This window comes from Lactuca saligna, chromosome 2 (genome assembly GCF_052625555.1).
Source record: "Lactuca saligna cultivar CGN05327 chromosome 2, ASM5262555v1, whole genome shotgun sequence".
Taxonomy (NCBI): domain Eukaryota; kingdom Viridiplantae; phylum Streptophyta; class Magnoliopsida; order Asterales; family Asteraceae; genus Lactuca; species Lactuca saligna.
This window is the reverse complement of record NC_136418.1, coordinates 169,350,029-169,494,207: the sequence shown is the minus strand read 5'-3', so window position 1 is coordinate 169,494,207 and position 144,179 is coordinate 169,350,029. Positions and strand designations below refer to the sequence as shown.

Sequence of the window (144,179 nt, the reverse complement as noted above, 5' to 3'; positions counted from 1 at the left end):
GAGTTGGGGTTAGCAGAACCAACTTTGGTTCCACTAGAAGAGGTACCATCTTGGGGATTTCCCTTGTGGTGGCTCTTTGAAAGAGCCTTCCTATTCTTGCTCTTCCCTTGCCTAATGGCCAAAACAGGAGCAGCGGGTGGAGTGGAAGTTGATGCAACAAACTTGTCCTTGAGGTTGCTCTCGGTAGTCCTTAGGGTCCCTTGGAGTTTGATTAAGGTGACCTCATCTTTTTTCATATGGTAGGTCATCCTAAATTGGTTGTAGCACGAGGGCAAGGAGTGGAGAATGATGTCGATAGCCAAATCTTCCCCAAAGTTAACATTTAACTTGCGAAGACGATCAACATACCCCTGCATCTTTTGCAAATGCGAGGTTAGGGACTCTCCACTCCCTATCTTAGTGGTGATCATGTTGGTGATGATCTCATAACGCTCTTGCCTTGCGCTTTGGTGGTACCTATCCAGAAAATCTTGGTGCATTTCATAAGGATACATGTCCTCATAGGACTTTTAGAGTTCAAGATTTATAGTGGCCAGCATAATGCAATGAACTTTCATTGCATCACGCTCATGGGCCTCAAAGACAGCCATTTCTTCGGGAGTAGCGATTTCCAGATTGATCCTTTCAAGCTTCTCGTCGAGGATATATTCTTTGTCCTAGTAACGAGCAATCATGCGAATGTATCTTATCCATTCGTTGAATTCCGATCCATCAAATGTCACTTTTTGACATAGGCTCATTAGCGAGAATGAACCAGGAGCAGCGTTGTTGGCATTTTGCGTTAGACATCTGCAAATAGAAAGGAACAAAGTTTGATTAGAATTGAATCCCTAATTAAATACCCAAAATGAGAAATTAGGGATAGGATCCAACAACATTATTTACACATTAGAAAAGGGATGTCGTAATCCAACATGCAATTAATTTGGAGGTAAGTGAATGACGATTAACTAATTCTTCACCATGAAAAACATAAAAGGCTTATGTTTTAAATGTATTGAGAATTCCTAGATTCTTTTGAGATTCATTGAACTTTTCAATGGCATGTTTAAATCTTGATATGCCCCTCTCGTTTGTGACTGGGATGACGAGGATCGCAAAGCGGATGTGAATAACCATGCAAATCTACATGGTGCCCTCATTGTTACAGTCACCTATTCGATGTGCCGATTAACCACACACGCTCCATCGAACTATGACAAACAATGATTCACCCTTTGCCACCTTTTCCTAGAACCAATTAGTATGTTGGTTAACCACACACGCTCCACTAACTTCTTAGCAAGGGTGCAAAGTGTAATTTCATGGGATTACATCAATTTAGTTTTGCATAAAGTAACTAAGATTGGGAGTTTTGTAAAAACGTTTAGGTACTTTATATAGATTCATTATACTTATTAATGAGGAGAGGATTGCCCTATCCTACCCGTTCGGCTAACGACCCTTCACCAAACAAGGAAGCAGTGAGTAAAAGTGGATACCTATTAAACATCCATTTTATAGGCCATAATCTTATTCCTACCTTATAGATAGGCTTCGTGAATGAGGCCTACTAACGGTAAGACTAATTTCGAAATCTTGGGCACAAAGGAAAGGGTTTGAAAAACCCTTATCAAATTTTCAAAAAACAGGGTTCAAGAACCCTAATTTCGAAATCCTTGCCTCCTAGGGTTTATTGGCCATAAAACCTAAAGTGTCAAATTCATACAATTCTATAATTCTAATTGAAAACAAATAACCATACGCTCTGATCCCACTGATGGGTTTTATACAAACAATCCTATGTGTGCATACAACCCTAGATTTGGATCTATGTTTTTACTATTAGATACACAACTTTATGAACACAAGAAGAACCCTAGCATGCACCTAGGTATTTCAAAATCTTGATAGTAGAAGGGATTACATACCTCTTGTTGTTATATTGTAATAACAACACAAGTCTTCAATTTCCTTGTCTTGGATAGCAAGTACCACAAGTGTAGTACCTCTAATGGCTCACAAACACCAAAAGCAAATGGAGAAGCAAGAGAGAGAGAGAGAGAGAGAGAGAGAGAGGGAGAGGGGGAAGAGGAAAAAATTTGCTCTAGGTCTTCTATGGATCAAGTGGCCGATTTTCCTAGGCCTAAGGGGTCTTTATGTAGGGTAGAGATTAGGGTTTCATCCCTTATCCTTATCTGGTTACTTTCCCACCAAGCATCCCATAAGATAAGCCTAGAATCCTTATCTTGGACGAATTCCAAGGCCTTATCACCTTGAATTCTTCCACCCTATCCATGGGGCATCCATTTCCATAATTTGCAACTATCATATAATTACAATTTAGCCCCTCTAGTTTAATTAATTACATTTGATCACATAATTAATTCTTAATTAATTATTGACCAATATTAATTAAACAAATATGATTTCTCCATTAGTATATTATTATTATAATATATTAATAAATCATAATAACCTCTTTCTCTATTATTTCTCTAGTCAAGTTGTTTTGGTGAAGGTAACCCAAAAGGACCATGCACAAACCAGGTCAAGAACTTACCAAATATGGTTACGGGCTTAGACACTAATCCAACAATCCCATCATATGCTATTTCCATCACCAATCTATTTGAAGTGGAATTGATGATTGAAGATACGCAATGAAGAAGTCCTAGTAGAGTCCAGGAAATTTTTATGATTATTTGGACACATTCGTATGTGTTAAAGTGTTTTGTGATTTTAGGACTTGGGGACTGCGAGAAAATACTTGGGACGAGTATGAGTAGGTGTGAAAGGTAGTAGATGCATATACTACCGGAAGCACATGACCCGTACTTTGATCAGGGAAAGGCGTAAGGTTAGCAAGAAACTACTAATTGATTCCAATTTGTTCAAGTATGTCATTACCATTGTTTCAGTAATGACCGGTAATATGGTTGTTATTCCGACCCTAGTGGTCATATCAAATTGAGTCCGAATACGGTGAGTATGTTACATGGTCCAGAGGACCAAGTTCGATGTAACATCTGACGTAAGTCAGAAGATTGAAATCAAGCGATCAATCATATCGCGCTCGTTATTAAAGAAGTTTGTAGGTAGAATTGCTACAAGCTGAAATGTGATTATATCACATCAGAATATGAAGGAAGGTATATTCCATTTTGGAATTTAACTCTGAAAGACCTGAGTTTAAGCGTTGCATCATTCGATGAGAGGTCATTAGAGCATGACCTATCGATCTACTACAATAGATAAAGGAAAGTATTTATCCTGAGAAGAATATGGAGTCCACAATAAGGACTTATTTGGTAACTCGATGTAACATCCCGGATTCCCTGGTATTAATTATTCTTATATTTTTGGTATTTTGTGAGGAGACTCGGCGAGTTGGAGCTCAAACTCGCCGAGTAGGATCGCGATTTGGACAAGGATTTGCGTCTGGACTCGGCGAGTCCATGGAGTGGACTCAGCGAGTCCACTCTGTTTAATGAAACCCTAATTCTCCGGGTTTGGAGCCTATTTAAGGGCACTTATAGCCTCTTAGTGCGGCTACCAGTCCCTTGAGAGAACCCTAAGAGAGCTAATTCGTTTTGGGAGAGAGGAAGTCACTTTTGGGCCTTTGTATTCTTTGTTTAGCAAGAGGAAGGTGGCAAGAGCAAGGAGGAGGTGAGATTACATCAGATCCAGAGTCCAGAGGCTTCATTTTGAGGTAAGGGTTCGAATCTCCTTCAGTTATAGGGTTGATCTTTAGAGTTAGGGTTTTATCCCCCTTTGGAGAGTGATTATGTGAAGCAAATGGTCCCTCTTCGAGTTTGTGCCTTGGATTTGGACTCAAAGAGGTCCAGAGACCTTAACCATTGGAGATTTTTGGGTTATTATGGAGTCATTGGACCTAGGTGGTTATTTTTGGGACAAAATATCCTTTTTATGCCTTGTGGGGGTTAAACAAGCATCAAGCTTCGAACTTTACATGACATTCATGCTTGTGAAGGCCAGATCTAGGGTTTGGGAAAGCAGATCTGACCTCAGAAGGTAAATAAAAGTGTGTGCATGGCATGAACTCGCCGAGTTGTTCTTGGGACTCGGCGAGTAGGGTTGGGGTTTCACGTAATATGTTCAGTGAGTGGACTCGTCGGGTTGGGGGATAACCCAGTGAGTCAGGAAGAGTCAATATGGGGTTGAGTCAAGCCGGAACTCGCCGAGGTGTTCTTGAGACTCAGCGAGTTGAGTCGTGGTTGCCCTACAATTCAAGCCAGGTGGAAACTCTTCGAGTTAGGGGAGTGTTTGACGTGCCAAGAAAGATCCGAGGGAATCAGTGAACGCGTTAGACTCGCCGAGTTGCTTTGGTGCACTCGCCGAGTCCGGTCAAAGTTGAGTGTTGACCAAAGTTGACCAATGTTGACTTGATAGGGTTAGTCAACCTTAGTCGTAAAAGTGTTAATTAGAGATATATTGTATTATAGGAAGATTATAGTGCGGGGGATCGAGCACGAGTGATTCCAGGGATTTGCGAGTTATCGAGATACACGAGGTGAGTCTTCTCACTATACTTTACCTTGAGTAGGTAACTAGAGTTATGTGGTACAATGCTTGTATGCTATATATATGTTATGTGTTGCGTTGCATTATTCTTTGTGATTTATGTTGTGCATGTTTACAAATTTAGAACCTCAGGGTTCACAGAGTTTGGTTGCACAGACCCACAGAGTTATAGCCTCGAGTGGCTAATATGTGTTATATGTGGTATTTTGGGGAACTCACTAAACTTTGTGCTTACAGTGTTTGGTGTTATTTGTTTCAGGTACTAGTGATGACCGTGGGAAGGCGCCGGCTTGATCAGTACACACACACGGGATTTTATGTTATGAGATCTTGGGATTTTTGTATGACATCAATTGTATTTCAAACATGGGTGTTTTTACGAATATTAAATGAATTATGTTTTTTATTAAATGCGAAAAATTGTTTTGAAATTTTACAGTCTTACAAGTTGGTATCAGAGCCTTGGTTTGAAGGATTCGGGTACACCTTTGGGAGTATTTGAACTCAAACTAACGATTTGGAAAATATTTTCAAAAGAGAACCAAATTTTCTAAAAGAAGTAAAAGATTTTTAGAGAAACTCAGAGAAGAAACGTGTGTACGATCAGTCAGCACCCGAACGGTGATTTCCCAAAATACCCTTATATTATATGTTTATGAGATTGATATGATGTATTCTCTTGCTAGAGTAGGCTAGGTATTCCTATTAGGACTAGAGTGCCCTGATTTGTGATGCCTTAGCCTAGGGAGAGGTGAGCTGCTATGAGATGCTTGAGAGTGAATAGTTAGCAGCGAGGAGCTTATGAGAGATCTGTTAGAGAGTGATAGAGTACTTAGAATTTGGGATCCGAAGAGGAGGATTTGGGGTGTATACAAAAACGGTGTGGATAGTAGTATTGGGCCCGTACTACTGAAAGCACTGGGGCGGTGTACAGTTCAAGTAAGAACCTTCGGTATGCCAAGGATCAAGGAGGGAAGAGTTGTCGAGTGTGAGTATGCTCGAATGGATTCTAATTTATCGTATGTTGTATTTCAGAGGTAGATCATGGTGAGGACACGACTTATGCCAGAGAGCAGTGGGACTAATGATGAGGAGATCCGCCGGATCATCCACGAGGAGGTGGTTGCGGCCATCAGGGCAGAGATACCAGAGATGTTCGGGTCTATTAAGACCATGCTGATTGAGACTTTCGACGAGCGTTATGCTGCTCTTTCTGAGGCTGTTGTTGCGGCGGCCACTGAAGTTGTTGCTGCTGCGAGACCGTAGGGTGGTGATGCGTTGCTGTTCCAAGAGTTCAGCAATACGAAACTGCCAGATTTTGATGGGACCCAGGACCCGGTGGCGGCTATGAGATGGATTTTAGACATAGAGGGGTGCTTCTTCACTTGCTCATATCCTGAGCATTTGAGAGTCCGGTTCACGCTGAACCAGCTTCGCTTGGGAGCAAAGGACTGGTGGAAGTTTGTGACAACGCACTTTTCGCCTGCTGAGCTTGCGGCAGTGACCTGGGAGAGGTTCACTGCCATGTTCCGAGATGAGTACGTTCCCCAGGTGGAAAGGGAGCGTTTGGCCCAGGAGTTCCTGACCCTCAAGCAGGGTACTGAGTCTGTTACGGTGATTACTAGGATGTTCCACGAGAGGGCGATGTTCTGCCCTGAGCATGTGTCCACTGAGCAGACACGCATGAGCCGATATTTGAGTATCTTGAGGCGAGACATTCGGGAGTTCGTGGCGAACTCCTCGTACCGGACATTTTCCGAGCTTTAGGAAAATGCCCGGAAGAGGGAGATTGAGCTAGAGACTCAGGCCAGGGAGGAGGCGGAGTCTCAAGGGAGGGATCGGCGACCTGCACAGTCCCAGCCGGCACCCAAGCGGGCTAAGCCCGCTGATCCCAAATCTGGGAACCAGAAGGGCCGCACTTTTGGAAAGTACGGCAAGGGTCATGATGGAGTATGTAGAGCTGGATCTTGCTACAAATGTGGCAAGGAGGGGCATATGGCCAAGGACTGCCCCAAGGGGTTTGCAGTATGTTTTCACTGCAACCTGACCGGGCACCGGAAGGCGGAGTGTCCGCAGTTGCGGGGATCAGCTCAGGGAGCACCTTAGGGGTCTGCCCCTGCCGCCATCAGAGCTACCGAGAGTCGGCCAGTGAAGGCCAAGGCGCTGAGGGCACGAGGGAGAGCCTTTCAGTTGACCGCGGAGGAGGTCTGCGCAGCGCCCGATGTCGTGGCTGGTATGTATTCTTTCGTGTATTTATTTTGATGATTGAGATATTATGCTTATATTATGTTATGCGTAGGTACTTTTCTTGTGAATTCTGTACCTACCTTCGTGTTATTTGACTCGAGTGCGAGTCGGTCTTTTGTATCTTTGGCTTTTAGTTAGCATATTAGTGTTAGTCGTGAGGCGCTGAGTCAGCCTATGAGAGTTTCCATAGCTGATGAGAGGGTGATATATGCCACAGATGTGATCCGCGGGTGCGTATTCGAGATTTTCGGTGTTGAGTTCCCGATTGACTTGGTTCCTATTGTGATGGGGGATGTCTGTGTCATTGTGGGCATGGGCTGGTTGAGCAGATTCGATGCGGTTATCGACTGCGAGCGACAGCTGGTGACCTTACGAGACCCTAGTGGGGGAGTTCTTACGGTGTACGGCGAGGGTACCCGTTCTGGATCAGCGTTTTGTTCGGCCACTAGGGTGAGGCAGTGTCTACAGCAGGGATGTAAGGGTTTTGTGGCGTACGTGATGGATATGCGGGTTGACTCCGTGAGGCCGAGGTCAGTGGAGGAGGTTCCGATAGTGCGTGAGTTCCCAGATGTCTCTCCAGAGGAGTTGTCGGGTGTGCCTCCCGTGAGGCAAGTGGAGTTCAGTATCGATTTGGTTACGAGAGCCGCACCTATTGCCAAGGTGCCTTATCGCCTTGCACCTTCAGAGATGCAGGAGTTGTCCTCACAGCTTCAGGAGCTGTTGGGAAAGGGGTTTATTCGGCCGAGCTGCTCGCCGTAGGGAGCGCCTATCCTTTTTTTTAAGAAGAAGGATGGTTCACACCGGATGTGCATTGATTACCGGGAGTTGAACAAGCTAACGGTCAAGAACCGTTACCCTTTGCCGAGGATCGACGATTTGTTCGATTAGTTAAAGGGAGCATCTTGGTTCTTCAAGATCGATTTGAGGTCTGGATACCATCAGGTGAGGGTGCGAGATGAGGACATCCAGAAGACAACATTCAGGACGTGTTATGGACGTGTTATCGCAGTATACCACAAAGTCCTCCATGCCCTCTGGCAGGGATAAGATTGGCGCCTCGCACAATCTCTGTCTCAACGACTCAAATGCGGCCTGCTGCTCAGGCCCCCAGCGAAAGACCACGGATTTCCTTGTCAACCGGGTCAGGGGAACGACTATCTTAGAGAAGTCCTTAATGAACCTCCGATAGTAGCCTTCTAGTCCCAGGAAGCTCAGAATCTCAGATGGAGACCTCAGAACCTCCCACCCCATCACGGCCTCCACCTTGGCCAGATCAACCGAAATCCTGTCCTGGTTGACAAGGTGCCCAAGAAACTGCACCTCATGCAACCAGAACTCACACTTGGAGAACTTAGCATACAAGCTCTCTCTCCTCAAAGTATCCAAAACCTCTCGCAAGTGCTCCTCATGCTGCTCTCGCATCTTGAAATAAACCAAGATGTCATCGATGAAAACTATCACGCACCAATCCAACATCGTTCTGCACATGTGGTTTATGAGATCCATGAACGCGACAGGAGCATTGGTGAGCCCGAAAGGCATCACCACGAACTCATAGTGGCCATGACGCGTCTGAAAGGCAATCTTCTGCACATCCTCCTCTCTGACCCTCATCTGATGATACCTTGAACGCAAATTGATCTTGGAGAACCAAGATGCTCCCTGTAGCTGGTAAAAGAGGTCATCGATTCTCAGAAGTGGGTAACGAATTTTCACCGTTACCTTATTCGGCTCCCGATAGTCTGTACACATCCGATGCGACCCGTCCTTCTTCTTCAAAAACAAAATCAAGGATCCCCAGGGAAAACTGCTCGGTCTAATGAATCCTTTGTCTAATAGCTCCTGTAGCTGTGTAGACAACTCCTGCATCTCAGGAGGAGCCAACCGATACGGTGTTTTGGCTATCAGAGTCGCACCAGGGAATAGGTCGATCTTGAACTCTACCTGCCTCTCCGGAGGTATCCCATGAAACTCCTCGGGGATACATCCGCAAACTCTCGTACCACGGGCACATCACCCACCGCCGCCTTACCTGCCTCCCGTCGGCTTATTTTGACTTTATTTTTTGTCCACATTTTTATAAAATTAAGTGATTTTACTAAAATCATAACTCTATCATATGGACTCCATTTTTGGCATTTTTTTCTCAAAATTCATATTTTAAGGAGTACTACGATTTTTGTTTTGGTGATATTAGCTAAAAGTCAACCGTTCTCTTCGTAGCTTTTTACGTCACACATTCTTTGTGCGCAGCTGACTTTTATATCTTATAAAAATCATATCTAATTCATACAGATTCGGATTTCGAAGAAATTTATATTTTCAAGATCGGGGCGATGAGTACTTTCTAAATATTTAATAATATATACACCCTTCGTCCCAAATTAATTGTTCACTTTTGATTTTGAAGTCATTTTTCTTCAACTTTGACCTTAAATATTTTTATTTGTGTTATATACTACTTAATGAAACTTATAACAATTAAAAGACACTTAAAATACAATCCATTCTTATATTTTACATCAAGTATTATCTATCAAAAGGAAAAATATTTAAGGTAAAAGTTGAAGACTAAATACTTCAAAAGTCAAATGTGGACAATTAATTTGGGACGGAGGTAGTATATGTTTTGGCGCACTTATTTTTACCATTTACAGACCATTCAGATGATTTTTACTATTTTATTATATTATAATAATCATGAAACACATAATATTCGCATAATTCTTCTTTATTACATCAAATAGGTTACAATTGTTGATCTTAACTATTACATCATCATAATAATGCTTAGCCAGAAATGCGGGCGTTACACAAAGCACATCGCTCATCAGTTGACCGACCAAGGCATCCACTTTGGAACCATGGTTCAAAAAGATAACCCTCCCAAAGGGAGAGAAATCAAGAGGAAATTCTAGGATAAAAAGAAGGGAAGACCCCAACATGCTCACCAGAAGAAACAAGGGATATCGACAGTGGTCGCCGCTATCACACCTACATCCACCAACCAAATGAAGCAATACTCTGGGAACCTCCCAAAATGTAACAAGTGTCCCTATCACCATATCGGCACATGTATTGCTCCAATTGCAAACAAAAGTGTTACACTACGAATTTCTGTAGGGCCCCAACCCAAGTGGCCAACCAAACATCCAACTCAGGAGAAACCTGCTCTTCCTATGGATGTGGAGATACAACTCACTTCAAAAAGGAATGCACAAAAATGAAGAATCAAGTTGGAGGAGGACAAGGCAGGGCATTGACCATGGGAACAAGCAAAGCAATGCAGGAGCCCACCGTTGTAACTGGTACGGGGGCATATCAAGGATATAGAGCCCAATACGTAATCACAGCAGCTCAAATGAATCCCAATAGCCCACAAATTTACAACACGTTTACAGTTCCCTATATTCAATCTATAAATTCAAATGTATAGTAAAATAGATCCTATTATATCTCCTATATGTACTCCCGTAGATTCGTTCATTAGAAGCTTGTAATCTGCCTATATAAGGCATGTAAATCTTGGAATATAATTAAGTTCTTTAAGGAATTGAACAAAAAATCACACCTCCTCCATGAAGTGAGAATGAGGCAGATAGAAGGAATCACATTCCATCAGGGAATGCTCCATTCCATTCCCTTGTGGCAAACAAACATCAGTTTTTCTTTTCGATGTAGTGCTCCATTTGATCTTTAATTACTACATATCAAACGCTACCCAATTTTTTTACTTCTTTTTTAGTGGGCCATAAAGATTAGTAGTAGTATATAACAACTCTTTAGTGCACTTTGAGAAATGATATAATTGCATATTTGAGTTGATAAACTATAAAAAAATAAATTACATTAGTTATCGAATCACTTATAAAAGACATTTTGTAGTAGAGTTGGGACAAATGGAAAAGTGTAACACCCATTTCCAGGTAAATTCCATTTTTAACCTTTAAAAATCAAGTTTTTCATAATAAGACCTTACGTTGGGCGTACACGTGAATATGTCAGGCGTAAGGCAATAAGCGGATCACGGAGGTGATTGAGTACGATGGTCGTACATGTGAGTACATCAGGTGTACCCATGCTGCCTTTTAATCCTAATTATTTAGGGTTGTGTCCCTTATTTAAACACCTTATTCCCCTTCGGACATTCTTATGATCAGCCACCTTTCCTCTAAACCCTAAAATTAAAACCCTATCCCTTGTTAGTGAGATTTGAAGGTTCTGGGTGATTTTTTTTATTTTTCTTCGTAGTAAAGGAAGATCATTCAAGAAGTGGTGATGCATTCAAGCTTTTGGATCCATAATCTACATCTCATTATTCATCTAATGAAGGCATAAAGTTCATACCTTGGAGCTTGCTTTTCTAGATCTTATTTAAGCTTAGATTTATGTTCATTTTGTCCTAAAACCTTGATCTTAGTGAGTATGGAATACTCCAGAGCATTTGAGCTATCCATTCAGACGTTTTAAGATGCATAGAGTCATAAAAATGCTAGCTTAGTTTTTTTCCTTAAGCTATGCATGAGTTATGAAGTTTTTGGTGAAGTGAAAAGTTAGGGTTTATGAATTAGGATATCTTTTAGGTTCAGATATGAGTTTGGGGTAAAGTGTCTTAATGATTAAGACCTTAAAAGTTAAGTTTTGAGTTAGGACGGAATACATCGAGTGTAATCCTGGCTACACCCAACGTAGGAAGTTGCGAACCCGTTTCCCTTCCAGTTGTGTGCTTTATGCCCAACGTAGAGTTGTTTACACCGCACATAATGTTGACCTTTGACTTTCTTTAACTTTTGTCCAATTGTATCTTTAGGTGAATTTGTGAGGGTTTTGGTCTTGGAAGGGAGAAAATGGTCTTTTGCCCTAAATATGGATTAGACTTAGCTTGAGACAAGTTTAGCATGGAAAAAAGTACCTTAATTATTAATTAAGGATATTTTGTGTAATTAATAGGCGAAGTTTAGTTTCAACAGTTCGGATGTGAGTTCTATCAATCATCTGTGGAGGTGAGTCTCCTTAATATTCTTACTTGTGGTAGAATATTTATGTTGACCGACTGGGTCTATGTGTTATTACTGTGATATGTGGTGTGTGTGATGAGACTTCAGGTAGCCTCCAGGGTTGCTAATAATCTATTTTCTTTTTGATACAAAATAAAATATAAAAAATAAAAAATGCTACAAATTTCAAAGCGTTTTCATGCCTTCTTATCAATATTTTTTTTATTCAATTTATCATTTCTCACCTCTTCACTATTCACTATAATTTCTTCCAAATCTAAAAGAAAATTTGGAAAAAATGATTGATGCAAACACACTCACAAAAATACATATGTGATTTTCATGTGATTAATATATGAATCACATGCGATTCACTTATGAATCACATACGATTCATATATGAATCACATTTACATATGACATCATATGTAAAGCACATGTGATTCACATATAAATCTCATATGATTCATATGTGATTGACATGTGAATCGCATGTGATTTACATGTGAATCATATGTGATTTACGTGTGAATCACATGTGATTCATATGTGAATTACATGTGATTTCAATGTGAATCACGTGTAAATGTGATTTACATGTGAATCATATGTGACCAACTTGTGATTTACATGTGAATTACAGGTTATTCATATGTGAATTATATGTGAATCACGTGTATATGTGATTTAAATGTGAATCACATGTGATTTACATGTGAATCACGTGTAATTGTGATTTAAGTGTGAATCACATGTGATTCATATGCGAATTACATGTGATTTACATGTAAATCATATGTAATTCATATGTGACCAACTTGTGATTTACATCTTAATTACATCTTATTCATATGTGAATTACATGTGATTTTCATGTGAATCACATGTGATTCTATCAAAAAAATTCAAATGAGTCTCTTACCAACAAGTTGCATTTTACATGCAGGACCCAAGTAGAATAATCAAAGGGATGCAGCAAAGGAGATCTATTGTCCCAAATTTTCGAAATAATGTAAGTCTGTAAAATGCATCCTTCATTGCACATTCATCCTGTAAAATCTAAGTCTGTAACATGTCTCCATCATCAGTGAATACAATCACATAATGATTATCAAATAAAGTTAAGGGATATCAACTGGATTGTAATAACAATTACACATACATTAATCTGTTAAACTATTTTTCCACATACATTGTATTTTTAAATTCTTGTGGAATAATATACGTGTAATATGAAGATAGTATCTCAAATAACGAAGGAAACAAGTTTGAAAAAAAAAACATCGAATAGCTTTTACTGGTATCTAAGGTATGTATTGAGCTTGAATCTAACTTATGGTTTAAGGATAAAGTTTTGGCAGAATTTTTTACTGAGTAGGCAGGAAGTGCGATACGGTGGACGAATTTGATGGTAAATTGAAGGAAAACAAGGTTGAGATGCTTGATTACTTTATTCAAAATTTGTTGAAGATAATCCATGAGATTTTGGCTCTGAAAATGAAGTGTAAATCTGATAAGGAGGCTAGTAAATAGGATGATAATGGACCAAAGTCGATTGTGTGAACTAACCTAAAGTGAATATAGATCTAAGTGCAGATCTAGATCTGGTGAAACAAGTAGGCCGGTGAAAACGAGATCGGAGAATAGACAATAAGGAGGTGGTTTCCATCAAGGAAGTTTCATGCAAGATGCTTTTATGACTGATTCAAGTTGGCGATTCAGAGGTCGCGGTTCTGGAAGAGGAGAGGCGTAGGTGGTTTCCGAATAGCAAACCAGTAGAGATGAAGCAAGGAAGTGATGAGAAGATCTGGATTCGATGGCGTTCCGGTGGTGTTTAGTAGTTTACTAGAGAGAGTGAAGAATCAGCTCGATGATTCCGATGAAATTAAGGTGATTTCGGTGACGTTAGGGTGGTTCCGGTGGAGGTCCGTTGATGGTGATGGTGGTTCAAATTCAGGGCCGGTTCAAACAGTAGGCAACTCGGGCGACCAGCCAGGGCCCACATCTCCAGGGGGCCCAAAATGTATGGGATATGTAGTTTATATATATAAAAAAAATTATTATCTAAATAATTTTTAGGGCTTAAAGTTTGTTCAAACTCAAACTAGTTCAAAAGATAAACAATTTGACTTGTTTGTTATTGTTAATTGAACGCGTTTATAGTGAAAAATAAATAACATTTTTTAATCTTTATTACATTTGTCTTTAAGGGGCCCTTTTTTTTCTTTTCCCCCCAGGCCCCTTATATATTTGGATCGGCCCTGTTCAAATTATCTTGAGAGATATGTGGAGAGAGAAAGATGTGAGAGATATGTAGAGAGAGAAAGAGGAGAGAGACATGTAGAGAGATAAAGAGGAGAGAGGTATGTTGAAAGAGTAATAACAATTGTTCTCAATATAAGAAATGTTCTCATTTGAACATACTTCTCTCTCTCTCTCTCTATATATATATATATATATATATATATATATATATATATATATATATATATATATATATATATATATCCTATTCATTTGTTAATATTCATTTAATAATGTCAATCCATGAAGTAACATATTGAGGTGGGTAAATTTAATATTCATCAACAACGAATACATGTGAATTTAGCTCTCAACAAGACTCGTATGTATACTAACCAACCATTATAATAGTCTTCAATCATAATTATGGATTTTTAAATATCCATCTTAGTATGGATTTAAACATGCTAATATAGAATATAATCGCATTGATGAACAAAATCATACTAGCGACATTAATTCATCTTATTAACAAAATTGTTTAATAATACTAAAATGATTACAAAAAGAATACTACTAGCAAGGAAAAGTTCAATGCATGCAACATCATATGCTTGGTGAATGGATCTGCTACATTATGATTTATATGATTTTCAAAATTATAACATATGTGGACTTCATGACACCACAAATGTAATGATACTACCACTCGATGTATTGGATTCTCTTGTTCACTTTTGACTCCTTTGGAATCGTTATAGCATTGGTGTTGTCATAATATATCTTCATGGGGCTTTCCATGCACGGAACAAATCCTAGGTCAGCAATGACCTTCCACATCCAGATTGCGTTTTGAGTTGTCTTTGATGTGACGGTATACTTCGACTCTATTGAAGACTATGCAATTGTGCTCTGCTTAGAGATACGCCAATCCACCGCTCATATATTCATGATGGAGACGTAACATGATTGGGAACGAAAATCATCTTGATTTGTTTAGAAAATTACATGTGTGTAACATTTTGCACTAAGCTTGCCTTTCAACCCTTAATAAACCAAGAACCTATCTTTAGCCTTTTGTAATTACATTAGAATGTTCTTTACATCAATCTAATTTTTCTAATTAGGATTATGTTGATATTTGTTTTTCATGATCAAATATACAAAAATTTAGGTCTGGTTTATAACATGGCATACATGAGGATGTTGGGAATTGATGATTATTAAAGAGAGAGAGAGAGAGAGAGAGAGAGAGAGAGAGAGAGAGAGAGAGAGAGAGAGAGAGAGAGAGAGAGAGAGAGAGAGAGTAAAAGAAAAGAAGTTGTATTTAATTTATAAAAATAAAACTTATATAAATAATCTTTTATATAAGAATGGTGGGTTTTATTTCAATTCTCCTTAATTTAAAAGCTCGAAATTAATTTTGAATTAATTAAATGAACTTATATAAATAATTTTTTATTTAATTTACAAAAATAAAGAATTTATTTATTTATTTTGTACTTGACAAATAAATAATGCAGCTATTATTCCATAATTACCAAAATAATACATTTATACATTATATATAATTATTTTTCTCTTTTTCATGGCTTTTATTGTATGAACATATAGTTCACGTACGAACATCAAGACAGTTAACTCTTTGTTTTTTGTACATTATTCAAAAAGACTCGCATGACGCATGTATAAGGACAATAGATTAATTGTATAGATGGTGTTAAGCATCCGGAAACATGGCACTACCCCTAAATGTATGTGTATGTTTGTCCTCACAAAGCATCTCTTAATTTCTTAATGGTAAATGATTTTCCATCTTATATTACTTCATTCTAAGATCATGAAGTATGAGTTATGAATCGAAGTGGATGATCATCATTTTAATTCATCCTAAAATCATCACCAATACTAAAACCATCTAACAAACAACATAAATTTCTCATGTAACAAGGCCTAATGCCATGCTATATGAGAGGCATAGTCTCAGTTGACTAGTGATTTCATTTGAGTAAACTTTTTACCACGAACTTCATGTGTTCAATCAAGAATAAGTGAAAAACATTTGGCTTGAAAAAGACGTTATTTTTTTACAATTATTCAAAAATACAAGCATTCTCTAGGTTTTAAACAAGATGTACCTGTTTTATATAGCTTCTAAAGTTGACTATGAGCGTTGTGTTACTTACATTCAGGCTGCTTCTTCTATCAGACCAACCATAATGCTTTGTTAAGAGCAGCTTTAGATAGCTTTGGTTTTCATAGATTTCATAAACCCATTATACTATTATGTTACATAGATTTCAAATTTGAAGCAAAGCAAAACGAATAAAGTTTACATGACACTGATATGGAAAGTTTATGACACATTTGTAGGCTCTTGTGTTTGAACATGATATTTCCCTCAAGTCACATCTGCAAACAAGGAAAAATTAGGTTTTTCTTCTTAATCTAATAGATACTAATGGCTAAATATTGTTATTATCAAGAATGAGAAGAAAAAAAATGTACCTTGAATAATTCTCCAAACATCCCTTGTAAGGGATTTTTTCGGCGTACACCATAGAATTTTTCCCCAATGTCTTCTAGCAACTGTGCACCAAAAAGTACTTTTGAGAATATTATGGGGATAAATTAGCTAATAATTTTTTTTAAAAAAAAAAGAGATTACCAACCTCGATAAACATAGGATCTCTTTCTATACTGGAGCTGAATTTTTGTCTCAACATATTGAATAGTGGCAATGCATCTCTCATCAACCTGCAATCACCAGTTGAAATATATTAAATTTCTCTGAAACATGTGGAAAAGAATCAATATAAATAAATAAAGAAGAAAAACTAACGTCTGTAAGAGATAGTCGATAAAGCGCATTAATTCAGACTCTGGAAACTCAAGCTCTTTGGCCCAAGCAAGTTTCTTTATCTCATCCATAATATCATTAGCATCTCTCAGGTTACCAACAGATAGATACCTACACACACACACACACACCAAAAAGAAAAAATCAAAAAACTCTTCAATTTTTGTATTAATTATTATACTTGAAGATTACTTACATCAAAACTGCTCTTGCAATTGCCAAATCATCTTCCCCTGGATAACACTGAATAACCATAAAACAACATTAGCTGCTACTGAACTAAGATATTGTTTATTTATAATAACATTTCTTAAAAAAAGGCTTCACCTTGCCCATAAAATTCACAAGGGTTGAAGCAAACTTTTTTGGATTTCTGCCTCTTGCAAAATGCAACGACACTCTAGTCATGTCCTGTAAATAAAATGTAATAGTATATAAAAAGGTGTGTAATGTTGTAATGTTTATGATGACTAAAGTTTTAGAAAAAAAAGAAAAACATACAGCTTCTGGTGATTCAGAGTATATGTATTCAGCCAACATATCATGTAACTCTGCAGATCCAAGTTTACGAGGTCCAGTGTCTGAAGACCACCTACAAACACAAGAAAAAGAATCAGAGGTTCAATTTCAACTTCCTTTAAAGAAATAAAAACAACACCCAAAGCATGTAGTAGAATCCAGAAGGTAGGAATCAGTATGCTAATATTACAGTCAACAACTGAAAGAAGCAAATAAGAAGAAAGCAGAAGCACTCACTTAATAGCAGCTTTCAGAAACGATGTGCAGCTTTCAACCCGTGTTTTTGCAGCTCCAAGGGTTTCAGATAATCGATGGATCTCATCATCATCTTCCAACCCCAGGTTTTGAGGCAAAGGAATTCGCGGGAACTTCTTGTAGATTTTTCTGATACGATCTAAGATTCATGAAAAACAGAGCATGAAATATGTAAACAATCAGTAACCACAAAAAAGGTAAGTGAAGTCTTCTGTAGAATCTCATAAACTATAGAGCATCTGGGACAAGAGGAAGTAACTAACCAAGGTAGTCATCATCAAAGTCAACTTTAGCTTTGACTAGCATCTCCACAAACAACACAGCAAGCTCACCCCCACACGTTACCTACAGGTTTCATGTATCCAATTCTATATAAGTGAGCTACTTTGATCTGAATTTATTTCTAAGCTTTTTTTCATGGACAGATTTTCTGATAAATGGATAAAATGAGTTGGAGAAAGTTACCTGTTCGTGTTCTAATTGGAGACATGCACCTGACTGAAGAAGGTCTAAGGCTTCAGAAAATCTTCCGACTGTAGCATATCTAAAACGAGCGAAAGGTCATGTATAAGGAGCCAATACACAAGTAGGTTAACAAGATTTGTAACACATTCTAGATCTGAGAAGTGTATATATATGTTCTTTCACAGACACGAGTGTCGATTGAAGCCACACGTACCTTGCACTAATAGTTTTGTACATCTGTTGAGCCCCATAGTAATTACCTTCTTTTACAAGGTTCTTTAACTTCTCGATATTCTGCAATTAACCAGTCAAGCAACAACCTCAAGTTCAATTTACGTTTCATAAGATCAAACCATCACCCGATGCTATGTGAAGTTTGAGTATCGATCAGATATATAGAACTAAAAGAAAATGTTTATCTGGAATCTACATTCAAATAACACAATCATATAGACGAATAAACCCAATTGACAAAAAGAAACAAATGAATTTGGTTAAGCTAGCGATGTTAGGTTAGGTTGTTACCTCAGCTCCAGGAGGCAATAGAGCTTTCCTAAATCTTTCTCGCGACATGGCTGTGATTTTGCGTCAATCCGTCGTCGATGTGGCGGTAAGTTTTGCCTCAATAGGTCGTCGATCGCCGTGGAGACCAATGTGATTTGGGCATGTAAAAGGGATTGCGATGGCTATACCATCGGCAGTTCTACGTTTGTGCTATGATTTGTGATACCTTGTGCATCATCTGTTGTACGTCTTTGTCTTGGGTTTTTTTTCGCAATTTTCTTGTGGGTATTATGCAGATCTTGCGGTGACAATGACCATCATATTATATTCTCCGTTCAAAAATAATGGATTATTTGTATCATTATCTTCAATTTTTATGTAGCGATGTTGTTCATATTCAGGAAAATGGCCTGATAAAAGGATGCGGGTTATTCGTTTTGGATTCATATCGGATCCGAAATGGTTATTTGTCAAAATCGGACCTTATCCATACAATTATGCGAACGTCTGTTGCGCAGAAGCATCTGTATCGCTGAAATCTTTACAAATATATGGGTTTTTTTTAATATAACAATAATGTTGTTGTTAAATTTGATATAATAATTTGTATACTAAGTTGGTATAATATATTGATTATTTTAAATTATATATATATATATATATATATATATATATATATATATATATATATATATATGTTAAAACTATATAATCTCAATATTTCGAATGACATCTACTCACGGTTACTCATGAATAAAATTAAATATAATATATGATTTAATGTTATTTATAGTTATTGTTATTGTTAATTAATTTTTTTAATTAATTTAGTTAACTTTTTAATTTCTATCATTGTAACCTATTAAAACATCAAAACATTTTTTTTATTTTAAAGGTAACAATATAATCATTTATATGGAGTTATTTTTTAACTATTGTTATTATAAGATATTTAAGCTACTTATTTGACAACTTTTAATGATTATAAAAATAGTTTTAGGAAATATTTTAATTAAATTGATATTACAATTTAGTTTTTGCATTTAGTACTATAATTTATCACGTTTAACTATTCATATAATATTCTTTGAGTTTTTTAAGTGGAACTAAAATTTATATTGAAGTTGACCCTATAATGTTATATTTAAATTAACAATTTAAATATTTTATCCAAACTGTTCAAAACTTGTAGCTTTAAACTGATAAATGTTTACATACAACAACATATTAAATCTAATAAATTTAGTATAATATGTTAAAAGTTAAAGACATAACTTTATAAGAAGAAGTAACAATATTAATTTAATATAGAAATTTAGTTTATTTAATATTACACTTTAGATTTGATACATGTTTAACCTTATTAACCAACTTATAATTATTATTATAAAGACATTACAATTTATCACTTCTAACTATTTACAAAATATTCTTTAGGTTGTTTAAGTTGAACAAAGTTTATGTTTAAGTTGATTCTGTAAGGTTATATTTAAATTAACAATTTAAGTATTTTATACAAATTATTCAAAAGTTGTAGCTTTAAAATGATAATGGTTTACATACACTAAAATATTAGACCTAATAAATTAAGTATAATATGTTAAAAGTTACAAACATAACTTTATAAGTAGAAAAAGATATATTATTTTAATATTGGAATTTAGTTTATATATGATTACATTTTAGGTTTTATATTTATATAACCTTATTAACCAACTTATAATCATTATTAGAAAGAGATTGAAAAGTTATGGGAGTTTCAAATGAATGTGATGAAAGGAAAAATGTTTCATTTATAAGTATATATAATGATAATGATGTGGAATCGGATTGCACCGAATTTTAAAATTGTTTCTGAATCAGGAGTTAAAATGTGACCATAGTAACCGAAAAACCGAACTATTACTGATATGACCATTCTTACTGAACCATTAATGAAAATGATTATGATTCTCATTAAGTAAATGCTAATTGATAGACTTTAGTTTTTCTGTGAAACGGAACCGATTAACATATAGAAATTTGAAAAATATTTTGTATATTATATAATTTGTAATTATATGATTACATAAAAGAAATAAAGGGTAGCATTGATTCTTGAATCCTATACGCAACATTGCGGAGCTTGAACAACTAATTGCGGAGCTTGAAAACTAATTTGGTGGGGCCAAAAGTTAAAAGTAACGTTTTTTATAGATGAAAGAAACAAAAGAGAAATCAGCAATTAAACACCAAAAATACCTAAAATGACTCACCAAAAATACCTTAAATTATTGTTCTTACACATAAAAGAAACCAATTTTTTTCAACAATTAAACACCAAAAATACCTAGAAGAAGAATAACAACTCAGTCCAACGGTCTTTAAGGTCTTTAAAGTCATCAATTACTGACTTCGTGTCAGTGTTCTCAACAATTTATCTTTCTATGTAAACCACCAAGTTGTTTGCGAGATATTCATTTGACATCTTATTGCGAATGCGGTTCTTGAATATTCTCATTGCTGAAAATCCATTCTCTGTTGTTGCGGTAGAAACTAGAAGTGTTAAGATTTACCGAACCACTCTATCAAGCAAATAAAACGTCTCGAATTTCTAAATTTCCACAAGACCATTGCATATGTCAGCAATAGTTGATACACGACTTAGCCTTGGATTCTTTGTTATATCGATATTAAAAATATCAAACTGATATCGTAATTAATTTCTTTCGTGCTCCGTAAAATCTTCAGGATAATACTTCTCAACAAGAATCCAAATCTGATCAGCGTTAATCACTTTAGGGTGTTCTTTTGAAACTAAAGTAGAACTAAGACTTAACAACTCTATCGACTGATCACCGAATCTACTATTCAACTCGTGTAATTGTTTGTCCAATGTGCATATAAACAAATCTACTCGATAAAAATGATCAAAAGTAAACTGATTATCGTTTTTTCGAGGCCGGTATCGAGTAGAAGTATATGGAGCTTTCATATCTGGCATATCTACTTGATGTTTCTCACAAAAAATATTTACGTATTCAAGTAAAGAATCTCATTCGTTGTTCCTGAAATCATTTAGGCTCTCCTTTGTTGTTGAAAATAACTCCATGAAATTAAGAATATCTTGGGATTTCTTTTGTAGAGCTTGAGAAAGTATATCAGTTTTTCCCATTACTTCTTTCATCAAGTGAAGAATAAACACAAACTCAAATGATTTCAGGTAACAGTAAGTTGCATCAGCATCAGTTTTTCCACTTCATTAGGATTTGATTGTGTAGCTTCAGCAATGTCATTCTCTTGTTGATTCTCATGTTGTTACGGTTGTTGCTCACTTGTTGAAGCTTTGTGGCGTTTACTCTGTAAATTTAATTTTCATTATGAGTTTCTTCATCATCATTCTTTCTTTTGAAAAAATAATCAATGGTTTTCATCTTTCCGATGAAATTGTAAGATTTGTATGCTTGTATTTGTAAAAATAAAAATTGAAATCATAAGCTCATAAACCAACAACCCAAATTCTGCAAAAAGTCTTCTCTCTACAAATCTTATTTCTGCAAAATTTTGCAAAATTCTGAAATCAGTTAATTAATAATGCTCTAAATTCTAAAAATCTTATTTCTAAGAAATCATTCAACTAACATTCTAACAATACTTCTAACTACAAATCTTATTTCATGAGGTATTTCACCCCCAGACGCACCCTATCCAGCAATATAACACCAGACATACCTAACATTGGTCTATTACCGACACACTTTAATAGGCAGTCTACGAAGTTCCCTTAATTACTTCGTGAAAGAAAACGCTGACATATGAAGCTCGGTCGATCACTTCATAAAAGAAACGCTGACTCCAAAGCTCTCTCAAAATAAAAGTATGGGGAAATACTACTAGAGTACTCTCGTACGCTCCTGTAACCAACACACAAAATTGTCAAAAAGACTTTGTACATGATAGTACTTCTAGCACATTATACTACTCTGGTATGCGAAAGACTCGTACCCGAGAACATAATAGTACTTTGGCACAAGCAACACCCAAGACATAGAGCTTTAAAAAGGACTTCGTACATAAAGTGTACTTCTGTACGTAGGACGTACTCCACCGATCATCAATCTCACACCACACGTACTCTTAATAAGAGGCTACCCAATGTCCAAACTTAATTGAACTAAACATCTCTTTTTAAGTCTTAACCCATCACTAGGCAAACCTACAATGCTTATAATCAATTTTCGATACTAACTCCGTTTAGGAAATGCTAACTAGTATATACTTAACACAGAGTTTTAAGGAATAATATCATATATTCACATCTTAACACATATTGAACCATAACTTATTCTCACATTGCATATCATCAAATATATCTAACATGTATTTCGGGCAATAACAAATACTTCATATATATATATATATATATATATATATATATATATATATAATACTTTGACCAATACTTGTATTAACATCATGTTCATGAAAGGGACTATGCACATGATACCTTATCGGATGAACACATAGTTCAAAACTACATAATCCGTACTCCTGGATCTAAAACTAACCTCCTGATATGATCTATACTCCCGGATCTAAAACTACCTCCTGATATGATCCATATTCCCAGATCTAAAACTAACCTCCTGATCTGATCTATACTCTCGGATCTAAAACTAACCTCCCTGATCTGATCCATACTCCCGGGTCTAAAACTCACCTCCTCACCCTTTTATCTCATTATCCAACTCATCTTTTATCACCTACCAACAACCTCATCTACCCATGTTCTACCCAACATATTCGTAGATACAAAATACATACTCAATTTAACTCATTAAAACTTATATAATTCATCCATTCCACAACCATCTCAAAAAAGCAACAATATATTATACACATAGCACGTATTTCATAGCAAATACTTAATATTTATGTGTTAGAACAAAGTGAATGTACACTCACCTGATCAGAAGATGATCAGGCAGCACTACGGCTTGTATAAGTAGTATTCTTCGGTGAAACTGTGATCTCTTCACACACCGGGCTTCTCGCGGGCAGAGTTTCGGCTCGGAAACTCTTTTCTTCTCGGGATCTTCGGGTTTCAGGACTCGCTTCGGGTATCAAGATGATACCGGGGCTTCGGGGGGTTAAAATAGGGCTTAGAGAGAGTATCGGGAGTGGGAGAGAAGAGATTGAGCAACCAAACTTGGCTGCCCCTGGAATTCTATTTATAGGGCTGATTTTATGGATTCACGTCGTGAATCTCAAATATTCACGTCGTGAGTTCAGTCGTCACTGCATGCGTCATCGCAAGTTGTGACTGTCAGGCTCCAAAAGTCATAAATATTGAGTTCACGTCGTGAACGCAGTATTCACGTCGTGAACTCTGCCAGTTTTGGGGTTTCGCACCCCGAACTTCAGAAATTCATAACTTTTGCATACGAACTCCGTTCTTGATGTTCTTTATATCCATGCGTAGGTAAAAAAAGATCTACAACTTTCATTTAGACTTTTTCGGATAATTTTGAGTTTATTTTTAATATATTAATAATGGGTCTCTCAGTCGTTCCGAAATGGATAAAGGGGACTTTGGATCGGGGATCCGGTGATTCATGGTTTCCTAACCCTTATGGGTCGAGTGATCGTTGAGATTGGAGCAGAGTTGCATCTTGGGTAATTCTCGGTTACAGGGAGTGGTGGGCAGTACAGAGATCGTGCTTTAGTCGACAGAGCAGATTCAGCAGGTTAAACAGAGGTTATTGATCGCCTAGAGTTGACAGGAAAGTTATGCAGACAGACGCCATTACGAGCATGAGTTTCAGGACCCAAGAGCAACACAAGGAGAACCTCAGGGAGTTGTTGGGGAGTTCTGATACGAGAACGGATGTATGCTGTAACAACCCGAAATCTCAAGTATTGTTAAAATTACTAGCACTGATCTACGAACGTTACATATTCCAAGACCCGAGAGCAACACGAGGAGAACCTCAGGGAGTTGTTGGGAGTTCTGATACGAGAACGGATGTATGCTGTAACAGCCCGAAATCTCAAGTATTGTTAAAATTACATTTTGGGGTGTTTTAAAGGGGGGACTCGGCGAGTTGGAGCCAGACTCGCCGAGTAGGATCGCAGACCTGGTCGCGGGTTCGCGACTGGACTCGACGAGTCCAGATAGGGACTCGGCAAGTCTGCGTTGTTTAGCAAAAACCCTAGCCGTTCAGGTTTGGGACGTATAAATGGGGATCATTGGCCGTCATTGTTCCCTTTTAGCCTTCTGAGAGGAGCCCTAACCGATTGTGTGCATCTGGAGCAAGGTTAGAGGCCATGGGTGATTGTGAAGGAGTTGTTGTGCAAGGAAGAGAAGGTCTTGGCTAAAGGAACAGCAAGGGAGTCACATACTGGAGATTGGGGACACAGAGAATACATTATCCAGGTATGAATTCGGGTATACTCTGCTATGGTGGTATATTTAGAGGATTAGGGTTTATGGAACCCTTTTGTGGATAGATTGAGTGTTACCCAAGTCCCCCAAACGATTGTAACCCTGTGTTGGGACCTTTGGAGGTCCAGAATATCCCATGTTTGGGCATTTCGGGAATTGGTGAAGGTTTTGGATTGAAATCCTTATGCCTTAGGTCAACATGTAAATTATAAGTCTTGGGGTGTAGCATGAGCACCTAAATGAAGACCTTATGTAATGGATCAGTCGAGGAAGGCTAGACCTATGAATGGTCGGAGCAGTTATGACCTTAGGAAGCAGTTTGAGCGGCTGCATGGCATGGACTCGCCGAGTCAGATGAGCAGACTCGGCGAGTAGCTTGAAGAATAACTGGGACTCGTCGAGTTGTTCTTCAGACTCGGCGAGTGGAGTCGGGGTGGCCCCGCGATTCTTCCAGGAGTAACTCGTCGGGTCAAGGAGGATACTCGACGAGTAGAAGGGAAAACTTAGAGGATTGGAGGACGACTAGACTCGCCGAGTCTCCTGAGTACTCACCGAGTCCGGTCGAGTTGACCGTGGACTATTGACCAGAGTTGACCTGTGTGATTTCTTAGGGTCAGTTAACGTGGAAGATAAAAGTATTAATAAGAGATATATGATGTTATAGGGAGCTTGTAGCTCGGCGGATCAAGTGCAAGTGATTACAGGAGTCACTAATTTCCAGTATCCACGAGGTGAGTCTTCTCACTATACTGTACCCGGAAGGGTTTGACTGTGTGACCGGAAGGTCGGATATGATATGTGTTATACGTGCCATAAATGGTAAGGTAATTGCTATGCGTACTATGTATGTTTATATGGGCCGGAAGGCAATATGTTATGTGACCGGAAGGTCGGATATGATCTATGATCTATGTGCTATATGTAGTAAGTTAAATGTATTATGTACTGTGTATGTTTATGGGCCGAAAGGCAATATGTTATGGGCCGGAAGGCAATATGTTATGTCACCGGAAGGTCGGGTATGTTATGTGAAATATGTGCTATATGCGGTAAGTTATTTGTTATGCGTGTTGTGTATGTTTATCTGGGCCGGAAGGCAATATGTTATGGGCCGGAAGGCAATGTGTTATGGGCCGGAAGGCAACACGTTATGGGCCGGAAGGCATTGTGCTGTGGACCGGAAGGTCAGGGCCTGGAAAGGCGTATATGCGTAGGTTGTATATTGGGGAACTCACTAAGCTTCGTGCTTACAGTGTTTTATGTTATGTTGTTTCAGGTTCTTTCAGTAACACGGGATGGCACCGGCTCGATTGTACACACCAAAGAAAGAGTTGTATTTTGGAGGATCCTGGTTTTCTATTCAAGTGAAAATGGAACTATGTTTTGTAATTCAATTATGAATGAGAATTTAAACAAGTGTTTTAATACTAAATTGATTATTTTAATGAAAATTTTGCCTTGAAAATCACGGTGTTACAAATTGGTATCAGAGCCTTGGTTTGAGGGATTCGGATGCGCCTTCGGGTAAATCTGGACTCAAACTGAGGAAGTAAGAAAAAGTTTTCAAATAAATAGTTTTCTAAAAGTGAATAAGAGTTCAAAGAGAAAGCAAGAAAGAGCAGTGTGTACAATCAGCCAGAGCCAAACGGTGATTTCCCAAAATACCCTTACTTTTGTGTTATGAAATATCTATTATGCACTTTATGAGATATTATTGCATGCTAGAGACAGGCTAGGTATTTCATATCTTAGGACTAGAATGGCCTGATTTTTGATGCCTTAGCCTAGGGTTTGTTGTTATATGTGCGTTATGCTTTTGAATATGTGATGAGTGAGAGTATCCAGTTAGAACGCACGAGGGGTAGAGTTACAGAGTTCAGTGGTACTTCCGAGGAGGAGCCGGGAAGGTGGAGTTATCACAGATAGGGAGTCCTATGTATTCTTCGATGCTCGAATGCTGCTTGCTTTGTGCTTTGTGGAACTCTCGATGATGGGAGTCAGCTACTAAGTGAGTATGACGATATTCAGGAGGTAGATGGCTGGCATCATTAGGAGCTCTTCAGCAGCTGATAGCAAAGAAGTGGGAGGAAAACGGAAGGGACTAGGGAGTAAACCTAGCCAGATGAGTGCGCTGGTAGAGTAGAGGATTCCGCTGGGGAGCGAGCACGCGCGATGGGATTGGTGAAAGAGCAGGTCGAGCAGCTACCTAGGGACTCTGGGATGGTCTGTGTGGAAAGTATGGGTAGATGTGGCAGGTAGTATGGGCCCGTACTACTGAAAGCAGAGGACTCATACTTGATACAGGGAGCATTCTGAAGGTCCTAAGGAACGGATTGAGGAGTGATGTTATGGTTCGAGTACCATACATCAGAACAGATTGAGGAGTGATGTTATGGTCCGGGTACCATACATCGGAACAAATTGAGGAAAGATGTTGTGGTTCGAGTACCATACATCGGAGCAGATTGAGGAGTGATGCTATGGTTCGGGTACCATACACTGGAGCAGATTGAGAAGGGATGTCATGGGATGAGTACCATGGTTCGTAGTGGATGATGCTTGTGATTATCTTGTTATCCGGTCATGATCGATGAGGTAGAGATCGGACGCTATGGGTTTTAGGCCTGTAGACCATGATTGAGTATGGAGAGGCGTTCCTCGAGAGGAAAGGCGAGTGCCTATCAGAGTATTTGGTAAGGAGTTAAAGGCAGAGGAAAATTTCGGTTTGAGTCGAGCAATCAGTCGATAGAGGAGAGGTCACCTTCTAGGTGGGTAGTGCCATTTATGTTCGTGTGCAAGACACGAGAGGCCTGATGTTCCAGTTTTGGATTTGGGAGTACACCCTGCAGGTCGTTATCGATAATGATTTCCCTCAGGGTATCAGGTAGCAGGTGTGCCGCGAGGCAGTGACTTATCGTGAGCAGACAGTCAATTGGGACTGAGGTAGTCGAGAACCACACCAGACCTAATTAAGAATAGTAGGTTGTGTTATAGTGGTAGCAGTGGGAGTTCAGTCGAGTTTTGCAGTGCAGAGAGTTTTCGTCTATGTTGGGAGTGGGTCCCTGTCCTTGGGACAATTCCGGTGTTGGAACATGGGTTGATGAGTTGAGGTGAGAGGAACGATGATTTTGCGGTGCAGTCTATGAGCCAGGGATGTTATGGAGCAGTTGAGATGCTTAGTGTTAGATTGGTATGGGATTTGGAACGATTAGAGACAGTCGCGATGAGGAGTTCTTGGAGAGTTAATCAGAGGTTCAGAATATAGAGGGTTGATTGACTTCCATAAGGGGGGGGGGGGGAATTATCGGGCGTTGCGTAGCACTTCCTTGGAGCAGGTGCAATTTCGCTGGTGAAAAATAGTTGTGGGTTGGTTGAGTGCTAATTGGTGATGGTTCGAACCCTAAGTGGGGGAGAACCGGGTGCAGTATGTAAGAAAGCAAAGATTTGTCAAGAGTGGTTATAAGTGAAGTATAGAGATATGCTGTAAGAAATCATGAGACCAGAGGTATCGGTGATCGAGGAAAAGGGTCAGAGTGAGTTAATGCGGGAAGTACTTGAGGAGGAGAACGAATGTATCCATGACAGGTGTTTGGTGTTGTTGCAAGTAGATAGAGAATGATTGGGTCGGTATGCGTATCTTGTTTGGATTTTGAGTGTCGGGGAAAAGGGTTTCGGAGAATTATCAACATATTTCGTAACGTTAGCGTTTTCTCGTATTCCAATCGAGAAACTAGATGCACCAAAGTTGTAAGGTGGGAAAAATATAGATCTAATTATGGGGTTCAGAAGAAATGTATTATTGTGTTTACATGATGCTTGGGGCAGGAGATCAGTGGTTGTGGCAGTATTCTGGGATATTCGGGTATGATATCTTTATTTTGGAGTTATTCGTGAATCCTGAATTGAATCGACGTGTGGCATATCAAGTATCTACAGATCTAATGGGAGCCTTCGAGTATGGGCATCTAGGGAGATTATTTGAGAGAGTGGATTTTCGCAAGATGGGCGTTTGTTATGTTGATTGCCTCATAGTCTATAATGGATATTCGAGTCGCAGTACTCACTAGATAGAGGGTGTTGTGATATTGCGGGGAGCCGAAGTACTCACTATTCAGAAGGTGTTGTGATACTGCGAGGAGTCGCAGTACTCACTAGATGACAAGAGAATTTCGATGTTAGAATGTTTTCGAGCAGTGTATGAAGTGGAAGAGTTTTGAGTTTGGGTAGCCCTGGTATTGAGTCTTTGGAGCTTGGATGTTGAGTCGGGGGCGAGACGGGGGTCTCCGTCTCTGTCGGGAGACGCGGGGAGATACGCAAGGAATATGCGCAGCAGAAACCAGAGATTTGAGTCGAGACGATCCTCGGTTGGATTATATTTTCTCGCATGAGGAAAAGAAGATTTTGTGACTTGCATGTCACTGGGTCGGGATAGTGGTCACGGGAAGAATGTTAGTGGGATATTTGGATCATGATATGGGTGACCGTTGGGGGCTCAGATGTGGAGCCAAAAGCTGATCTGGTACTCAGTCTTGAAGAGGAATATGGGAAATGAGCTTATCATGATGACATCTGAGGACACTTTAGAGAGAGTAAACGATCCAGACGCTCGAAGACATGCTTCGGGCATGTGTATTAGATTTCGGAGGAAGCCGCGGTACGTATTGATCCTTGGTTGAGTTGTCCCATATCAACAGCCATCATTAGTGCATTGGTATGCCGCCTTTTGAGCTGTTGCATAGGAGGTGATGTCGGACCCTCATTTGCTGAGGAGAGGTAATGCGTGGACCCGAGAGTCCTTGCGAGCAGATCCAGAGCATGTGCGATACATGGAGTAGTGGCAAGGTCGTCAAGCGGATTTCCCTAGGTAAGGGAAGAGGAAGGTATGTTGGGACTAGTGCAGCATGTGTAGGTGGTTACAAGAGGAGAACTCGTGGGAGTTGCTCTGAGAGTGAGAATGGGTCTCTCAGTCGTTCCGAAATGGATAAAGGGGACTTTGGATCGGGGATCCGGTGATTCATGGTTTCCTAACCCTTATGGGTCGAGTGATCGTTGAGATTGGAGCAGAGTTGCATCTTGGGTAATTCTCGGTTACAGGGAGTGGTGGGCAGTACAGAGATCGTGCTTTAGTCGACAGAGCAGATTCAGCAGGTTAAACAGAGGTTATTGATCGCCTAGAGTTGACAGGAAAGTTATGCAGACAGATGCCGTTACGAGCATGAGTTTCAGGACCCGAGAGCAACACGAGGAGAACCTCAGGGAGTTGTTGGGAGTTCTGATACGAGAACGGATGTATGCTGTAACAACCCGAAATCTCAACTATTGTTAAAATTACTAGCACTGATCTACGAACGTTACATATTCCAAGACCCGAGAGCAACACGAGGAGAACCTCAGGGAGTTGTTGGGAGTTCTGATACGAGAACGGATGTATGCTGTAACAGCCCGAAATCTCAAGTATTGTTAAAATTACATTTTGGGGTGTTTTAAAGGGGGGACTCGGTGAGTTGGAGCCAGACTCGCCGAGTAGGATCGCAGACCTGGTCGCGGGTTCGCGACTGGACTCGACGAGTCCAGATAGGGACTCGGCGAGTCTGCGCTGTTTAGCAAAAACCCTAGCCGTTCAGGTTTGGGACGTATAAATGGGGATCATTGGCCGTCATTGTTCCCTTTTAGCCTTCTGAGAGGAGCCCTAACCGATTGTGTGCATCTGGAGCAAGGTTAGAGGCCATGGGTGATTGTGAAGGAGTTGTTGTGCAAGGAAGAGAAGGTCTTGGCTAAAGGAACAGCAAGGGAGTCACATACTGGAGATTGGGGACACAGAGAATACATTATCTAGGTATGAATTCGGGTATACTCTGCTATGGTGGTATATTTAGAGGATTAGGGTTTATGTGGATAGATTGAGTGTTACCCAAGTCCCCCAAACGATTGTAACCCTGTGTTGGGACCTTTGGAGGTCCAGAATATCCCATGTTTGGGCATTTCGGGAATTGGTGAAGGTTTTGGATTGAAATCCTTATGCCTTAGGTCAACATGTAAATTATAAGTCTTGGGGTGTAGCATGAGCACCTAAATGAAGACCTTATGTAATGGATCAGTCGAGGAAGGCTAGACCTATGAATGGTCGGAGCAGTTATGACCTTAGGAAGCAGTTTGAGCGGCTGCATGGCATGGACTCGCCGAGTCAGATGAGCAGACTCGGCGAGTAGCTTGAAGAATAACTGGGACTCGTCGAGTTGTTCTTCAGACTCGGCGAGTGGAGTCGGGGTGGCCCCGCGATTCTTCCAGGAGTAACTCGTCGGGTCAAGGAGGATACTCAACGAGTAGAAGGGAAAACTTAGAGGATTGGAGGACGACTAGACTCGCCGAGTCTCCTGAGTACTCGCCGAGTCCGGTCGAGTTGACCGTGGACTATTGACCAGAGTTGACCTGTGTGATTTCTTAGGGTCAGTTAACGTGGAAGATAAAAGTATTAATAAGAGATATATGATGTTATAGGGAGCTTGTAGCTCGGCGGATCAAGTGCAAGTGATTACAGGAGTCACTAATTTCCAGTATCCACGAGGTGAGTCTTCTCACTATACTGTACCCGGAAGGGTTTGACTGTGTGACCGGAAGGTCGGATATGATATGTGTTATACGTGCCATAAATGGTAAGGTAATTGCTATGCGTACTATGTATGTTTATATGGGCCGGAAGGCAATATGTTATGTGACCGGAAGGTCGGATATGATCTATGATCTATGTGCTATATGTAGTAAGTTAAATGTATTATGTACTGTGTATGTTTATGGGCCGGAAGGCAATATGTTATGGGCCGGAAGGCAATATGTTATGTCACCGGAAGGTCGGGTATGTTATGTGAAATATGTGCTATATGCGGTAAGTTATTTGTTATGCGTGTTGTGTATGTTTATCTGGGCCGGAAGGCAATATGTTATGGGCCGGAAGGCAATGTGTTATGGGCCGGAAGGCAACACGTTATGGGCCGGAAGGCGATTATCTCATGGGCCGGAAGGCATTGTGCTGTGGACCGGAAGGTCAGGGCCTGGAAAGGCGTATATGCGTAGGTTGTATATTGGGGAACTCACTAAGCTTCGTGCTTACAGTGTTTTATGTTATGTTGTTTCAGGTTCTTTCAGTAACACGGGATGGCACCGGCTCGATTGTACACACCAAAGAAAGAGTTGTATTTTGGAGGATCCTGGTTTTCTATTCAAGTGAAAATGGAACTATGTTTTGTAATTCAATTATGAATGAGAATTTAAACAAGTGTTGTAATACTAAATTGATTATTTTAATGAAAATTTTGCCTTGAAAATCACGGTGTTACATATGCCAAGTTCTCGAAGTGTGAGTTTTGGTTGTGAGAGGTCTAGTTCCTAGGACATCTCGTTAACCAGGATGGGATTTTGGTCGACCCAGCCAAAATCAAGGCAGTCATGCAGTGGGAGGTGCCGAGGTCTCCTTCGGACATCAGGAGATTTCATGGTTTAGCAGGGTACTACCGGAGATTCATTCGAGATTTCTCTAAGATTGTAGTACCCCTCACTTGTCTAACGAGGAAGGGGTGGATTTCCGGTAGGACCCTGAGCAGCAGAGGGCATTTGAGACCCTTCTTCAACAGTTGTGCGAGGCTCCAATCTTGACACTCCTGGAGGGAGTGGAGGATTTTTGTGGTGTTCTGTGATGCATCCATCATAGGCTTGGGGCGGTCCTCATGCAGAGAGGACGGGTGATAGACTTCACGTCGTGGCACCTGAATCCGCATGAGACAAGATATCCTACTCATGATTTAGAGCTGGAAGCAGTGGTGTTCGCTCTCAAGATATGGAGACATTACCTATATGGGATCCGTTGTACCATATACACGGATCACAAGAGCTTGAGACACATCATGGATCAGCTGAACCTGAACACGAGGCAGCACAGGTGGCTGCATATAGTTAAGGACTATGATTGCGAGATTCTTTACCACCTCGGTAAAGAGAATGTGGTGGTGGGCGCTTTGAGCCACAAGTCAGCTGGGTCGTCCACCCCAGCAGTATATATGAGGATAGCGGTGGATTCTCTGCTTGTGAGCTTGATCAGAGATGCTCAGGTTGATGGAATGCGACCGGAGAATTGGAAGTTGGAGAGGATCAAGAGTGAGAACACTCGGTTTGTGCGAGATAGCCGGTGATTATTGACTCGATGCGGTCAGGTATGCGTTCCGATGTCTGGAGGGGTCAGACATATAGTCATAAAGGAGGCTCATAAGTCTCATTTCTCTATTAACCTGGGGGCACCAAGATGTATAGAGACCTAAGTTTCAATTATTGGTGGTCATGTATGAAGCGCGAGATCGCTTGGTACGTTGAGAGGTGCTTGACATGTAGGATGGTCAGGGACGAGCATCAGAGGCCACATGGTATACTACATCCCTGGATATTCCCATGTGGAAATGGGAGCAAATCACGATGGATTTCATTACCAAACTGCTGAGGATGGCGAAGGGATTTGATGCTATATGGGCCATCGTAGATTGATTGACCATAAGTGCCCATTTGTCGCTCGCTATGGGGTTTCGGTCTCCATTGTTTCCGACCAAGATGTTAGATTTACTTCTCGTTTCTGGCAGAAGTTCCACGAGGAACTGGGCACGCGTTTGCACTTTAGCACAACATTTCATCTGCAGACTGACGGTCAGAGTGAGCGGACCATTCATACCCTCGATGATATGTTGAGGGTGTATGTCATTGACTTCGGTGGGAGTTAGGATTCCCACCTAGCCCTTGCAGAGTTTCCCTATAATAATAGCTATCATTCCAGCATTGGCTCCCCACCTTTTGAGTTGTTGTATGGGCAGAGATGTTGCACCCCGGTTTGTTAGGGTGAGGTTGGACATAGGGTGATAGCACGGATGGAGGTAGTTTTGCAAACTACCGAGAAGATTCAGCAGATTAGGCAGCGATTACAGACCGCTCAGGGTCGGCAGAAGACTTATGCCGACAGACACCGATCTGAGTTGGAGTTTCAGGTGGACGATATGATACTCCTGAAGGTCTCACTCAGGAAGGGTGTGATCCGCTTCAGGAAGAGAGGAGAATTGGGTCCCCATTACATTGGGACGTTCAGGGTCATTGCTAGGGTTGGCAAGGTGGCATACAGGCTTGAGCTACCGGAGGAGCTTAGACGGGTCCACAGCACTTTCCACGTTTTGTAGTTGTGAAAGTGCATTATGGATCAGGAGTTAGTAGTGTCGTTGGATGATATTCACGTTGATGAGCGCCTGAATTACGTAGAGAGGCCTGTGGCCATACTGGATAGGAAGAAGAAAGTTCTGCAGAACAAGGAGATACCTTTAGTGAAGGTGTAATGGATCATCGAAGGGGATCCGAGTGGACGTGGGAGCCGTAGGTAGAGATGCGGGAGCACTATCCGGATTTGTTCACCGTAGCAGACTTCGAGGACAACGTCTAGTTCAAGTAGGGGAAAATTGCAACGCCCCGATTCTCAGGTATTGATTTTAATATAAGATTTTTCTTGATTTCAAGGTCTACTCGAAGAGTTGGTTTCCTTACTCGTCGAGTAGTAGCGGGTTGCACCACGTGTTTAAGTGACCTACTCCTCGAGTCCAAGAAGGGAATCGACAAGTAGGAGCTGGTGGATGAAACCCTAATTTCCGGTGTTTTGCACCCTATTTAAAGGATCATTGGCCTCCCCAGCCTCCCCTTTACAACCTCTTGTCATTCCAAAACCCTAATTCGTGTGTGTGTATGAAATATTGGTGTGTTAAAGCTTGGAAGAAGGATTTTGGTGAGAAAAGATTGGGGAACAAGTGATTAGAATCAAGAAACTCGTGGGAATCAGAGATCTACTTCAGTAGGCACCCTTTTGAACGTATTAAGCTGTTATCTTGGCCTCGTTTCATCTTAGATCTCATTTGGGTGGATTATTGGAAGCTTTTCTTGTGTTTGAACCAAGATATGAAGTTGCAACTTCAAATTTGAGCTCTCTTTGGTCTCTAGGTCCATAAAGTTGTTAGCTTTGTCAAGCATGAACCTTCCCTCAACTGTGAGACTTCTTTACAATATTAGTTTGGTCATTTTAAGACTTTAGAGCTTTGCATACACGTAAAGTTTGCAACTTTAAGTGATAAACATGCTTTGGGAAGTTGGATATGCACTTTGGAGCCTTAGCATGGCTTAAAAAGCATCTATATGGATGAAGGACTGAAGGGACTCAGCGAGTCGCATGGTCGACTCGGCGAGTCCGATGAAGATTATCGTGGGATCGGCGAGTCAGAAGAGTGACTCGGCGATTCGGCTAGGGTTTTCCCAACCTTTGGACACATATGAACTTAGCGAGTTGCAAGGGGAATCTCGACGATTCGGCCAAGGAGTTTACGACCGCAAACCTTAGGAACTCGACGAGTCACTCTAGTGACTCGGCGAGTTGGCAAGTTATGTAAGGAACTTGGCGATTTCAGGTCAACATGGACTGTTGACCTTGACCAATAACTTTGACTTTGATCAAGGGTTGACCAGTGTTCTGCTGGGGACATTTTTGGGAAATTGTAAATTTACAAGTATGGTTCTATGGTGAATATAGGTGGTGGAGTTTGTGCCGGCAATCCGAGAGCTTGAGTTTATCATTGAATCGACAGTGTGAGGTGAGTTGTCCTCACTATACTAAGGGGTCTAAGGCACCAAGATCAGGCAATTAGATATGATTTCCTAGCAGTTGGTAGTATGTTAGAGTGTTGTAAGTCTGCAGGTGTAGCCGTAGCATTCACTAGCAGCCAGATAGTGTTAGAGTGTGGTAAGTCTACGGATGTAGTTGTAGCATTTACTAACAGCCAGATCGTGTTAGAGTGTTGTAAGTCTACGGGTGTAGCCATAGCATTAATTAGCAGTCACATAGTATTAGAGTGTTGTAAGTCTGCGGGTGTAGCCGTAGCATTAGCAGCTAGATAGTGATAGAGTGTTGTAAGTTTGTGGGTGTAGCCGTAGCATTCACTAGGTTGGTAGAAAGTATGAGTGGGTTGTTAGGATGCAGAAGGAACAGTAGTACCCACCAGTTCGGGTGTAGCAGTGAGGATATGGAAATCCATAGATTGGGTTCCAAAATTACCCAAACAGATTAGATTTGGTTGAGCCAGTGATAGGACTGTATGAACGCCACTACAGTTACGAGATCAAGGAAGCAAGGAATGGTTTAAGGTCTTTTGTGATATAAGTCTACCGTTGGTCATGTAGCAATCACTTTTAGCCTCAGATTTTGTGATGTCAGGACTTGACGCATGGACCCGATCATTTAAATCAGAAGGTTATTAGAGCCTCGGTGACATGATAACTAGTGGCAACTAGTTCCAGAGAAGGATTACATTCAGAAGTCGTGTGAGACGACTATGTGGGAGCCCTTATAGCTCGGCAACCGGGCTAGAACCCGGTAAATTCAGATGACTGATAGATAAATTGAGACCAGGAAGGTCTCGATAGATTTTGGGAAGAAGCTATGTAGCAACATACTGCTTCAAGCAGTTCAGTGTTCAAGCAGTTTCAGTGTTGGGCAGTGTTAGCATTTGTTTTTCAGGTTGCGAGTATAGATAGAGTAACTAGATGATTTGGGGAGTGACAAGTCACTCACAGTGGGAGTATCTAAGCCTTGGCCAAGTATTAGTGGTTTGCAAGGATAATTGGGTCTGTGACCCTGTTTTATAGTGGGAACCTTGAGTTATTGGAAGTTGAGTAATCGGTTGAAGGGTAAAGTGGACTGGGTCTAACGGTAATGATTCAGCATGAGTGGTCTATCAAGGATGCAGACCATCTCGAGACAACAGATTTCAGACAGAGTAGATGTGAACTTGTTGTGAGGAATTCGTTCACCTGCAGATAATTAGGGCTTCACGAAGATTGGTCACAACTACACTGGGAAGGCTAGGGTGTGCCCAGGATGGTGACTATGTTACTTGAGGGGTTTGACGCATAAGAAATGGTAAGCAATGATTTCGAGGATGAAATCTAATCTAAGTGGGGGAGAGTTGTAACACCCAGTTTATTCATTAGATAAATAAATTAATTAATGAACGAATAGTGGCCCTAAAATAAAGGATTATATATCAAAGGTTAGTCTCGGTGAGCTAATCGTCACAATTTTAGAAGTCGGGGGTTAAAAGTGTAAGTTCAAGATTAGTTTTGTAATATTTATGAAGGTAGGGGCTATATGGTAACTTCTAGGACTTCAGTTGAAGAGATTTTGGAGGCTAAGGGACTGTTTGGTAATTATTGTACCTAAATTGCAATGGATTTTAATATTGAAGGTTGTTTAGTAATTTGTAGGCTGAACTTGAAAAGGATTTCAGGAATAAGGGTATATTTGGTTAATTATGGACTTAAGTTGAAGGCAATTTAGATGGCAGAGGTTAAAAAAGGTAAATTTCGGACTCAATTTTAAATGATTTTAGAAGGGAGGGACCATAGTTGTTGTTATGGGAATATGTTTTGAAGGAACTGGGTATATAGCCTTAACTTCACCAGTTATCAACCCTAAACCTAGTTATTATGTCTCGGCCACCACCACCTTTTTTTTCATCCCCCGATCATCCATGGCAGCCAACGACTACCACTCAGCTGGTCGCTGGCGTTCGAGGCCGGTGCCTTGCCGCCGAGTCGAGTCCTTATCTTTGTTAGAGAACCACCGGGATGAGTTCGCCATCACTGTTTCTGTCGCGGCCAAGGATGAGGGCCAACCTCGTGCCGTCATTCGGTCGGACCACTGTCACTGCTACCGACGTTAGCTGGAGTGGAGGAGTCGACGTCGTGACAGTAAGAAGCCAGTCGATCAACGTTCGTAGTCATCGTTTTCATGTTCTGGTGGAGGCGCAACCTTCGTTCCCCCGCTTTAGCCGCTCCTTCTTCCTCTTCTGTCCCATCGTTGACCCCTGTTTCCGCCTTCCTGTGTCTCTGTCATTCGTTGAACGCCACCAGGTGGGTGGCTGCTTTCGGATTCCGTGCATAGGGGTCGTTACCCTAATCTGTATCCACTAGCTACCGTGGAAGGTGGTTGTGTTGTTTATTGCTACAATGGAGTGGGTGTCGTGTGGGGTTTGTTTGATGGCCGGAAAATGGAAAAGATACTCACCATGGTTGCCGCCATACGCCACCATCGGCCACCATTAGTTGGTTGTGTGTGTTTATCTTTTAGTGTATGTTTACATTTGAGATTTAGCCTTGTAAAATGTAATCATAAATTGGAATAATAAAAAAAGGAACCCTAACCACCACCATGAGGTGGTGGTTGCCGCCACCGGCCGCCGTGTCAGGTGGCGATGTGCTTAGTTGTGTTGGGATTGTTTTTTTGGATGTTTGGACAAAGGACTAAAACCCTGATTGTACTGTTAAACCCCAATGGGCCCAATGAAGCCCTAATGGACCCAAAAGCCCAAACATGTGACTAATGGGTGTAATAAACCCTAATTGACCTAAGGAAAACCCTAATGCGATTAAGGACTTGGTTTTTGGCCTATTGGGCTAAGATGGGATTGGAAACCCTAATTAGGGTTTAGAGAACCCTAATATTGGATTTATGGGCTTGGACTTATCGGGACCCAAATTTGGGCCATTGGTATGGAAGTGTGTACTAATCCCAATCACACCATATGAATTATTTAGAAGAATGATGGACTTAATGGATTAAGTCCTTAATGGGTTAACTGAGAAACATTTAACCCTAATCGTCATTTTATGTGAAACCCTAATTTCACTTGGGTTTATTGTTGGGCCTTTCAATTGGGCCTTGATGATTGGGTTATTAATGGGACATCCAAGATCAAGCAAATGGACTAGAATAATTAATGGACTTTTAGGTAAGGCCCAATTTGGAAAATTGGGCCATAGATAAGCCATAGTTTGGGGCCTAGATGATTACGAGACATTAGGCCATTGAATGCGAATTGCTGGACTGGAATTAATGTTTGGGCCTTAGGTAAGACCTTTTAAAGGTTGGGCCCAGTTTGGAAAATTGGGCCATATGTTGGGCCTTGATTCCTAGTTTGACTTTGGGCCTATGTATTAGGCCTTGGGCTTGAATAAAGCCAAGCTTGGGGTAATGTAGTAATTACCCAAAGTATGGACTTATGGTTATATAATGGAACCCAATTATTAATTGGATGTTATTTTGACATTGACAGTTTGGAAAGTTGTCATCTAACAGTTGGGATTGTGTCTACGGGACTTCAACAGTGTGAGGTGAGTTACCTTCCAGTAAGGGTGGGTCTAATGTCACAATGTCAGCCTACCAACAAGAGTAATTTGTAAATAATTGTCTTTGTGATAATTATCATGGTATGCTTATGTGATATGCTTATGAGATATGTTTATGTGATATGCTATGTGAGTTAGTGGTAGTAGCAGGGAATAACTTTTCCCTAACTCGGTCGTTAGGGTCAAAGGTAGGGCTGACAATTCTCGACACGACACGAAATAAATGGGTTTGGGTTGATTTTTTCAACCCGCCAACCCGTTTATTAAATGGGTCATATATGAGTTTCTCAAAAATAAACGGGTTGACCCGCCAACCCGTTTATATTCTCAATAAAAAAACATAATTTTATTTTTAAATGTATTTATATATCAAGTATTAATATTTAATAATTATTATATAATATATACCATTTATTCATAGACCATTTGACTATTTTGACATTTTGACTCGTGGTGGATGGTCTAAGATTGTAAGTCGTAACCTCTAAAGCTAAGTCTGTAACATGTTTCTATAAATGTTTTTAATTTTCATTTGGATGTTTAAGATTTAAATGTCTAAAATTTGGACCCACGAACCCGCCAACTCGTGAACCCGTATAAATAAATGGGTTGGCGGGTCATATATGGGTTTATGTTCCAAACCCACCAACCCGTCACCTGTATATTTAAATGGGTCGTGTTTGAGTTGGCATATTTTGACCCGCCAACCCGTGACACACCAACCCGAACATGACACGATTGTCAGCCCTAGTCAAAGGGTAGGTCAGTATCCCAGATATGTCTGACCGTATGATTATATTTTGTTATTGTATGATAAAGGTAGGGGTGAAATAGTTCCCGTTGCCGGTTGAGATAGACTGGAGGGTAGTCGGCACCCCAGAACAGTCTGACATGGGTACTCCTTAGTATGTTGAGATATGAGGTTTTGATGTTAAGGTCTTAAGGGATTAGGAACCGTGAATAGCTTTTGGGTCTCTGGCCAGTACGTTGGGCGTACTCCTTAGTACGTTGCGCGTACTGGGTTAACAAGCCGCATCCGTATCAACATGTGTATGCGGGTTGTACGTGTTGAGTGTGTGGGCGTACGCCTAGCTGTGGGCCTCTTTCAATTTGGGTCACTCATGGGCTATAGGCTTTTGGGCCTTGAATATTTTATGGACTTAGGCCATTTTATAGCTTTGAAGTGCTACTTAGTTTGGGCCATTTAAGGACAAGTAAAATGATCTTTTATCCTTGGAGTCGAGAATTGTGAATTTAAAGTCTCGATTATGGTTTAGGACCCTAATTATTAGTTAAGGAATTATTTGATGATTTTAGTGCAGAGATTTCCCGGAATACCAGTCCGAGCATGTATCTAATTTTTAATTGATGTGAGTTTCCTCCCAGTGCTTAGCGGGTCGAAGACACCAATATCGACCCATAGATTATGGTTATCTGTATGTTAGTTTTTTGTGTGACCTTGCATGTGTGTATGTAGTGTATGTATGTTGGGCGGGGCCTGATGGGTACGTTGGGCAGGGCCCATCACAAGACAAATATGTTCCGAGCGGGGTTCGATGTCACATGATACAACAGTTGATGAGGAATCATTGTATTTATAAGTGACAATTAGTTCGAGAGGAGTTAGGTTAGGCCTTGGTCAACCCAATTCATGCTCAGTTGGTTGGCAGCAGTGCCAGCCAGTTGGGCGGTCGCGTAGTGCTACAAAGCAGGCAATGTTACAGTCAGGCGAGGCTGGCCAACACTATTGTCAGACAGCCAAGTCGTCAAGCTATTTGTTCATGCAGATGGAAGAGGCCAAAGTCAAGCCTGATGCAAGGTCAAAGCACCAAAATATTTCGCCGAAATCCAACAAGAGATTGTGCACCACCCACGGTTTTCTGTGAAAAAGCACATCCGATATTGATACATAAACCGTACAAGGTGACAGACATTGTCCCATCCTCCAAATCTATAAATATGTCTTTCATATGAGGTTTCAAGCAAATAACACAACATTATCCCCTTACTTATCTCTAAACCCCACATACACTTTCTTATACATGTCTAACTTAAGTGTAGGACTTTAATCCTAAGATCTTCCCAGATTACACCTGACTAGTGTTTCCATTTTTTATCCCATTTTTGATCAAGTGGTCTTGGAACATCTCACAACATCGAGAGGATTCTAACTCTCACTCCATCCTTCATCTCTAACATCTTCCCACCAAGACTTGGTTGCATCATGTAAGAACTATATGTTTTACTCTAAAATATAAAATTATATATATCTAATTTTATTGCATTAGGTTATTGTGATAGTTTATAGGCTTAAGGAAACCAATAACCCACATGTGTACATATATTGTTGTATATGCGAGTATCTATAGCTTACTCATACCACATATCCAAATCTATATATTGTTTTGAATAAACTTGTGAAAAAACATAAGTATCCATGTACATGCGAGTATCCATAGTTTACTCATACCACAAATCCAAATCTATATATTGTTTTGAATACAAACTTGTGAAAAAACATAAGTATCCTTATATTGTCTTTGAACACGATTTTTCTTAATACATTATATAGTGTGATACTGCAAATAATATGTTGGTGATTTGTTATCATCAATATTATTGAAGTGTAATGAGATTACTTTGTTGATCAAAAGTGATCTTGATCAATATAAGACAAGTAAGGAAGGTGAGAGTACACACTTTTTTAAGTTTGATCAAGTTTTCAAAGTACACTATCATTTAGGGGAGAAGCCCCTAAACGAACGGGGGTTCAGGGGCAGTGCCCCTGGGAGCAGGGTTCAAGGTGCGGCAGCCCCTGGCGGGGTCCAAGGGGCAAAGAATTGGCCATTGTTTGACCCTTATCCAAACTTCCGTTTTTATGTCAGTTTTTATAGTTTTATGACAGTTTTCAGACAAAGATCATAAAGTCGGTTTTGGTCTCATTTCCTGGTACATATGAAACTATCATCAAAACATTCTAAATTTCTGTCTCTCTGAGTTTTACCCGATTAAAGAATATTGGGAGTACCACCCAAATGCTTTAATCTGAAAGTATTTTACACAATTCTCAAAATTCCAAGCCTTACTATACCCCAATTTCTAACATAATATATGTGTCAAAGAATGCATACAAAATCTTTAGGACTCGTGAAATAGCGAAGGTTGAGCCAAAGCGTGTGTATGAGTCATTCTCTAGTTTAAAATGTGAGTCAAGAGTAGTTTTTTCCCAATACAAGTTAACAATAAAACTCGGTTAATAAAAGCCAAGCTACATAACAAAGATGACCAAATCGATTTAGTAATTTTGAAACTTAGTTTTGAACTTATGGTCGTAACATAAAACTACAAAGGTCTACTCTCTATTGTAATCATATGTCAATGCATAGGTGCACTTTCCACGTATCATGGGTTGCAAGCCTTGATAAAGAAATTAAAATAGATTGATGTAAAGAAGGTGGGCATGGTATGGTATCATAAATATGTGGGGCAAGTCTTGTGTTTTTTTAAATTAAATCACATTTTCATCCATGTTTAAGTATTCAGCATGAACTAAATGTTTATCATTGAACTGGTGTTACCAAACCATTACCCACTATGCTTGTCTTTTGAAGTGATAAAATTGGTGATCATCCACCATAATGATCGTGTTGGTGTACTTCTTCTAAGTTCTAACTTCTAAGGCACTTCTAGGCTCATCTGGCAATGATGATTCTTTGTTGTTCTACACTACATACAAATTAATAATTCATCAAGGATCTGTATCGATAGAAATGTTTTTTTTTTTAAATTTAATGTGTGATTAATATTTGTTATTGTTTATTAAATAATTATTCTTATAAAAAAAATCAAATACTGACAAAACTTGAATAGTTTGGTCTACTTTTCATTAGTACAATAATGTTTTTAAATTTTATTTCAAGTATAAATAATGATTGAAATTGTTTTATTACAAAGTTTGTTAGAAAACTTATGCAACTATAATCGAATGTTAGTGAGCAAGACATCATTACTTACATAGTTATTTGATTATAACCATCAAAAAAGCAATCTAAAAATAGGAGTTGTCAATCCACCATGCAACATACAACTTGACTTTGTGTGTTATAAGTTGCAATCGTGGATGCTTTCTTAGCATCCTAATAAACAAAGACAATAAATAATAGTGAATTAATATCAAATAGTATACTAATACAACATGGCTCCGAGTTAAATTTTTGAAAAATTAAAACTTATGAGACGGATCTTTTGTCTTATCTTTGTGGTTCGTGAAGTTTTCTTCACATACCTCATAGTTATTTTGTTAAGAATCATAAAATGACAAAATGATTGTTACCTTAAAATATACTTTTCCTATATAGGGTAATTTTTGTGGATAACTTATCATTATTTTGTATTTGGTTTTATGAGAAGATATAGAGGTGAAAGGGAAGGGTCCAAAATTAAAACAAAACCTTCGCAATAAAAGCAACAAGTCACAAGTGAAGCAGCAATGAAGAAGATACAGTTAAAACATGAGCCAAAGAATCACAGACACACCGACTTCTTTCCTCTCCCATCTCTTTCCTTTTTCTCTGTTATAAAAGTTATATAAACCCTCTTCGCATCTCTGTTTCTTGTTCAAAAAATTCAAATAAAAAATATATATAAACAACAGCAACTTCAAAGAGAATTTCGCTTTGTTTTGAGCTCTAAATTCTTAGGTGTCGGGTGCAGACATCCGTAGATTTTGTACTGTGAAATAATAAGAAAAATCCCCCCGAAAAACAAGAAGCGAAAGTCGATGATGGCTAATGATACCTTCACAGCAAAATGGAAGTGGGTCCTTCTCTTTCTCTCTCTACCCTCTTCTCTCATCTCTGATTATCATTAAAACGTGATGTGGGTTTTTGATTTCAGTGACAAAAAGATGGAAGGAGATGAAGGTTTGAGAACTGTGGAGTGTTTAAGAGGCAGATTGCTTGCTGAAAGAGCAGCTTCCAAGGCTGCTAATGATGAATCTGAACAAATTGGCAAAAAGGTTTGCTTTTTTCGATCTCATTGTAGTTTGAATCTGTTTTCTCACATTCAAATGTGTATGTGTGTGTGTTTCAATAGTGGGTTTGAGTTTGGATTTCTTTACATGCATTGTTTGATTTGATTTGAGTTCTGTGAAATCTAAATATTGCAGGTGATTGAGCTCGAGAAGCAGTTGCAAATGGAGATCAAATCAAGAAACAAAGCTGAAAAGAGGCTGAAATTTTTGATGAAAAAGCTTAATGCTCTGAACATATCATATGTTTCAGCAGATGAATCTTCAAGTTTTTCTGAAAAGAGTGAGATTTCATATGTTTCATCGTCTTCCAGATCTCAAGATCAGATGGAGTTGCAGAAGACCCAATTTAGTAACATGTGGGAATGTGTCACAGACACTGGTGAAAGACGTAATTGCCCTTCATATGAAGATAATCAGGGGTTTTTAGACGAGGCTATTTCTGGAGATTCCAATACAAACGTGATTCAATCCTGTCAAAAAGATGGTGACAAAGATGCTTTAAACAAAGATGAAAACAATGGGTATGTTTCTTGGATTTAGAATTTGATTGACAAGACATTTAAAATTTTAATTATTGTCATTTTAGATTTTATGGTATAATGTATAATCTTAGTTTTTTTTTTATGTATTTCTGTCAACATAGACTATATATTTATTTAATAAGTTTAAAATAAGATGTTTGTAGATAAAATAGATTTTTGCCCATGCATCAACTTCATTAGGTTAGCAAATTGTCACGTAACAAATTGCACTTGACTTTTGAAAGTCAAACAAAATATTGTATTTCTTGAAATTTTTGACAAGGATAATTTATAATATTTTAGATAACATGGATTACATATACACACACACACATATATATATATATATATATATATATATATATATATATATATATATTATGTATTAAAAAGATAAAGGAGTTACTTAAAATTCCGAATATGAAAAATGTTATATCATCATATGTAATTAAAATATATCATATATAAATTCCAAAAACTAATGAAAATTTGACTTATTTTTATTTTTTGTCTTCAAATATAATATGTGAAATCATATATTTCCCAAATTAAAAGATGATAATAGAAACATTTTGAAACTTCTTAAGCCTTTTTAATAATAAAAATATTGGGTGTGACTGTTTAAATAATGTTTCAAGACATAGTATGTCGTAAATCGTGTATTGTAAGTTTGTAACCATTTATCACAAAATCTTTTGTTTCTTCTAATATTCGATCTTTATGTACTAGATCTAAATCTTCAGTTACAAAGAACATTGATTATGAAGAACATGATCAAGACACGTATTATAATGTCGATAACACAATGGCATTGGTAATTGTTGAAGAAAAGGCACTTATGACAACAAAACGTGAAGAAGATTGTGATGATAGCTTCAACAACTCCATGGCATTAGTCGTGGTTGATTCGGTGATCAAAGAAGAGAAACAAGAGATGCCAATTTCTACTAGCAATGTTAAAGATGTTCTTGATGCTTTAAGGTATGCCAGAGAAAGCCTTCAAGCATCAATGGAGATGAGAAGATACATGAGATCAAGCATTGCTCAAGCTAATAGACTCAATGGGATATCATGTTAAAGTATAATATACTTTTATATATATATATATATATATATATATATATATATATATATATATATATATATATATATATATATATATATATATATATATATATATATATATATATATATATATATATATATATATATATATATATATATATATATATATATATAGAGAGAGAGAGAGAGAGATAAATTAAAGAATGAAGACATATCACAAGGGACACATGAATAGTGTACCCTCTTTTCCATTGCATGCTGCCTTTATGAAATTTGTGACAATAGATGCTAGGTTGTGCCGATAACACGTGTATTATGTTGGTATGTTCTTGTCATATTAATTTATATAAATGATCTATTTTAAGAGTATTTTAACAATATTGGGTATGGGCTGGTATAACAATATTTTGATGTCATTTTACATGTCATATCATTAACATCATTAATAATGATGTTATATCATCAAGTGAAGAAATGGTTATGATGTTATTAACATGTTATAACACCTATTATTATAAGTAAAAAAAAGAAAAAAGTAAATATATATTTTTTTAATTCAAATGGTCATATTACCATTCAAAAAAAAGGAGTCAATCAAATTGCTCGTTTTCTCTAGTGGTAGTTACAACCGGAAATGACTTAACATCCCCTTAACGACCAAGGGGGTGGTGTTCCTTGCGTCTTAACGGCGTTTTGACCACCACCTCAGCAATAACGGGAGCATAACATGCCCATATCAGGTGCTCTAAAGCAACATGATGAAAAGAATAAAAAAAATCAAATATCTTGTATTTCTTATCTTTATTTGTTTTTCTATTTTATACTATCAAGATAAGTATATATATATATATATATATATATATATATATATATATATATATATATATATATATAGAGAGAGAGAGAGAGAGAGAGAGAGTAAAAGAAATTAATAGTATTAATATGTGATAAATGGTTACAAGGATAATTTTGTAATTTATTTCTTGTCATTTGAAATTAAATATATTTGTTTTCGGTTATTCAATTTTTTTGTAATTTTTAATTTTTCTTTAGTGTAATTTTTTTTACGAATCTTTTAATTTTTTTCGATATAATGTATATATACACATCCATTCAATTATAATATAAAACAAATAGTAGAGCTATTGGTTAAGGTGTTCGTTTATTGAAGTAAAGCTCTCAGGTTCAATTATTTCTCTTTATATATCCTCTGTCTATTTTTTTATTCTATCTCATATCGTCAAACATATGTAAACTCAACCATTTTTGTCTATTATATAAGTCTGATATCCTCAATACTTCATTTGATGTCTACTTTGCATCACACATCGATTCAATTATCAAAATATATACTTCAACTTCATGTTTATATAACAAGACTTGAGGTTAGCTAAGAATTCGATTAATGTTTGGGTTTAAAACCGAAACGGAACCGAGGAAAGTCAAGTACCCTGGAAAAAAAATTGGATTACCCGAAATATGAAATTAGGATACCCCTTTACTTTGATCACGGCTCCGCCACTTTAATCAATACCGATGTGTCAATATAAATTTCAAATTATCATTCATATATTGTCAAATATATAATAATATAACAAAATAATATTAGTTGATAAAGTGGCATGGCATGGCAATATTGCTAAGACATTTACTTGGACCAGCCTACACTGGTTTGGCATCTAGTAACATAATGCATTTATTTCGGCCATTGAAAAACATGAGTAGTCTCTTCCATAACTACTAATTGTAACCTATTCTATAGAACTATTAATATTATTTTCAAAATTCTTATTATATATAGTACATTATATAATTATTTGTATATTCGTAAACTCCCGAGGTCCCAACCGCATACTCTTCTTTATGTTCTTGCTGCTATTGTTGCATCAAGTTATGTGATTAATGATTATGTATCAAAATCATAAACAAGAATTTGCTCTCTTAGAGTATCGATGGGTTATATATTCTTGTCGAAAAATTCCAACTTTACTTAAGTATAAAACTAACAATAAATAATAATCACAACAAATAAAATATTACATCAAACTTAAAGTTGCAATAATTAAAGTAAAAAGTAAAAATTAAGTAAAAAAAACATAACAAACTTTAAGTGTTTATCAAGTGTCCAATCCAAGTCCATGCCACATGGCCTGGACCGGCATCACAATCAATAGACAATAGGGGCTCAAATTTTTTTACCCTTTTAAACACATAGCAAGTTAAAAATTAATCCCTGCTTTTGCTTTTGGAATTAATTTTAAGATTATCGTATCAATTACGGATTTTTAACAGTTGTGTATTATTTTAGGTAATGATTTTAGACGTAATACTGAGTATTTAATTTTTGACGAACCATCCAAAGATTGGTCCATAAGGTTACTTTCGTTTGGTCATGGCCGGTCTAATAGTTTTTACTACCCGGGGCGAGAAACGATATATATATATATATATATATATATATATATATATATATATATATATATATATATATATATATATATATATATATAGGTTCAAATTAGAACAAAAAAAGGTTAAGAACCGTAAAAACCTCTAATTTTAAATGTTTATAAAGGGTTTAGGGTTTAGAGTTTAGGCTTTAGGGTGTTTATAAAGGGTTTAAGGTGTTTATAAAGGGTTTAGGGTGTTTATAAAGGGTTTAGGGTGTTTATAAAGGGTTTAAGGTGTTTATAAAGGGTTTAGGGTTTAGGGTTTAAGGTTTAGGGTTACCCTAAAACTCTTTATAAACATTTAAAGTTAAAGGTTCTTATGGTTCTTAACCTTTTTTTGTTCTCATTTGAACCACTCCATATATATATATATATATATATATATATATATATATATATATATATATATATATATATATATATATATATATATATATATATATATATATATATATATATATATATATCATTACCTATATGTTTGAGATTACTACTTTGGTGCACGTCATTGAGGTGCTTATTTCCTCCAATAAATAAAATTCTGCCGGTAATTTTAACATATATGTCTATATACTCTCCTCCAATAAATAAAAGTGTGCCGACAACTTTTAACATATATCTTTATTTACTCTACTTTTTGGCATTATAGCTGTAGGCTTAGGTTATGGCTGCTAGGCTTAGGTTGTAAAGATGTGTCGTTCTACTTTTCCAATTTTTGGTCCAATTGATGTCTCCTTTTGTGGTCACTTTTGTTTTATTGTTAACCGATAAAAGTTGTGATTTATTACCGTTTTACTTTTGTTTTATTCTTGACTAATAAAATTTGGGCTTTATTACCGTTTACCTGGTGCTTATCCCAAACAGTTTTCTCCCCACGCAGTTAATTTTGCAATTCTTTGCTACACCGCCTATAGTGATACGTGTTGGAGCTGTATGTTGTCTAAGATATGGTCCAATTAAACTAAACGGTTTAACTTTTTGCCCAATTAAATCAATTGGTGTTTATTGTTTCTGATATTTATTTATTTGTTGGCTTTTTTTGCCTTTTCACATTACAAGATTGAGATTCTATTGAATTCGTTGCTTCAATCTTCTTAGATCTGCGTACTTATTCCGAGGGTTACTTATTCTGAGGGTTTATAAAGGTTCGAATTTGTTGTGCAGCAGGATTTTGTGCATGCTAATTAGGAGGACCGAAGGTATGAATGCCAGTTCTATTTCTGTCTTTTTTTTTTCCTTTTCACATTACAAGAGTTGAGATTCTATTGAATTCGTTGCCTCAATCTTCTTAGATCTGCCTACTTATTTCGAGGGTTTTACTTATTCTGAGGGTTTATAAAGGTTCGAATTAGTTGAGCAGCAGGATTTTGTGCATGCTAATTAGGAGGCCCGAAGGTATGAATGATAGTTCTATTTCTGTGCCATTTGAGTATTTTTTGTATATTTTCTTTCTCCAATTGTTCACGATGTTGCTATTACATGAAAAGTGTTGTCATGTTTCTTCTTTTACCCTGATTTCAAATGGTTTTCCTTATTGTTTTTACAAAACATGTTAGCCAATTTACTAAAAGTCTATATAAATCTAATGGGTTATGCTATTTTTTAGGTTAGTAATATTTGTTTTGTTGCTTATGTTATTCATCTGTTTTTATTGCAAAAGGTTGATAAATCTATCATGAAGGATGTTCAGCCTTCTTTGGAGTTTGAGGATAGGAAAGCATATAGGAAATGTGCTATTTTAAGATGGAAACAACAAAGACTTGAACAGAAAAAAAAATTACATAAGGAAATCTATTTCAAAGCAAGAAAATCGTAAAAATAAGCATAATTTTGCCGGTCATGCAACAGGTAGAGCTCTATTAAAGTTCATTCCTGTTGTTGCTGATATCTTACCTTACGTTCCTGACTGTCATCATTGTGGTGCTTTAAATTCTATTCAGAAACATCTGGTTTTTGTTGTTTAGATGGTAGTGTTGTCTTGTATAGTAATCACCTTCCAACAGTCATGATTGAACTACTAACTTCAGACTGTCACGAAGCAAAGGTTTTTAGAACATATATTAGAACATATAATAACCATTTCGCTTTTACATCCTTAGGTGTTACATCTCATCCTAATTTCAATAAGAGAGACAGCGGGATTTATACTTTTAGAGTTCAAGGTCAGATGTATCATTTTATTAATGGTTTATACTCTGAAAATGACCGACATAAAAATCTGCAGTTATATATTCATGATACTAAACATGAGATCCAAAATAGGTTAATGGTTTGTCCACTGATATGTGAAACTCTGGTTCAGAAGTGTATAAAATATCTTCAACATAATCCGTACGCTTATTTTTTTCGGAATTTGAAGAATATTGGAGACTTAGATACTTATAAGATTGTTCTTAAAACTGTTGTTGTTCAAGACCAAAGAGTCTATAATAAACCCGATGTATCACAGGTTGCTGCAATTTGGGTGGACGGTGAAGATAATGGGGAGTGTGGTCCAAGAGATATCCGAGTTACAACCCATGAAGCTGACTCTAGAAATATAAAGTATTTTTATGGTTGTTATGATCCTCTACAATATCCTTTAATGTTTCCTTTTGGAGAACTAGGCTGGCATCAAGGTATTCTAAAAAAAAATAAAACAGCCCAAGTTAGAAAGCAGGGTTTGTGTTCAGCTGCAGAAAAACTTATTGCTCCGAGTAGTATAGCGTGTGCGGATGACTTATTAAAGATGGAAGAAACTGGTAAAATACTTACTCTTTCTATTTATTTATTTTTTGAAAAATGTATTGTGCTTTACTTCTTTTCTCTTTTTTATACAGTGCTTGGAAGAAACGTAGATAACCCCAAGGTTGTATCTGTTAGAGAGTATTACGCTTATAAGCTTCAGATAAGGCATGATGACACAACTTATTTACTCTATTTTGGTAGATTACTACAGCAGTATATAGTTGACAACTATGTTAAATTAGAAACACAAAGACTAGATTTTTTTAGAATACAATAGGAAGAAATAAGACAAGAATTCTTGCAAGGAGTTGTGGATGCAATGGCAAAAGGGGAAACAGAGGGTTCTGCTATTGGTAGAAGAATAGTATTACCTTCGAATTTTATTGGCGGCCCTAGAAACATGAGACAAAAATATGTAGATGCAATGGCCTTGGTACAAAAGTTCGGTAAGCCTGATATTTTTTTAACTATGACGTGCAATCCTAATTGGCCTGAAATAAAAGAAAATCTTAAACCATATGAAGAAGGCCAAAATAGAGCTGATTTGATTGTTAGAGTTTTTCATGCTAAACTAGAACAACTTAAACATGAACTTTTCAAGAATAACATTTTCGGAGAAATTTGTGCTCACACTTACGTTATAGAATTCCAAAAAAGAGGACTTCCACATGCACATTTTTTGCTTATATTAGAAAGCAATTGTAAAATGCATACACCTGAAGACTTTGACAAAATTGTTTCTACAGAAATACCATCAGAAAGTGCAAATCCTCATTTGTTTAGGATGGTTGTGCAACATATGATTCATGGTCCATGTGGCTCTTTAAATCCTTTTAACATATGTATGAAAAAGAAGGGTTCTTGTAAAAATCTTTACCCAAAAGACTTTTCTTCTCAGACTATTCAAACAGACGATGCATATCCTATATATCGTAGACGTAACGATGGGTCCGAAGTGAAAGTCAGAGGTGCTATTCTTAATAATAAATGGGTCGTTCCGTATAATGCCTATTTGCTTTGTAAATTTAACTGTCACATTAATATAGAAATTTGTTCATCAATAAAGGCTGTGAAGTATATATATAAGTATATTTGTAAGGGTTCTGACAAGATAAGCTTTAATATTTCTCCAATTACAAACCCTGTCCTTATAAATGAGATTAACGAGTATCAATCAGGTCAATGGGTTTCTCCTCCTGAAGGTGCATGGAGAATTTTTAAATTTCCTTTGGGTGAAATGAAACCAGCTGTTATTCATTTGCCCTTGCATTTAGAAAACTATCAGCCTTTGACATTCAAACATAAATCAACATTGGTTAATATTCTGAGTAACTCTGGTCAAAGAAAAACTATGTTGACTGAGTTTTTTGTTGCAAATGATATTGGAGTTTTAGCAAAAAAGCTTAAGCTCACATACAATCATTTTCCTGATCATTTTGTTTGGAAGGGGGATAAAAAGATGTGGTCACCCCGGAAAATAGGCGACTCAATTGGTCGTATTGTGATTGCCCATCCAACTGAAGGCGAAAGGTATTATCTTAGAATTCTTTTGTCTAGAGTTCGCTGTCCTAAATCGTTTGCTGATTTAAAAATGATTAACGGGGTAACTGTTGCTACCTTTAGAGAAGCTGCTTTGTTACGTGGTTATTTACTTGACGATGCTACTCAACAAGTATGTATGCAAGAAGCTTCTACTTTTCACATGCCATATGAGTTGAGAAGGCTTTTTGCTTCACTTTTAGTTTTTACCTATCCAAATAGTCCGCGCAAGTTGTGGTTGTTATTTGAAGATGCAATGATGGAAGACATTTTACGCCACCACAAAGAGACACACAAAGAATCTAATGCCCGTGCATTTAAACAGATTGATTGTTTTCTGCAGTCAATGGGAAGACGTCTTCATCAGTTTGATGTTCTACCCCAAAATTCATTTGATTGGTTGATGGAAGACGACACTAGAGAGATTAAAACAGAAAAAATATTGTTGTTTCCACTGAAGATTTGGCTGCAATATATACTCTTAATAAAGAACAGAAGGTTGCTTTTGAAATGATAATGGATGCAGTTAGCTGCAATAAACCTGGTTGTTTCTTTATCGATGGTCCAGGTGGCACTGGGAAAACATTCTTATATAGAGCTTTATTGGCTAAAATTAGATCTGAAGGTCATGTTGCTTTGGCTACAGCTACATCAGGTATTGCAACATCATTATTGCTTGGTGGCAGAACAGCTCATTCGCGTTTTAAAGTACCTTTGGATGCGGCTGAAGGGTTTGTATGTAAGGTTAGTAAACAAAGCTCTTTAGCAGTGCTGATTAGGATTTGTAAGTTGATTATATGGGATGAGGCTCCAATGGCAAAGAAATCTGCAATTGAATCCTTGGATAGTCTACTTAGAGATATAATGGACTGTTCAGCTACTTTTGGTGGTAAAGTTGTTGTTCTTGGTGGTGATTTCAGACAAACTCTTTCTGTTGTTAGGCTAGGAAGTAAAACACAAACTATTTCTGCTTGTTTAACTAATTCTTATTTATGGCAATCTCTTACCCATTTGCAGCTAACAGAAAACATGCGAGCTCTATTGGATCCTTTTTTTTCAAGTTTCCTTTTGGCACTTGGTAATGGTATAGGAACTCATACAGACGATGCGGTTGTTTCTCTACCATCATCAATGGTTATTCAGGGTTGTAATGATGTTAACGGTTTGGAAGCTCTTATGAAATATGTTTAACCTAACATTTTTGTTACTCCTGCCACTTTCTCTCCCACTTGTAATCGTGTTGTTCTAACAACTAAAAATACTTTTGTAGATGAGATTAATGATACTTTGATATACAAATTGCCCGGAGAAGAGATTGAATATTTTAGTCTTGATGAGACTATTGATCCAAATGATCAGGCCTAGTATGAGGATTTACTTCATTCCTTAACACCAAATGGTATGCCACCTCATAAACTTGTTCTTAAGTATAATGCTCCTATTATTTTGTTGCGGAACATGAACCCCTTTGAAGGTTTATGTAATGGTACTAGACTTTTCTGTAAAGATTTTCAAAGGAATGTTATACGTGCAGAGATAAGCTATGGAGAATTTGCTGGAAAAGAGGTTTTGCTTCATAGAATTCCATTACAGCCACCAACAGGAGAACAATATACAGTTCCATTTAAAAGATTTCAGTTCCCAATTAGATTGTGTTTTGCAATGACCATTAACAAAGCTCAAGGTCGAACACTTGATTATGTTGGCATTTACTTGAAAGAACCTGTTTTTTCTCACGGTCAGTTGTATGTAGCACTTTCGAGAGCAAAAAGTATAAACAGTATTAAAGTTTTTATAACGGGATCTGCATATGGTAGCTCAAATAATATAACAACTAAGAATATCGTCTATAAAGAGATTTTACAACATGCTCATCAGCTGTCGATGTAGGTACTTTTCCTACAACTTCCTGTTATTTTTCTTTTATTCATGTACCCATTTAATATTCTTTTTACCACAGGTAGCTGTTGATCTTTGCAACTACAGGATGCATGGTATTTAATTGCTTTTCAATGAAAAAGGTCAGCTACCTTTTATCAGTTGATTTGAATATAAAATATTTTTTTCTAAATATCTTCGCTGTTCGTACTCACATTTGAGGACATCCTTAATCTTTACTCTATTTCTCAATTCAGTTTTATTAAACATCTTTACATAGTATCTTTTAGGATCTCCCTCGGTTTTATGTTTTACAAACACAATTAACCTTATTGAAATCAATTTAAACATGACAGTCTTTCTTGCTTTGCATGTCAATATGTATGTGTTTACTTTCTTACAGGCTGTAACCTACTCACATGGTATCGAAACCACACCCCTCTGGAACAGTATTCAATCAGGAAGTGACAAAACTTCACCAACAAGATGAAATCTAAACATTAGATCAGGAGATTAGGTAGACTATATCATATATTTAAATATGTAAAGCTTGTAATGTATGCCATTTGGATATAAGTTTTACTAACTAATCTTTCTTACGTTTACTGTACTTGTTAAGTAGAACGGATCAACCTCATTCTGTGCTTAAGGTTGAATGTGATACTTGCGTCATGTTTTGGTGAGATGGAAACTTAAACTAGGTTGTTTTTTATGGTGGGCTTAATTTTGGTTTATCATTTCCTGGCCCTTCAACAGTTTCCAACATGAAAGACCCAACAAGCCAATTAAAATTATTGGTAATCGACTTTCTTTTTTAAGTGTCACATGCTAATTTTGTTATACTACTCATTCTCATAAAAGTTTTTCATTTACTTGACAGGAAATAGATGAAATAATGGCTATAAAGATAAATCAAGAGTACTCAATTTGTTAGTATTGATCTAACTGCATAATTATAACAGGTCATTGCAACTTTTACAAAATGGTTTTCTTTTAATTAATCTAATGTTCAATAAATAAGTTACTTATAAATTCTTTACTATAGACTAACTTTTGATATGCACAACTGAATTATCTATTAATATTAAGATTTAGTTTCATTTAAAATAATAACAAATTTTCTTTAATTAGCTATAATCTTTCTTACAATAGACTACGACACATTTTCATATATAGTTATAACAACGTATTTTCATTTCCTTACCCATAATACCAATTTACTCTCATTTACTTACCCAAAAATTATACCATTCACCTTTATTTTTTCGTCGTGAAGATAATCTACTTTCACAGTTTAGTTAATCAAACTGTCCTGCCTAAATAAACAATACCATTTTGACACAAATATGCCCGTTAAACCAAGTGATTGATTCTTTTGCTTGGTAGTTACCGATCGGCTTGTATACTTGGTTATATCAAAAAATGTGAAAAATACTAATTTGTATTCTAAGATTCTCCCACACCTATTATAATTACTCGATTTCATTTTTAACAACCATTGCAAAATCTTTCATATAACCAAATTGAAAAACCCATCAGTAACTACCGAGCAAAATGGTCCACCACTTTGTTTAACGGGCATATTGGTGTAAACATGAACTTCTTTATGTCAGGTCGGATGGTTTACTTTACTAAAGTGTGAAATTAGATCATCTTTAGTAGGAGAAAATAGATGTTACTGGCATAAAGTTTTGGTAAGAAAATGAAAGCTTATTGCTGTTATGGGTAAGGAAATCTTATTACCTTGCTGTAATTGTTACCATCTTTTTTATACAATTCTATTGTTTATTTATGCCATCTAACATTCGCTATCGCATGAAAGACAAGTTATTTTCTTGGTTCAGTCATTCTCATTCATATCAGTTGTACCTCTTGTTGCAATACATAAAAAGACCATTTAATGGTTCAGTTTATTTTAAAATTATTATCACCTATTTCCAATTCCACCTTTAATAATATGCTTTCCATTTCTACATATCCTGTTTTTTAATTTTTTTACAAGTAATCATTAGCTAATTTTCATCAATTTATGTCTCTTTCATTATACATGTCCATATAAATATAAGGGTTTTTTTTTTATTACACATTTTTTTTTTTTGGCTTTAAGGATATTTAATATGTGTATTGAACCTGATTGGATATTTTAGTCAATTTATATGTAAAAGTTGTTATGTATTGATACTTATTATTTTTATTTTTTAAAGAATGTTTTGTTTATGTGTACTTTAGATTATTGTATATCTTACTCGATCTTAGTGTAGAGTTGTATGTTCCCAAAATTTAATCCATTTTTATTAGGCAAAATTTTTTAGACTTCTCTCATTATTAAATACATTTGAATTTGAACTATGGTATTTGGTATATGTTTTGACGAGTACCCTTACATATGCTGTGTATATTTATTTGGTAATTTTAATATTTGCAGTTATATGACAAAAAAATATTTATTTAAAATTCAGTTTAAACTTACTTTAGAATGGATTTTCTTTCCTGTAATCCTATTTACATATTTAGAGGAATTTTTTCATTTATGATAATAATAATCCGTTTACCATCATTTAAAATTTAAGGACCCAATTGTATATTTTTTAATGGGCAACGTAAAACGATGGCTGTAAATATTCTACACTTATTTATTCACAATTTAGAAGCCAACATAGGGGTTCTAAAATCCCACTTCATAAGTATAACAATGGGGAAACAGAGGTATTCTCATCTCAATAGATTATTGTCCACACATCCCATCTCCACATAACTCTGATTTACTAGATCGCACGTGGCCACTATCCATCAGAACCTCAGTTATTTTTTACGCTGTCTGTTTAGATAGACAGAAAATGCAAAAATTGATCTATTTTCTTTCAATGTTTTGTCCTTATGACGTATCTTATGTGTTGGTTTATCAAATCTGATGACACGCAGTCGGAGACAATTCCAATTACATGATCTCTTTAGATAAGTATAAACAATCATCAGTCATACCTTTGTTTTCGATGTGCTGTTAGCCAACAACATCTGTTATTTTTCCTTACTTAAGATATTTACACGTGGATTTCGAATTTCCCAATTTTACACGTAATAATTTTTTACCTTATATATTTATTGTTATTGTTGATAAATTTCTTAACAAGACAATATGTACACGTTTGATCCGGTAAGTTTACCTAATTGTTATGAAGAGTCGTTCTTCATTTTGTTTCATTTTCTTAATTTACCTGTATGCCTATTGACTTTTTTTACAAATTTTTATGTTGCAGTTAAATAAACATGTCTACACAACTTACTCCGATTATGGAAATCAATCAGGCAACTCACAACCAGTGGATAGCCCTTGTACAAATCTTAGAATGTCAGCACGTTTTGCAAACTAAAAAAGGGTCTTCTTACAAACGACTGATGTTAACAGATTCTGAAAGGCTTAAAGTTCACATCAATTATTTTCAGTGAGAATTTAAACTACTATGCAAGAACATTCACACAATACAGGAGGTATCGCATCTCAAATGCGTTTCTCATCCCATGTGATCCAAGATATGCACTTAGCTTATATGGATTTTCATGGGTGCTCAATAAGCGAACGCTTGTACAAGAACATCCTGATCGCAATCCGGTGAATTTACCTTGTACTTTTGAATTCACACCATTTACGAGGCTCCATGAACATGCTGAATCAGAACATCTTCAAAGTAAAATACTTTTTCTATTTACATAACAGTTATTTTTTGTTTATTTATTTATTTTTCTTAATATTAACTATGTTTTTATATATATATATATATATATATATATATATATATATATATATATATATATATATAAACATATATATTTGTATTATGTAGATGTCAAAGGCATCGTTGTACGATGTTTGCCCAGTTATGAACAAGGTTTTGACCTTGTCAGTCGGAGAGATGTCGTTATTATCAACGAAGAGTATAAAATTCTTTATCACACAATAATCTATTACCTATTAGTTACATACATTACATTGATTACATTACAATTTTCTTTTATAGAAAACTGCCTTTGGTGATCACTCTGTGGAACCAATTCGATGAACATGAGGGTTATATGTTGCAGTCAATCCAAGGCCCACCCCCTTTGTTCTTTGGACTGAGGCTGAAAGTCACGACTTTTAACTGTAATTTATTTACCTTTTTACCGGATAATATATGTATATATATATATATATATATATATATATATATATATATATATTATAACAATAAAACTTCATTTATTGTACTGATTACAAAAAATGGAAACAGTCATCTCTTTAACAACGAAGCCAAATTCAGGTTTGCTCATCAATCCACCGGTTAGGGACGACTTGCAATTACGCACCTGGTATTACTTATGTTGTTCATACCATATTTTTTTCTTAAAATTATTAAATAACTTCTATTTTTATTTATCTTGATTTATACACTGATACATCTATCTGACAAAATTAGGTACAATAACAACCGCAAGGAAATAAATGACTTGCTATCAGTCACAAACTACCGAAGAAATGATTTCCTTCTACCATATCCAGCTGAAACAAACATATCTTCTATTGTTTCTGCAACTTCACATTTCGACACTGTAAGCTATTTTTTTACTTTAAAAAAAATTCATTTTTACAATTATGTTTCATATGTAATTTGTTTCATCTACATTTACATCACATATAAAATAGATGAAAACTGCTTGGGTGAAAGGCACCCTGAGTCTTCCTGAACAAGAACGTAACTTATCATACACTGCTTGTTCCAATTGCTTCAAGTTTATAGAAGCCGACACAACTTGGATTGTTACCTGTCCTTCTTGTCACATCGAGTCAGAAATTCAACAGATGTAAGCATGAATCTTCTTTTACTCCCTTCTTGAAATATTTTTTTCTCACCTATGAAATTTCCTTTAGGTCAAGGTTAACTATTTTGATTGCCGATGAAAGTGGAGTGATGAAAGCAAATTTACACACACCTGAACTTGAAAAGTTTATACATTTCTCTCCAAAAGATGTGCAAATCAGTGAAGAAACGGTAAATGCACATTTTATCTAACCTTGTAAAAACATGTTAGTTTATAATTATATAAATTCTTTTTAACATTTGTTAATGTGTAACAGAGTCAAAGTCTATGCAATTCCATTGCCACTGCAATCAAGTCTGTTTATATTGTTGTTTTCGTTCGTGCATACGAAGTGCATTTTCAAGGAACAACAGACATCAAAGTGAATATTGTTAAAGCTTACAAAGTAAATGATCGTGCTGCTGTATCAAATGAGTCTGATAACATGGTCCATAGATCAAACATCGGTGAAGGCACATCAACAACCAAGAATGTGTCTTCTCTTGCAGCCACAGTTCCTTTGCCATCGGCTGGAGAAATTGAAAAACCTCTTGAAGTTAAGAATTCAAAGCAAGTTCCTGTTATATACTTGCTTCCAAAGAATAAGCCAGAACCAATTCTAATGACAAAGCATCTTGTTCCAGAACTTCCAACTTCCAGCTCCTCTCCAATTGAACAAAAAGTTTCTGAATCGGTCCCACCTTTAGCACTTCCTGTGAAAGAAGATGTTCTTCGGGCAAGCAATCCAAGACCTTCCAAAAAAACAAAGTAACTGTGGTTTGTGGTTTGTTAAAGATGGTAACTATCTTCTACATATCTTTTGCGAATAGAATATAGAGGGTCTATTCGATATGTAAATAGTATCTTTTGCGAATAGAATATAGAGGGTCTATTCGATATGTAAATAGTATCTTTTGCGAATAGAATATAGAGGATCTATTCGATATGTAAATAGTATCTTTTGCGAATAGAATATAGAGGTCTATTCGGTATGTAAATAGCAGCTAACTGCAGTTGACAACCATCTTTGTATGGTTTCTTTTGGTGTATAGATCATTAAGATATATTGTATATACACTTTCAAGTTTTTCATATAAGATCTATTGTATATACACTTTCAAGTTTTTATATGAAAAATGGACCTACAATCTACTTTTATTATGTTGGCATGTACTGGGTTCACAAAGATAATATACCATAAAGATAATATACCACAATATTGTTGAATACTTTATAACCATCTTTCTTTGTAACACAATCTTCACAAAAATGTCAACTCTCATCTAACCTTCGTTCCATTATCTACAATTTCATTTGAATTCTTATATTATGATAAAAAAAATCACAAAGATAATATACCACCTAGATAATATACCACAATATTGTCGAATGAAACAAATAAGAGATTGCAAACCTAATCATATTTGAGGTCAAATTTCAAAAACTCTTAGACTACGACTTTCCACCATATCTTCATCACTTCACTTCTCCTTAAAAGCAATAACTCCTTAAAAGCAATAACCTAAGTAATAACCTACATGAATGAAAATTAAATGAATAAATAAAGAATAAAATCAAAGATCCATTTAACAAATTTATAGATAAAACTCACTTTGGTTGTCCACTTGACAAATATATCATTTTGGTAGTCCATTTGAAAAAGATACAATAGGATTATTAGATTATATTAAAATTGTTAATATTATTCATATCCATATCCCTTATGAGCATGCTCAAAAGTATTGGAGTTGCTACAGGCCAAAAAAAATTCAAATCAGAGTCCATGCCAATGCCAATTCCATTGTCATTGCCAACACCACACAAACTCATGTAACTCCACTGCAGGTGCGTACGACAACATGCTTTGTGATTTTATATTTCCAATGTACTTAAATTACATCTTTTCTCTCTTTAAAACACTATACTTTTAAAGTACAATGCTATATTACCAATATTTCCAGCAAGAGTATGCTTTGTGATTTTGTATTTCTATATGCGAAAAATACCAATGTACTTAAATTATATATTTTCTTTCCTTACAATTTAAAGTACACCATTGTACTTTTAAAGTACAATGCTATATTGCCCATATTTCCAACAAGAGTATAAGTATATTACACATTCTCTTAACACCATGGAATGGAATGTATAAGTTTCGGTAAACACACTATATTTTACACTTTTACCATTTGTAAAAGAATAAGCATTCAACTTAAACTTCTTACAATGACTACACACTTATATAGATATTATCTTTATACATTGTACTATTTAAGTTTACCATTTCGCTTAACTGTGATGAAACTCGCTCCGGAATCAATTCTATAGGGTCGTGATTATCACGGCCCTCATCATGTTCCTAGTATGTATATATATATATATATATACACCAAACGTTTGAGAAGGAGTATGAATAAACAAAATTATAAAAGCATACGCAAAATAAATTTATATTGAAACAAATAATACAAATAAAAACATACAAAAGTCACATTAGACAATCTCTTGTGAAATTTTGTAGCATAAACATATCTTTTTTACAATAATCAACATTTTATAAAAAAAATCACTTTGGATCCTTAAACATGCTAATACATTCAATCTTCTCGAGTCATGAGCAATTCGGAGACACAATTTCAAGAGCTTCAATTTTAAAATACTTTGGAGATACTACATCACCTTTTAAGCTAAAATGTCGTTTATGTTTGAGACTTTTTGTTTCCACTTTCAAAACTTAAAGAGATCTGAAACATAAATCATATAATCAGAAATTGGAATCTATTTTTAAAGTTACTATCTAATAGAAACAATAAAATAAATTTATACCTCCTGCTCCACTAGATGTTCTGATATTTAAAATAAACAAAAGTCGAATTCAGAAATATGCCTTCTGGTTCACATCACAGCAACAAAAACACAAAAGTTTAGAAAGGATCTTTAGAAATTTGTATCAGAAGCAAACACACATGACAAATGGTAAAAAAAATTACATGAAGGCTAAAGCAAACCACAGATATGAACAAATTTCGAGCTCAAAGAGAGGAGAAATTTTACTTGAAGAGACCTTGCACTTCAATAGACAACAAAAACGCTAAACATAGATCATATCAAAATTTAGAATGCCAACAAGGAAAGGAAATCAGAATAAAAGAAGTTGAACTCACCCAAATCATATTCACACCCAAATCATAATCATTGTAATAGAATCACTATATTAGGAACCTAGAAGACTTAAACCACGATCTTTAACCACCAAACAAGATTAGAAATTATAAATCACAAACTAGAACTTGAAAAAATACAAAAATTGGAGTATTTACAAACCAAAATCAGAGAAATTGAGATATGTAATAAGTTATAAAATGTAATCAGTGATAACTAAGAAATTGGAAATTGAGAGCTATGCATTATCGAGTGAAAGTGAAAAATAAATCATTATTACTTTTATTTATCAGAGACGTCACGTGAGTCTAAGCATCCAATCGACAACAACCTACTTCAGAGTGCCAACAAACATTTCGATTTTCCATGTGCAATTGAAGAAACGATAGATGGTTGTTTGGTGCCTAACTTTTCGTTACCCCGCCTGCTTTCTCGCCTCCCAAATCAGATCGCACGAAACATAGGGATAATTTGTTTGGGCCATATACTTTATGTATAGTAGAAATTATTTTATGCCCCTGAAAAATTGATGCCCTGGGCCTAAGCCCAAATCGCCCGGGTATTGGGATGGCCCTGCGTTTGGCATACTTATGTTAATATGATATAAAATGATTTTACACATGCCAAGTTGGAGGGATATTTTTCAAAAGATAAATAAGAGAAAATTGGAAATTAAGGTTCTATTTTTTTTTTTTGGAAAAAATCTCTTTAAACTTCTTATTGCTGTGTGTCGCAGCACACGCGCAACACTTTTCATCTCGTAGTTGTTTGTTTTTCAGAAGTTTTCAGATTAAAAAATCTATGTGTGTCTTCTTCTTGGCACAACACTTGTTTTGCTTCTTTCTAACACTTCCAACATCTTCTTCTTCTTTTCTTGTTACAATATAAATTATATATTGCTGAAATCATATTTCACATTTTTTTTCGTTTTTTTTTTTTTATTCTTGTTGAATTTTTTTATTGAATCATAATAATTTGTTAATGAAATATCATTATTTTATGCTAAAATATCTTTATTTTTGTTAAAATATTATTATTTTTTTACTGAAATATCATAAATTATTGCCGAATTGTCATACATTATAAAAAATTTGGTATTAAAAAACTATTTTCAGATTATAAAATCAGTTTATATGAATTTTTAATATCTGCAGCAGCATGCAGATTTTAAAAAAAAAAACAAACACGCTTCTTATTACAGTCTGCAGCCGTTTGGTCCACCTCTTCTACTGCAGAGGTGATCCGCAGACTTTATGTACTTTTTCTTCAAAAAAACAAATAACACCTTAGTTTCTATGGTTTGTTTTTTTTTTCGGGTTTTGGTTCAACAGAGGCGGATCCAAGGGGATCTCGGGGTAGCCCGGGATACCCCTCAAACAAAATTCGGTAGTGTAATTTTTTTTTACGAATCCTTCAATTTTTTTTGATATAATGTATATATACACATCCCTTAAGTTATAACCACAAACAAATAGTAGAGCTAGTGGTTAAGGTGTTGATTTATTGAAGCTAAAGCTCTTAGGTTCAATGCTTTCTCCTTACATATCATTTGTTTTTTTTTCTCACTTATTCTATCTCACATCGCCAAACATATGTAAACTCAACAATTTTTGCCTATTATATAAGTGTGTTATCCTCATACTTCATTTAATATCTACTTTGAATCCCATATCGATTCAAGTATCAAAATATATTTCAACTTCATGTTTATATAACAAGACTTGAGGTTAGCTAAGGATTCGATTAATGTTTGAGTTTAAAACCAAAACCGAACCGGGGAAACCCAGGCAGGGTCAACCTTATTATTTTATGTGTTAAGATAAGGCTTAAGGCCACCAATTGATAGGGTCCCCGTTTAATTTCAATCCAATGTCCACAGTCCGAGTATCCAAAAAAATACGTTGCATCGATTCTTCAAGCAATCAAGTCCATGGACTCAGTACACACGACGATTAAACTTCCTTCTTTTTCTCCTTTCTCCAATCGGCAATTGATTAAAGGCTTCAAGTGACAAGCGATCGTTGTTGTCTTCACTCTTCAGTTCTTCTTGCAATCTTCCTTCTTCAATCTAGCCTTCTCGGTTTCTCTTGATGATCAGCTGGCGGCTGCGGGCTGCTTTTCTTCTCAATTCTCATCTGCTGTCACGGACTCAGTGGTAATATGCACGATCACTTTTCAGTTTTGATTTTTCGATTATCTCTAATTATCTAATTGGGTTTAATAGCCAATTAATTAGGGTTAACCTTGTAACAATTGACATTAGTCACATTACAAAACCACAGATTTTTCAAATTTTAAGTTTCAATGAATTGGCATTTGTTAAATTGTTAAACTGTTAAAGAATCGAAGAACCGATACATAGAATTTAGTCTTGTAGGATCAGAAGTTATTATTCCAGTAATCCACTTGATTGCAATCAGGAATGTTGACAACTTGACATTGGCAGACTACATATGAATGTTTTTTTTTTCTTTTTTCATAATAAATCAACTTTATTTGCAATCTAATCTAATGAATGTTTTTTTTCATAATAAATTAACATGTGATAGTATTGGACAATGTTTGGTTCGTAATTATTAACAAAATCATGTGGAATTGTAATGTAAGATTTCAAGTAGATTTGTCATTTGTATATAACTTATTTCATTATAAATATAGCATACAAAATAGAAAACGTTTTGAATTTATATTTTTGGTATCACATAACCGTTAAATCAATTACCTAAACAGTTTAAGTTATTTGGTCTCATAATTTGGTTTTGTTTTGAATGAGATTCTTGTTTGACATCATGTTATATAATTTCTTGTGATTAAACACAATGTTTTATTATTAAGTTATGTAATTTGTATTTTAATTGTTTTGGCTTTATCCAAATGGCATGAATGATCAAAGTTGTTAATCTTTTCAATTTTCTGTTTTTTTTATTTCAGATTGGAAGATTCCATTGTCCATTGATTCCATTGTTCACTGATTCCACTGTTCACTGATTCTAGATTGATAGATTTCATCATTTTTTAGTTTTTCATTATCTCAGGGGCGGTATAATCCTAATCCATATCTTATAAACTTATAGTTATTATTAATCAAATAATTAATAATCATGTCAAAGAGAAAATACGAATTCGGTGCTTCAAAAAGGAAACGAAAAATGCAAGAAGAAGCTTTTATAGATAAACAAAATGGTATTTTTTAAAATATTTAACTACAAACAAAAACATTGATAATGAACAACAACAAACTAATGTTGATAATGAACAAGAACAAGCTAATGTTAATAATAATGATCATGAACCAACTGATATTGAAAATAATAATGAACCGGTTAATATTGAAAATGATAATGAAAAAACTAATGTTGCGATTGATAACGAACTAACTAATAGTGAAAATAATAACGAATAAAGTAATATTGAATTTGATAACGAACAAACTAATATTGAAAGTGATAACGAACAAACTAACTGTGAAGATGATAACACGCCTTTAAACATATATGATCCAAGTAGATGGAATAATATTAGTACTAATTTAAGAGATTTAATCGTAGAAAAAAAATCCTATTAAAATTTATGATTTTAAATTTCCAAAAGATCAACATTTAAGAAGCTTTAGTACATCTCTTTATATGTAAAAAATACCAAATGGAGAAAAATACAAACGAACATGGTTGGTTTATTCCATAGATGTAGATAGAGTTTTTTGTTTTTGTTTTAAATTATTTAATGTAAATACATCTACATGTTCGTTAGCACATAAAGGTAATAATGATTGGAACAATATTTCTAATATATTAAAAAGACACGAAGCAAGTAACGGACATATTCTTAATATATGGGGTCATGGATTGACTTAGAAACTAGATTAGCAAATAATAAAACAATTGACAAGCAAATCCAAGAACAAATAAATAAATAAAAAGAACATTAGAAAAATGTGTTAATAAGAATCATTGTTGTAGTAAAAACTTTAGGAAAAAATAATTTAGCATTTGGTGGAACAAATAAAAAGATTTATGAAGAAAATAATAGTAATTTTTTAACTATAATTGAAATGATTGCGGAATTTGATCTTATTATGCAAGAACATATTAGGAGAATTAATGACAAAGAAATTCATAATCATTATCTTGGACACAATATGTAAAATGAACTTATTAGTTTATTAGGAGAAGAAATTAAAAGTGAAATTATTAAAAAAGTAAAATAGGCTAAATACTTTTCAATAATACTTGATTGTACTCCCGATACAAGTCATAAGGAACAAATGTCAATTATCTTACGATGTTTAGATTTTTCAACAACTCCAATTGAAGTTAAGGAGTACTTTCTAGGATTTTTAGTTATAGATAATACAACCGGTTAAGGCTTATGATGTTATAGTTAATGAAATTAAAAATACAGGACTAGATATAAATAATGTTATGGGTCAAGGTTATGACAATGGATCAAATATGAAAAGAAAACATCAATGTGCACAGAAACGATTGTTATATATTAACCCTAGAGCATTTTACACTCTGTGTGGTTGTCATAGTTTAAATTTAGTAATTTGTGATATGACTAATTCGTGTGATAAAGCTAGTGAATATTTTGGAGTTATACAACGTATATATTCAATATTTGCTTCATCAACTCAAAGGTGGAAAATATTACAAGATAATATATCAAACCTAACACTTAAATCATTACCACGAACTCGTTAGGAAAGTATGGTAGAAAGTGTAAAAGCAATTAGATTTTAAGCACCACAATTAAGAAAAACACTTTTACAATTATCCAAAAGTTGTGGAGATCCAAAAATTAAAAGTGAAGCTAAATGTTTAGCTACATATGAACTTCAGAACTCCAAAAATTAAAACGGATTTGAAAAGGCTTTAGATTATGCAAAAGAATTGGTTTTAAAAATGAATGTAAAACCTAAATTTCGTGAAAAACGTATCATTCAAAGAAATAGACAATATGATGAAAATGTTGCTAATGAAACTATTAAAACTTATATTCAGTTATTTAAAACTAATTACTTTTTATACGTTGTAGATAAGGCATTACTTCACTTAAAAATGAGCAATTTAACGAGTTCAAAAATCTTTTTGGTTTTCTAGTATAAAAAAATTAAAATCATTTGATGAAAATACTTTAAAAGAACATTGTTTAAATCTTGAAAAACCTTTAAAGCATTATGATAGCTTAGATATTGATGGTTTAGATTTATTTCATGAACTAAAACTTTTAAGACATATTTTACTTTTAGAACGTGATACAATTATTAATATACTTAATTACATTAAAAAGTTTAGTTCTTTTCCAAATGCATATGTTGCCTATAGGATTATGTTAACCATTCTTGTAACCGTTGCCTCTACAGAAAGAAGTTTTTCTAAATTAAAACTACGAAAAAAATTATTTAAGATCTACAATGTCACAAGAAATTTTAAATGGATTATATTTTGTCAATTGAAAAACATTTAGTAAAAGAAATTGATTATGTTAATTTTATTAAAGAATTTGCATCTAAAAAAGCTAGAAAAATTAACTTTATGTCATAAAATATATTCACAAAAACATATACATAAAAAAAAATTAACTCCGCTATTTGTAAACTTTTTAGTTTATTATTGTTGGTCCCAAGCCCGGATAAAGGAGGAGGGTTTATAACATTAAGTATAGTAAATATCAAATGGTCCCAAATTTTTGGTCGCTTAGAGCCCCCAAACTGGTTAAGCCGGCCCTGAACCCAGGTACCCCGAAAAAAAATTTAGGTTGCCCTAAATATAAAATTGAGATACTACTTTACTTTGATCCTGTTTCCGCCACTGTGGTTCATGTGATTTCAAAATTGTAAAGTGGTCATTATTTTTAGATTTTATTGTGGTTTTAGTCCATATAAAAATTAAAAAGAATGATTTATCCTTTTTAATGATAATTAATCTTTTTAAAAATTAAAAACATTATCTTTGAATCAGATTAGAACTAAATTATTAATACCCATTTATAATCATTTCCATAATCAATATCCTTAGTCCCAATTTGGTTATTAACAATTTTTATTCTTTTTTAGAATGATAACTGATGACATGGCACGACAAAAGACACGACATGAAACGAAATTAGGACAAAATTAAAATTTGAATTCATGTTCATGTCAAGTGTAAAAAACACAATGTCGTATTCGTGTTTAAAATTCGAAACGAAATTGTCACAATTTAACATTTGTTTGTCGTGTTTTTCGTGTTTGTCTTGTTATGGATGATTAAATATTAATTAAATAAATCAATTGTTATTTTATGTTATCTTTGTCATGTCTTGTCGTGTTTTTCGTTTTCGAATCGGTTCATTTTTGTGTTCGTGTTACATAAAACTTTGTCATGTTAGACAAAAACACAACACAATTACCTGATTTGTCACCCATATTCTTTGTCACTTCATATTATGCATAATCGATTAACAAAATTGGTGATTCCATAGTTATAATTGATTGTAGTTGCAAAACCTAGTGATTGCATTGTAACAACCCAAAAACCATAAGGTAAAATTTTCATTTTTAGTTCAACATATAAATACTATTTATTCCTTTCAACCATTCAAAAGCACATCAAAATGAAAAGAATTATCAAAGTACAATCTCAAAATCATAAAATGCAGAAACATGGGTGGATGCGTTATGATCAAGCCAGACCCTTCCTTTTTCGAACCGGAAGTACCTGAAACCACAAACATAAACCGTAAGCACAAAGCTTAAGTAGTTCCTCAAAATACCACATACCATACATACAATAGAGATTGAGATGTGTCATCCATAGTCTTATAATTGTCATTATGCCATGAGCCTTATCATGGTCTTTACTTGTTAAGCCGGGAGCCGAACCCTTGGTCTCATAGACAAGTGCCAAGAGCCACATCCTGGTCTTTCATGCAAGTATCACAAAGACAACTAACATACTACATATAATTGCCAAGGTCCAAATGTTGGTCTTGCATATAATTTTGTCGGGAGCCTTATCCAGGTCTTTCATGCAATTGTCAGGTGTCACCACTTGGTCTTTCTACATAACATAATTCTATGGGTCGACATTAGTGCCTTTGACCCCTTAGTATAGTGTAGAGATTCACATCAATCCGAGATAACCGAACACACACGTGTTGCTGCTACCGGGTTCCTCGCATTAAACACAACCAAATTATTTGTAATCAATAATTAAGGCAATTTCCATAATCCATGGTATGGTTCATTTTTTATTATTCCAATGGATAAAAGACTATTTTACCCTTCTCATAACTGACCCAACAACTCATGGCCCAATATCCCAAAAGACCGAAGAACCAAAAAGGGAACCCCGCAAGTACGCCCTGCATAATGCTTATTGAAGCCGAATGTATAACCCGTCCTAGAGGGGAGTCGGGGAAAGCATGCATTACGTTGAGTGTATGCATATATACACCCAACATACACCTTTGGTGAACATTTCTCATTTTTCGGACTTAATGCTTAAGACCAAAACGTCTAAACGCAGATCTAACATCTAAGGGATGTCTTAAGTCATAAAGTTCCTGACTTTATGACTTTACATGGCTTAATGGGGTCCAAACCAAATCCCTAAGTCTTAAACTTCATCTAAAAACTATCAATTAATATATGGAATGATTATACTCATTAAGATCTGATTTTTATGACTTAATGACCTTAGCAAAGACCAAATATGAGGCTCAAAGGTCCTAGAGTAACTTCTACTAACAAGAACCACCACCATAGGACCAAAACATGAAAAACCATAATCCAAACTAGATCTACATGAGAAAGCCATCAAGGTTAAAACTTTATACCTCCAAAAGCTAAATCAAGATGAACAAGGACTAGATCTCCAAACTCCAAGACAACTAACACTTCTCACCAAGGTGTTATTCTTCTTCCAAATGCACCAAAAATCCACCAAAATCACTCCAAGGCTCAAAATTCTTTCAAATGGGGGCTAGGGTTTCGAATTTAGGGTTAGAGGGGAGTAAGGCTGAAGATTAGAAAGGTTGGAAATGAGTTAAGGTCTTTAAATAGGGTCAAAGACCTTAAATTAGGGTTTGCATCTGACTTGAGTACGTTGAGTGTACTCCAGGTATACCCAGCGTACTCAATGGCATTCCGAGATCATCCCAACCCAGTACGTCCAGTGTACTTGGCTTAGCCCAAAACCCTCATAACTTCAAACGGTCACAACTTCTTCGTTCCAACTCCGTTTTCGACAATCCTTATATCCATAGAAAGGTATTGAGGAGCTCTACAACTCTATCTAATTACTGATTGCTAAAAACATCTCGAACTAAATTCCTCAATTCATAAGAGGCCTAAACCATCATCTTTTACCATTATACCCTTGGGCTCAAAAGCACACCTGAACTCTTGGATCGCATAATCTACATTACCCTCATCCAAAAGGGTCTAAACCTCTCTTTCCCTAAAAGCCCGAAGCCTTATGATACTTAATCTTCGGGTCACAGCCCCAAATTATGAATCGACTCGAACCAGGGTGTTACATACATATTTGATCGGTTTAAATAGGACCTGGTGATTGTGTACCCAATTAGTAAAACCGAATCATTGTGATTACATATTTGATCAACAAAACCTGGTAATTGCATTTTTTTATTCGATTAGAAAAAACATTATCATGTTATTAATAACCATATTATCAACAAAGGGATTGATTGTGGGAATGCCTGCAAATAGGTATTTTAGTAATTTAGTTATACTCTAATTTCAAAATAATATTTTTAATTATATAATAGATTATTTATAATTAAATTAAGTGTTTAGGTATATATTTATATGATTTATAAGACTACATTTACAAGACATAATAATAAAAGTTTACAAGCATATAAATGAAATTCTCCATTTTTTGTTTTAGTTTTTATTAAACATCAATTAAATCCAAGAGAAATTTTCAATAAAATCTCAAAATTTTAGATTATTTTTCGGTTTAATCTCCAATCAAATTTTTTTTACAAAAAATAACAAAATACCCGCAAAAACTTTAATCTTTTTGGCTGGTATTGCAGATATAGTCGGTGTCATGTCTATTTTTGTTTACTCAATCAAATTCTTAAGATTTTTTGAAAATTAATATCTTATTTTTACTCCAATAACCAAAATATTACTATGACATTTCTAAATTTTCTGATGATACCCTTGAACTTGTATCAATGTTATGTTCTATTTCAAGAGAATTAGAAACCATAAATTTTAATATTTTTAGTATGGATAATAATTAGTTATATATTATAAAAACCGAAAAAAAAAATAATAAGAAGAATGCAGTGACGTGAAACCATAAGAGGATACATTTCACCCTAAATGGGCATCCAAAGTAACGTTGATGGGTGTGATTTATAGAAGGCATGAAACCATTAAACAATATTTAAAGTTTAAAACAACCATCTTGGTCTTAAATCCCCTGTTTCCTATTCAACAACTCTCTTAGGTTCCAATATAGCATTATAATAATACATTAACATAAACACAACCAACCATTGTCTGATTAAAAATTACAGTCCTGCCCTTCCCTCTCAGTCCCTAAATTTCTTAACAAAACAAGCATCCCCAACAAAATTAATAGCAATCTCCTCCTACAACTATAACCACAAAAAAAAAAAAAAAACAGATTCACCTTAAACAAACCAACATTTCCTGCAAATCTTTTAAATCCTCCAAATCAGATATTCCTATCTTTTATTATTAAACTATCAAAATCCAAAAAAAAAAAAAAAAACAATAAATTAGTAACTAACGCATATCATCCAACCTAACATCCGATCCATGATTCTTGGTTTTACTTTTACTATGATGCAACTTTCATTACCTGAGGAAGTACGTGGGTACCAAAACACTGAAAATCCATCATGTGATCATATTTATATATGTTTTAAACTACACTACCATTTTTCAAGATTTTGATAAAATATATTTCAAACAAGAAGCATCAACTTTGACGCTATTGCTAAGCATTTGAAACCCCAAAATTTGAGAAATTGAGCATGGCATGGGATTGAAGACTACCACTCTAGAGAATATAGATTAGAGATTCAAATGCAGCTTAGGCACTAGTTGCTTCTTCTTTTAAATCATATTCTCCTAAAATCTAACCTCATTCACACACTATTTCATATCTATAATACCTTGTATATATTTTTTTTTTTTAAATTTAAAGACACTGACTGAGGAGATTGCTATCAATTAACAAGGGGGGACACCAGTTTTACCAATACCAGAGGAAGAGGAACTATTACTGTAACTCCATAATCAACAAAAGGGTTGTTTGGGGATCAAAAGATTTCACAATTCTAACCTGCATTTAAAAAAAAAAAAAAAGAGTTACATTAAAGGCACAAGAAAAAAAAAAAAAAAAAAAAAAAAAAAAAAAAAAAGTTAAACTCAAGTGAATAAGGGTCTCACTGAAAAATAAAAAAGTGCAAGCAAGCAGGCAGACATCAAGCTTCTCCACCAGCCTTGCCAGCAACAGTTGCCTTCTGTGCCCCTGAGAACCTGTACAAGAACAAAACTTCATAGTATTAAACAAAACTGCCAACAAAAAAATATATATATAATCTATGTTAATAAAGGAAGTAAATTACCTGAGTGCCCTTGCTTTCTTTTTCTGTTCTTCAAGAGGATCAGCACTTGAAGCTGAACCAAACCTAGAAAGTCTAGCCTTCTTTTTCACATCTTCTTCAGTGGCTTGGGTCATCCCAAATCTGAGAACATAGAATAATTTGATGATTAAAAATCAAAAAAATATAAATCATTATTATTATTATTATTTGATGATGTGCTCATAAGTCATAACAACCTCTCCGCTCTAGCTTTCCTTTTCAGCTCTTCAGCTTTCTTTGTGGCTCCTGAACCTTGTGTGCCAGGTGGAGTACCAAACCTGAAGTACAAAGTGTTATATATATATATATATATATATATATATATATATATATATATATATATATATATATATATATATATATATAAACTCAACAAGCAGCCTTCTGATTGACTAAACAAAACGTTTATCAAATGAGGTATCATATTTGTGTGATTGCTTTTTCAGGCGACATATTTCAACAATTCTAGATTTTTCAACAAAATGACACATATTTTCGCCAAAAAGCTGGTTGCTATCATGAGAAACTGACTGGGGTTGACTTTAATTATGGAAAATTTAAGGGAAAAAGAAGAGATTCATTTGTGAGGTTATAGGGAATGAATGAATTATGGAATTTCAATAAAAGGGGTTATCTTGACCAAAACACAGCATGCAGCAATTATGAAAAATAGACAAATGAAGTTGCCATTGTCAAGTTGGCATAGTCTTGAAGGGAAATTAATCACTAACCTTGTGACTGTCTTGATTACTAAGACTTGTTTTTTTAAAGGAGTGATCATGTGAGGATGATAACAAGTGGTTAACTATCGTGAAAAAGGTTGAGATATGTTATATGAAGATAGGATGACGGTATATGCTCTTCTATATCAAATTCATGACTTAAAACATGTTCAAGGGCGAATTGAAAGAAAGAAGGGGAATATAAGAGATTAAGACTTAAGAGGAATACAAAACAGCGACCTCTGGGCGCCAAAACTAAGTTTTTTGGGTTAGGGGTTCTTGGGTCTAAGGGGTATACTTGGATGCTAATAAATGAAAATGCGTAAATTGGCCATTTAGTTAGACAGTAGACTAAGGGGTTTGTATATGTCTTGGTATGCTACAGATGGAGTTGAGACCATTCTCCAGCGAATCCCCACTGCTTCTATTCTATCAATATCGTACGAAAGCTAAACCCTAGCCCTACTCTCTTCATTATTATAATCACTAAACACCCATAAAAACAAGAAACCATGAACTGAAACGGTTGAAAAAGGGCACCACAAAGCATGAGAGTGGCCACGGCGCGTAAGAGCAGTGATTGAAGCCCCTAAGTTAAAACAAATTACATGATAAAAATTGGTGAATATGAAAAGCCAAAACCCTAGTTTAGTATATAGACTCCTTCTTAAGAAAATTCCAGAACCCTAGATTATCATAAACAGACCTTTACATGAGAAACATGCATAAATACAGGAAGAGGAATAAATATTGCTATAGTATAATTACCTCTCCGCACGAGAATTCCGTTTTTCTTCTTCAGATAGTTGAACTGGCATACCAAAACGCTCCGCACGGCGAATCTTCCTCTGAGTATCGGTAACAGAAGCACCATCGTCGCTGCTGTTGTCCGCCGTGACGGTGGCCGGATCTGTAGTTTTCAACTTTGTGTCACCGGAATCACCGTCTTTCCTGTCGGTGGAGGAAGCTGGTGATTTCTCGGTGGATACGTCTTCGGTTGTTGTGGCAGGAGGGTCTAGGGTCTTCGCATGATGGTCGTCGGTCTGGGTCGTCGTCGTCGTCGCATTCGCTGCAGGCGTCGTCATTGAGCTGATGAGCGATGAGTGACGAGTGAAGAGGTCCAAACGATTCGATTTCCGTGAAAGAAGAGAGATGATGAGATGATTTATGTGCCCTAATTTGGGATCGTTTACCCCTTTAGCTACTATATCCTCTCACCTTGGGCCGGGGTCGGTGGTTTAACAATTGAAACTTAAGGGGTCAAAATGTAAATTCTAAAATTCATGATATTAAAATGAATAAAACGTTTGCGCGTTACCACTTAACTATCACTACTGGTGTCAAAAAAATCGGGGGACCTCAATAGTTGTTTATCTGTTTTTTTTTCAATTTCGGATTTAAAATTTATTTAAAGATCTTTAAACTTATTTTTTTTAAATCCATATTGGATGGAAGTGGGAAAACGATGGACAGAAAAAACTTATAAAATAGTATAAAGTTGACACGGCTTTTCCATAAACGACATATTAACTTTTTTACCTAAAAGAAACACGAAATAAAATCTTTGTTATTAAAATAATAATAATAAAGTATTGACGTCGATTTGGTTATTTATTTCTATCAAAACTAGGTGCACAAATACAAGTTTTACACCGGTTTTGATTTTAAAAAATCTAATTTTCTCTATACCGATTTTGGTTATAATCGGTTTGGTGTTTTTTTCTTTAAATGAAATTATATTGGAAAAAAGAGAAATTAAATATCCTCTTACATTTTGTTTTTATATATATCATCCTACCTAATTAAATGATGATATATGTAATATTTAATGTTCATTTAATGAAATTTAATGATATTTTTGGATACTAATATGACAAATATCATCATTTAAATGGATAGAATGATTTGTAGAAACAAAAAGTAGAAGAATAATTTCTCTAGAAAAACTAGTTTATTTGGTATTTTTTGGTTTAAAAAAATAAAAGAGAAAAGAAAAAACGGGTATAAAAAAACCGGCCCAATTTTATGGGGATAGTTAAAGAAAACGATAAGCATTGTGCACCTCTAATCAAAACACGTGTATTAATATTTTCACACAGCATTTGGGTAAACATCTGGTCAGTATAAAATTAGGGATGAGAAAAATAGAAAATTTAGGAACTAGTCTGACCCTTCCTTAAATATAAACTAAAACAAAAAGATCAACCTTGTTTTTCTACAATCATATTCATATCAATTACATATATTCGTAAATCTGATCAAAACCGAACAAAAGCAACACAACTTAAGAATAATATAAACATGCCTATAAGTAAAACCATTTATCAACACATACAACCGAAAAATAAAAACATAGTAACAACTGATAATCCAGTAGAAAATAGATATACCTGTCCAGTGTCCACTACTACAAACCTTTATGACATATAAATCAAACAGATGCTGTTTGTCTACATAAAATTAATAAATATATAAATATACACGTATCTAACATAATTATATAACTACTGTACAGCAAGATGATAAAGCAGGACTCAACATACATATGATATGATGATGAAACTCCAAAACCTTAAAAGAAATTTTTGGTGTGATTTTTCTCAGATCCACTGGTGCTCACACTGCCGCTGCTGCCGCCGCTACTGCCGCCCTGTTTTTTATGATTGTCACGTTTTGATCTTGGAGGAGTGGAAGGCGACCACCGTGGGTTTGGGTTCGGGTTCGGGTTCGGGTTTGAAATCGGGTCGTATTTCTGTGAAGCAAGATAGGTCAAGGCTGTAACGACATCGGCTATAACGGGTCGCATGTTGGGTTGATCCTGGACACACATGGCTGCAACCGCAAGAGCCTGAAACAGACCCCGTGTTGGGTACTGGCCCTCAAGTGATGGATCCGCTATCTGACAAAACTTTCTTCGGTCTTTAAACAAAGGTCTTGCCTAAATAAATAAAAATAAAAAAGATTAGATTTACAATTTTACTTTTTAGTTTTTACATGTTTTTGATGTGATGTGACATGAGACTTTAAGTAACATGATGGAGAGACATGAGACAACAATATCAGCACATTAAATTATTAGCATTCCCAAAATTAATATACATTGGCCTACCGTGTTTTCAACAGAAAAAAATGATTTGTTTGGGAATTGGGATGAATAATGACTAATGACTAATGACTAATGACTTACCCATGCAACCAAATTCTGCTCGCCTCCTGTTTTGGAATTATCAATTGCTTTTCGGCCTGTGATGATCTCCAAAAGGACAACACCAAAGCTGTACACGTCTGATTTTAGGGTTAATTGTCCAGTCATCGCGTATTCCGGAGCACAGTATCCATATGTACCCATCACACGTGTCGACACGTGTGTGTTGTCCCCCACTGGCCCAAGTTTTGCTAACCCAAAATCAGAAAGTTTTGGGTGATAATTTTCCCCAAGTAATATATTTGAGCATTTTAAATCCCGATATATTACAGGTGGACTTGCTTTATCATGAAGATATTCCAGCCCTTTCGCAGCTCCAGCAGCAATTTTCATTCTTGTATTCCAATCCACTCGTTTCTTGCCAGGTAACGGATCTGCAACAACACAGGAATTATGAGTCCATCATCATTGGAAACCAAAGGGTATTTTCGTCTTTTAATTTAATGTCTGTACCATGGAGATGGTCATCAAGAGATCCAAGAGGCATGTATTCATAAACCAGTAGTCGTTGATCTCCATCAGCACAATAACCGATTAGGTTCACAAGATTTGGGTGATGAAGCAACCCTAACATCAACACTTCTACTAGGAATTCACGGTTTCCTTGAAGTCCATTGCGATCTAGTTGCTTGATGGCTACAATCTACAAAAAATGGAAAACTATGAATACAGATTTGGAATCAAAGTGAAAATGCAATCTTTTTCATGTGTAATGAAATTGAACTGACTTGATTAGAACTTTCAAGTCGGCCTTTGTATACTCTACCAAAGCCTCCTTCTCCGAGAAGACAATCACCACCCCTGAAATTTTTAGTTGCAGCTGCCAGTTCACGGAATGTGAATGTTTGAGCGGCAATATGACCTGATCCCCCATCTTTGATCGCTCCTTCCTTTGATTTGAATGATGGATTTGACCTAATGCTCACTTAAAGATGTGTATGTGAGAAACAAAGAACAATAAACAATCAAACACGTATGAAATACGAAACTGCTTGAGGCAAAATATTATGCATATAGCTCAAGAGAACAGCATTCAGTTTAGGAATTGAACCGATATGTAATAGAGTTATAAAACATAGCTGAAGGTTTCTCAATTCTTGCATCATTATTTAATCACTTGAACGCACACAAAATGGAATGAATTTGAAGTCAAAAGAAGAAGAAAAGGAACAAGATTACGTCTATAAGAAGGCGTACAATATTCGAATTAATTATTCTCAAGGAAAACCTAATAACACAACAATGAAAAGCAAGAGAAGCAGGTAGAATCGGTAGGTATAATCTTCTTTAAACTCCAAAAAATCAGAGAAATTAACAACTTATATGAAATGGTTACAGTAAAATCATCAGAAGATGATTCAAATAATGATATTACATCGAATTTTCTTGCGATTTTCCGGCAAAAAAGGGGAAACGAAAACTTGAAGAAGAAGCAGATATAGATGGAGTACCTGAGGAGGGTTGAATCGGATCGAGTGAGCGATTCTTCTTCCTCTTCTTCTTCTTTGATGTTGGCTTTGAATGTCCAGAGCATGGAAACCACCCCATTCTCTCTCTCTCTCTCTCTCTCTCTCTCTCTCTCTCTCTCTCCTCCTGCTATTCTCAGACAGTTGTGATTTGTAAACTGAGGGCACTCAACAGCTCAATAAGAGAGACGCCCACATATTTTATTGGTAAGCTCCGATGTGTTGGAAAATGAAACCAAAAAAACTTGTTTCTTGTATTCAATCTATGGCTACAAAACAACAATAAAAGTGTTTTTAATTCATCTTTTTTATTCTGTATTGTAACAAGAAATTATACAAAATTATAAAGTAAACGTATTTATCTTATTGTTTTCCTTGACTTTAATGGTAGCTTTTTTAAAGTTTTTTACTATTTAAGAAACTTTTGTAAAAGCATTTTTTTAAACAGAAAATCGGACTTTATTTCTAAAATACATCTAATTTGACCTCTGTTTTATAGTTTTGAACCATTAACTTTAAGAAAATAAGACATCACTTAATATCGTTGTTAGAAATTGTTTATTCTAAAATAAGACTTATTTTAGAAGTTGCTTCAAACACTTATTTTGATAAATATTTTTATTTTTTTTTAAGATTTGTCATATTTAACCCTTGTAGTTAGTAACATTTTATTTTATATCACCAAAATATATTTTGATATTAGATATTTCTTAGGTTTTATATTTAGATAATTAAATGATTTAACAAACAAAATAAAAATATATATTTTATATACTTAAAAATAGTTGTTAAAAACTTTAAAATTTTAAAAATATCAAATATTATAAAAACATTGCGGTTAAAAAAAAATCATAATTTTTTTTTAACTATATATGTGAAAAAAGTTTCATCTTTATAGTTTCAAAAAACAATACTCAACAAATGTTAGTAAAATGATAAATGGTATGAATGGTCTAATAAGTACTAAGATAGATAACAGATAAATTAATTAATATTAAAAAAAAAAAAAAAACACTCTTTGAAAGATTTAACTATGAGAGAAGCTATTTGATAAAAGTTTTGAGAAAATTAAATATTATCCTATATTTTATTCTTATTTATCTTCCTACCTTATCAAATGTTCACACGTGTCATATTTAATTACACATTTAATAAAATTAATAATTTTTTAATCCACTTATCAGCATTTAATATGGGTAAGAAGATAGTAAGAATAAAATATAGGATAATTTTTAATTTCTCAAAAGTCTTTATCAAATAAAAGTTAATGCAAATATAATATGGCAATAGTAAAAAACTTTTGAGATGTTAACCATTGGAGATGGTTTTATAAAAAGTTAAAAATAAGAAATTGTTGTTTATAAAATTATAAAAGTTATCTTGAAATGTTTTTGATGATAAGTTTTATGTAGATAAAGTGTTATAAAAATAGGGTTTTTTTTTGTTTTTTTAACATAAATTAAGTACCTACTACATTATTAAAATGGATAAATAGTTATATATTTGTGTTGTCATTCGTGACACCTCCGTTTTGGTATATTATACGTCCAAAATGGATTGTAGATAATGAGAAATTAATTATTAAAACGAGATAGTTAGATGAATTGGTCAATGAGGTTTATTGAGTTGTATGTTATCCCACATAGATTGGGAAATGAATAGGACGGGAGATATTCATAGAAAGACTCTTTAGTATTGTAGGACTTGTATTGTCAATGCTATTTTTTCTTTTGCGTAAATGTGAATCAAAATGGCTTCAAAACGATAAATTTATGTGTGAACACGAACTACTGACAGGAATGCACCCTTGATTAGCCAAATACTTTCAAGGGTGTTTTTGCAAATTCAATTTTTAAACATACACAAATCCAAGTTGACTAATGTTTGTGATTAGTTTTTGTTAATCACGTATGCCTATAATATCAATTACATTTATTTGTTTACAAATACAACATTTATGTCATAAGAATTAGACTCATTAATTTCAGCTGAGACCTCTTGTTATGTGTGTTTTGCTTTTGTGTTTTCTTGATACGCTGAAGGTAACATCCGAACATAGCAAGGTTTGACAGTCTCGAAGAATAGCTTCAACATTTTGTATCATGGTATACAAGCGCCATACTATAGGTGAATTTGTTGTAATGACATTATATTAAATATAGACCTCTACATTTTTAGTGAAAGCAAATCTTTTATTTTTTCGCTTTACATCATACAACTTTCAAAACTAACATGTCCTAAAGTAAAATTTCAAACACACACAATTGAACCTATATTAGATAAATAAAGAGAAAAAGATAAGTCATGTTATAAATATAAAAATTTACCAAAATAGCCACCAAAACTACATCATTTTAAAAAGTTTTAAAATTTTGAATATATTATCTACAAAAACATCATTTTTACCTATAAAATTTGAAAAATAAAAACTAATTATTTTGAATTTATCTTTGATCTTATGAGTGTAAGGATAAATAAAAGTATGTTCAACAAAACTAACTGGTAGTGTTAAACGTTACATGAGGTAACTTTTGGATTTAGAACGTTTTATTTAAACTAAACATTAGAAGCTTATAATGTCAAGCAAGACTTTTTATTCAAAATAAAGTGTTTTGTCAAACACTAAAAGCTAAAAACTCCTAAACATTTGTAAATGTTACGTGCAATATATATATATATATATATATATATATATATATATATATATACACACTAGGTGAATGTCCGCGCGTTGCGCAGAAACACCTATATAGTTGAAGTCTTTACAAATATATGATTTTTTAAATATAACAATAATGTTGTTGTTAAATTTGATATAATAATTTGTATATACTAAATTGATATAATATATTGTTTATTTTGAATTATATGATAATATATATTTATTATAACTTCATAATCTCAATCGTTTGAATGACTTCTACCCGCGAGTTACACATGAATAAAATTAAATATAATATATGATTTGATGTTATTTATAGTTGTTTTTATTGTTAATTAATTTTTTAAAATTTATTTGCTTAATGCTTTAATTTCTAGTATAATTATTTAAAACATCAAACATTGTTTTTTTATTTTAAAGTTAACAATATAATCATTTATATAAAGTTGTTTTTAACTATTGTTATTGTAAGTTATTTTTAAGCTACTTATTTGGAAACTCTTAACGATTATAAAAATATTTTTAAGAAATATTTTAGTTAAATTGAGATTACAATTTAGTTTTTGCTTTTATCACTACGATTTATCACTTTTAACTATTTACAAAATATCCTTTAGTTTTTTTAAATGGAACTGAAATTTATATTTGAGTTGACATTGTAACGCGCAGAAACACCTATATAGTTGAAGTCTGTACAAATATATATTTTTTAAAATATAATACTAACGTTGTTGTTAAATCTGATATAATAATTCGCATATTAATTTGATATAATATATTGATTATTTTGAATTATATGATAATATATAAATCTATTATAACATCATAATCTCGATCGTTTAAATGACTTCTACTCGCAAGTTACACATCAATAAAATTAAATATTATATGTGGTTTAATATTATTTATAGTTGTTATTTTTAACTAATTTTTTAAGATTTATTTGCTTAATGTTTTAATTTCTACCATTATAATTATTTAAAACATCAAACATTATTTTTTGATTTTAAAGGTAACAATATAATCATTTATATAGAGTTATTTTTAACTATTGTTATTATAAGTTATTTTAAGCTACTTATTTTAAAAATTTTAACAATTATATAAATATATTTAGGAAATATTTTAGTTAAACTGATATTACAGTTTAGTTTTTGCATTAATAACTATAATTTATCACTTTTATCTATTTACAAAATATTGTTTGGTTTTCTTAGTGGAACTGAAATTTATATTTAAGTTGACACTGTAATGTTATATTTAAATTAACAATTTAAGTATTTTGTTCAAACTGTTCAAAAATTGTAGCTTTAAACTGATAATGGCTACATGCAACCAAATGGTAGTATAATGTGTTAAAATTTAAAGATATAACTTTATAAATAGAAGTAAATATATTATTTTAAAATTGAAATTTAGTCTATTTATGATTACACTTTAGGTTTGATATTTATTTTACCTTATTAAGCAACTTACAATCTTTATTAGAAAGACACTACAATTTATCACTTTTAACTATTCATAAAATAATCTTTGGGTTGTTTAAGTTAAATAAAATTTATGTTTAAATTGAGCATACAATGTTATATTTTTAATTAATAATTTAACTATTTTATACAAATTGCTCAAAAATTATACCTTTAAAATGATAATGGTTTACATCCAACAATATATTAAAACTAATAAATTAAGTATAATATGTTAAAAGTTAAAAAATATGATTTTATAAGTAGAATTAAAGATATTATTTTAATATTGAAATTTAGTTTATATATGAATACACTTTATATTTGATATTTATTTAACCTAGTTACCAAATTATAATTATTATTATACAGAAATTGAAAAGTCATGGGAGTTTTAAATTAATGTGGTGAAAGGAAAAAAGAATGAGGGTTTCAAATGCATGAGATTCAAGAAAAAATGTTAGCTTTATAAGTATGTATGATATATATATATATATATATATATATATATATATATATATATATATGTATGTATAGGAGGGTTCAATTGAGAAAAAAAAAATGTTGAGAATGGGAGAATCATTATCAATCATTCATTTATTTTTGTCACAAAAGCCTCCGTCGTACCAGCAGAAATGGGAAATAAATAGACATGTGTTTTCCAACAAAACATGTTTTCTTAAACTATGTTAATCATTACCTTAATATATACAAAAACATATTTTTTTCGTTTTTTTTTTATTTTTAAGAAGCTATTTTTATCGAAAAATGATTTTAAATATACCAAAATTCATGATTTTTTATTCTCTACAAATAGACATCCATATTGATATAGTTTTAAGATAAAATTAAATTTTTTTTAAATTATTTTCAGTTATCGTTAATCATAAGTGAATAAAAATAAATCAAGTTTTTACTACAGTACATTCGTTATTCAGTTATGAATAAAAACTATGATTAATTTTTTTTTTTTTTTTTTTTACAATTTAAGTATCATTCATATATGAATATAACATATAATAAACATAGTATATTAATATTTAAATATTAGACGATGCATTCACTTATGAATATTACATAGTATATTCACCAAACCTGAACAAATCCTTTTCCCCCATCTACTCACCCGTTGAACATCGATCACCCAAACACTCACCTAATTGATTTACAATCAAAATAAAAGAAACGAGAAGAGGATTGTACCAATTGAAGTAACAACTGCCCCATCGAGATCCTTCAACACTTCCCGTCGATTACCACAGCCAAAAGCCACCATCTTCTAGACTATTTACGTCGATTGGAACCTCGGTTTCCCTTTATGCCTTGGCTCGTTGACCCACTAACACCGATGCCATCTTCCTTCGCCTCCCTCTCTCTTCATTTCTCACCGGCAGGAAGCAAATGAGAGGCAACGGACATCCGACCCAATCTCCTAGAAAAACCAAACCCTCGCTTTTGGCTTCTTTCCGACCGCAATCTCCTAGCAAAACCAAACACCTCTTGGTCTAGTCAAAACCACGGAGACCATCTCGGTTTGCGAGTCGGGCGACGAACCTCCGTGCTTCTCCCCCTTAATCAGACGAAGACGAGCACCAGAGAATATTCACCTTGGTCTCCTTTGCTGCAGACGATGAATGGGTTTGAACTACAGATACGTATTTAATATTAAAGGTTGTTCTCATATTTACAAGTTTGCTACCGTGTCTTTTTATGCTTGAATAAAATGAGTAGCTGAGAATATGAATCCCTCATTCTCAACCTTTTTTATTTTCTCAATTGAACCCACCTCTTTATATATATATATATATATATATATATATATATATATATATATATATACACACACACACTAGCCGTCTACCCGCGCAAAGCGGCGGACGGCGAATAATTTGATCTCTTTAAAGTTAAAACCATTTTGCGTTCACTTCGAGAAATAATTATTAAATGACATCTATTTTTCAAGAGCATTACCATACCATATCAAGGGAGTGTTTGGCTAAGCTTTTTTTTTTTAAAACAACTTATTAGGTTCCACATCACTATAAGTTAAAAAAGTGTTTTGATTAAAATAACTTATTCCGGTGGAGAACCTCTAATACATCATTTTTTCATAAGTTACCCTGCACTTATTTATTAACTTATAAGCTAATAAACTAATAAGCAATAAACATTTTTGCCAAACACCCCGTAAATGGTTATTACTTCCATTTATACATACCAAACCACTTGTACTGTTTATCGTCCTTTTTTTTTCCCTTTTCCTTAATTCCTTTATTAATTTAATGTCCTACTAAGTAAAATGCTAAAATATATAAATAATAGTTTATAAAAATAAACCTTTAGAATATCAGGTGTTGTGATTCAAAAATCGATAAATAGGCATTTGAGAAGGCCAAAATACTCAAGTGTCAACTTGTTCATTGTGATTTTAAACCAAGTTTGCTCACAAATTAAAACATTTTCAACGATGGTATGTAATTCAAGGATTCATATTGATTTAGGTTCTCGAAACCTTAAAATATTGAACAAAATCTATATAGAACCTTATAATAAGGATAATAATCACCGTAATCAGGAAATCCATGTGATGAAACTTGATATTATAAGAACCAATGATGAAAAAGGTTTCATTTTTTACTAAACAAGATGAAAAATATACAAACTACCTTAATCATGTCAAATCTTGTGTTTAACCGTTATTTATTGCAAAAATAAGATGCTAAAATATACAAACTAATGATAATACAATGCTCTAACTGGTCATCTTGGTTGAGTTCTTTGAACCTGCAAAGCCAACACATTAAAGAAACATAGTAAAAACCTTTTTAGGAACAAACCTGATATAATAAAGCCTTCACTCAATATATTTATAAGATAAAAATACAAAAAGTTAAAAATGATGAAATCAATTACAAATAAGGATTAAAATAAAAATTTGTTAAGAAAGAGTCTTTGTAGAAAGGATATTTGAATCAACATGTATTTTTTGATGGTTTCAAATTTTGAATTATCCGAAATTCATGGAAGAAGATAGAATTTGTTGAGAAATATAAGGATGCAAAACACAGGTTAAAATTTAATATTATTTTATTGATGACTACTTGTACTATTAGCTTAATGATTTGAACGTTTTAAAAAATAATATTATTATATTCAATTTATTTTTAGAAATAGTGAGATTTCTTTTATAAGATAGTAATATATATATATATATATATATATATATATATATATATATATATATATATATATATATATATATCCCCTAATCTAATAAATAAGTATAAAATTGCCACGTGTCAATCTATTAGCCTTCCCCAATCAATTTTTCCCGCTCAAATGTCTAAGTGAAATTCCGAAACTGCTCAAAGGATCATGATCTGCAAAAAAAATTAAACTCTATTTTGAATTCAAAAAAGATATTCAAATCCTTGTATTGATTATCCATTAATGTATTTTAAACAGTTTCCGATTTTACAGCAATCATTAATCATAGATTCGCTACTTTAAAATGGTTCCCTAATATCTCCACAATTACTCACACATGAAAACCTAATCACATTCCAAGGTTTGATTCTCTTCGATGTCTATCGATCAAAATCGAATGCTCACCCAAAAATCTCTGCAATCCCTTTCAAATCCACCAGGTTTCTATCTAAATCGGGAGCTATTGTGCCAGTTATTGCTTTTGATGGTCGCTGCCTTCTCCTCCACAAGCACCATCGGCTATTTCCTCTCCCTTTCTCTATATCTACAGGTTTCGATCTTTCTCAACCCAAATAGCTCAGGTAGTCGCAACTTTTTTTCACCTTTTTTGCAAGTTTACACAAGGAGTAAAGGTTCGTCTGGATATCTAACTCCCACAAGAACTGATTGCACCAAAGTTTGTTTTTTTTTTCTGGGTGAATGGTCATATAAAATCCAATTAAAGGTTTCGGTTTTTGGTATCACTGAATGGTTACAGAGAGTCTAATTGAGATCGATTGAAGTGTGTTTCATTTGTTATATTTTTTCCTACTTTTTCTTTTGGTGTAGATGTGTTTTACATAATAAAGTTCCATTCTTATTTAGTTTTTTGATTCTATATTCCTATTGCTTTAATCATTGAATATAAGTCAATGAAATTCCAAGATTTTGGGTTTGCGATTTTACTGTTCTTTTAATGACGTATAGGTTCGGTGGGTGAATTCACTGAATCGATTGTCAAGTATGCATCGTATTTGAAATAACTTCGTTGGGAAATATGTGTGTTAAAAGGCCGTATACAAAGGTATCAAAATTTGATTCTTAAAGAATATATAAATCATCATCTCATCTGTCTATTGTAAATTTATAATCAGTTTTTTGATTAATCTGTACAATGGGAAACAACGAGATGGGTAATAGGATTTGTCCATTTTAAGAACATTTATACATTATATGTATTGTTCAGTGATAAAATTATGATTTGAAAAGCTAATCTGATCTTGAAGATCAACAGCATAAGCAAATCATTCTCTTCTAATTTTAGTGAGTGTAGTTTACTCTGTTTTAAATTTTTTAAATTTGATTTTATTGAGCGGAAAGCAATTCATCTACATTGATTTCATTGAGTTAGAAAGATGAAAACTTAGGGGTTTCTCTGTACAACAAAATAATTTATTTCTTTATTTCAATGTAGCTATTGTATATGATGAGGAATGCTTAATTCCAAGAATAGCAAAGTAGCATGTGTTCAGAAAACTAATGGATGAGATGAAAAGAATGTTCCTTATCAAGTAACTATTTATTTAGTAAGGAATTTCTTGCTCACTTGTGTTATCGAGGTTTAAGTCTATAAGCAGCATTAAACTATGCTTTCATTTTCCCGAGTTCAAGACTGCTACCATAGATTAACTCTCATATTTTCATGATTTGTGTCTCTTAATTCATTTTCCCGAGTTCAAGACTGCTACCATTGATTAACTCTCATGTTTTCATCATCTGTGTCTCTTAATTTATACATGTGTCTATGATGGTTATTTCTGTTAGATCTTAAGTTCTGACAAAATGGGTGGGACAAAAACTGACCTTACAAATGACAATTTCCAAAGAAAAATAAATATTTTTTGATTATCTTTATTGATACCTTTGGTTATATTTAATGAATAGTTTAGATGGATATGACTATTTGAAGTCTCATCTGGACTTATTTTTAAATATTTTTTGAGCATCAGGATGGTCAAAAAGGAGGTCCTTTTTATGGAATTAATATACCCAGTTACTTTTAGATATCATGGCCAAGCTTTTTATAGATGTTTCTATTTTTTGGAGATTTGTCGGTATGTTTAATCCTCACAAAAAATTCATTCGATGGTGCTCTAATTTCTAGACTTTCATCTTTGGTCTAATTGTTTCGTCCATTTTACACTAGGGGGTTTGTTTTGTCTTACTGTGTTTAGTTTTAGGAGCTCTTATTGGTGTTGTTTGAATATGAGAGCTTGTCTCCTATTTGAATATGGGAGGTTTTTTTATAACTTATTGTCATTCTAAAAATAAAAATTAACCTTAAAAAGTTGGTTGTTATAGCATCTCATGTCATGAAATTGTCAATTTGTCTGTTTGTTTTATTATCAATTACCAAATTTTGTTTCTAATTTGCATTTTGTCTGGTTTTACTTCTAATGTCAAACAGATTGACGACGTGACAGAGTTGACCAGATGGTAAGTTGTGAAAAAACAAGGAGGTTGTGGTTTAGAGGACAAGCGTCATATATATGCTTATGTGCATCATGGTATTGGTGGTTGCAATGATTTTCATATTTCTATGATTGTTTTTATGTTTTCTAAAGTTTTAATATTAGTTTACTTTGTCAACTATATTTCATGTTGCTAAACAAGTATATTGCCTATTTTGGTAGAATACGAAAAGTACTTTGACATTTCATGCAAAACGGTAATGATTTATTCTTTTTGATGAGATGATTTTTTTTTTATCTATTTTATAATCAAAATCATTTTTTATTTTTATTTTTATAACCATATTTTAGTTTGTTACCAACTTTTTATTGAGTTCTAGAAGTCCAGAATAATATTCGTAAGAGTGTAACAAAGGATGTAACCACCTCATTTATTATTTTTTGAAACAAATTTTTGGCATCTAGACTCTAAGAATTTTAATATTTTTGTATCAACGTGCCTAAAAAAGACGTAATTGAGCTTTTTTATTCTTTATATTATTAAATCCTATTGGATCCTAATATCAAATACACATATATAATTTGTAATTGAGAAACTCGCCTACTTATGAGTTATGACTACCAAATTGTGTATTTGGGTATTTAGATTGTGCTTCTATAACTTGACCAAACCAACACAACCAACACAAGTTTAAGCAATTATTTTTCATTATATATTTTCTAGAGTTTTAATACATCATATTGCAAGAAAAAAATAAAAATAAAATAAATTACGCAGGTTTCTTGGTTTTATTTTTCATTATATATTTTTAGAGTTTTTAGATAAACAAAAATTTCAATCAATATCCCTAAAATACATCAGTATACAAAAATACATCAAACTAAACTTTCAAATACGTCACTATACAAAAAGTACGATTTTGTGTGATACGATATATATTTTTGTATACTGACGTATTTTGTGGAATCTGTTAAATAATAGTATTAAATAATAGATTCCACAAAATACATCAAAATATATATATATATATATATATATATATATATATATATATATATATATATATATATATTGTATCATACAAACTCGTGCTTTAATGAAATATCGACACTTGCAAAACGTAAATTGGATATTCATAACGGTGTATATATTTATTTTAATACAAAATTATAAACTAACTGACAAAGTTTCTATCGTTATAGTGAATAATTTTTTTAAATATTTGATTAGTCCTTAAGATTTTGAATTATATATATTGTTTTTCTTTCTTAACCGTGGTTTCCACGGGTTTTAAACCGTGTGTATATATATATATATATATATATAATCTGATTTTTCTTTTTCTTATATATAAATTGTTGATCAAACGGTTATTACGGGAAAAGTCAAATCAAAAGATTCAATTTGACTTTAAAATGATTTACGTGGTGGTATGACATTTGGCGGTCACGAGTCGGCAATTCCATAGAACATTGATTGCCTCCTTTATTTTTCTAGAAAACTAACTTTTAATTCCTAATATTAAAGTTGCTTTAAAAAGTTTATTTTATAAATTGTTTTTGTATAATATATGAAAAAAAAAAATTGTTATGTACGAATCACTTTCCAATATTAAATATTAAAGTTCATGATTTATCTAGGAAACGAATTTATTCATTTTTAACAACTATGCGATTGAATTGATTTTTTATTAATTTAATTTTGATAATCCTGAAGCCGTTAGTTGTTAATTAACACATTACCAAATTATGCAACATAAATTGTCAAGAACATCAATTTGCTCCATAAATTCACAAAAATATCTATTAACAAGTTGAAACATGATTTTGTAAGTTTGCAAAATCTATTTACATAATATAATGAGAAGTTGAGAACATACGACTTCGTTACTTAAATAAATTGTTATCTCTTAATACAAATACTTAAGTATTTAAATAGTTTTAATCATAAACTAAGAAAAACTTTCGAATAATTTCACAACGTTTTCTAAGATTAACAATAATCACAAGTTAATTTTATTATGAGTCTTTTAAAGTTGAAAACGTTATATTATTTTGAAACTAAAAGTCGCCTTATTTGTGTTTTGAACAGGCGAATTTTATTAAAAAGAAAATGTTGCCTTTTTTAGCATAGAGAAATATTAGTTTTGCGTATTTAGTGTTTTGTTTATTAATTAAATATCCACCTTGATAAAATATTAAAGAAAAATACATAAGAAAGTTTGCAACAATAATTTTGGGTGAATCATATAAACATAATATCAAGGACCACTATATTTATAAGATATATATTTTTTTTTTGTCTAAAATTAAATAATTTTGCAGAATACAACGTTTCTTCGTATACGTTTTATCTATTTCCTCAAAACTGATCATTTATTTGTTATGAAAAGCCCATGACAATTTCGTCAACAGCCCATCTTGAAAACATTATACCAGGTTTTCTTTTCATACAAACAACTAACAACCCTTTACTTTTAGGAGAATATAAACATGATTAATCTAACAAAAATAGGAAACATACATAGAGAACCCATAAATCATTGTGTTAAAGAATCTCATCCACATAAAATGAAAATTACAGATTATGATAACCTGTTTTAGTTAACTTCTCATTTTTACGTAACTCCCAATATTCGACTTTGCGATCAATACAGTGTTTGACGCGCATAAACTAATTTATTTTTTGAATTTATTGGTGAAACTAACAAAATAGCTTATTAGGCTATAAGGTAGCTTTTTAAAAAATATATCTTATTTGATAAACTCATTGAGCTTTTTCCATAACTTTTCAGTATATACTCTTATATGCTAATTTTTTAATTATATATCTAAATGTCTTTTATTTTATTTTACACTTGTCATCTAGCTTATCAATTACTTTTTTACCAAAGGCTGTTATTCATCGGTTAGTTTATCAACCAAAAATTAGTTTTTTAGCTAATTTATCAAACACAACTTAAAAAACAATAACATGTGATATCCGATATCAATAATTAAAAATTTTCCATCTTTATTGATCTAAAAATCTTGAATTCCTTAACAACTACCTTCATCTAAGATTAAACATTTTGAAATTCAAGGATGATTTATACCTTGATTATTCATCAGTTAATTTAGTTTCTTCATTGGCATTTCATGGTTATGTTTGCCTTCATAAGTTGTAATAAAAACATTTGGATCATCTGATGCTCTTTCCACATGTTTCCTCACATCGCACTTAACTCCTGTGCATCTATAATAACTTCTGCACAATATCTTCTCATATCAGACTTAATATCCAAATTTTAAATATAACAAATATATATATATATATATATATATATATATATATATATATATATATATATATATATATTTTAATATAATTTTATATTATTTAACCTGGGATAAGGATTGCCCTTCACAACTTTCTGCCCATATTTTCTCCATCTAAAACCATCAGCAATTGCCTCTGAATCAATCCCATCATGAACAACAACTCCACCCTCTTTTAAACCTTCTCCATATCTTTCATTTATAATTTTCCTGCAAAACACAAACTTTAAACTTGAAAACAACAACATGAATGATCATATGAGCTTGACTTTGACTTTGACCAAATTGTTACCTTCTTTTAACTGTGATGGGTTCATGTTCATCATCAAGAGTTGGCATACAACTAGCATCAAATTCTTCATGGACTTTGACCAAATTGGTCAAACGTGAAGATGATCCAACAACTTCATTCAGCTTATTATCATTCTTGAGTTGATTACTTGGCAATTGAGAGCTTGAATCTTTGATAGTTCCATCAAAAGCATGGCGCCTAGGAAGCCTGGGCTTTGTATGATTATGTTCACCTTTATAAACAGTTTCAGCTATTTCACCATTTATGGATCTTTCAACCTTCTTTTTCACCACACAATTCGGGTGTGTGCACTTGTAGTAACTTCTTGGAAACTCACTTCCTTTGACTTGCTTTTGACCATATTTCCTCCAATTATATCCATCATAAGAAGGTCGATCAGAGTTGTTTGTGTGTGACTGCAATCTTTTATCATCTGATTTCAGTTTTGGAGGATTCATTGATTCGAGATTTTGAGTTGCTGCTTGTTCATGGCTTGTATTACAAGTTCCCTATAACATTAAAGAGAGATGTTTTAGATAACTATAACTATGAATCATACGTTTCAGACTTTCAGTTAGTTTTAGACAAATACTGACCATGTTTGCCAAGAGACTAATGGTTGTTCTTGATACTGTCTTTGCCAAGGGTTTATATAGAAAGGGAGATGCGTGATCTGATTTCAAGATCTTAACATTTGGAGAGCTCATAACAGGCTTGAACCTCACTGTTTTTGGTCTGATGGCAGTGACTGTGGGTTCTGTTGAGGGTGAAATGTTAATGGCGCCAGGAAGGATGTCAGAGAAGGATCCGAAGTTGGAAATGGTAGGTCTTGAAGCAATTGGTTTTGCTATGATTGTCCTTTTCGCCTCTTTAACCTCCATTTTTTTACTAATGAATCTAATCAGAGTTTCTTGATTAGATTAGAAAAGGATATCGGACTCTCACCATCTCCTGGTGTTTGATGTCTCTAGTTCTTCAAATATTTCCCTATCAATAAACGACCAAAATACACAAAGTTTGAGTAACGAAACTTGATTAAAGTTACATTTTCAAGTATAGAAATCGATAGAATAGAGTAAATCTAATCAGAGCTTCTATTTACAGACGGAGTATATATTGTCCGTTCACATTCATCTGGGACCACAGAAAGCAGAAGCAGATGAAGGAAAAAGTAACAAGAAATTACATTGTAACTAATAATTCGCTCAACTACATGAATACAAATAGTAATTAATACGCGCACATTACTCTAGCTTTACATTATAACATAAGCATCGTGCGTCTAATTTCGAAACTTATATTGCATTTTCGCTACGAAGAAACAGAGGAATTAGGGCTTTTGTTATCGAGAAGAATTTCACATGGATAAAGTTATGCAGTTGAGAAAACTTAACAGAAATAAAGTTGGGGATTATGAAGAATAGTGTATACCTTTGTTGTTGAGAGAATTTGTGGGTTCCCAAATCTCAAAAAGATGTGAAGATGAGCTTCTTTCAGGTTTTGATTGAAGGGTAGAATTGAGAAGAGGCCAGTTGTTTGTTGATACGACTGTGTGTTAAGCCAACTAACCGTCGTTTCAGCTACCTGTCTTCGTTTCTATTCTGCAAAGATATGAAGAAGCCTCTGCCACGTCAATCGTTTCAGTTATTATTAATATTAATAATAGTAATTTATTTTAATTACGATTTATTTATATTTAAAAAGAATAATAAAATTGAGAGAACATGGTTTTTGAAAAGTATACAAAACTGTGTCTTCATCTTTGATTTTGATAGATATCACAATTTGGTCCGAGTCATCTTCTTGACGTGACATGTATGGATGTAATAGTTGGAAAAGTTTTAGATAATAGATAGATATAACTTAATAAATGGTCCATATGAATTCATAAAATCTAAAGTTTCGTCCATAAATTTAAAAAAAATCATGAATGTTCACTGTAGTTTCAAAAATTTTAATGTTTAGTCCTTATGACTCACTTTGTCGGTATTCGTTCGTCAATTAAATGACATTTTCATCATTTTACTACCCAGTAAATAAGGTTTTCTATTTTTTTTAAATGAAAGTTAATATGTAAGGGTCTCTCTCTCATACATAGAAAGAGAGCATCCTTTGCTATTTCAAGCAACCCCCACGTAAATTCACATTTCCACAAGCTTGATTTCATCTAGGTTTTGCATCTCGTTATCAATCGAACCTCAAATTCCAAATCAGGTCAAGATTCAAAGCTTTGTTTCATGTTTTAATTGAATCGAATTCAATTTACAAATATGTACGGGAGAGATCCATAGGATGGGCCATTGAAGATACCCAACGTGGATTCAGCAACAGACGATGAACGAAGTAGGAACTTAAACGGCTTTGATAGGGTGGCATTGTCATGGCCATTAAATGAAACGCAACAGAGCTGGTTGTTGGGTCCCGGAGAACAAAATAAGGAGTATGTAGATATGGGTTGTATCATTATCTACCGTAAGATCTTCATTTGAACGGTTGGATTGATTCTAGTAGTCAGTTTCATCATCGAATTCGTCACTTTGATCATCAAAACTATGCCTAGGCATCACAAACACCCATCTCCTCCTAATAATTACACTATTGCACTTCAAAAAGCTCTCATGCTCTTCAATGCCTAAAAATGTAAGGCCAGTTCCAGTTTTACCCAGATTTTGATCTATTACTTGATGTTAGTCTTCCAAATGAATTCATCTCTGATTTGGTGGTATCTTTTTATGAACGTCAAGGTGTCGGTGGATCAATTTTTGCTAATAATGAATCAAGTTCAACAGTTTTACTCAAGCTATATATGAATTATTTACTAAATTCTACAACTATTTGATAAAATATTCTTATTCTCTAGGTTACACTTTTATTGTTAATGTAAATTTGTCCACACCTCCATAATCCTATTGTAACACCCTGTTTCGAGTCATTTCATAATTCAAGGTCATAACCCGATGATCAAGTATCATAAGGCTTTGGGCTTTGGGGAAAGAGAGATTTTGACCCATTTAGATGTGGGTAATGTAGATTATGTGATCCAAGACCTCGGTTTATGCCTTGGAGTCAAGGGATAAATTGGGAAAAGTCATGTTTCAAACTTCTTTTTCAATTAATGATTTTATTTTAATGTGTTTTATTAGATAGGGTTGTGGAGCTTCTCAATACCTTTATGTAGATATAAGGATCATCGAAAACGGAATCAGAATGAAGAAGTTATGGTCGTCTGAAGTTTTAAGGATTTTGGGCTAAGTCGCGTACACTGGATGTAAGTGGCATGTACGTTGGGCGTAAGCCATTAAGTGAGTTGGGGCGAGGCAGCATATGTAGGTCGTACGAGGGAGTACGTCGGGCGTACACGACCGAGTAGATGTGAAACCCTAATTTTTTAGGTTTCACCCCTATTTAAACACATTATATATCACACCCTTAGACCTCCTATGATCAGCCTCGACTCCTTTTCAGCTCTAATATCAAACCCTAGCATTGAGATTGAAGATCTTAGATCCTTTTTGGTAATTTTTGTGCATTCTTGTTGAGGAAGAAGGTCATTGAAGAAGGTGGTGTTGCATGCAAGCTTGTGGATACAGAAACTCCTTTACTTTGTGCATCTTTTGAAGGTATAAAGCCCATGCCTTGCTGATATTCTTTCTAGATCTCATTTGATGGTTATTTATGAGTTCTTTGTCCCAAAGTTTGGATCTTTGTGAGTTGGAGCACTCCAGAGCTTATTACTTGTCATTTTAGGTGTTTTAGGATGCATTGGTCCATAAAAATGGTTGTTTGATCGTTTCCTTTGGCCCATGCATGAGTTAAGTGACCTTGAGTGTTGTAAAAGTTAGGGTCTTAAGGATTGAGCCCTTTTTAGCCATTGCAAAGTTTAAAGTCAAAGACTTTATGGATTAAGACTTTCTTTAGAGGTCAGATATGGGGTTGGAATAAGTGTCTTAAAGGAATAATACATTTTACTTAAGAGTTTAGGGTCAGGCCGTGTACACTGGGCATACTCCTGGCTACGCCCCGCATAGCCAGGAATGACCCTCGATCATGCTAGTTCGAGCAGTACGCCCCGCGTAAGCATAGTAATCCCCGTTTATGGACCGATACTATTGACTTCTGAGTTTTGGGCCACTTTAGGCTTTTGTGTGTCTTTGGGTAGGGCCCGGTTATGGTTTATGTCCTGATTATTATTTAGAATATTCTTTTATGATATTATGTGTGAAGGTTTCCCAGATCAGTAGTCCGAGCATTTATCTGGTTGTTTCAGCAGTTTGAGGTGAGTCTCCTCCATATGCTTGTGACTCGAAGGCACCAATGTCGGTTCACTAAATTGTGTATGTAGGATGCTAGTCGTCTTTGTGACTCTTGCATGTTTGTATGAGTCTGTGTGATAATATATATATATATATATATACCGACCAACTGGGTCTTGATTGTTGTTATTGTGATATGTGTTACTATGTACTGAGACTTCGAGTAGTCACCAAGGTTGTTGATAACTCATCGGGCGTGCTGTTTGCCCATTTAGACTTCGGGTAGTCTCCAGGGTTGTTGATAACCCACCGGACGTGTTGTTTACCCACTGGGACTGTTGATAGTCCCCAGGGTTACTGATAACTCATAGTTGTTTATTTGTGTTGTGTTATGTGTGGTATTTTAGGGAACTCACTAACCTTTATGTTTGCGATTTGTGGTTTACATATTTCAGGTTTTCTTATAATACAGAAAGGGTACGACTCGATTGCATCGCATCAATGGGGGACTTGTGCAATGATAACTTTTAAATGATACTTTGATAAATGTTTTAAGATCGTAGATGTGATTTGAATAAATACCTAATGTTTTAATTGATAATTTTTGGTTAAAATTCGGGGCATTACACGAATGATACCCATCAAAAATGCAAGTTACGATGAAGCCAGTGTCTACCTAAGTGTAATGTTGGAACGAAAATATATTCCAAACCACAACTGGTTCGAGCATTTTCCTGCAACTTGGATTGACCCACAGACTTCAAAATCATGTCCTTGGGATGAACCAGCCCCCACATTTCCATCATCTTTAATCAATTCCAAAATCATGTTCATGTGATTTGGATTTGTGTGTATATTCTAAGCCATCAAACTCTCTCTAATTCTTTTCCCAGCTCCAGTTGAGCCTAAAATCGATGTCAGAGAAACAAATCGATGTCTGGATTCTATATATGGATTCAATGGTAGATAGACAAAAAAAAATATTAGAGGAATTTGTGAGGAGGCCATCGAAACCCTAAAAACCATAAAGGTTGTGGTGGATTCAAAACCAAAATCGGACCCTTAAGTCAAAGGGCGATGACTAAACTCAGTTGGAGGAGGCTATGGTCCACGAGAATGTAGGGTAAAGGTTGATTTAGATTTGTTTCAGTCTAGGCTTGATTTTGAAGTTGCGGAACTTAAAAAACCCAAATCAAGAAAAAGGTGTATTCTTTTTAGGAAGAAGATGTACAGGAGAGAGAGAGAGAGAGAGAGAGAGAGAGAGAGAGAGAGAGAGAGAGAGAGAGAGAGAGAGAGAGAGACCCCTTGCATATTAAATTTCATTTTTTTTTCAAAAAAAATAATAAAAAACCTCATAAATGGTCTTTGGGTAGTCAAATGACGAAAATGTCATTTACTTAACAGGGAAACACTGACGAAGTGAGCCATAAGGACTAGACATTAAAATATTTGAAACTATAGGGACCATCTATGAGGTTTTTTAAAGTTAAAGACGAAACTTCAAATTTTATGAAACCACAAGGACCATTTATAAAGTTTTGTCTAATATATATTTTTGTCGCCAAAGATTCATCAGCACTTGTCTTTAAAAAGTAAATGATGTGACAAATAATTTATTTTTCTTTTTGATGTTACTTCTTTTTTGTATATACTAAGTATTACACATTTTATTTAGTTAGTTAAAGTTGGACATCTTTCTAAAAATCAAGTATATCAAGAAAAAATAGTTATTTTTTAGTTCATAAATTTTGGTCTAGATGGATGGTGTTTTATGCAATTATTATATCCTTTATTTGTATTTTTAAACTTATTCTCAGGTAAATTGCGGTGCTACTAACTTTGTTTTGGAGATACAAGTCCTAGAATGTTTATATGGAAGAAAAAAAGTTCAAATATGTCCGTCATTTAAACTGTTTGTAATTTTTATTCATATTAATGATATTTGCATTGAATTTTAATCCGTTATTATTAAAGTTTCCAGTTAATATGACATTGAATTCTATCCAACCACCTTCTACAATTTTTGAAATTCATTCATATGGAACCCAACATCATTCATGTTGCATATTACTTGTATGATGACGATGATGGTGACGGATTATGTGTTAATGCATTTTTATTAAATGGGTTATGAGATACGTAGATCTAATACGTAGAAGAAAATAATATAAGAGGAAGTGATTCTTACCTAAACAATTTTTCTTCATACCCAACAATTTATGTTTTAGTACAATAAAACATAAGGTTTACGTGAGTTTGTAGATCTTGGTTTGGTGTTCGTTTTTGAAGATTTGGGTTTTGGTGGACGAAAAGGTGGTTTGACTTTGTTTTAGTGGTCAAGTTTAGGTTTGCTAATCGTTTCTATTTGTGCTTTTGGAATAGATCAGAAAATCGATTTTGCGTATGTGTGTCTTTGAAAATCAATTTGTGTTGATCGCCAAATTTTAAGACCAATCTCTCTAACACACACAAACACCAACAACACTTGGTGTTCATCATGTTTACTAGTGAAGAACAAATTTGGATGACTTTATTGCTAATTTCCTACGTGGCTTCACGTGGCCATATTTATTGCCACAAAAGCATTGTTTCAGATTTTCAATAATAGCTTCATTGACCTCGTTTTTAAAAGTTTAATGACAAAAAACACACAAGGATCACAAGTATTGAAACTAAGATGACATTAACATAGTTATAACCAAGTATATTTTTCAAAATAAAAAGTATGATGTTATAATAGATACATCAATGGGAGTACATTGGTATTTCTCTCGAGAATACTAAAATTGCCATATATATATATATATATATTAAATCATACACATATCAGTAAATCTGCAAACCAAGTTATAAAGGTTTATTATGTTTTTAAGTTTCTAAGTATTTAACATCAAGTCTTGACACCAAGCAACCTGATAGCTAGCTAGCCATCAGCTGCATTAGTTGAATTGTCGCGACTTTTTCCATTCACAAATTGTCCTCGTACACGTGGCCTTTGTTCTGCCAATCTCTTTCTGTTTTGATATCTCACCTGGAAAAAAATAAAAAATAAAATAAAAAATGAAATTTTATGATTACGGAGATGTTGATTTTATTTGATTATGCAAAATGAATTAATTACCTTCTTCTGAAAGCATCTGAGTTCTCTTTTTTGGCGAAACTTCGTCAATGCTGCTTTTCTCTGTGCAGATATGTCATTGTCATTGTGATTGTGATTGTGATTGTGATGATCTGTTATTTTATTTTTGTCACGTAAACAAACATTATTTTCTAATTTTGCAACTTCAAAATTCACATCATTTGGCACGTTGCTTCCATGTCTGCTGCCTGATGCACTTTTGTTTAAACTGTAATTTTGTAGGTTAGCTTCTGCTTCTGCTTTTGCTTCTGCTTTACCATTACCACCACCCATGATATTTGATGACCCACAATGTGGGGCATCTGCAGCCAATTGTGTTCGACCAAAATCATCCTCATCATCATCATTTGACATTGGCAACGGCTCATCTGTTTCTATGTTATGGTAATGATGGACATGGTGATGCTGATGAATGTGAAGCTCTTGATCACGGACCACATTGCCAGGTGTCATGTCATTTGGTATCACTTGCTGAACAGAGTAAAATTTAGATCAGTTTTTTATACCAACTTTTAACTATAATATATCTAGGACCAATTCCATTCCTTCATGGCAACCAAACATGATTTCTAACAAACTATCTGAAATTTACTCATACGAACCTCACTTGAGCCTTGATAAATAAGATATCCTTCTGAATGAACATCACGTTTGGATTCTTTCTTCACCAAGTTGGATCTATTATCAGGTTGAGAACAACTAGCAATGATTCCAGGAGTACATTTTATAGCATTTGAGGTTGTTTTATACCTGTAACATATTCAGTAGCTTATTACTCATATCTTATCAAATTACAATACTGCCCTTTTCTTAGGTTTTGACCATGTGAAGGCTGAAAGCTCTGAATGTCGCAATATATTGCAGCAACCATTTTGAACTTCTTCCTCGTCACTGTTAGATGGAGGACGTGCCCTTTTGTGCCAAGATCTTCAGTTTCTACTCCATTGGAATCATGGATTCCATTGGCATTCATAATCTTTTCAGTTTTCACATTTTCCATGCTTATTGCAATCTCTTTGGTATTTTCATCGGTATATGAGAAACAAGAAACTTGTCATGGAAATAGTAAAAATGGATCAACTTCATATGAATACCTGTATAGGGTTGTGGTTTGTGATTATTGATGTCTCTTATTGGTTGAGTTTGTAGAGAACGGATAACTATGCCACAAGTGCTGTCTGGATGCTCATATATTTGGTTGGATGGAATTGCTGATTCCGGGCTTTCACGTTCAATACCATGTTTTGTCCAAGAACTCTGCATCTCATGTCTAAATTAATCTTTCTGAAAAAAAAAGTTGCAATAATTACCTGAGTGCCACTACCATCATCACTACCACCACTTGTGTTTTCATTGTTGTCATCCCCATCTTTGCTACTGTTATCATACCTTACATTGCTTTTTGAGTTTACAGATTTTTGAGCTTGTGTACCACTTTCACTTCCACTACCACTTGACTGATGGAAACAGGAAATATATTTCCAATAAATTGAAATAATCATATGATGAAACATTATTGCAGGAGGATTAAACTTGGTATAAATGACTTACACTGTGACACCTCCTCCACACGTGTTGCCAAAGGTTTTTAAGCTCATTTTTCCGAATAGGCTTCACTAAAAAGTCTACTGCACCTTTTGATAAACACTTAAAAACCAAACCCATTGAATCATGAGAAGACATCACTGCACACAATCTCATTATGCATGGTGGTTAATACCATCAATGTGGTAAAAAGCTTTTGAAAGACAGACAAATTATGCTGCTAGTTTTGTTTTATAGAAAGGATAACATAAGTACTTACTGATCACAGGGATATTCTTGCGTGTCTTGTGGCTCATAATCTTGCAGAAAAGACCGATTCCTGAAAGACAAGGCATGACTACTTCAGTTAAAACAATGTCAATGTGATTGGATAGATTTTCCAAGATCTTCCAGGCTTGAAGTCCATTGGCAGCTTGAATAACTTCCAAAAAGAGAAAGAAAAAAGATAGAAAATATGTGTTAGGTGCTTATTATATGGAACATATGGTTAAAATTTTAGCTAACCTTCATAATTACAGTTGCGAAGCAATGCAGTTACAATGTGACGTGTACAATCATCATCTTCAACCAACATGACCTTAATGGATCTAACATGTAGAAACCTCTCCCAGTGGACCAATGAACCTTGAAGCTGTTGTGGAGGTGCTTGAGGAGGAGCTTATTATATGGAACATATGGTTAAAATTTTAGCTAACCTTCATAATTATAGTTGCAAAGCAATGCAGTTACAATGTGACGTGTACAATCATCATCTTCAACCAACATGACCTTAATGGATCTAACATGTAGAAACCTCTCCTAGTGGACCAATGAACCTTGAAGCTGTTGTGGAGGTGCTTGAGGAGGAGCATTGGGATTCACTTCCACTGCTACCTGATTGCATCTATCTTGAACATTTTCATCAATTCTACTAGTTCTTGACTCATCATATCCCTGTGAACCTGGTCCTATACTCACAGATCTATTCACATCTCCCTGATACTCAGATTTCACACAATTATTCACCTGTTGACCCTTGCTCCCTCCTTGGTTGTTGCTCATTAAAACACTTCCTGCTAATGATATTCAAAAACATCAATGATGAGAAAGGTTGGAGAACTATCTTGGTACTTGTTAAAACTTCTTAATGCAAGAAAATATGCAACACATAGCTGGCACATCAAGTTATCAAATCCCTTCAAAGGTCAAATACAAAACCTTCTGCCCTAAATCAAAAGCAGATACCCAAAGAGAGAATATAAAACTAACAACACCATGGACATAGCTTATGATCAAGGAATATACCAAAACTGAGCCAAACTCTTCTATACCTGCAAGAGTGAATTTCTATACGCACTATTCATCCCTGTTACAAACAACAAAACAACAGATTAGCAAAACTTTACCAAATACTCGTTCAGTGGCAAATATAGACACTTTGGTGTTTGATGTAAACTACGCTAGTTTTCAACTCAAATTGTAATACAAATCTTAAGCCTTTTAACAATACAATTCCGAGATTGATAGACTAAAAACTAGCAGAATCCATATGAAGTTTTCCACTTGAAAACATGACCTTTTTGGATAACCACTCCAATCGAAACTACAAAAGCAAGACAAACTCGAAAAATTCTCTTAATCGGACATATTTTACTAATTAAGTGTTAATAGCTGCAGATATTTCGCGAATCGAAGCTAATCTTCAACTAAAATTAAACATACAGGTAAAAAAACAAGTGTTTAAGAGTTACCGTAAAAAGCTTTGGCTAAACGAATCGAATTCCTTGTAACTCAAGATCCAGAGCAACCAGAATTACAATAACAAAACAAAATTAGCAAGTTAAAAAATAGGGTTTCGAAACAAGAATACAAAGAAAAAATCTGGTAAGGGGAAATCAGATTGACTGGTTTAGAAATCATGGGGGCTGATGACTTGAATTTGGATAAATCCAAGGACTACCTAAGAAGATTTTATGAGATCCTACATGTCAAATTACGTGGACAAAGTTTAGGTTCATGGGGATACACGTCCGATCTATAATGTACGTGGAAAGGTTGTGTGGTGATGTGGAAGGCTAGTTGGACAAAAACTAAGAAGGAAAGTGGAGCGGTCCAAATGGATTCAAACCAAATCACTCGGGCCATGGATAGTGGTGACACGTAGCTGTTGCTTGGCTCTAAAAAGATCTTCTCTGATTGGAAACTTTGCGGTACATATAAAAAATCACCCCCCTTAACTTTAGACTTTCTCATCTTGCCACCCTATTTTTGAAGCATGATGAGTTTCATCTTGAAGAAAAAAGTATAAATTAATATTTTAAAATCTAAGTTTGTTATTAGTTTAGAAAACAATTATCAAACATATAATTAAAAATAATATTCACTGGTTGTTCGAAACTAGCTTTTTGGAACTTAGCAGGTCGTTGAGGTGTATCCAAACATTCTAAAAGTTGGTATAAGTTAACACCTCATGCAATTAGAGAACCACAACAAGGTCACCCAATAACTACATACTCAGTCGTAATCATAGAAGGTAACAAGATGAGGACTTAGTGCTTGTTCCAATAAAGATAACACATATTGTATGAAGATAATGAAAAGGGATAAGGTCTCACAACGACCCACGTTTAATGGTATCCTTGAACCGGAAAACCGCAAGATATTACTCTTAAATCTGCACAACCTGCAAGTTAAATACATAATCCACTATTGAAAAAACTCAAGCCAAAGGGTCGCATATTGATCACATAATCACAGTTCGTTAAAGGATTTTGTCAAATAATTGGTGTATAAATCAAATGATGTAACATCTTTGACTTGAAAAGAATCAGAACCTACGTCTAAGTGGTGTGTGATTGGTTTATTAAAATGTAAACATTTTGTTTTAGTTGGTGCATGATGCTTAAATGTATCAAACGTACTGTGGACACACAGTTGATTCTTCAATTGTGTTTCTTAAGTTGGTGGTAGTTAATGGATGGTTATCAACAAATAAAATGAGTAATAGAGACACTAGTCTTAGATACAATTTTCTTTCTCCTTCTCTATATGAAAATAATCAAACAATTCAAATATAGTGATCGGGTATAAGAAGAAATTGAATTAGTTTACATGTAGTCAAGTGTTAGGGATCGTGAATAGGTGGTGCATTTTTAAGGGGAAGACACTTGCATAGTAGTTTTTTCAAAATTTCTTGTACCAAATTGAAAGAAAACTAAGCATGGGTGGCGATTGACAATGGATGTTCTCGTGTTGGGGTGGGTTTTGTAAGGAAACACTGGTTGGTTTTAGGGGAAAATAAGGAACGTGTTTAGTGCCCCGGATTTCAAAAGAGATTATGAATTTAAATTAGGTTGAACAGTTAAAATTTTATAACTTGAAAACATGATGTATCATCCGATTGTTTGAAAACCATACGAATAACAGGGTTGAATTACAAAATATGGGATACAGATATCTTCAATGCATGTGTACATGAAACATCCTCAAAAATACGATCCAACATTTTCATTTTAATCATTCATAAAAACCATAAATACCATTCATGATCTCATAAAAACATAAGTAATGTATCTCAAATCATCATAACAAAATAATGTATCAAAATCATATGTCAAAGTATCAGAGTAAATCATCTCAGGCTAAAAGCTATGGTGTGTGTTATGCAGTTATCCCGAGCTCTTCCCCTTGCAAGTGAAAGTACCTAAAACGAAAACTGAAAATTGTAAGCACGAAGCTTAGTGAGTCTCCCCAAACTACCACATACCATACATATAATCACATACTGCAAACATTGGGCCTAGCCCGCTACATCGGGCCCCACCCGAGATCGAACGTATTCGGCATCAGGCCCCACCTGGCATCGAGCCCCACTCGGTATATAGATCTGTTTCTACTATGCTCTGCCTGTCTCTGGGCCTGTTATACACATACAAACTATAACTCCTGGTTCCTGGTATGCATTTAACTCTTTAATGTAATTGTTTCGAAATAGGAACTCAATAAGTTGGTGGCCCTAACTCGTCGAGTAGAAGACAGGTTATACGTGGGGTTTAAACTCACATATTCGACAAGTCAAGAAACCTCGACTTGGCAAGTAGATCGACCAGAGTGAAACCCTAATTTCGGGGTTTTGCACCCTATTTGTTCTCCTTAACCCCTACACATTGACCTTATTTCCAGCCTCCCTGTCCCAACCCCTAATCCATGAAACCCTAGAGTGTTATTTGATAGTGTGAGCCATTTTAGTGATCTCTGTGTACTTTTGAAGCTTGTGGAAGAATAAGAAGATAGAGGGGTCAAGAAAGGAAGGGTAGATCTAGAAACTACACGCCATTTACTACATTTTCTGGTAATCAATTTTCTATCTTGGCTATTAGTTCATTAGATCTCTTTATGTCCATATGAAGGTTTTTGATCCAAGATTTATAGCTTTCGGAGAATGATCGACCCAAGTGGGTATTCTTCCTGATCTAGGACCTAGAGGGGCTAATATGACATAAAGGTGCAAACTTTATGCCATTTGAGCCCCTATGCAAGCCTTAGAGTGTCATGTTGGCCTTTTTAGCCCCAAAAGGTCATGCGTGTGGAAAATGTGAGAATTTTACGTGTCCATTTAGTGTTAGGAGTGTAGATTTGAGGTTGTAAGATTTATTTGGGTGTAAGGATGGCATAAGGACCAAGTTCTAGGTCCTAAGGAATTAGGTTTTGAGCTAAACCATTTTAGAAGAGGTACTATTGGGTAAAGTTAGAAACTTTACCCTTAAAAGGGCATTGTAAGGGTTTTTCGGAAGTGTGAAGCTTGGATCTGAAGTGTAGGGGCTTAATCCATTAAGATATCCCAGACAGATAGGGGAACTCAACGAGTTCAGAAAGGGACTCGATGAGTTGAGTCGGTTTGTCCCGATTCTATGACATGTAGAACTTGACGAGTCTATAAAGGGACTCGACGAGTTGACTAGGTTAATCACAAGTCTGAGTAGTATAGGAACTCGTCGAGTTAGGAAGTAACTCGACGAGTTGAGTTGATTGGGAGTTGACCTTGACTTTGACTTTAACCAAGACCTTGAATTTGACCAGGGGCAAAACGGTTATTTTACCCTAAGGAGGATTATCATATTTGATTAAGTGTTATTGTGAAATTGATAGTCGGGGGGTTGTTGGAGCAGATGTCGGGGATTCCTCACACGAGATTTCAGAGCTAGCATATGAGGTGAGTTTCATCCAGTAGGAATGGGTCTAAGGTACCAAGGTCGACCCCTTTAGTTAGTAGTAGTTCCGGACTACGGTCCGATGCCAGGCGGGGCCCAATGTAGGTTTATATGCTTTTCCAGATTTCGATCCAATGTCGAGGCGGTCCCGAGGAATTTTTGTATGCTTGATGTCTTTGTTATTCTTGCATGTGTTTGTACTTGTATGTTTCCGAACTTCGATCCGATGTCGGGGCAGTTCCGTGGAATGTTAGTATGTTTCCAAACTACAGTCCGGTGACGGGCAGGGACCGAGGAATGTCTAAATGTTAAATGTTAATGATATATGATTAGCTTTATGTGTATTGTTTGATTGTGTTCACATGCATTCCGATATGTGCTTGATGTCGGGCGTGGCTTGATGTCGGGCGGGGCCCGATGCCGAATAGGGTTTGAAGTCGGGTGTGGCCCGATGTTGTGAAAGCCGATGCCGAGCCTAACAAGATGTAGCATGGGCAAGGTCCAAGATATGTTTATGTGATATGTGTATGGTATGTGGTAGTTGAGGAGACTCACTAAGTTTCGTGCTTATAGTTTTCAGTTTTGGTTTCAGATACTTCCACTAGCAAGGGGAAAAGCTCGGGATGACTGCATGACACACACCACAACTTTTAGCCTAGGAGGATTCACTCTGATATTTGGCACGTGATTTTGATGCATTGTTAGATGATATGAGGTTTTTGAGATACACGATTTATGACATTTAGATACTTGTGGTTTGTTGTTATTATGTTTGAAAAATATGGTTTTCTTAAATGATTTAAAACGAAATTTTTGGACCGTAGTTTTGGGATGTTTCACAAACATATAATCATAATCATGCTAGTACATAACAATCAAACACAACACTATAACTGCTAGTCTCAAGTCCCCGCCTATCTTGGGCCTCACCATTACTCTTCTAATAATGAGATACGAAACCCTGTCCACACTCAACTAGTGATGAGATGTGTATCCCTGCCCACACTTACCTCCCTACAAGGCACGTACAAGTATCACAAAGGCAACAATTCCCCGGGCCCCGCTCGGCATCGGACTGAAGTCCGGAAAGCTTAAACCTTCCTCGGGCTTTCCCCGGTATCGGACCGAAGTTTGGAACATGCAATCTATATCGAGCTAACCCCGACATTAGAACTAGGTCCGACATACACTAACATACATAAACGAATCGACATTGGTGCCTTCGACCCACTCCTACAGGAGAAAACTCACCTCATAAGCTAACTGTCGAATCTCGCAAATAAACCTCTCGCTGCTAGCTAGCAGATCCCCGAACTGCTGATCTCTTGACTCCCCAACCTATCATTACCAACATAATACTTAGTCAAAACTGATAATCCTTCTTAGGGTAAAAATTACCATTTTACCCCTTGTGACAACCCGAAATTTTCATTCGTACAAACCCTACAGTCGAGCACTTCAATTAAAAGTTAAATACTTTTCTGCTAAATTTTAGCCGGTTTAAAGTCCATTTGAGTATTTTTAATAATTATTCTTGAAATAAACGGATAAAAGGAAGTAATTTCTAGGATATCGGGGTAACAATGGAACAACCAACACCTTAGTTAGGTGTTCACGGCCAAACAAAAGGGGTTTGGGCCGTGAACTCCCTTAAGGCTGCAAACTCATGCCTTAGGCGTGATTTTACTCTCCATTCTTTCATTTCTCAACTTCCAAACTCAAGAACACTTACCATTCTCTCTCAAGTATCATCCCACTCTTCACCCGATTTTCCGAAAACGTAAGTGTTTCTTAACTTGATTTATTGTTATAACCTAACATCTAGTTGTTATACATCATTTCATCCATTCATTCTTGGTTTTCACTTAGATCTTCAAGTGTTCTTCAAAACACCAAGAACACACTAGTGTTATTGGACCTTAAACACCCAATCCAGCTTCTATCTTGTAAGTACACTTGCCCTAGCTTGTTGTGTGCTTAATTTATCTTGTTTACACTTAGAAAACACCAAGAAATCATAAGATCAAAGGTGTTTATGGCCAAGGGATGTTCTTGGGCTGTAGAACCTTATAAGTGGGGTTAAATGAACCCTAGTCCCTTCTTTGGCCTTGGATACTAGTCTAGATCACTTTCTTGAAGTGTTTAGGACCTTAAACATCAAAGAAACCAAGTCCACATAGAGCTTATGGCCGTAAACTCATAAGGAAATGGTCCTTAGGCCGTAAACTCTATAAAGGGGTGCTATTGTGCCCCTAATGCTTCCTAAGGCTTGGACTTGATCATTGGATGCTCAATCTTGACTTACAAGACCTCAAAACAACCAATGGCACTTAGTACCATGAGTTTACGACTGTAAACTCATGGGGGAAATGACCTTAGGCCGTAAACTCCATAAGGAGTGGTCCTTGGGCCATAAACTCCAATGCCATGCCATGCAACATTTAGATACAACCCTTCGGTACCTATAACACTTGAATCAAAGTGTTTCCATGTCCTAGGTTGTCTTAAATTGGTTAATTAGTTGTTAAATGACTAATTGGATACATATATGTTTCATTATATGTTAACTAGGACCATTGTGTGTGTTCAAGTCTCCACTTGACACCTAGCACCTTGTCCAACACTTCCGTACAATCCGCTCACAACAGGTGAGTTCATACCCCTTAATTAACATTTTAAATGTTTTTATGGGGGGAATACAAGTTGAATCATGATAGTTATTATATCAATCACATGTAATTAATAACTATCAAACTATGGATTTACTACACTTTTAGCTGTTTTACTCAGTATACTACTTCAAAATGATTTCTCAAAACATCTTTACATACTAAACTCTTTATCAGATTGTATTACATACTATATATTTCCTTTCAAACTCCGTTACATATATGTTTCAAACAAAGGATTTCTTATACTCTAAACTGTTCTTATCAAACAAACTGTTTCAAATCATTTTATAGACTGACATCAAGTCATCAATTCTTATTTATTAAACTTTTCAAAGGTTTTACAAAACTTCTTTTATACTTTTTATATTGTCTATTTCATGGCTATATATGTATATTTATATAAGTTATGTTTAAAGGACTTAGGACTGCTAGCTCACTTTAATTCCTTATCCTTGTTTGGATGTGGCCTTAGGGTATATGTTATTTGTCAGAATGTCGTCTAAATATTAGTTATATATTATGTATACATATATAGACATAAAAGTTCTATCAGTCAGGTCAGTACCTTTGGGTAGCAAAGGAATACTTTCATTCATTCTTATACATATATTACAAGTAAACTATAATAGGTATAGTTTAGGAAATTCTATTTACTATTCCTAGTACAATGGTTAAGAGCATGTATATAGTTATATAAATAATGTTTAAAGGATTTAGGACTGCTAACTCGCTTTATTTCCTTTTCCTTGTTTGGATGTGTACTTAAGGTATCGGTTAGTTGTCCGAAGGTCGTCTAAATCTTATATATATTATGTATACATATGTAGATGTAACGGTTCTAATCTATCCGTTCAGTACCTTTTGGGTAGCAAAGGTATACGTACATCTATTCATATATATATATATATATATATATATATATATATATATATATATATATATATATATATATATATATATATGATTTCATAACATTAATGTGGATTATTTGACCTAGCAATTCGTTGCGAAAGTCACCTTTAGCTCCGAGGATCTCTTATATGGAGAAAGTTTAGTATGGGGACAATCAATCATATTATTACTTTTAGCCCCAGCAACATATAGCAGTTGCATTTGACCGAGTTGAAGCAGCAGATCCAACCAATCCGTTTTCAGCGGGTCTCGTGAGAAGACTACTTACTTATTTTCAACGGGTCTCATGAGAAGACTACTTACTTACTTTCAGTGAGTCTTATGAGAAGACTACTTACTTACTTTCATTCGGATCTCGGTAGAAGACTCCTTTTATACTAGTAGAAAATATGGGATTTTCATGGTAAATGATTTGTTAATAATATCATTTAATTTCATGGTAATTTTTAGAAAAGTCATACTATTTTGGTAATTAGGTAATTTATAGAAAAGTCATAATATTTTGACCAAATTAACGAAAATAACAAAATAACGGTTAAATCTGTAAAATCGGTCAAAAATGGTTTTTTCCAAAACGGTTAAATCTATAAATCTGTAAAATAGTTTGAGACTTGGATTTTTTAGGAGATTTTCTAATTGTTAAACAACAAAATTTAGAGTTTAGACAAAAAAAATTGACGCGAGGTTTATACGATCAGATTTCTTAAAGATATATAGGATATCGGTAGTGCAATAAACGTAAGCCGTTCTAGCTCAGTTGGTAGAGCGCGTGGCTTTTAACCACGTGGTCGTGGGTTCGAGTCCCACGGATGGCGTTTGGTTGTTTTTTACTCTTGTTTCCTCTCTCTCCCTTGGCATTTTGTCTCAACTTTCACAATATCAATAGAAACAAATACAGAACTGGTGTAAACATGGCTCCATATTGGCTTTAGGAATCTCGGTGGACTGATGATCCATCAAAAATCAAAATAACATAAATTTTCCTAAATAATTGTATCTTGTGATCTCAATATTGTTATTTTACGGGGTATGTATGGCTATCAATATATATATCTAACTAAAATAGGGTATTTTTATTAATTTGAAACCCATATTTGTTTAGGAACTATTTTATTGTATTGAAAAATATAAATGACCCATCTAATTTCGTATGAGGAACCACCTAATTTTTTGTTTTAAATTCGTCACTGCATATTGATAATTTTTTTATATGTACCTAGGCAAAGAATTTTTTGAAAGTGTTAACATATGACTATTATAACTTTCTGTAGCAGGTTACATCCTATCATAATGGTCATATGTGAATACTTTCATCAAGTTTATTACGTAAATGTACACAAAAAAAAGGGAGAATTTCATATATGCCCTTCTTAAACATCAAAATATCATATTTACCCCACTTAATTTCTAAATATCATATTTACCCTTCATAAAAAATCTAAATATCATATTTACCATTCATAAAATTTCAAAATATCATATATGTCATTTTTAAACATCAAAATATCTTATATGCCATTCTTAAATATCAAAATATTGTATAGACACTTTTTAAACATCAAAATATCAATGGTAATATCTAAAATATCCTTCATCTACAACATAATCAATAAAAAAAACTAAATAATCAAAATATACATTTCATAGAAATGGTTAAAGATGAATATTTTTGTTTGTCAAGAGAACGAAATTCCAACAATTTAGAAATTCACATTCCATTATCATAGACGTAAGAATAATATCATTAAAATTTTGAATTATTATAGTGATTTTAAGTTATAAAAATGACTATAAAATATTAAAAACATTATAAAAAAAAGATTTGGGTAAATATGATATTTTGAAGGTTTATGAAGAGTAAATATGATATTAAGAAATTAAGCTGGACAAATATAATATTTTGAGATTTAAGAGGGGCATATATGAAATTCTCCCAAAAAAAAAATTATCCAAATATGAACAAAACGACAAGTTAATTATCCAGATAAGTCCTTTTTTTAGTTTTACCTTCTAATTTTGATTTAGTATAAAAATCAACCTAAATGTTAAATATTTGTATACACACACCTTTTGATAAATTAAATATCATAAATCTTATCGACATAAATGTTCAATACATATCGATTGAAGATAAACAAACAACAAGCTGCACCGCTAGTCATTTCTGGATGACAAAACAAACTCTTTTGAAAACAATATTTGTGGATCTGGGTGACATGACATTAGAATGCATGACCCGTTGGACTCTATCGAGGAGCTCCACCGCCTCTGGTACAAGAAAACTAAATGTATCGAATGTAAAAGGTACAAACACATGTTGATTTTCTATACATACATTCTCGTGCTTTACCACTTTGCAACCCGCCGCCTTTCAAAGCGACATGCCCAGTTGGGAAACCTCCACTCCCCAAACCAATGATAGGAGAGACCCCAGTAAGTTCTACGCATGCATGCTTCTCTCATATCCATCCAAAGATTAAAATATCAACCGGTCTAAGTGTGAACCTTCCATCCTGCGGATCCGTTAAAAAGTTCACTGGTACTTCTTACTAAAATAGTAAAATACGCTACTTTATTAAAAAAAGAACTTTAGATTTAACAAATAAAAAACATATCATCGTTTTATTGAATTTTATTTTTTAAGATACTAAATATAAAAATTAAAATTTATTATAGACTAAAATACTAGAGATAGAGACCAATAACATGAAAAAGAACATCATCTTCAATAAAGTTTGTTCCATGTATTATAAGATTTTAAAATACAAAATTAATAGAAGTAGCTTTTATCTATATCTATAGCATTGTTCTTGTCTCATATATATATATATATATATATATATATATATATATATATATATATATATATATATATATATATATATATATATGTTTATATTCATTTGAGACCATTATAATTTTGTGAGACCGTGAGACTAAATCTAAAAATAATTTTAAAATGCATAATAAATGGAAAAATCCAAAAAAAAAAAAATTAAATATTATTTTCGGAACTTAAATTAACTAAAAAGATAAAAAAAATAAAAGAAATCTTGTTTTTTTGAAAAATACATGAAATATTCTAATAGAATATTACACTGATATATTCTAAAAAATAATTTTAAAATGCAAAATAAATGGAAAAATCTAAAAAAAAAAATTTAAATATTATTTTCGGAACTTGAATTAACTAAAAAAATTAAAAAAAAATCCTGTTTTTTTTTTTAAATACGTGAAGTATTCTAATAGAATATTAAACTGTACATATTCTAAAAAATAATTTTAAAATGCAAAATACATGGAAAAATCTAAAAATTCTTTTTTTTAAATATTATTTTTGGAACTTGAACTAACTAAAAAAAATAAAAAAGATAAAAAATAAAAAATAATAAAAAAAATACGTCTCACGGTCTCACAAAATTCGATCGTCTCACATGAATATATATATATATATATATATATATATATATATATATATATATATATATATATATATATATATATATATATATATATGCTATCAAAAGCGGTTCTCAAATATGTGGTGACCAATTAAAATGCTCATCATGGTCATAAATGTTGTTTTAAGGAAACTTAATTGAACCTATTAATAACCTACTTTAATAAAAATAAAAATTGACTTATCAGAATAATTAATTTTTCGTTTTGTTCATATTTTGGTAAAATCTTTTTGTGTACACTAACAAACTTGTTATAATGTAATGTTGGATATTTATTTTGGTAACGTGTTTTGAATATTGGATATATATTTTTTTAACCTTAGTCATTTTTCAAAACTGAATCATTTGTCAAACTATTTTGCCGTTTCTGGCTATAATTGAAAGAAAATAATGAATGACACTGTAATAAATAAATTGCAATACAGTTTAATGCTTGACATATAAAAAAAAATTAAACTTTATTTAAATAAAAATTTAACAAATGACAATGTAATTTCACCATATCTATTTATTTATTTTTTAAAGTGCCACATTTACTATTTATAGTGTAATGTTGTAACCGGAAGAAAAATATAAGTATAATTTTGTTTATTTTATAATATTTATTTGTTTATCAAAGTGCACTAGTTTGATTCATCGCACCTGTATGTAATTTTATCCAACAATAAAAAAAGACATCATTTTCTGACATGTAAATAAAGGCACCACAAAAACATCAAATTTACAAATAAGAAACCCAATTTAAAGAACGAGAGTTTCGTAAAAAAAATAATAATAATGATAATAAATAAAATAAAAAATACATAAAGTCCATAATTACACTTTTCTAAAGACATGACATATTTATGGTTACCTATACATTCCCCTTAACATGAGGAAATCAAATGCAAAAATGTTAATAAAATTTGTAAATAGGTTCCTTTCCCCGTATAAGGAAGCTTCCAATCCCAATACTCCCGGTGGCCTCGTTACCTTCCTACAAACACAACTTACCTGAATCCTCATGTAATAAATTTAGTTTATATGAACAAAAAATCATCATCTATGGCTACATAAAAGGAATAAAAATAATATTGGATCAACATATATGCATATATAAACCAGAGAATAATCAAAGCTATATCATTTTTTTCAACAATGACAATAACCATAATTTGTTGCAAGCACTTCATGTATTAAAACTGACTACTATTTGCCCGATAAATGTTTGTTCCTATCAACAACGAAAATGAATCAGAAGTCGTTACAACGAATTATAATAGTCATATGGGAACGCTTCCAACAAGTTCTTTACCTATACATGTAAAAAAATAGTTACTCAGATGTGAACAAACCGAAAAGTTAAATACCTTAATAAGACAATTTCCCTTCTTTAATCCACCCTAAAAAATAAAGATTTCTTTCACCGTATGTCAACTTCTCATTGAATTTAATGCATGTCATTTTCTGAGATTTTTAGAAAATTTTTCCACTTGTTATTTTCTTGTAACAATGGTGATACTATTGTCTTATTTAACATCAAATGAAGTCCCTCATATATAAATATAGCAATGTACTTTCAATAATTTTTTATACAATTTTTGTAACACCCATAAAATTCGCGCTAATTTAAAACTTTCAAAATCATTTAAAACCATTCAATTATTACATTTAGTTTTCAAAATAGTTTAAACATCAGAATTCCCAGAAAATCATAATCATCGACCGAGGAAGTGTACGGTCACGCCTTTGCCTTCCCGCGGCCATCCGCTGTACCTGAAACAATAAACTGAAATTGTAAGCCCGAAAGCTTAGTGAGTTACCCCCAAAATACCAATGTCATACAGATAACCATAACACATAAACATATAAGCAACAGAACAACCATGCATCTCAAGTCTACAATATGACTGGTTCGCACACACCGTGCCTTCAGTTCACCTGATCCACTCTCTGAGTCTACGGTATGACTGGACCGCCCGCATCGGGCCTTCAGTCTATCTGGCCCACTCTCCGAGCCTCGGCATGTCTGGACCGCCCTCTCGGGGCCTTCAGCCTATCCGGACTGCTTGCTGGGCCTTTGGCCTGACTAGGTGCTCTCCTGGGCCAGCAGTCTATCCGGTCCACCTTGGGTATGTTGGCCTACAGCACAAAGCAGGACCCGCCTTAACCCAACCCCCATACCAATCAAACAATCATGTGCACATAAATATCATACGCCAGCATGCATATAGTAGGTAATCATACCGATCTAACAGATCGCTAACACAACAACCATCCTATATTTAGGATACCGACCTAACCGGTCACTAACATAACATCATCCTATATACTATGATACCGACCTAAACCAGGTCACTAACATAGTACCATCCTAAATACCAAAATGCAGATCTAGCAGATCAATAACATATCAAGCAAATACCCAGGTACAACTCCTATAAAAGGTTCGACCTTAGTGCCTTAAACCCTGTTGATATAGTGAGGATAACTCACCTCGCAACTGACGAACTGAACCATGAAATCACACTCCCAAAGCATTGCTCCAAACTCTGAAACCTATAACCATCAACGATCCATTTTCATAAATACCCGATTACCAATTACCCTCATAAGTCAAACTAGTCAGCCCTTGGTCAAATTCAAAGTTAACGGTCAAGGTCAACAGTCCATGTTGACCTCAACTCGTCGAGTACCCTCAGCTACTCGCCGAGTTCCTTGCAAAACTCGCAAACTCGCTGAGTCACTAGAGTGACTCGTCAGGTTCCTAAGGTTTGCGGTCGTAAACTCCTTAGCCGATTCGACGAGCCTCCTTTGTAACTAGCCTAGCTCATACATGTCCAAAGGTTGGGAAAACCCTAGCCGACTCGCCGAGTCACTCATCAGACTCGCCAAGTCCACGACAATCTTCATCAGACTCGCCGAGTCCCTTCGGTCCTTCATCCATATATAGGCTATTTAAGCCATGCTAAGGCTCCAAATTGTAGATCTAGGCTCCTAGGGTGTCGCTATCACGTAAAGTTGCTAACTTTACGCATATGCAATGCTCTATGGAACTAAAACACTCATAACTAGCATTATGGGAAGATTTTGGACATAAAGGAGGCCTAAAGCTTCATAAAGCTTGAGGCTTTCTGTCCACAAAGCCTAGGGGAGTCAAGATTTGAAACTTTGCCCTTGTGACAAGCTCAAACCCGAAAATGACTCTATCTTGACCTAGAAATGACCAGTTTCTTTCACAAAGGGGAGATCTAAACAATGAAGTGTAAAGGTGGAAGCTTTATACCTTAACCTTGATGCCACAACACTAGAAAGGTTGGATCTACAGACTCTTCCTTGCTCCAAGCTCTTAACTCCTCAAGAAATGCTCCACTACACTCTCTTTTGGTCTCACACACTCTAGAATAGAAACTAGCTAGTTATTAAGGTTTCTATGGATGTGAAGGTGACAAGGGAGGCTGAGGAGGAAGGTTAATGACCTTTAAATAGGGTGCAAAACCCTGGAATTAGGGTTTCATCCTCTAGCTCCTACTCGTCGAGACCCTTCTTGGACTCTGCGAGTAGGTCGCTTAAACACGTGGACCAACCTGCTGCTGCTTGACGAGTTAGAAAACTAACTCGTCGAGTTGACCTTGAAATCATGAGAACTTATAACCATAACTTTGATACTCGGGAATCGGGGGGTTACAATTTTCTTTACAATAAGTTTCCCTAAAAATAAACAATTTAATAGATTTATTAAATTGGTTTTTAGTCACAAATAACAAACCCTTCAAATCTAAAAATGCTCAAATTAGATTTATTTGACGTGTTGATAAATGTACCGTTTTTAAAACGTCATTTTTGGTAGACATTTTTTTAATAAGAATTTTTTTTTTTCAAGTAGGAGATCTATTAAAATATGTTTTGAATATTGGATATTTTCTTTTTTCAACATTAGTCATTTTTCAAAACTAAATCATTTTTCAAATTATATTGCCATTTCTTGCTATAATTGAAAGAAAATAATAAATGACACTCTAAGAAATACGTTGCAAGACAATTTAATGCTTGGCATATAAAAAAATTGAACTTTATTTAAATAAAAATTTAATAAATAACAATGTCATTTCACTATATCTATTTATTTATTTTTTAAAGTGCCCAATTTGATTTCTTTTTATTACCACATTGTACTTTTTATAGTGTAATGTTGTAACCAGAAGAAAAATATAAGTTTTATGTTGTTTATTTTATAGTATTTATTTGTTTACCAATGTGTCATAGTTTGATTCATCTGCGCTTGTATGGATCCGCCTTTATACCCTCTTTTTGACAATTGTTTAACAATTTGTATGTAATTTTATCCAACAATAAAAAAGACATCCTTTTTTGGCATAGAAATAAAGGCACCACAGAAACATCAATTTACAGACAAGAAAACCAATTTAAAGAATGAGAGTTTCGTAAAAAAAAATCCATAATTAAACCTTTCTGAAGACATGAAGATTTATGGTTACATATACATTCCCCTTAACACGAGGAAATCAAATGCAAAAATGTTAATACAATTTGTAAATAGATTCCCTTCCCCATCCAAGAAAGCTTACAATCCTAATACTCCCAGTGCCATTTTTACCTTCCTATAAACACAACTTCCCTGAATCCTAATGTAATATATTTAGTTTATATAAACAAAAAATCATCATCTATGGCTACATAAAGGGAATAAAGACAATATTAGATCAGTTACCATGCTTATATAAACCAAAGAATGATATATATATATATATATATATATATATATATATATATATATATATATATATATATATATATATATATATATATATATATATATATATATATCATTTTTTTCAACAATGACAATACCATAACTTGTAGCAGTCATTTCATGTATTAAAAACTAACCATTATCTGCCCGGTAAACGTTGTTCCCATCAACAATGAAAATAAATCAGAAGTTTTTAACTGTATTCAAAGACACAAAAAGGTAGTAAATTTCATTACCAATCCCTTCTATAAGTACAAAGAAACAATACAAGATATCACAAAATTTTCATTGCAATGATTAGACTTTTGCCAAAGCTGTTTTATCATCTTATATTGTCTACAATAATGACCTAATTACACGATTAGGTTCTGGATTAGCAAAGAAGTGTCAGAATATTGAACTATGGAAGTAATCAACGACAACCCAATTACAAAACAGCAAGACTATTCCTCTTTCTCTTTTGGTGATCTGCTTTCCTTCTTGACCTTCTTCCCTGCCAATTTATATGTATAATAATTTGAATCTAATAACAAGCTAAATATCAACAGAACATCAAAAGAAATAAATTATTTTTATAGATGAGCATCTAAAAACTGATCAAAACAACTAAAAGTCGATAACAACAAATAAAGAGAGATCATAACCTCTTTTCATTTGTAGCTGCGGATCAGAGGGGAACAGTTGCGTGAGGGCAGGAAAAGGAAACGATCAGCATAGGGCGGAGGGGACTCCCCATTGTAATTTATGTATAAAACCCGTACTTAGGGGGTGTTTGGCAAAGCTTAAAAATGGAGCTTTTTGACTTATTACCGGTTCCACACCGGTATAAGCTAAAAAGAGTGTTTGGATAAAAATAACTTATACCAATGTTATACCTGTAATAAGTCAAAAATCAATAGGTAAGAGGCCCCTAACTTATCAACTTATGGCACCGGTAATAAGTCAAAAATCAATAAGTAAGTTATAAGTTATAAGTTGGAAAGTACTTATGATTTTTCATAAGCTTTGCCAAACACCCCCTTAGTGTCTTCTGATTCTGTCGCGACTACTTTATCCGTTAATCGCTCTTTAAAAACCTAGGTCAGTATAATCAACAACACAATACGACTTGGGTTTTATTCGACTGTATAATTTCATACATATCCAGAATAATTTGTATGTATTTCGATTTTAAATTAAAATAATAAAAGGATCTGTAGGAAGAAAGATATAACAACAACTAATACATCCTTTGGTACTGCCAAGCCCTGACCATCCACCAGCACTAAATGAACATCGTGATTGCAAACATTCAAATGAATAAATTGACCAATTTCAGCAATGACTGAATGCAAGTGTGTTGTGACACAAAAACCAACGAATCTAAGAAAGATTAATTCCATTTTTTAAATCACTTCGAAAAAAAATCAAGATGGGAGTTTGTATTATTTAAGCATCCTTACAAAAGTTAAGAAAATATATACCTAGGAACAACTCATTCAATTTCTTCTTCATGCAGAACAGTAATGTAAAATGAAAAGAGATGTGGAAATTCTAAGAAGAAAAAAGCGATAATATGGGGAGAGATTTAGGATACATGCACGAAATATCAATTCAAAATTAATGTGCATTTAAACAGGATTTAATGTTCTACGGGTTTATAAGACCTGAAGGGTATATTCAAATTTTATGCAAGGGAGGTTAAAGTAGTGGAAGGGTACTTGTGGAAATTCACTTAGGTAGTTTAGCTGGAAAATAAAGTTTAGGGAGGGTTGTGCATATGCCACATGTCATTAGGGTATTTATTTATTAGGATAGAAGAGAAGATGACAATGCCAATAAATACTATAAAACAGTTATATAGTTGAATATTTACAAATATATGTTTTTTTTTTAAATATAACAGTAATGTTGTTGTTATATTTGATATAATAATTCGTATACTAAGTTGATATAATATATCGATTATTTTGAAATATATTATAATATATAAATCTATTAAAACTGCATAATTTTAATCTGTTGAATGATTTTTACTCGCGACAGACTCATGATTAAAATTAAATATAATATATGGTTTAATGGTATTTATAGTTGTTGTTATTGTTAATTAATTTTTAAATTTTTTGCTCAACGTTTTAATTTCTATCATTGTAATTATTTAAAACAAAAAATACATTTTTTTATTTTAAAGATAATAATATAATCATTTATATAAAATTATTTTTAACTATCATTATTTTATGTTATTTTAAACTACTTATTTGAAAACTTTTAACGATTATAATTCAAGCCCAATAAACATGTAATGTATAATCCAGACCCAATAAACATGTAAATTGACCACTAACTCCCAATAAACATGTAATGTAAATATTAAGCCCAATAAACGTGTGATCAATGTATTTATATAATTCGTTTGTTATTCTATTGTCTGTTTTAGCTTAATTATTTACCAAAATGACATAAAATGACCACTTTTGTAATGATGACATTTTTGGCCCATTAAACCGAAAATTTACAATTTAGACACATTTTTGGTAAGATTGACACTTTAGGTCCCTTAAGACCAAAAATTCACATTTATGGGCTTATTTCAAATGAAATGACATTTTTAGCCCACTTTCATTAAAAATAACATTTTCGGCCCAATATCATGAGATTGACATCTTCGGCCCAATTATATAAAAATTTACATTTTCGGCCCAATTTAATAAAATTGGCATTTTCGGCCCAATTACATAAAAATTTACATTTTCGGTCCAATTTAATAAAATTGACATTTTCAGCCCTTTTTAACCGAAAAAACATCTTTGGCTCAAATTTGTTTAAAATGACAATTTAATCCACAAAAGTCATAATTTTTCCAATTTGGCCCATAAAATCGTGAAGGCCCAATTTAAGCCCATTTTGTGAAAATTTACTCTTTTGGCCCTTTTAAAACCATGAATAACATAAAGACCCATTTTTATATAAAAATGACTCTTTAGTCCTTAAAAAACTGTAAGTATCATAAAAGCTTCATCTTTTTGTTTATTTGTCAAAAATGGTCCCTTTACAAGATTTTGTTAAGTTTTTCAACATCCTTAACATGCTTAACACTTTCATCTTTATGGTAAGTTGCATGAAGTGTTTTAGTTTACAAACATTGTCAAGTTTTGATAGAGTTTTCGAGATTTATGAGGTTTCATCACATAATCACAACATATAACCTATAAAACACACTTAAACATGCACAAATACATAGATCTATCACATAAGCAACTTGTATTTTCCCCCAAAACATAGTGAAAACCGAAAACAATAGGGTATGAACTCACATTGAGGTTTGGATCGGTTTTTGGAAGGAGATTGGAGATGTTTTCTGCCTAAAGTGCTTCTTTGGAAGAAGTTTTCGAAAGTAGATGATTCTAGGAAGTTAGAACATGAAATGAAGCTATTGTAAGAAAGAATTTTTAACATTAAAATGGATGGTAACAACTTGTATAAGACAATAACTTACCAAGAGGTTGAAACCTTGATGAAAACTCTTGAAACACACACACACACAAACCACGATTTTCGATGAGGAAGAAGGAAGTTCTTGGGGTTTCTAGAGAGACATGAAAGGATTGTGTTTGAAGTGAAAATGAATGTGGTTATGGGTACTCTTGGTCGAGAGTAATAAGAGAAGAGAGATAGAGGAAGATTGGTTAATGCATGGAAGAGTAAGATGTAGAGGTTTAAATACATGTGATGCAATTTGCTTGAAAGTCCATTAGTTAAAGGTGAGGTGTTACTTAATTAGATCATTTACAAAATTTTTTAACTTAAAAACTGAGAATGAGAGGGGGTAGGAGAAAAAGATTAAACATTGGGGTTGAACTTGATAGCCATTGAAAACATGTAGCCTAATAAAATGTTCGACCCATTGGGCCCATATATGCGTTTACGGCCCAACAAGATAAAAAGGAATGGAGTTTACGGCCCATTAGGGATAATGAAATCATTTATGGCCCATTAGGGATAAGATGAATCATTCTAGGCCCACATGGCTCAAAATACTTTGGTTTCATGAATGTGGGTCTAATTAGGGCTCAAATAGAGTTCCTTAGCCCAAAATGATCGAATTGAAAGTTTACTAGCCCATTAGGCCCAGAAAAAGGATTTTGGTCCAATCTGAGTTTAAACCGGAACATTAGGGTTACAACCCATAGTTGAGTGTATGGAATGCTTTGAATTAGGTTTTTGGAATGAACATCATGCATTATCATATTAAAGTTGCAGAACACATCAAAAGTTGATTACATATTGACAGATGTTCCTATCCGAGAGTACTAGTTGTGACACAACTCGTCGAGTTCCTCTATGAACTCATTAAGTTCTTCAGTCTGTTAGCCCTTCTTAATGCATTAAGTCCTTACTCTTCAGATCTACACCCTATACTCCAGATCTAGACTGGAAATGCCTCTAGAAGGGTAAAGTTTCAAACTTTACCCATTAATACCTTTCCTAAAGGGATTAAGCTCAAACCCTAACCCAAAAAGGCCAAAGTCTTGATTCAAACACCACCAAAACTACAAGATAGACCATGAGGTCCTGGATCTGGACTCTAGGGACAAAAAGATAACGTAAAGTCGTGGCTTTCTCTATATGCATGGCCATTAGAAGCTCCAAAAGACCAAAATGATGGTCTAGCGGTTACATGGGACTTCCAAGGTTATAAGGTTGACACCTATATGCCATGAAAACCCCTCAAGACCCTAGATATGAAGTGTTCTTTGGGATATCCAAATCCCGAGAATCATATCATTTGGACCAAAACAAGCAAGGAACTCCAAATATGGAGATTTAAATGACCATAAGGCAAGGTTCAAGCTTTATACCAGCAAAATATCGTGGACGAGGCAAGGATTCTGGATTTATAAGCTCCTTCTTGTGTCCTCAAGCTTTTCCTTCTTCCAATGGATTCAAGTATACACTAAAAACACTTAGAATGGCTCACAATCACTCACAATAGCTTTAGGGTTTCAAGATGTAGGGTTAGGGACTTGGAGGTTGGAAATGAGGCCAACACCTTGAGGTTAAGGTGTTTAAATAGGGTGTAAACCCAGGGGCATTAAGGTTTCATATATGCCTGCCTACTCGTTGAGTTGAGGCCTCCCAACTCTTTGAGTAGGTCACTTAAAATACGCGACCCTTATGATCTCTACTTGATGAGTTTGGGGCTCCCAACTCGTCGAGTTGCTCTATAAAATAGAATGAATTATAAGTTAAATACATATCAGGAACCAGATGTTACAAAATGATTAACAGGCTATAAAAATGTTAAAAAAAATAAGTTTTAACAAATATGATATTTTAGATTTTAAGGTGGGTAAATACAATATTTTGAAGCTTAATAAGGGTATATATGAAAGTATCACTTTTTTAAAAAAATGTTTTTTTTTTTTGTTTTTTTTAATAAAAAAATTTACATACCATTTTCACCTATAAATATACTCAATTCTAAACCTTATTTTTTACACCATTCTTTTCTTACTCTATACATAAAATACACACAACATTTTCACAATAAAATCCATGGATCCCAACCAAAACAACCCTCCAAACTATAGAAATCGCAAACCCGATAACGATTTTGTGTTAAACACAACCCCTCGCCAATTCCCGACCATTGAATCACCTCAAGGTGGTTTTGTCAATTTGCTTTAAACCGGTTCTCCTATCAAACAAACAACACTTTTCCAACAACAATATTAAGCTTTCCTGATCTTTCAACAACAACTTCAACAATATCAAGCTTTCCAACAATTCCAACCACAACCATCACAAGCACAACCATCACAACCCCCTCAATCGTCAGATTTTGTTTCGAAAACTCAACTTCCACCACCACCTCAACCTAAAAAGAAAAAGGGAAAAAAAAACGGTACAACCCAACACCCAAGAAAGGGTCCTATGGACAAAAGAGGAAGAAGAAAAACTAGTTGAGGCATGAATTTCGGCTTCTCAAGACCAATCGAAGATGATCGTCAAACATTCGGTTGTTTTTGGGAGAAAGTTCGCGCAGTGTTTTATGAATAACATCTTAAATTTAACAAAATAAAAAATGATTAACAGATTTACAATTGTCATTAGCATTGCCATTAATGAATATAATGATGTCGCAATTAAATAAAAATTAAAATCACAAGTAGAAAAAAAAAAAAAAAAATCAAAAAAAATATATGTCAAATTTAGTAGAAACTGACATTTAGTGAAAAAAAAAAGAAAAAAATATATTCACTAGGGTATACTTTTAAAAGAAATACAATAAGAATGAAGTGCCAAAATTCACTGTTCTATAACATTTGTGTAATTTTTACAGTATAAATTCATAACTTGGATAGCCACCTGCACCTGTTGTGTTACTTGACAGATATTTTGGTATCCATATTTATTATTCCATAATCATAAACTCGGTCAACTACGCCGCCGCTGACCATTTGTCACCGTAGTCGTCTAGGTTAAGGGCTTCCAGCAGCTTTGGCCATGATTCCGGGATCCCGCCGGGAAGATCAAACTCCATTAACTTCCCTTGCTTTCTGTAATAATCCTCCACTGGTTCACTCTGTTCACCCAAACGCAAATACAGATCCATCTTCATCATTCATTATCGTTTAGAATTTTGATCTGAAATTATATAAACAGAACGGATTCAGCCTCCGAACAAATAATTACCTGTTTTTTGTAGATACGAAGCCGCTCTCTGACAACTAGTTCAGTGTCATCAGCACGAGTAATGAGCTTCGATGAACACTGTGAAGGTGGAAGAAGCGGAGCCATGGTGATTTCAGGATAACCGTTTTCTGCCTTTGCATTGATTGAAGCCAGATTGAAACTTTTTCCACATTCGCTGCATATCCTTCGTCCCAGACATTTCTCAATCAATACATCTTCCCTCAGTTTCAGATTTATCACTAGATCAATTTCCGTCGCCTCGTCAAGAATTTCCTGTAAAGTTAAATTCCTTTATAACCATCACAATTTGGAAATTGGGAATTATATTTCATGATCACTTACAGTTTGTCTTAGTGTTCGTGGAAAACCATCTAGAATGAATCCTGATTCACCTTTTGATTCTCCAGCTTCGAGTCTCTTCGACAATAAGTTGAATATGATTTCATCTGAAACTAACTTCCCTTGATTTACTATCTCCTCGAGCTGAAATAAATAGAGAAAGTTTTAGTGCCAAAATCAACGAGTTCCATGCTTTGCAACTGATTAATATATGATCCCAGTTTGTAATTATGATCGATAAGGAGATACCTGATGAGAAAGAGGACCAGAGGAAGATAACTCTTCACGAACGAGATCACCCGTGGCGATGTGAGGAACACCGAGAAGAGTGGAGAGTCGACTGGCATATGTTCCCTTTCCGACGCCGGGACAACCTAGAAACACCCACTGGAAATTCTTAGAACCCTTGAGATCATCAGTAAGCGGCGGTAGAATGGAAGAATTGGAACGTTGACGTTGAGGCTGGATTTCGGAAACGGTGGCAGTGGTGGTGGTGGAGGAAAGTGATCGCCTGAGTAGAGATGAGAATTGGGGTTTGAAGAGGCGGATGAGGGCCGCCATTGAAGGATTCGACGGCAGAAGTGCAGAGACGGAGATGGAGTTGGAGGGGGAAAGCCCAAAGGGGAGTTATTGAGTTAAGCGTCGGCACGTATCGGCATCGAACTAACGTGATTGGTGTGTTCTCCATATTAAAAGGTTTTCCAACGATTTTATATGTTTACGCAATTAGCTTTAATAAAATTTGTTGAGATATAATAATATGTTACACATGTTAAAATACATGACTTCAAACGATTTATAACTTAAAATATATGACAAGCTTAAAGTTATTTAAGATAAAAAATAATAATAATGGTTGTTTCCAACAAATTGAAATTATACGAAGAAAGTAGTTTGTTAACTTAGGATTAAAAGATTAGGAGCAGACAAAAAGTAATTTTTCACGCTAAAACATCTACAAAAAGTATCTTCGGTGTCACGCTAAAACACCTACTAAAACCCTCTATTTGGGATATTATTTGTAAAAATATAATATTTGATCTAATGTATAAAAAAATAAAATAAAATATAAACTTATTTTTTTTATATCTCGATTAAAGTTACTTAATATTTAAATAACCTATTTCATTGCAATTTGGAAAAAAAAAAAAAAAAGAGCAAAGTGTTTTAGATAATTACTTTTGTATTTTAGAGTTTGATTTTATTTAGAGAAAAAAGTGATTTTTTATTTTTTTTATTAAAGTTGTTCATAAATATATAATAGTTTTTTGAGAGAATTTTATTTCAACTTATTAAAATGATTAGAAGATAAAAATTTGATGATTAAATAACATTAGTATAAAATTTGATTTTATTTTTTGATTAAATAATATTCTTCCCAAAATCGAGGGCTACGTGTAACGACCTACGCCACGAGAGTCAACGAACCTTCAACGGCTAGAATTGATATCGTTTCTCCGGCGAGAACACATTCGGACGGAAAATGGCGATTACTCTCTCAACAATCGCTCCGATCACTCGTAATTACCTCTCTCCTGCTAAAAATTCGCCACCAAGTTGTCCAAGTAGTAGTTGTACTTATAATCTCACTCTCTCCCCCTCCGTCACCGCCAACAAAACGGTCCTCGCTTCTTCATCACATACTCGCCGCCGTGTCTCCGCCGCCGTCTCCAGCTCAACCGGCAAGTTTTATTCCTCTCCCTTGTATTCACGTACTAATCCACAAGGTATGTAATTTGGCATATTAATGGCGCAGGAACTGCTGAATCTTCGATTGGAATTGGCGAAGAAACGGGCAGTCTGTTGGAGAGAGTAGAGGTGTTTGATTTGAATGGGAATTCGGTTTTGATTTCTGATTTATGGAAGGATCGGAAGGCTGTCGTTGCATTCGCTCGTCATTTCGGGTATGCATATGACATATCATCTTATAGAATTTTCGATTATCGGAGAAATCGTAGCGCGAATTTGGTGCCCTAATTCATATACACAAGGATACAGTGCCCTAATCCAACTGCTTTACGTGTTGAATTGCAGATGTGTCCTTTGTCGCAGACGAGCTGATATGCTTGTTGCTAAGAAGGTATTCAGATTTTACGAACTGAATCTTACACCTTTTTAGACATACGATGATCAAATTCATGTAGTTTTTCCTCAATCGCGTTTCAATCAGGATACGATGGATGCTTCAGGTGTGGCGCTTGTCTTGATTGGACCTGGTAGTGTTGATCAGGTGTGTGTGTGTGTGTATTGATCATGTTACTTTTGATTTCGGGTTCATGACAAGTGTTTTATGAAGTTGATGAGACAATTCCATCTGTATTCACCATGTGCAGGCAAGAACATTCTCTGAGCAATCTGGTTTCAAAGGAGGTATGTTTTCAACTTTGAAGCATTGAGAATTTGAGATGTGATTTAATCATCAAAAACTTATATAACAGAAATGACATATTTTTTGTTGCTTGTTGCAGAAGTGTATGCAGATCCTAGTTATGCATCATACAAGGCACTGAGCTTCGTTTCTGGGGTTTCAACCACTTTTACACCCGGAGTATGTTTTTGCTTAATCATCAAATCAAGTTTTTAAGTTTTCTTATTTGCGAATCATTTGAGAAACACAGGCAGCTTTGAAGATCATAGAAGCATACATGGAAGGTTATCGACAAGATTGGAAGCTTTCCTTTGAAAAAGATACTCGTACCAAAGGTGGTTGGTATGTATGCATATTTCTTTTTTGGACCGAATGTTTGAATAAGACGAGTAAATGACCATTTTACCCTTGTGTAGGCAACAAGGTGGAATCATAGTTGCAGGTCCAGGGATAAGCAACATCTCATACATCCACAAGGACAAAGAAGCAGGGGATGATCCCAACATAGAAGAGATACTTAAAGCTTGTTGCTCATGAGACATGAGACATGAGGATGAGGTACTCTATGTAAAATATTGTAAATGAACATATGAATAATATATGATAGATGACTTTTTATTTATATTCAATAAATTGGATTATAGAGTGGTGTTACAAATTATTACTCGTACATTGAGGGACCAATTAATTCTGTACAAAAATTTATGATTTGATTTTCTTTTGTAACCAATGATACAAGGACCTTCTTGTGACCTTCAACCTCTGAAAAACCGCTGGTCTTCTGTTTGGGGGGCGGAGGGTTTTATCTAATAATAATAAGTTGGGATTTGGATGGAATGGATTCTCCACATTTATTCTTATTATCTCACTTGGGATTTTTGGTCCTAATGAGACAATCTCAAGACCTAAATTATCTCTTACAAGTTTGATTATTGTATCCTTTACATCAAATTCATGTTTATCACCTACTTCATGTACTCCCAGTATTATCAACATGTCATCTCTTACCAATTCACCTGCAACCAAAACATATAACATTTTCACCCTTAAAAAAAACTTTTACTCCAGTAGTCCAGTCTCTATAAAATACAGAATCCTAATTATATTATTCTACCTGAATGGTAGTTTTCTTTTATCATGCGCAAAACTGCTAGGACAACAATCCGTGCTTCAACCTTTCAAATGTCAATCAATATAAAAAAAAAAAAAAAAGTTGGTGGGAATTTCATTATTTAAAAAAATAGATAATAATTTGTAATTACCTTTGTGAGGCCCCGAACATCAACAGCTATAGATTGTGCATCTGTGTTACCCTTTTGCAAGTGTGATGCAACTTTCTCAAGAAGTAAACTTTGAGGTCCCCCTAAATCTCTTCTGTTGCTAGAGTTTTGTGGCCGATGGTTATCTTGTATTATCCCTTCACACCATTCCTCTATCAGTTCCTTCAGATAGTAATCATTGGGTTTAAACCTACAAAGATGCTAAATTATTATTTATTTCTGTCCAGATTAAGTCAAAAAAGTAACAGCCATATTATATATATAGCTGTCCAGATTAAGTGCTTAAAGACACATATCCCCTTACCCTGCTTTACGCATGTGTTGATAAATAGATAAACATTGTTGCACTTCTTCTAGGGAACCATATCTGGTACGTGCTCTCAGAAGTGTGTTATATGTTACCTAAAATTCAAAACAATAGTTCAATGTTTATAATATATATAGTATTTTGTTAAAACACTTTGTGTTATAAAATCTATAATTATATCATATTCCTTACCATATTTGGTTGTACTTGATATTTCTGCATTTCTGCAAATAACGAAAATGCCAAATTCAATTCCCTCTGTTTTACACAAACCTTAATAGCTGCTGTATACGCAACAACATCAGGCTGGACACCAGAGTTACGCATGGTTTTCAAAATCTGCACTGAATTAGCAAATGTTATTAGAGCTAATAATAACAATATAATATAATATAATATAATTACTTGAATTTTGTCTTACCTGTACAGCACGTTTGACATCCCCGGAACCTCCATAAACACCAATCAAAGTGGACCAAGTTATATGATTAGGGAAAATGCCAGCTGTCCTCATCTCATCCATTAAACCTCTTGCACGAAAGTCATCAGTGCCACAAGCTTTCATGAGCACATTATAAGTAGAAGTGGTGGGTCTAAAAGGAACCTTCATGGAAACTTCCAAACTCCCTTGTGACAGATTTTGTCTGTTTGTGATGCTTCCATATTCGTTCTTTTTCCACGACTCAAATAAACGGAAGGCTCTGTCATACTGGAAAGCCTTCACACATGCGTATAACAGGACATTGAAGCATTGTGAATTTGGCATGCAATTGGACACGATCATTTCTTCAAATAATACAAATGCTTCATCCACTAGACCTGCTTTTGCACATGCACTGATTAATGATGACCATGTAACTGCATTTGGAGTCACACCCGCTTCAAGCATTTTTTGTTTCATTCCCAGTGCCATCTCCCACATTCTTGCATCTGCAAATACCTGACATTTCAGATAACAAATATGAAAACTCTAGGGAGGGTTGTTAAGACCATTTTCCATAAAAATGAATATAATACCTTAATCATAGTGCTGTATGTAAAGACATCCAACTTCAATGATCCAGTTGATTCCATGCACTCTACCTCACTGTAAATTTCCTGGGCCAAATCAACTCTAGCAGCAAGGCAGCATGATTTTAGAAGGATATTGTATGAAGCCGTATCTGGAGTAACGCCCACATTCTGAATAGTTGAACTGAATTAGTCAACATTCTTTTTAAACTAATGTGTGGTTTTGTAAGAAGAGAGTATTATTATTACTTGCATATGTTTGTATATATTCATCGTGTAGCTCAGGTCACTGGCATTTACATTCATAAGACTGTTGAATACATACAGATTTGGGTTGATGTTTTCAGCACTTAACTCCTGCACCAAATTCACAGAAGAAAATCTACTATAAGTGAATCATGATCGATAAAGAACATCTTTGATGCATAAATAGAAGAAACACTATCCAAAATTTCAAGGAAGTTGGTATATTATGATTTATGAGCATTAGCATACCTCATATATGGACCTAGATTGCAAATGGTCACAACAAAGACCACATACATCTATGATTGTGCGATAAGCATACATATTTACACAACCCAGATTGTGTTTGGATGCTTCAAAAACAGTTAGTGCAGATGCCATATCTGCTCTCTTTCCAAATTCATGAATTGCAGTACAGAATATCTCATCGGAGTGGGTACACAAGCCCGAGTATCTGCAAAAGGAGCTAGATGAAGCAGAACAGAAAGCATAGAATCATAGATATATAATTAGCGGAAGTAGGAAACTAAGCTTACCTTATGGCCGCATGTGGATTTCTTTTGTCGACACAGTTTCGTATAACCTCAATTGGTTCCACAACATCTTCGATAGATATATGAAATCCTGCACCACATTGAGGGGGTAGAAGAAGATAAATCATAAATGTTACTACACATTACACAATGAGTTTACGAAAATTTACCAGACAGCGTTTCCATGAGATCAACAACCTCCGCCACACCACCACATTTCAAAATCTTCATGGATTCTCGTCCAATTGCCTCCATAAGAGATCTATCGGACAGAAAAACTTCCACTGCACCAGCACCACCAATCCCTAATTTCTGAAAACCGGTTAACACTTTGATCAGATTCCTCACGCCCCCATCGCTCTCAATCACACTCAAAATCCCCTTAGAAACAAGGTCCGAATTCAACAGTGCTGCAAATTCGACAGGCTTCAAAGCAGAACTACCGCCGCCGCTAGTAACCGTCTCCACAATCATGAAAAAATCCTCGAACCTGCCATCTTCCACGAGCTTCGAAGCTAGTTCGGCATAGTAGTTGATCCGATTGTGGCTCTGGCGACGTTCCCCCCACCTGACAGTGGATAGAAGAGGAGGACGATGAGAGTGAGAGTGAGAAGAAGACGAGGAGGATGGGGGTGGTGGTGGTTTTGATTGTTTGGAGGGTTGTTTAGGGTTAGTAGTAGGTAGAGTGTGTTTGGGAAGAGGTGGAGGAGTGGTGGAAACGGAGGAGCTAAGCATGAGAAGAGTGGTGGTGCTTCTCATCTCCCGGCTAACCGGCCGAGCTGATTTGTTCAGTTTTCACTTTTCAGTTCTTTGGTTGGGACGAAGATTGTATTTGAAAGGCAGGTAATAATAGAGGGATAATACTTATATTTTATTTTTATTTTTTTGCAAAAGAAACAAAATTGCATATATAAAATTTTGAAAAATTTCAGCTTTAAATTTTGTAACGTCGACTTATTATTTTAATTTTATGGGACAAAACACTGTTTTATTGACCAAGAAAAACAATTTAATTGTTCTTTTATATGAATTCTGAGTTTTTTTTTTTTTCTTGTGTCATTAGTTTTTGTTGACATTCTACTAGTAATTTTGGACCTATAACTATCCAAAGTTAAAAGAAAACATCAAATACTATCATACCAACCATTTATTTGAATCTTGGATTAAATGTGCTTTGATAAAAAGATATGTTAAGCATTGAGACTTCACCACATGATATAGTTATAAGGTTGGTCGGTACTTTGTATCAGACTTTAACGCAGTGGAGGAGGAGGCTGATGTGTCACTCCTCCATGCTCTGGCCACCTTGGGACCCACCCCCACCCCCCAACTCACATCACACTTACATTATTTATATTTTTACAAACGACAATGAGTATTTACAATTGTCTTCAATCGTTATTGCTTACGATTTCTTGTCTCCAAACGTCATTGCTTATGATTTCTTTTTTGTTAGTCATCCATTGGTTCCACGAAAAGTGTTTCTTCCGTAACATCGTTGCAGTGATTACAATTGTGTTTTGGTGCATGCATAACATGTTTGCAAAGTTGCTTTTTAATTCAGCAACACCCTATTTATACATAAGGAGGACTCTTTAAAAATCTTTACATAATTATAAATGACAAGTGACTAGATGAAAAACTAATCCAATACACTTTCACGTTCTCATGTTTTGAGAAACAACAACCCTACATTATTACAAATTATATGACAATACTCACATTATACTTACATTATTTATATTTTTACAAACGACAATGTGTATTTATAATTATCTTCAATCGTCATTGCTTACGACTTCTTGTCTTCAAACGTTATTGCTTACAACTTCTTTTTTGTAATTCATCAATCGCCTCCATGAAATGTGTTTCTTCTGTATTTTCGTTGCAGTGACTATAATTGTGTCTTGGTGCATGCATAACGTGTTTGCAAAGTTGCCTTTTTAATTCAATAGGTAATTCAGCTAAATGATGAGAATTTTTTTTGAATGGTTGTTTGAAAGTTTCTAATGCTTTCAATGCGTCGGGAGTAATTCCATTATCGGTTAGAGAATAGATAACGAATGTTTTGTTTGCATAATTTATTCTGACTCATGATCTTTGATCTTTTCCACTGCCTATTCGAGATGATCCAAGATAAACACATGTTAATGCAAAAATTAATGGTCTTCTGTAGGTGCTTCATGTGGAAGTTCATCTTTTGTTGGTTTAGAACTATTGCTTATTCAAATGTTTGCAAATGTTATACTTGGGACAAGTAGCTAAGAGTCTTCATCAAATATTGGATAACTAGAATACATTTTAATGAATAATCCCCTCTCTTGTTTAACAAGCCTTGTTTTGTAGCTTCAAATTATAGATTGAACAGACGATGGAAATTTACTAATGCAGTGTAGATTAGTTCCTTCTAGATATATATTCTCTATAAACCCATGGATAAAACAATTCCATAAAGTCATGGGATTCTTCACCTAACAGTGGATAGGAAAGGGGGCGATGAGAGTGAGAGTGAGAAAAAGACGGGGATGATGGGGGTGGTGGTGGTTTTGATTGTTTGGAGGATTGTTTAGGGTTAGTAGTAGGCAGAGTGTGTTTGGAAAAAGGTGGAGGAGTGGTGGAAACGGAGGAGCTAAGCATGAGAAGAGTGGTGGTGCTTCTCATCTCCCGGCTAACTGGCCGAGCTGATTTGTTCGGTTTTCACTTTTCAGTTGTTTGGTTGGGGGGAATATTGTATTTGAAAGGGAGAGGGATGATACTTATTTTTATTTTTATTATTTTGCAAAAAAAAATTGTATATATAAAATTTTGAACATTTCCAGCTTTAAATTTTGTAATGTCAGACTTATTATTTTAATTTTCATGGGATAAAAATTGTTTTATTGACCGAGAAAAACAATTTAATTGTTCTTTTATAAGAATTCGAGTTTTTTTTTCTTGTGTCATTAGTTTTGTTGACGTTCCTACTAATAATTTTGGACCTTTAAAAAAGCTAAAAGAAAACATCAAAGACTATCATACCAACAATCTTGGATCAAATGTGCTTTATAAAAAAATATATGTTAAGCATTGAGACTTCACCGGAACTCCATGCCGGTTAAAATGCATAAAATGGTCTCATGACTGTTCAACGACCCATTTTTTTAAGAAAAAAAAAAACTTTTTTAGCTATAAATACGTACCAATCTATTTCTCTTTTTTACACCATTCTCTTCTTTCTCTTTCTATTTTCACGGCTACAAAAATGGATCAAACATAATCATCCATCCAACAAACCCATATTCACACCCAAATACCATAAGACTTGCTCAATACGAGTCTTATTTTAATTTACTTTAACACCCAAGGATCATGGCAATTGCTATACCGACAAAAATATTTCAACCTTACCTCACCCCCAAAAGGAATGCGAAGCCCATGGCAGAAATAGATAGAAATTCAAGGAGTATATGGTAGTGCAACAAGAGAAAAATACACTAAGACTTGAGTACTTAAAAATTCTTTGACTAAAATAAGGTTTGAGTGGGAACGATGAGGGCGAGAAGAAGCACTCCAACAACAACAAGAACTCCTCAATAACTTGCCGATTCTAAGGATGAGCACCGAAATTTTGGTGCTTGATGATATTGAAGTTTTTCTGACGTTGAAGGAAAAGATTCGAGAAGAAATTACGGATAAACTTTAGATTAGTTTTCATTGTATGATTTTTATTTATCGTAATGTTTTTTTTAGTACTTTTCAGTTAAAATGTAAGGCTTATGTTTAAATCTTACGTTTTATAACGTTATTTTTTATTTATTAAAGACGAAAAAAAACTAAAAAAATGTGACATAAAAATAAAAATGGTGTGGTGTGTGGTGATCATTTTTTTTAGTAAAAATGAAGTGTAGATAATGACATGGCAGGTGATGTGTCAAAAAAAAATGATGTGGAGGGAGTGATTCATACCACCAATCTAATCCATTAGGGCTTATATATATATATATATATATATATATATATATATATATATATATATACACACACACACACACACACACATTATAGCCCCACCTAAGCTTAGGTACTAAACCTCTTGAAAATACATTGTTTTACTATATAAAGATAACGGTTAATGGATTCACGATTAATACTTCAAGATGTAAATTTAAGATCGACACAATATGGTTTAGGGTTTAGGTTTAGGGTTTAGGCTTAGGGTTTAGGGTTTAGGGTTTAGGGTTTAGAATTTAAGGTTTAGGGTTTAGGGTTTATGGTTTAGGTTTAGGGTTTAGGGATTAGGGTTTAGGGTTTAGTAATGTTCACTTCGGTGAAGTAATAAACGATAATGGAGGAAAGAAAACAAAGATGGTAAAACGATAATGAAAGAAAGAAATGTTATGGAGGATGATATATTTACCAAGTGAAACCAAACCGAGTATATTTAGCAAGTTAAAACGACATATTTTAGAGGTTTAGTACCTAAGCTTAGGTGGGGCTATAATGTATATTCCCTGTCCCCATATATATATATATATATATATATATATATATATATATATATATATATATATATATATATAAATATATATATATATATATATATATATATATGTGGTCCATTAGCATGGCCTAGACAACTCTGGCGCTCCCTTGTCAGCCTCCCTGGGGGCTCTCCTGCTGGTTTCTATGACTAAGTCCAATCCAATGTCATTGGCCTCATACCAATAACATCGAAATGGGGGGACTTGTTGATATATGGTCCATTAGCATGGCCTAAACCGCTCTAGTGTGCCAGCCCTGCCTGGTACGCTCCCGCCAACCCAGCCTGGCGCTCGATAGCCTGGCTCTCCCTTGCCAGCCTCATTGGGGACTTTCCTGTCGGCCCGACCTAACGCTCTCTTACCAGCATTTCCTGATGCGCGCCCGCCAACCTTGCCTGGTGTGCGCTCGCCATCCCCGCCCGGCGCCTCCAGGCGGCCTCGCCTAGCTCCTTGCTAGCTGGGCCTGAATTGGGTTGGCCCAAGGCCTGACCTAATTCCCCTTGACCTAATTGTCCCCTATATAATGAATAGTATATCCTCCATGGAGAAGGACATTTCCCTGGACTCTTCCCTAAGTGGTTTAACCACCACTAACCTTCCCTTTGGCTTAGCCGCCACACCATACTCCGGTCGGGTGGCTCAACCATCACCCGCCATCGTCGGCCACCATACACCACCACCAGCACTAGGATGGTTCTCTCTAGTTAAAGGGAACCGTCTCAGATCTTCCAGATGATCTAACTTGACTGTCGGAGTCCGCTCCCTGGGCATAGTCCCTGGGCGGCTCTATTGGGCTTATCTGTTGTGACCTCGCAGATCCATCTCCGGCGCAGAAGCACTTCCTCAGTGTAGGTGGTCGGAGCCGATGTCGCATCAATATATATATATATATATATATATATATATATATATATATATATATATATATATATATATATATATATATATTGAAGTTTGTGTGATTTGAGCAAAACCCAAACCGGAAACCAAAAAACGATACAATTGAAACCCCGATAAAAATCGACAAAGCGATTTTACATTTTTAGAAACAATCGATATTATTGGTTTGGTTCAGTTTTGTATTATAAACCCACCCAACAAAACTAAACCGACCCATGATGTTAAAACCCAATAAAAAACAGGCTCATCATACATATTACTTAAAATTTATTAAATTTTAAATATTAATAATATTTCCTATACAATGTTTAAGAAAAATGAAAATACTCTAAAGTGGTTATTACTTATTAGTTAATAGTTATTTTAGTATTTGAAATATAAAATTGGATTCAAAGCCGTTTATACCTTATAGCAATGAGCTTTCAATGGGTTTAAACCAGAAAATCCTAAAAGCTATGAACCCCCAAACCCACGGATGGAAACTAAAAACTCAAAACCAACCCATACAAAAGCCGACCCCACTCCCCCTTAAAAAAAAAAAAAAGTTTTAAAGCGGATAAAAATCTTCTACGATTTGGGTTCGGTTTTAACCAAAAACTTACCTAAACCGACTCATATTCATCCCCACTAACATAAATCCCGAGTGATTACATATATATGTTGTTTTAAAGCTACAAACATCTTTGGACTTGTCTTTTTGATAATTTATTTCAAACTCTAAATATGTCATTCGGAATTAAGTCAGCTACAACCTGGAGGCGTTTTTTCTTCAATTGTCATATATACATACACTACATCAATCTATCCTCAGCATTTGGTGATTCTATCACTTTCTTATACGACGAGAAATCGTTGAATTTTTGTAATTTCGTTACAGTTTATACAATGATCATTCACATTAGAATATAAACGTGACAATCATTAATATTCATTATTACTATGAGAAGAGCTATAGTATACAATGGAATTATAATATCTTAATGATTTGTCATTGTATATCATGATCATTCTCATGTAAATGAATAATTAACATCAACGACAATCATGTGATCATTCAACCGCAAACGAACATAAATGCTTTATTATCTAGGTACAACTATATCATTATTGATTTCATACACTTCTTTTAATACAAACTATGGAGCAACGAGCATGCTTATTAATTGTTCATAACACACATACACATTAGATGATAATGATATTTGTTTTTATATAACTTTTTGAGATGAGTAGTTAAACAAAAATCATAAATCACATCATCTAAATAGTCCACGTCAACCCGCCACATATATGTGCACAATTGCAAAAGTTGATTACTCTCGTAGGTTTGTAGTGTAAATACTAAATAAATTCAAATGATTACTGAAAGAGCGGAAATCGATCAATTACATATACATATTTCATGAACTTTCAACTTTAGACATTCCACCAGAGTATTCTCCATGAGAACAGACATGAGTTATGTACAGCATCAGATCTTTCTCCTATGAATCTAGAAGGCTGAATGCTTAAAAGAGTATGTATTTAACTACTTGATGGGAAAAAGAATGGTGTACACAAGAAGAAAGGTTACAATGACAATTGCACCCCCAAGGGTGAAACCTGGACTAGTCCATAGATTTAAATTTGATCTTTCTGCCCTCTTAATGGGATCGACTTCCTCAGACAATGGGTAATCGGATCGCTTAGGGTTCCAGCTTACATACTTATTTGGGGTAAACTGTGAAAACAAGCTCTTTTTCCCTTGCTTTTTGAAACTTGACCATGCCTTATCCCAATCTGTTGACGATTTGTCTGTACATGATGTGCATAAACAGAATCAACACCATTGGCACAATCATGAATCATCGCTGCCTAACGCTCCAATTACTAGATTAATCAATGAATTCTTAGTGATTTTGGACTTATGAACTGATTCTGTAAGGTATATCTCTACAATTTCATTTCACTCACAGCAATCAGCTCCCCTAATCCAAGTAAGATCTTATGAACTCCGAGAACAGAGCAATCAAATCATGATCATGTAACAAGCAATACACAAATTAACAGCGACGAATCATAAAGGTACACTAATAGTTCCGGATTCTAATACCTTTGCCGTTGTTGTTCCGATCGTCGCCATTTTGAGGAGACGGTGGCCTCCGAGGAGGAGGATCTCGGCTGGAACAATAACAGGGCTTCGGAGGTTTTTGATTTCTCCACGATGACGTGAGGCTCCCGATGCTCATCGCTCGAATATCCATTTTTTTCAGATTCTCAAATTTCAACCACAGAAGAACGCAAGCTTTTCAAAATCTGTTTTTTGTTTGTATGTACTATGAACGAGGGTGGATGTAAGGGGTACATTGGTCATTTAGCAATAGTTTTTTCTTAAAGGGCTAACTACATTAAATGATTAAACACAGTTAAGCCCAACTTGTTCCCAAAAAGCCCAAGTTTGATCATAAAGTTATTTTATTTTAACACAAAATCTTTAACAGGCTCTTTTTTATTTTATTTTTATTATTATTACTTTTTAGTTTTGTAATTGTTACTCAAGTGGAAGCAATGTTGTTGGACTTGCTAATTAAAGTAAAGCTCATGACAAAGGCACAAAAGAAAAGTATGTAACCTTTTCTTTTGTATTTTATTCATGTCTTAACAACTTTGTACATTAAATGTATAATTGTATGCTATGTACATTAAATATTAAACACGATTAAGCACAATTTGTTCCCAAAAAGCCCAGGTTTGATCATAAAGTTATTTAAGACGAAAATTTTCCACCACCCTAATAAAAATACAACATCTAGCTAATTTTCTTTTATTCATGCCTTAACAATATAATACAAGTACTTAAGTACAAGATATACTAAGGATACTATGAAAGTTGTTAAGGAATGAACATCTACCTAAGTTGGTAAATAAAATATATTTTTTTGTATTCATGCCTCAACAACTTTTATAGAATACTTATGCAACTTGTACTTTTTGATGTCTAATATACTATCCATCGTATTCCACTTCCATTTCATGCTTTATGGATTGTACAATAATTAACATTCTTATACTAAGGTGTTGTTTGTTTTCTCATACTAAGGTGTTGTTTGTTTTTTCGAAGCGAAAATTCATGAAGTCTGCAGACCACCTTTGCAATCCTCTGTAGCAGAAGAAGTGGAACAAACGGCTGCAGTATAATAAGAAACATGTTTGTTTTTTAACATCTGCAGACTGCTGCAGTAAACTAAAATTTAAATAAACTAATTTTATAAACTGAAAATAGTTCTCAACACTGAAATTTAATAATTCTAATCTTAAAACATTGAAATAATAATAACAAGAACATGTAAAGAAAACAAAAATATAAAACTTTTTTTTTTAAAAAAAAAACTTAAAAAAATGTAAAAGAAGCTAATAGTTTTATTCTAGAAAAAAAAACTAATTTTAAAAAACATTAAAAAGAAAATAATAAAAAAATTAAAAAAATATTGCAAACGTTGTCTACAAAGTTCGTAAAAAGTTACACATGTTAAAAAAAATATAACTGAAATTGAAAATATTATTAATAAAACGGTAAAAAAAAATAAGTTAAAAAAAATCGTGGAAATTATAAAAATAAATTGTATCATATCCGTAAATAAAAATTAAGAAAATCAAAGTTTAAAAAAAATTAAAAAAAAAGTTATACAAAAATTCTTAAAAAAACACTTAGAAAAAATGAAAGCTGAAGAGGTTAAAAGAGGCAAGTCAAGTGCTGCGCCACGCAGCACACGCGCAGATGTTTTGTAGTCTGAAGTATTCCAAAAAACAAACTAATGCGATAGGGAAAGTGTTGCGCGTGTGCTGTGTCGCGCAACAATAAGTGGTTTGAACATGTTTTTATAGAAAAACAAACACCACCTAAGTACGTGTAATCTTTGAGGGCTTTCTTACCTTTACGCACATAGTACAGATCAAATAAGCTTTATAACAGAAGTTGAATATGTTATAACTCACCCTTCCTTAAAAAGATGTTAAACTCATAATTTCTTCGTAATCGACTAAATGTGTGTATATATATTCTTCATTTTGTCTTTTGCGTATGCTTTACAATTTGGTCCAACATAGTGTTTTCACTTGAGCAAAACTAGTTCTATTTCCTTTTACTGGAATAATTTTTGTTTGGCTCAATAGTTGCTTTTGGTTCCCCGACAATCTCATTTCGTCCCTTCCACATTTAATTTCGTCCAAGTAATTACTTCATCATGTTTTACAAATGCATATTTTACGACCATAAATGTGGCATATTTTCTAAATCAAAAACTCAAAGTTCGACAAACATAAAATTGAGCTTTAACATGTACCTTATAAGGTGCTCTATTTTCAAGTCATCAAGTTTGAAAGACAAATACAAGGTTCAGAAGACATTAAAGAGATTGTGTTTTGAAGGAGTTTGTTTAGGAATAGTTTTCCTTGTTATCTGTTATTAGACTTGATTTAGTCTCCTTATCATTGTTTCCTTATCTTTTTATTTTCTTGTTCCCAAAGTCTAGGGCCGACCCGTTGATTTTGAAGGCCCTGTGCGACGAGAAAAAATGGATCATATATATATATATATATATATATATATATATATATATATATATATATATATATATTACAAAAATAAATTTAAAAAGTGAATTGTCATAATGGAAAATTAAAAATAATTTAATCAATAGAAAAAAGATATTTACAAATTTATAAACTGATTTAATAAACAAAATTGCAAGAGAGGGTAAATTGTAAAGCATGAAGCATAAATGAAGGGGTAAAAGTTTAACTTGGAGTATAATCCGTTTATTTAATTAAGCATTAATTATGATATGATGTAAATTTATAAAAGTTGAGGGTGGATTGTAAAACATTGATTATAAATGAGCGAAGGGAATTGTAGATTTATAAAAGGTATAAAAAATTAACGTGCACCTGAATCGAACTACAGTTTACTTTAAATCATTGCGGCGCTTTAGCCAGCTCACCAAATCGTTCATACAATTATAATTTTATAAAACTATATATATATATATATATATATATATATATATATATATATATATATATATATATATATATATATATCCTTAAATAGATAATCCGGCTAAAAATCGGACCCTATTTTTTTCGGGGCCCTGTGCAACCGCACACCTTGCACTCCCTTAGGGCCGGCCTGCCAAAGTCATATCCTTGTATAAATATGAAGCCAATTTTTTCAATAATATGAAGGACCAGGAAGCAATTCTTCCTGTTAACCTGTAACGCCCGTGTTTCTAGGCTTGCCATTTTTAGCAATGTAATAATCTAGGTTAACCTTGTAACTCAACTTGAAATAATAAGAATGTATTATTTGTGAATTATGTGAATTATGTGATTTATGTGTTTATTTTCTTGATTTTTATAATTTAATGAATTAAGAATAAAATAAGTGTCAAAATTAAAGTGTGAGATACACTCGATATCTTTGCATAAAGTTGTAGTGGTTGAAACAAGGATTCCGGAGATATAAGGAATGCCAAAATCCGAGTTATAACGAAGAAGTTATGATCTGTCGAAGTTTCGAGACAGAACCGGTACGACGCCGAGTGACGTAAAATATGAATTTAAGATAGAGCGATATTTAGCCTTAGCGATCTAAACGAAAGTCGTAGATTTCGTTAAACCGAGAGCGTGCATAAAAGGAACGCCCAAATCTGACTTCGTATGAGGAAGTTATGATTTTTCTAAGTTTCGACTTAGCAGTATGCAGCCCGAATACTCGATTTGAGATCGAGCGGTTTTTAGCCGAAACAATCTAAATGAGAATCGAAGATCTCATTGTTAGTAGCGAAACGATGAAAAGTTAGGCGAGAACGGACGTCAGACGAAGAAGTTATGAATTTATAACGAAGTTTTTCTGTCCCGGCCTTCTAAAAATAAATAATAAAAATAAAAGTCAAAATTAGCCAATGGAGTCTAAATGAAAGTTGTAGAGTACGGTCTGAACTTCGCGTGGATATAAAGAACGTCGAAAACGGAGCTCGTATGCGAAAGTTACGCAATTTAGAAGATTGACAAGTCAATTACGCCCCGCGTAATTTGAGTACGCCCCGCGTACTCAGTCGGATGCAACTTGTCTGACCAATACTTGAGTGCCACCAGTCGACGCACGCAGTGACGTCAAAGTATGCCCCGCGTAACCCGAGTACGCCCCGCGTAACTTGAGATTACGCCCCGCGTAATTTCAGACCCTCAGCCTATAAATAGAACTCGAATTCAGCCATTTTCTCTTGTTCAAACTCTTCCCTCTCTCTAAGTTTTGCCTTGTTTTGCGTGCCGTTTATACCCCGAAGCCTCGGTAATATTCCCGAGCCCCGAAGCAAGATCCGAAGCCCCGAGAATCCCGAAGAGCGTTATTCCCGAGCCGAAACGCTGCCCGCGAGGAGCCCGGTTTTGTGAAGATCTTCCAGATCTACGGAGAAACACCTCTTCTGCAAGCCGTAGTGCTGCCCGATCATCTTCTGATCAAGTGAGTGTGTAGTTACTTTCATTCCAACACAATATTATGAAGTATTTTATAAAATACGTGCTATGTGTATATATTTTGTTGTTATATATGTGAATGTATACCCACTCTCTTCTATCTTATAGATCTGATTATTTCTCTATGAAATACGTGTTATGTGTGTGTGCCTCATCTGTTATGTGAAAAATGTTTTGATTGAGCATGCTATACAGGTTTTGAAACTACGTATAAAAATGTATATTTTATCTACTAATATGTTGGGTAGAATATGGGTAGATAGTTGGTGTGTAATAAACAGATGAGAGGCCTCGATGTTGTTTTGATCCAGTCATCTAGCGGAATTTAGATGACGACCACGGACTTTTCTAGACAGTCCAGTGGAACGCTAGCAGGCTCATAACCTGTAGGTGTTAATGAACTTGGGTGTTCATTCGCTGTATTTCATCCCCCCCATGGTTGCCTTATTTGACTTATATTGCTGAGGAACCCCCGAAGCATGTGTAGTCGCTCCGATGAAATATTCTTAAACTAGGTCCCTTGTGTTAGTTATTTTAGGGACATAAAGTGAGAATAACGGGAATGGATAATTGGGTTATTGTTGGTTGATAATAATTAATTTAATTATTTATTGTGGGTTGAAAACCCTATATGCTCACCAGGCTCCCAAGCCTGACCCACTCAGTTGATTTATTTTACAGGAAGTGGCGCAAGAACTTAAGATGGGCGAACATCAAGTTGTTTTGTTTACAAGTCTGTATATGTATATATTTGTTGAAAGACTTGTAATGATATCGTTTATGCTTTATGATCTGTATCGGAACATGACATCCCGACTTTTGATTATGAAATGAAATCATATTTCTTTATGAAATGTTTTGATAAATATCTATTTTATCATGTTTTGTTTTTGGGAACAAATTCCGCATCTCTTTTAAAATTCAAAGGATTTACTCTGAAAATTATTTTAAAAAGCATAAATGAAATCGGTCTTTTCTGGCCGAGATTTTGGGGATGTCACATAACCCAATTCTGTTTTCTTTATAGTATCAGAGCGGGTCTCTTGATCCGTTTGGAAAACTCTGAAACACCATGACCGGACCTGTTGTCGTTACTGATGTAGGTTCATCCACCAATCCATCCAACGATCCCAACTCTGCATTCTATATTCACCCAAACGATTATCTTCGTCAACTCCATGTCAACGAAACCCTAAACGATGTCAACTATGCTGATTGGTCTCGTGAAATCAATGACTTTATATTCGCTAAAAACAGAGACGATGTCATCAATGGCACCTTGGAACAACCAAAAGAAGGTTCACCGGAACTCATAGTGTGGCAATGCAGTGATGCAATAATCAAAGGTTGGCTGACCACCTATCACACCCCCGAACCGGGACGGCGGAAACGTGCGGGGGTGGGTGACTTCATCTTGTAATATCATAACAAATGTATATAAATGAAACATAGCCACCATCATCATACATTCAAGATAACAAAATACATGGTTTACAACATTGTGTTTGTTTATAAAAATTACATCCCAAATAACAAATGTATGATGAAATCAAAATACAACATTTATTTAAATCGATAGTTGTAAAGAATTGGCTCACTGAGTTCCTGAGAATACAAATCGTTTGAAAAGCG

At 34.6% G+C, this 144,179-nt stretch overlaps 12 protein-coding genes, 1 long non-coding RNA gene and 1 other non-coding gene across 15 annotated transcripts; 6 read left to right on the top strand and 8 right to left on the bottom strand.

Annotated features, from left to right (window-relative positions):
* Window positions 1-16,235: 16,235 nt before the first annotated feature.
* LOC145032716 (golgi-to-ER traffic-like protein) lies at window positions 16,236-18,979 on the bottom strand. Its single transcript, XM_078981624.1, has 12 exons — window positions 18,637-18,979; window positions 18,326-18,405; window positions 18,112-18,190; window positions 17,910-17,991; window positions 17,629-17,785; window positions 17,374-17,464; window positions 17,200-17,283; window positions 17,069-17,115; window positions 16,855-16,983; window positions 16,685-16,769; window positions 16,521-16,601; window positions 16,236-16,424 (listed from the first exon to the last, which is right to left on the bottom strand). Exons 1-12 carry the CDS (start codon window positions 18,682-18,684, stop codon window positions 16,419-16,421), a joined length of 969 nt encoding a protein of 322 aa, XP_078837750.1. The 5' UTR covers window positions 18,685-18,979; the 3' UTR covers window positions 16,236-16,418.
* Window positions 18,980-43,708: 24,729 nt separating this feature from the next.
* LOC145032715 (uncharacterized) lies at window positions 43,709-45,942 on the top strand. The gene is made up of 4 exons (XM_078981623.1): window positions 43,709-44,101; window positions 44,183-44,303; window positions 44,454-44,839; window positions 45,569-45,942. Exons 1-4 carry the CDS (start codon window positions 44,067-44,069, stop codon window positions 45,915-45,917), a joined length of 891 nt encoding a protein of 296 aa, XP_078837749.1. The 5' UTR covers window positions 43,709-44,066; the 3' UTR covers window positions 45,918-45,942.
* A 5,845-nt stretch (window positions 45,943-51,787) lies between these two features.
* LOC145030369 (uncharacterized) lies at window positions 51,788-53,134 on the top strand. Its single transcript, XM_078978745.1, has one exon. It carries the CDS (start codon window positions 51,788-51,790, stop codon window positions 53,132-53,134), a length of 1,347 nt encoding a protein of 448 aa, XP_078834871.1.
* Window positions 53,135-53,136: 2 nt separating this feature from the next.
* On the top strand, window positions 53,137-53,811 carry LOC145030368 (uncharacterized). Its single transcript, XM_078978744.1, has one exon. It carries the CDS (start codon window positions 53,137-53,139, stop codon window positions 53,809-53,811), a length of 675 nt encoding a protein of 224 aa, XP_078834870.1.
* A 7-nt stretch (window positions 53,812-53,818) lies between these two features.
* LOC145029327 (uncharacterized) lies at window positions 53,819-55,009 on the top strand. Its single transcript, XR_013676472.1, has 4 exons — window positions 53,819-54,019; window positions 54,155-54,510; window positions 54,581-54,641; window positions 54,902-55,009. It is a non-coding gene; the product is annotated as an uncharacterized LOC145029327 (long non-coding RNA).
* A 16,862-nt stretch (window positions 55,010-71,871) lies between these two features.
* On the bottom strand, window positions 71,872-75,055 carry MOS11 (Protein MODIFIER OF SNC1 11). Its single transcript, XM_078981622.1, has 5 exons — window positions 74,625-75,055; window positions 73,332-73,412; window positions 73,117-73,236; window positions 72,938-73,027; window positions 71,872-72,830 (listed from the first exon to the last, which is right to left on the bottom strand). Exons 1-4 carry the CDS (start codon window positions 74,939-74,941, stop codon window positions 72,973-72,975), a joined length of 573 nt encoding a protein of 190 aa, XP_078837748.1. The 5' UTR covers window positions 74,942-75,055; the 3' UTR covers window positions 71,872-72,830; window positions 72,938-72,972.
* A 1,085-nt stretch (window positions 75,056-76,140) lies between these two features.
* CDL1 (Protein kinase superfamily protein) lies at window positions 76,141-78,771 on the bottom strand. Its single transcript, XM_078981620.1, has 5 exons — window positions 78,513-78,771; window positions 77,790-77,986; window positions 77,515-77,704; window positions 77,044-77,435; window positions 76,141-76,794 (listed from the first exon to the last, which is right to left on the bottom strand). Exons 1-5 carry the CDS (start codon window positions 78,607-78,609, stop codon window positions 76,429-76,431), a joined length of 1,242 nt encoding a protein of 413 aa, XP_078837746.1. The 5' UTR covers window positions 78,610-78,771; the 3' UTR covers window positions 76,141-76,428.
* Window positions 78,772-91,305: 12,534 nt separating this feature from the next.
* Window positions 91,306-93,608, bottom strand: TTG2 (WRKY family transcription factor family protein). Its single transcript, XM_078981619.1, has 5 exons — window positions 93,354-93,608; window positions 92,519-92,909; window positions 91,923-92,431; window positions 91,697-91,840; window positions 91,306-91,559 (listed from the first exon to the last, which is right to left on the bottom strand). The coding sequence occupies exons 2-5, from the start codon at window positions 92,801-92,803 to the stop codon at window positions 91,424-91,426; spliced, it is 1,074 nt and encodes a 357-aa protein (XP_078837745.1). The 5' UTR covers window positions 92,804-92,909; window positions 93,354-93,608; the 3' UTR covers window positions 91,306-91,423.
* A 5,370-nt stretch (window positions 93,609-98,978) lies between these two features.
* PRR7 (pseudo-response regulator 7) lies at window positions 98,979-102,752 on the bottom strand. The gene is made up of 10 exons (XM_078978743.1): window positions 101,675-102,752; window positions 101,364-101,483; window positions 101,119-101,280; window positions 100,866-100,999; window positions 100,625-100,771; window positions 100,324-100,571; window positions 100,137-100,226; window positions 99,917-100,064; window positions 99,297-99,785; window positions 98,979-99,206 (listed from the first exon to the last, which is right to left on the bottom strand). The coding sequence occupies exons 1-10, from the start codon at window positions 101,898-101,900 to the stop codon at window positions 99,099-99,101; spliced, it is 1,872 nt and encodes a 623-aa protein (XP_078834869.1). The 5' UTR covers window positions 101,901-102,752; the 3' UTR covers window positions 98,979-99,098.
* A 7,622-nt stretch (window positions 102,753-110,374) lies between these two features.
* TRNAK-UUU (transfer RNA lysine (anticodon UUU)) lies at window positions 110,375-110,447 on the top strand. Its single transcript has one exon. It is a non-coding gene; the product is annotated as a tRNA-Lys (tRNA).
* Window positions 110,448-124,035: 13,588 nt separating this feature from the next.
* LOC145032709 (adenylate kinase-like) lies at window positions 124,036-125,969 on the bottom strand. Of its 2 annotated transcripts, none has more exons than XM_078981616.1 (4): window positions 125,116-125,969; window positions 124,870-125,010; window positions 124,528-124,800; window positions 124,036-124,447 (listed from the first exon to the last, which is right to left on the bottom strand). In XM_078981616.1, the coding sequence occupies exons 1-4, from the start codon at window positions 125,425-125,427 to the stop codon at window positions 124,274-124,276; spliced, it is 900 nt and encodes a 299-aa protein (XP_078837742.1). In that variant the 5' UTR covers window positions 125,428-125,969; the 3' UTR covers window positions 124,036-124,273. The 2 variants fall into 2 exon arrangements, with proteins under 2 accessions (XP_078837742.1, XP_078837743.1); XM_078981617.1 differs by having other exon boundaries at window positions 124,036-124,417; window positions 125,116-125,952.
* Window positions 125,970-126,252: 283 nt separating this feature from the next.
* On the top strand, window positions 126,253-127,895 carry LOC145032711 (Thioredoxin superfamily protein). Its single transcript, XM_078981618.1, has 8 exons — window positions 126,253-126,548; window positions 126,623-126,770; window positions 126,901-126,946; window positions 127,037-127,096; window positions 127,200-127,236; window positions 127,335-127,414; window positions 127,485-127,576; window positions 127,651-127,895. The coding sequence occupies exons 1-8, from the start codon at window positions 126,350-126,352 to the stop codon at window positions 127,769-127,771; spliced, it is 783 nt and encodes a 260-aa protein (XP_078837744.1). The 5' UTR covers window positions 126,253-126,349; the 3' UTR covers window positions 127,772-127,895.
* Window positions 127,829-131,456, bottom strand: LOC145032708 (Tetratricopeptide repeat (TPR)-like superfamily protein). The gene is made up of 11 exons (XM_078981615.1): window positions 130,782-131,456; window positions 130,615-130,702; window positions 130,328-130,532; window positions 130,082-130,189; window positions 129,839-130,003; window positions 129,243-129,761; window positions 129,014-129,160; window positions 128,819-128,916; window positions 128,497-128,704; window positions 128,349-128,409; window positions 127,829-128,250 (listed from the first exon to the last, which is right to left on the bottom strand). The coding sequence occupies exons 1-11, from the start codon at window positions 131,368-131,370 to the stop codon at window positions 127,937-127,939; spliced, it is 2,502 nt and encodes an 833-aa protein (XP_078837741.1). The 5' UTR covers window positions 131,371-131,456; the 3' UTR covers window positions 127,829-127,936.
* Window positions 131,457-137,408: 5,952 nt separating this feature from the next.
* On the bottom strand, window positions 137,409-138,333 carry LOC145032707 (2,3-bisphosphoglycerate-independent phosphoglycerate mutase). Its single transcript, XM_078981614.1, has 2 exons — window positions 138,124-138,333; window positions 137,409-137,825 (listed from the first exon to the last, which is right to left on the bottom strand). Exons 1-2 carry the CDS (start codon window positions 138,272-138,274, stop codon window positions 137,560-137,562), a joined length of 417 nt encoding a protein of 138 aa, XP_078837740.1. The 5' UTR covers window positions 138,275-138,333; the 3' UTR covers window positions 137,409-137,559.
* Window positions 138,334-144,179: the final 5,846 nt, after the last annotated feature.

What these genes read in the sequence shown, in the direction of transcription:
- LOC145032716 (XM_078981624.1), bottom strand. Translation starts at nt 18,684, where the DNA reads ATGTCGCGAGAAAGATTTAGGAAAGCTCTATTGCCTCCTGGAGCTGAG. An exon ending in TACAAAACTATTAGTGCAAG is followed by an intron (nt 18,191 to 18,325) that starts GTACGTGTGGCT and finishes CGCTCGTTTTAG; the next exon opens with ATATGCTACAGTCGGAAGAT. An exon ending in GAGATCCTATGTTTATCGAG is followed by an intron (nt 16,602 to 16,684) that starts GTTGGTAATCTC and finishes TTTGGTGCACAG; the next exon opens with TTGCTAGAAGACATTGGGGA.
- LOC145032715 (XM_078981623.1), top strand. Translation starts at nt 44,067, where the DNA reads ATGATGGCTAATGATACCTTCACAGCAAAATGGAA. An exon ending in ACCTTCACAGCAAAATGGAA is followed by an intron (nt 44,102 to 44,182) that starts GTGGGTCCTTCT and finishes TTTTGATTTCAG; the next exon opens with TGACAAAAAGATGGAAGGAG. An exon ending in CTGAACAAATTGGCAAAAAG is followed by an intron (nt 44,304 to 44,453) that starts GTTTGCTTTTTT and finishes TAAATATTGCAG; the next exon opens with GTGATTGAGCTCGAGAAGCA.
- LOC145030369 (XM_078978745.1), top strand. Translation starts at nt 51,788, where the DNA reads ATGCATACACCTGAAGACTTTGACAAAATTGTTTCTACAGAAATACCA.
- LOC145030368 (XM_078978744.1), top strand. Translation starts at nt 53,137, where the DNA reads ATGGATGCAGTTAGCTGCAATAAACCTGGTTGTTTCTTTATCGATGGT.
- MOS11 (XM_078981622.1), bottom strand. Translation starts at nt 74,941, where the DNA reads ATGACGACGCCTGCAGCGAATGCGACGACGACGACGACCCAGACCGAC. An exon ending in CGGAATTCTCGTGCGGAGAG is followed by an intron (nt 73,413 to 74,624) that starts GTAATTATACTA and finishes TTTGTACTTCAG; the next exon opens with GTTTGGTACTCCACCTGGCA. An exon ending in AAGAAAGCAAGGGCACTCAG is followed by an intron (nt 73,028 to 73,116) that starts GTAATTTACTTC and finishes GTTCTTGTACAG; the next exon opens with GTTCTCAGGGGCACAGAAGG.
- CDL1 (XM_078981620.1), bottom strand. Translation starts at nt 78,609, where the DNA reads ATGGGGTGGTTTCCATGCTCTGGACATTCAAAGCCAACATCAAAGAAG. An exon ending in GACTTGAAAGTTCTAATCAA is followed by an intron (nt 77,705 to 77,789) that starts GTCAGTTCAATT and finishes CATTTTTTGTAG; the next exon opens with ATTGTAGCCATCAAGCAACT. An exon ending in TCTTGATGACCATCTCCATG is followed by an intron (nt 77,436 to 77,514) that starts GTACAGACATTA and finishes GTGTTGTTGCAG; the next exon opens with ATCCGTTACCTGGCAAGAAA.
- TTG2 (XM_078981619.1), bottom strand. Translation starts at nt 92,803, where the DNA reads ATGGAGGTTAAAGAGGCGAAAAGGACAATCATAGCAAAACCAATTGCT. An exon ending in TTAGTCTCTTGGCAAACATG is followed by an intron (nt 92,432 to 92,518) that starts GTCAGTATTTGT and finishes TTAATGTTATAG; the next exon opens with GGAACTTGTAATACAAGCCA. An exon ending in CCCATCACAGTTAAAAGAAG is followed by an intron (nt 91,841 to 91,922) that starts GTAACAATTTGG and finishes TGTGTTTTGCAG; the next exon opens with GAAAATTATAAATGAAAGAT.
- PRR7 (XM_078978743.1), bottom strand. Translation starts at nt 101,900, where the DNA reads ATGAGCAACAACCAAGGAGGGAGCAAGGGTCAACAGGTGAATAATTGT. An exon ending in TTTATCAAGGCTCAAGTGAG is followed by an intron (nt 99,786 to 99,916) that starts GTTCGTATGAGT and finishes TACTCTGTTCAG; the next exon opens with CAAGTGATACCAAATGACAT. An exon ending in TCAGATGCTTTCAGAAGAAG is followed by an intron (nt 99,207 to 99,296) that starts GTAATTAATTCA and finishes ATTTTTTTCCAG; the next exon opens with GTGAGATATCAAAACAGAAA.
- LOC145032709 (XM_078981616.1), bottom strand. Translation starts at nt 125,427, where the DNA reads ATGGCGGCCCTCATCCGCCTCTTCAAACCCCAATTCTCATCTCTACTC. An exon ending in CTGGTCCTCTTTCTCATCAG is followed by an intron (nt 125,011 to 125,115) that starts GTATCTCCTTAT and finishes TATTTATTTCAG; the next exon opens with CTCGAGGAGATAGTAAATCA. An exon ending in CACGAACACTAAGACAAACT is followed by an intron (nt 124,801 to 124,869) that starts GTAAGTGATCAT and finishes TTAACTTTACAG; the next exon opens with GAAATTCTTGACGAGGCGAC.
- LOC145032711 (XM_078981618.1), top strand. Translation starts at nt 126,350, where the DNA reads ATGGCGATTACTCTCTCAACAATCGCTCCGATCACTCGTAATTACCTC. An exon ending in GCATTCGCTCGTCATTTCGG is followed by an intron (nt 126,771 to 126,900) that starts GTATGCATATGA and finishes GTTGAATTGCAG; the next exon opens with ATGTGTCCTTTGTCGCAGAC. An exon ending in ACTCGTACCAAAGGTGGTTG is followed by an intron (nt 127,577 to 127,650) that starts GTATGTATGCAT and finishes ACCCTTGTGTAG; the next exon opens with GCAACAAGGTGGAATCATAG.
- LOC145032708 (XM_078981615.1), bottom strand. Translation starts at nt 131,370, where the DNA reads ATGAGAAGCACCACCACTCTTCTCATGCTTAGCTCCTCCGTTTCCACC. An exon ending in ATCAAGTACAACCAAATATG is followed by an intron (nt 128,917 to 129,013) that starts GTAAGGAATATG and finishes TTTGAATTTTAG; the next exon opens with GTAACATATAACACACTTCT. An exon ending in ATGTTCGGGGCCTCACAAAG is followed by an intron (nt 128,410 to 128,496) that starts GTAATTACAAAT and finishes GACATTTGAAAG; the next exon opens with GTTGAAGCACGGATTGTTGT.
- LOC145032707 (XM_078981614.1), bottom strand. Translation starts at nt 138,274, where the DNA reads ATGGATATTCGAGCGATGAGCATCGGGAGCCTCACGTCATCGTGGAGA. An exon ending in TCGGAACAACAACGGCAAAG is followed by an intron (nt 137,826 to 138,123) that starts GTATTAGAATCC and finishes CATCATGTACAG; the next exon opens with ACAAATCGTCAACAGATTGG.